General features: G+C 38.5%; 2 protein-coding genes and 1 pseudogene across 2 annotated transcripts; 2 read left to right on the top strand and 1 right to left on the bottom strand.

Moving 5' to 3' along the window:
- The first annotated feature begins 12,130 nt into the window (after positions 1-12,130).
- NLRP13 (NLR family pyrin domain containing 13) lies at positions 12,131-41,635 on the top strand. Its single transcript, XM_063089925.1, has 11 exons — positions 12,131-12,431; positions 17,717-17,785; positions 23,241-23,253; positions 24,310-25,902; positions 28,673-28,843; positions 30,608-30,775; positions 32,081-32,251; positions 33,369-33,539; positions 35,922-36,092; positions 39,365-39,492; positions 41,610-41,635. Exons 1-11 carry the CDS (start codon positions 12,131-12,133, stop codon positions 41,633-41,635), a joined length of 2,982 nt encoding a protein of 993 aa, XP_062945995.1.
- Positions 41,636-48,427: 6,792 nt separating this feature from the next.
- Positions 48,428-49,842, bottom strand: LOC134372406 (NACHT, LRR and PYD domains-containing protein 4-like; annotated as a pseudogene).
- Positions 49,843-69,878: 20,036 nt separating this feature from the next.
- Positions 69,879-115,219, top strand: NLRP11 (NLR family pyrin domain containing 11). The gene is made up of 9 exons (XM_063089924.1): positions 69,879-70,158; positions 87,833-89,399; positions 90,216-90,377; positions 93,894-94,061; positions 97,522-97,692; positions 103,969-104,139; positions 112,213-112,383; positions 112,628-112,798; positions 115,006-115,219. Exons 1-9 carry the CDS (start codon positions 69,879-69,881, stop codon positions 115,217-115,219), a joined length of 3,075 nt encoding a protein of 1,024 aa, XP_062945994.1.
- Positions 115,220-144,179: the final 28,960 nt, after the last annotated feature.

The following is a 144,179-nucleotide window of genomic DNA, read 5'->3' as shown; positions in this document are numbered from 1 at the left end:
TTTCAAAAGGAGAGAACAGAACTGAGGTTACCAGAGATAGGAAAGGGGGAGGTGGGTAATGGAAGAACTGGTAAAGGGCCATGAAAAATGATTATATTGTATATTGTTGAATATACTAATTCTTCTGATTTGAGTATCACATATTACATACAAGTATTGATATTCAACTGACCCAACAGATATGTACAATCAACTATGCAACAATAAAAAAAAAATCTTTTAAAAAATACTATCCTTTTCTTGTTCCTGACATCAGTGGAAAAGCCTTTGTATTCATGATGATTTAATGGGTATATTTCCTGTAGCTAGGAGAAGAAATAGTCATTATAAGTGGTGGTCTCCATGATTTTAAAATCTCACTAACTCATTTTTCATTGCTCTATGGGATCTCACAGATGGTAGGAGAGGCAGTAATCACAGACATGATCTTACATCAGTAGCTCTTTGCTGGAGCAGAAGATTCCATTTCTTCCAGGATAGTATGGTTTTTAATTAGAAACCAATCTCTGCCTCCCACCAGTAATTATTTAGACCTGGAGGAGAAGGGCCAGAGATTATATGTGGCAGCTGAGTTTTGTTGGCTTCTCGACCTATCCAGAGTTGTGCTGGGAAAAGGGGGTGGGAAGGAAGCCATAAACCAGGAAGCACAACCATAAAGCTGAGGAAAGGTAGAAGGACCAATCACAGGCAGGGGATGGGGTGGAGTCAACTACTTCCAGTTTTCCTGAATCGGGGCTTCTGGAAGTCTTGTAGGATCTGAAGTCTGGTTGGTAAGAGATGTCTCCTCTCTCTGCTCCACTCCTTCCCCTTTGCTTGGCACCCCTCTCCCTGCTGGATCCTGCTGGTGTTTTCTTAAACAGGAGCAGGAATCTGTTGCATGCCTTTCCTTGTCTTATTAGGAGCTTCCCACCTCCTCAACCCAGGGGATTCCACAGTTCTTTGATTCATTCCAGCTGAATCTCTCCCTTTTGTATTTTCTCCCTCTGGAGCTTTTGCACTTGCTGTTTTCACTGACCTCTACCCTCTTATCCTTTTTCCTTGGCTCAGTCTGACACATCCTTCAAGTCTGGTGAAATTCCCTTAATCCCACTTGCTTGTTCTTCTCGATGTGCAATTTCATGGCATCCTGTGGGCTCCCTAGTCCCCTGTTCAACACACTTAATACTAATTACAGTTGAGCCTCCTTACTCATGGATTTAGTATCTACGAATTTACCTGCTTACTAAAATCTATTGGTAACCCCTGTTAAATAAAAATTATAGGAGGCTGTTGTTTTGGACTAAGTTTCTGTACTAGATCCTAACAGACCAGACTAAAAATCAAATGGAGTCACCCCTGCTAAAGTTCCATGTCACCAAACCTAAACTAAGTTGAGAGAGAGACTGGTAATTTCCCAAGCAGGCCAGGTTAAATCTTCAATAGGCATAATAATGAAGTTCCCTCTGCTTTAACATTTACTGAAAAAGGAGAGCCTGAAGTAAACTGATGTTAAATAATAAATTATTTTCCTATTATTCTGTCTCCACCTTATAAGTAACTTTGAAATGACCCATCTGCTTTTTGTTCTTTGTTTCTGTTTCTTTTTTTCTGTCTGTAAAGTCAACTTCTTTTGCTCAGCTCTTTTCAACACTTATTCTATTGTATGTAATGACATGTCGCCCAATTCTCGAATTGCAATAAAGCCAGTTGAGCTATTTAACTAAATTTGTTGTACTTTTGTCCTTTGACATCCCAAAATCAGTACTTGTGAGGCTTTTGAAGTCATTTGGGCATGTGCAGAGCTAGGAAAAATTTGAGCATAGGTCCAACAAGGCAACACTCTGCCTTCTTGTTTCAGTGTTCGTCCTGTAAACAAGTATCCTTTTTGTGGGTCTATTTAGTGCCATGTCTTTTGCATTTTTGTGGGTTTTGTTGGTGATTTTGCTGCTTATATGTTCCCCCTAGTGTAGTGTTGAAGTGCCATCCAGTGTTCTACACACAAAAATGCTGTGATGTACCTTATGAAGACAGTACATGTGTTACGTAAGCTTCACTTAGGCATGAGCTACAGTGCTCTTAGCTGTGAGTTCCGTGTTGAGTCAACAATATGTATTAAATAAGATGTCTTTAAACAGACACATATAAAACAAGTTTACACATTGACTGGTTGACAAAAATGTCGTGATGAGAGACTCACAGGATCATAATTTTTAATCTTCTAGGAATAATAGTTTAGTGTTCACTAATTTCAGTGTTCCTGGAAACTTTATAGAACGTAACTACCTACCACACAGTGAGAATTAACTATACTCAGAGCAGCAAATAATAAACGTTTTATGAATACCTCATGTGCAACAAATACCATGCTATACATGGGAGTGGAGAACTGAATAAGCCAGACAGGGACTTCCTAAACACCTATTTCATTGCTAGTTTTTAAGCACATGAGATCAGCTTTGTTCAAAGCTGTGCCACCAGTTCTTAGTGTAGTTCTTTGTAGTTCTTTGCTTGGCTACTACTAGGTGTTTGATAATGGCTTAATGCTATTTGAATTGCAAACAAACTTTTTTCCTAGTCTTTATCCTCTCTGCTAATACCTGGAAAAGCTTTTGTTCATGATCTTTCAAATTCTCCGTTGTGTTCTCTCCCGTTTTTTTTTTTTTTTTTACCAACAATTTCAGCACTAGTCCTATGAATTCAACTGCTGGGATGGATCCTAATGTATCTATTCTTGGGATTTCTTTGTGGGAGAGGTGGGAGTCACAAACCAGCAGCTTTAAGAACAGCATTTTGTTCTGCTATCTTCCCTGTTGCATCCAGTGCTCCCTGGGATTTTGAGATGACCCAACATACTGGACCAAGCTCCAAGGGGGATAGTTGCAGATTTGTCTTAATCACCATTGACTGTTCAGTGGCCAACATCATGATGGGTATAACTCAGCATTGGTTTTTATATTCTGTGTTCTTCACCCCTTTTTCCTGTCTAATTTTCCCTGCCCTCATCTCTCAAATGTCTTTGATGTGATTAATTCACTTCAGTGTTCTTTTTATTCACATTTAGGGTGAGCCCTCTGAATTTGAGTTGATAAGTGCAGCCTTGAATCTGCAATTTTCTAGGACAGGACTCACTATTTTTGTAAGGCAGAAAAATCAGGTGCTCTTGATACCCCTACTTCTGGAAGCAGTGATCCTCAGTCTAGATAGCCTTACCAGATAAAAATACCCAGTCAAATCAGAATTTCAGATAAATAACAAATTTTTTTTGTACACATATGTCCCAAATATCATTCATTGTTTATCCAAAATTAAAATTTAACTGGAACCAGCACCATCTGGAATTACATTTCAGAAAAACAACAAATGATTTTTTTCATTTAAGTATGCCCCAAATATCATTCATTGTTCACCTGAAATTCAAATTTCACTGGGCATCCTGTAATTTTATTTGTTAAATTTGGCAGCCCTAGCCTAATATCTACTGCTCCTGCCTTCTCTCTTCCTAAATGATTGTCTCTAGTTCTCTCCAGGTTTGTAAACTAGAAATTGAGCACTATTGATTGGTCCTTAGATTACCCGAAGAATGGATTACCTATTATCTTCAACACATTACTGGTTTTCTTATAGAAATAGGAGCCTGCTTCTTAAAAGATGTATGTATTTGTATATTTCCCCTTTCCCCTAATCATTGAAAGAAACTACCTGGGTGTTAAAGACAGTGCACATCTTGGGAATTGCCCTCTGGTTGAGGGGGGGCAGAAAGCAAACCTTGAGCTGGGCAAAATGATCTTTGAGTCTTGCTGACCAGGGTGTTTTGAGGGCCTATCACAGGGTAGAGATGGGCTCAGGAATATTTCTTGACAGCTTTCTTTTTTGCACCTAGAGAGTTGTCTTTGTTCTGCTGCTATAACAAAATATCTTAGACTGGGTAATTTGTAAAGCACAAAAATTTATTACTCACAGTTTTGGAGGCTGGGAAGTCCAAAATCAAGGATACCAGCAGATTCAGTGTCTGGTGCAGGTTTGCTCTCTGCTTAGTAGATGGCACTTCTTGCTGTGTCCTTACATGGTGGAAGGCATGGAAGGGCAAACAGACTAAGTTTCTTCATTTAATCTCTTTTATAGGGTCAGTAATCCCATACATGAGAGTTCTGCCTCCATGACTTAATCACCTCCTAAAGGCTTCATCTCTCAATACTATCACATTGGTGATTAAGTTTCAACTGTGCATTTGAGGGGACACACAGTCAGACTATAGTAGGAGTGAATCACTAAGGATTAAGATTTTGGTTAGATCAAGTGACTTCTGCATTTTTGGCTTTCTTATTGTTTCCAACTTCTTTCTGTTCAGAGAGCAGGTATTTGAACTGCAATAAACTCTTCACTTAGGCCAGTTACAAAGTGTCTGTATCTTTTTATACTCCTACAAGTATTCGTGGGAGTTCCAGTTGCTCCATATCTTTGATGGCATTTGGTAATGTCAGCACTAATAATTATTAATTATTATTTTAAAATTTACTTATTTATTATAATAAGCCACTCCAGTTGGAGCATAGTATTATCTTGTTGTGGTTTTAATTTAAATTTTCTGATGAGTCATGCTAATTGGCCACTTAGGTGACCTTATTTGTGAAGTGCCTGTTGTGCTTTTAAAGTCTTATTCATAAAGCCTTTTCCCAGTCCTACTTCCTGAAGTGTTTCCCCTTTACTTTTTTCCAGGACTTTTATAGTTTCATATCTTATATTTAAGCCTTTAATCTATTTTGAGTTGATTTTGATATATGGCCAGAGATACCAGTCTAGTTTTATTCTTATACATGTGGATATCCAGTTTTCCCAACACCATTTATTGAAGAGGCTGTCCTTTCCCCAATGTATGTTCTTGGTGCTTTTGTCGAAGATCAATTGGCCTGTCAGTATGTGGATATATTTCTGGGTTCTCTATACTGTTCCATTGGTTGGTGTGTCTGTTTTTATGCCAGTACCATGCTGTTTTGGTTACTACAGCTTTCTAGTATAATTTGAAGTCAGATAGTTTTATGCCTCTGGCTTTAATTTTCTTGCTCAGGATTTCTTTGGCTATTTGAGGTCTTTTGTTGTTCCATAGAATGTTAGGGTGGTTTTTACTATTTCTGTGAAGAATGTCATTGGTATTTTGATGGGGACTGTGCTTAATCTGTAGATCACTTTGGATAGTACAGACATTTTCACAACATTAGTTCTACTAGTCCATGATCATAGAATGTCTTTCCATCTTTTTGTGTCCTCTAATTTCTTTCAGTAGTGTTTTATAGTTCTCATTGTAAAGGTCTTTCACCTCCTTGGTTAAATTTATTCCTAGGTACTTTATTCTTTTGGTAGCTATTTTAAATGGGCTTGCTTTCTTGATTTCTTTTTCTGCTAATTCATTGTTTCTGTATAAAAACGCTACTGATGTTTGTATATTGATTTTGTATCTTGCAGCTTTACTGAGTTTATCATCTCTAAGAGTTTTTTGATAGAATCATATCATCTTCAAACAGGGCCAATTTGACTTCATTTTTTCCAATTTGGATGCCGCTTATTTCTTTCTCTTACCTGATTGCTCTGGCTAGTACTTCCAATACTATTTTGATTAGTAGTAGTGAAAGAGGGCATCTTTGTCTTGTTCCTGTTTTTAAAGGAAGCTTTCAGCTTTTCCCAATTCAGGATGACGTTGGTGGTGGATTGGTCATATGTGGCTTTTATTATGTTAAATTCTTTCCTTCTATACTTAATTTGTGAGAGTTTTTATCATGAAGGGATGTTGAATTTTGTCAAATGCATTTTCTGTGCCTATTGAGATGATCATATGGTTTTTGTCCTTGATTTTGTTGATGTGGGGTGTCACATGTATTGATTTGAGTATGTCGAACCATCCCTGGGATGAATTCCACTTGATCATGGTGTATATCTTTTTGATGTGCTGTTGTGTTCTGTGTACTAATCTTTTGTTGAGGATTTTTACATCTGTGTACATCAAAGATATTGTCCTGTGGTTTTCTTTTTTGTTGGGTCTCTTATTTTGGTCAGAATAATTCTGGCATCATAGAATGACTTTGGGAGAATGGCTTCTGTATCAATATTTTGGAATTATTTTAAAAGGATTGGTATTAATTCTTCTTTAAACGTCTGGTAGAATTCAGCAGCGAAGCCATCTGGTCCTGGGCTTTTCTTTATTGGGAGGCTACTGATTACTGCTTCCGTCTTGTTGCTTGTTATTGGTCTCTTCCGGTTTTTTATGTCCTTTTGTTTCAGTCTTGGTAGTTTGTATGTGCCCAGAAATTTATCCATTTCCACCAGGTTTTCAAATTTGCTGGTGTGTGGTGGTTCATAATAGTCTCTGATGATTCTTTGTATTTTTGTTGTTTCAATTGTATTGTCTCCTTTCTCATTTCTGATATTTGTTATTTGGGTCTTCTCTCTTCTTTTTTTCGTTAGTCTAGCTAATTGTCTATTTTGTTTATCTTCTCAAAAAACCAAGTTTTTGTTTAATTGATCTTTTGTATCTTTTTTTTTTTTTTTTGGTCTCTCTTGCAATTTGTTGTAGTCTGATCTTAATTCTTTCCATCTACTCATTTGGGGATTGGATTGTTCTTGTTTTTCTAGTTCTTTGAACTGTAACACTAGGTTGTTTATTTGATGTCTTTCTACTCCTTTGATGTAAGCATTAGTGCAATAAACTTCCCTTGCAGTACTGCTTTTGCCCTATCCCATAGGTTTTGGTATGATGTGCCTTTATTTCCAGTAGTTTCAAAAAATTCTTTGACTCTGATTTCCTGCTTTATTTCTCCTTTGACCCATAGATTTTTCAGGCGCATGTTGGTTAATTTCCATGTATTTGTATAGTTTCCAAAGTCCTTGTTATTGATTTCTAGTTTTAATCTATTGTGGTCTGAAAAGATACTTAAGATGATTTCAATTTTTAAAAATTTGGTGAGACTCAATTTGTGACTTAACATGTGGTCTTTCTTTGAGAATGTTCCATAAGCTGATGAAAAGAATGTATATTCTGTAGCTGTTGGATGAAATGTTCCTTAGATGTCTGCCACATCCAATTCGTCTAAAGTATAGTTTAAATCTTGTGTATCTGTTGATTTGTTGCCTAAATGATCTATCCATCATCGAGATCCCTTACTATTATTGTATTGGGGTGTATCTCTCTCTTTAGGTCTAATAGTGTTTGCTTTATATGTCTGTGTGCTCTGATGCTGGGTGTGTATATTTTTAAGATTGTTATATCCTCTTGCTGAATAGATCCTTTTATCATTATATGATGACCTTTGTCTGTTTTTATAGTTTTTGGCTTAAAGTCTACTTTATCCAATATAAGAATAGCTACTCTTGCTCGTTTTTAGTTTTCATTTGTGTCGTATATCTTTTTCCATCCCTTCACCATTAGTCTCTGTGAGACTTTATAGGTGAGGTAAGTTTCTTGTAGGTAGCATATAGTTGGGTCTAGTATTTTAATCCGTTCAGCCAGTCTACGTCTTCATAGTGGGGAATTCAGTCCATTTATATTTAGGGTTGTTATTGAAGGTATCATCTTACTCCTGGCATTTTAAAATTTTTGTATTGTTGTTTTAAATATCTTTTGTTCTCTTCTTTCTCTGTTATTGTTTGTCTTTAGCGTTGCTTTTTTGAAGTACTAAGGTATAGTTTCTTTCTCTTTCTTATTTGCATATCTATTCTACCAGTGGGTTTTGTACTTTCTGGTATATTCACGGTGGTAATTATAGTTTTTTGATTCTAAATGCAGCATTCCCTTGAGGATTTCTTGTAGGACTGATGGTGAAGTCCTGCAGTTTTTGTTTGTCTGGGTGATACATACACTATTTCTCCTTCATTTCTGAAGGATAGACTTTCTGGGAATAGTATTCTTGGCTGGCAGTGCTTTTTAAAAATACTTTGAATATGTCATCCCATTCTCTTCTGGCCTGTGATGTTTCTGTTGAGAAATCTGTTGTTAGTCTGATGAAGGGAATTCCCTTATAGGTGACTTAACACATTTCTCTTGCTGTTTTTAGGATTCTTTCTTTGTCTTTCACTTTTTACAGTTTGACTACAATGTGTCTCTGAGTGGACCTTTTTGGATTGATTCTGATTAGGGATCTTTGAGCCTCTTCGATCTGAAATCCATATCTTTCCCAATACCTGGGAAGTTTTCCAGTATTTAATCAGATAGGTTTTCAATGCCTTTCCTTTCTTCTTCCCTTCTAGAGCACCCATAATTTGGATATTGGTATGCTTAAAGTTGTCTGGTAACTGTTGTAGGTTTTCTTCATTTTTTAACATTCTTTTTTGTTTGTTTGTTTTGTCTGCCTGGGTTATTTCAAGAAGCCTGTCTTTGAGATCAGAAATTCTTTCCTCTGCTTTCTCTACCCTGTTGGTTAAGCTCTCACATGTATTTTTTTTTTTAAATTTTATTTTGTTGATATACATTGTGGCTGATTATTGCTCCTCATCACCAAAACCTCCCTCCCTTCTCCCTCCCCCTCTCCCCCCCAACAATGTCCTTTCTGTTTGCTTGTCGTATCAACTTCAAGTAATTGTGGTTGTTATATCTTCTCCCCCCCCCCAGTTTTGTGTGTGTGTGTGTGTGTGTGTGTGTGTGCGCGCGTGTGTGCGTGTGTGAATTTATATATTAATTTTTAGCTCCCACCAATAAGTGAGAACATGCTCTCACATGTATTTTTTATTTCATTGAATGAATTCTTCAGTTCCAAGAGTGATAGAGTTTGGATGTGTTGTCCCCGCCAAAACTCATATGGAAATTTGATCCCCAGTGTGGCAGTTTGAGTCATGGGGGCAGATCCCTCATGAATGGATTAACGCTCTCCTGAGGTGGGGGAATAATGAGTGAGTTAGTTTTTGTGAGAGCTGGTTGTATAAATGACCCTGGCACCTCCTCTCTCTCTCTCTGTCTCTCTCTCTCTCTCTCTCTTGCTTCCTCTCACCATGTGATCTGCCTGTACCCACTGGCTGCCTGCCACTTTCCGCCATGAGTAGAAGCAGCCTGAGTCCCATGCCAGAAGCAGCTGTCCCAGAATTGTAAGCCAAATAAACTTCTGTTCTTAATAAATTACCCAGCCTCAGGTATTTCTGTTATAGCAACACAAAATGGACTAATACACAAGAGTTTTGCTACATTCTTTTTAAAGATACCTATCTCTTTATAAAGTTCCTCCTTCAGATCCTGCATTGTTTTTCTCATTTTTTGTGTCATCTATCTGAATTTTCTTATGTCTCATTGAGATTTCTTAAGATTGTTGCTTCTAACTCCTTTCAGTCATTTCACAGGTTTCCTGTTGTATGGGGTCTGGTACTGGAGAATTATTGTATTCCTTTGGGGTGGGATTAATTTTTCTTTTTTCTCTCTCTTTTTCCTATTTCTAGTATCCCTTCATTGAGGTCAGGGCATCTGGTTGAGCAGTTGCTTCTTCTAATACTCAGGACTGGCTTTTGTGGAGAGAGATTCCCTTCTGTAGATGTGGTTTTTAAATTTTTAAATTTTTAAAATTTTTTTGGACCAGTAAGGGGATTGCAACCCTTGGCTCGGTGTCGTCCACACCATGCTCAGCCAGTGAGTGCACTGGCCATCCCTATATAGGATCCGAACCCACGGCCTCAACACTATCAGCACTGCATTCTTCTGAGTGAGCCACGGGGCCGGCCCTGTAGATGTGTTTTTTTTGTTTGTTTTTGTTTTTTGTCGTTTTTTCGTGACCGGCACTCAGCCAGTGAGTGCACCGGTCAGTCCTATATAGGATCCGAACCCGCGGCGGGAGCGTCGCCGCGCTGCCAGCGCAGCACTCTACCAAGTGCACCACGGGCTCGGCCCGTAGATGTGTTTTGTATTGACCATTGGGTAAGGTGTTTTAGTTTTGGTTCTAGGTAAAGGCAGTATAGTCTCTTTGACTGTATTCAATGTTGGAATTGTGTGTAAGTGCCTTCAGGGCCTAGGCAGTGGGGCACTCAGTAATTCCTTGCTGAAATGAATGATACTGGGTTGGGTCATCAAGGTCATGGGCAAATTTTGAATTCTGGGTAGAAGCACCTGGGTGACCTGTCAGTTCTTGAGGTGGGTGACCCTGACTGGACTCACTGGCATTCCAGCTAGTGTTCTGGAAACCTGATAGGTATATTGGGGTGATCTGAAGGTCCTCAGCTGAAATGGATGACCCTGGGCAGGGTTTCTGGAGACAGGGATTAGGATCTTAGGCTTTGAGGGGGATAATGAAGTGCTCAACAGTCCCTTAGCTAGAGTAGGTGACTCAACTGTGTCACCGAGGCTCTGGGTAGAGCTCTGTACCCTAAGTGGAGGTGTTGGGGTACTCTGTAGTTTTGCTGTTGAAGTGGGCTATGCTGAGTGGGGTCCCTGGATTTGTGTATGGGGCCCTATGCTCTCGGGAGGGACACTGGGATGGTCTGCAGCACCACTGTTAAAGTTGGGCACTCTGGGAGAGGTGTTAGCGGTTTTGGGATGGACCCTTCACCCCCAAGAGGGATGCTGGGGCCCTTTAAAGCTGTTCAGCTGGAGTGGCCACTTATGGTGAGGCCAGTGCAATTGTGGACAGGTCTCTGTGATCCTAAGAGTGTACTGGGACACTCTAGATCTCCTCAGCTGGAGTGGGCTGCCCCACACAAGGTCACTGGGACTGTGGGTGGGCTGCTGTGCCCCCAAGAGAGATGCTGGGTCCCTCTGAAGCCCCCTTACTGGGATGGGCAGACCTGAATGGGCTCACTCGTGCTGCAGGCATGTTTCTGTACCTGAGAGAGGCATATGGGTCCTCTACTACCTCTTCATGGCTGAACAAATTGCAAGGGCACTTCACCAAAGAAGGCGGGGTTGCCAGCAGTGGCTAGAGGCCCTGATTAGGCAGCCTTCTGACTCTGTAAAGTGTGCCTGCCAACCGCTTTGCCCTGAGGGCAGCACCCTCACTGCGTTGGACTGTCTGTTCCCAGGGCGCAGGATGCCATATGGACATGGGCGTGGGCAACCCAGCACAATGATGTGGTCTCAGGGGAATGGAAACTCTGCTGGGGTCAGAGAAAGATGTTTTCGGGTGTTGGGGCTGATCTCAACTCTAAATAGCCTGGGGTCTGGGGAATGGGGGCAGTTAGATGTGTGTCCCTCCCTGGAACAATTGTCGTGTGTGACACTGGAGTTCCTAGTACCGGGGCCGCCCCTAAAACTGGTGTATGGATTCTCCTCTCCTTCCTCACAGATATAAGAATTGTACAGGCATCCCGCCAACATAGGTACAGTCACTAGCCAGGGGTGAAGGGCCTGAATAGGCTGCTTTCTGATTCTGGAGGGTGTGCATACCGACCCCCTCCATCCTGCACTGGACCATCCATTCCCAGGGTGCAGGACCAAAGCCAAATTGAGGGTGTTGGGACTGATCCTAGTCCCAAGCTTGTGGCAGCAGTCTGGGACCTGGGAGGTGGTGACAGCTCTGTGTGTGTTGCTCCTCAGGACAACACAGCTGGGCATACCCACACCAGTTCCTGACATTGGGTGCACAGCTGCAAGGGCAGGACAGATCCCCCTGTGGGTTGAACTGACAGCCCACTCACCTTCCCGTGGGCAGAAACTCCTCCTGAATCCCTGCCACTTCGGGTTAGGGAATGGGGTGCAGGATGGGGTGCTGGTGGCTGGGAATTTTCTTCCGTTCTCTTGTGACTTTCCTGAGTTGCTGTGCTCAACTTGGGGCATCTGGTGAGCCCCAAATGTCTCCACTGCTCCTTCAATGTGTTTCAGTTCTTTTGTGCTGTTAAACTTGGATGAGAAAAATGAATTCGATGCATTCTCTGTCTTTGTGGAGAGCCACGAAATGTATCCTTCCAGTCGGCCACCTTACTCTGCACCCACTCTCAGCCATGGTTATTTTTTATTTTTTCCGAAATATTTTTGATCCACAATTGGCTGCATACACACATGTGGAACCCACAGATATGGAGGGCCATCTGTACTATAAGGAGGAAGCAGCAAAGTAAATGTATAGACTAGACAGTTTAGAGGAAGTGATAGTCATGGCTTATGATTTCAATTTTCTACTTTTCTATAGGTCCTGTATGTTCTGTGCATGTAACAATCCTTTGTTGAAGTGAGAAATCTTGCATATTGGGCAAGATGAGCTCCTCTGCTACCTCCTCAGTGCACAATTGCACCAATGATCAACTCCTATCTTACCTGGAAGCCTTGGATGAGTATCAGCTAGAGGAATTCAAACTTTGCCTCCAGTCCCAGCAGCTGCTGCTTGCAAACTTCCGGCCAATCCCCTGGGCAAACTTGAAAGCGGCTGATCCTCTTAATCTGTTCTTTCTTTTGAATGAACACTTCTCAGAATGGCAGGCATGGGAAGTGGCCCTCAGCATCTTTAAGAACATGAATCTGACTTCACTATGTGAGAAAGTTAAAGCAGAGATGAGAGGTGAGTGAGTCTTCAAGAAGGAGGAAGGGAGGGAAGGAGGGAGGTCTGTTTGGTGCTCATGGGAGCAAAGAGGTTGCTCCTGAATTTTTATAGGATCCTTCCAAATTGCTATTGTAGCCCTGAGAAAGAAATCCCTGATTGGCTCTGAAGGATTAAAATTTAAAAGTATAAAGGCTATAGAGAGGTTTGAAGCTATACCCTGGGAAGGAATAGTGATCAGAAGCAAAAAGAGAGAATTGGAAGAAGTACATTCAGTTATGCTATAAGACTTATTTTAAAAATTCAAATTTGCTCCAGTAAAATTGTTGTATTGGGGAGCAATTTGAGCATAACAAGATTTTTATGTTTGCTTATGTATAATTTTGCCCAAGAGAAATACTAGGTAAATGAAAAACAAATAACCAAAACAACAAAACAAAACAAACAAAAAACCTCTGCAGCCAGATAACTTGAGCTATATAGGAATATACAAAATGCATCCAGATATACAGCTCAAACATCTACCAGCTATCTAAATATGAGCCATGCCCATCCAAAACGTTCTGTTCAATTTAAGATCACTTTCTTTCCACCACTTCACAAAAACTCACAAGCTTCAACACTTCCCACATCCACAAGCAATCTTCATGTCTTTTTCAAGGTAAATTACCGTGGCATATCTATTGTGGCATTGTAGTATCAATTGTGGTATTGTAATACTTATTATAGTAGTAACATATTTCATAACCAATTAGCCAGTCCAGAACTGTGCTACTGTTTTTACTAAGGTTTTATCTTTTTAAAAATGTATTACTGATCCCATGCCCAGTAAGCCCTGTGGTTTATATATATTGCACAATTTCACCTACTGTGATGAGTTTTAGGAACACATAGGCCATTTTATAGCAGACTGACTGCCTCTGAGACCTGTTGAAAATAATCATAACATTTGCTGCTGCCTGTTACAAACCAGGCATTGATCTTATTGCTCTCTGTGCATTCATACTTACTCTTCACTCTATGCACAAGAAAGAGGTCCTATTATTCCCGTTTTTACAGAGAGGGAAACTGAGGCAAAGGCAGCTCAAGTAAATTGCTCACAGTCACAGAGCTGGTGACCAGAGGAGCTGGGCCTTGAATTCGGGCAGTGGGTCTCCAGAAGCTCTGTGCTTGGCCACATGCTGTTTCTCTTGTCCCAAAATGAGGGAGTGAGTTTCAGGAGTGAGAGTGAGAGTGGGCAACACTAAATCTTCTATGTCAGAGTCTTGGCCATTGGAAATTCTGATTCATGGAAATTTAGATGTTGTGTGTCTTCTGGTGGGCGGGAGGCTGGGATGGGGACTAGAACTCTCCCTTGTCTTCTCTGCTCCTTTCCCTCTTTCATTTTTAAATCTCTCAGATACTCTTGTTCAGAACAGGCAGACTTTAAGCCTAAAGCTAGGGAATGAATCTAGAATCCTAAATCCTGACTGGAAATCCCTTTTTGTGGAGACCCAGAGGGAGAAATTTGCATAAAAGAGAATGCTACCAAAAGAATAACCTTCTTTCCGGCCACTGGTCCCAAATGACAACCTAAACCCCCTGCCTAAAGGCTACAGAGCCACACTAGGCAGCTCAAAGGACACCCCTTTCTCTGATTCTGCCTGGCCTTCTAAATTAGTGGGTCACGTGGAGGATACCTCTCAAGTAGGAGGAAGCCTTAGGCTACATCCATCTTACCAGCAATGTAGGAGAAGATAAAAAAAAAAAGTTCAGTGTGTAGATCAATCTTATTTATTCTGCCCCACTAGGAAACACAGTATGATGATCAGTGCTGTGGGATGTGTATTTGTGAGTAGTTTGTGAATACACATGTGTACCCAGGCAGGTGCACACTGTCTTGGGGGGACTATTGGTTTAGGAACTCAGATTCTAGAGCCCGGCTGCCTGGATTCAAAGGCTAGTTCCATCTGGCCAACTGTAACCTTGGACAAATGATGTTACCACTGGGCTCCTGTCTTAGTTTTCTGTTGCTTATAACAGAATACTTGAAACTGAGTAATTTATAAAGAAAAGTTATTAATATCTTACAGTTTCAGAGGCTGGGAAATCCAAGGTAGAGGGAGTATATCTGGTGAGGGCCTTCTTCCTGGTGGGGACTCTCTGCAGAGTCCTTAAGTAGCACAGGACATCACGTGGTGAGAGGGTAAGACTGTGTTCATGTGCTTCTTCCTTTTCTTACAAAGTCACCAGTCTACTCCCATGGTAACCCATTAATCCACTAATTCATGAAGAAATTAATTCATAAGGGCGTAGACCTCATGATCTAATTGCCTCTTAAAAGGCTCCACATTTCAAATACCATAGTTGGATTTCCCACCCTCTTCAATGTTACAATGGGGATTAAGTTTCAACAGGAGATTTGGAAAGGACATTAAAACCACAGAAGCTCCAATTCACTCTCTTTGAAAATTGGGCTTACTGTACCAACCTATGAGTTTCTAGAATGAAATGCTCAGGCGGCTTTGGATATGGTGTAGGAACTCACGTGTTAGCTGATCTTTGGGGTAGTTCTTCTCTAATAGCATCACATGCCCTTGTGGTTTCCAGGTTCTAGTTTGAGGATAGTTCCAGACTAGCGGTATTAGAACTGGAAGAACCTTTGCCACCTCATCCGTCCTACCCAAGACTATCTCAGAAAATTTGTGGTGGAAGAATCTGTAGGTCAACAGGCTTTCATAGATGGCCAAAGGGAATTCAGAATTGGGATTTTTATTTTAAAGAGATTAGACTTTATTTCATAGGCAAAGAAGAATGATCAAAGGTAAATGTTTCATAGTTTTACATTTTACATTTAAACCTATGATTTCTGTTGGGTTTTTTTTTGTATATGGTGTGCAGTTTAGGTTGCTATGCCTTTTTATTTTTCCATAGAGACCCAAAGGCTCCAGCACCATCTGTTGAAAGAACTACTCTTCCTCCATTGAATTGCTTTTGCAACCTTGTCAAAAATCATGTGGCCATACTTGTGTGGAGTTCATATGTTTTGAAGTTATTTTATTATGTACCTAAAAGTTTAAAATTACTGTATATTCTCAATGAATTACATTTTTAATTATGTAGTGATCCTTTCTTCCCTCATAAGGAATTTTAAAAATTTTATTGCATTACAAAACATAATCATTCTCTGTGTCTATTAACCAATTTCATGCTTACCACCCACCCCCTCCTCCTTTCCCACCTCTAGTAACCATATTTCTGTTCCCTCCTTCTGAAAGTTCCCTGTATTATTGTGACTGCTGTTTCCTTCTTAAAGATAAGGGCAGAGAGATGTACTTTCAGCTGCTTAATTTTGGTGAGTTAAACTTAATTTTGAACCAGCAGGGAAAAGCAAGGTCAAAGTTCCCCCCCTTGTCTTCCCCATTAGATATGAGGCTTAAAATGCAATAAAATTAGGGATCCCATTTACTTAACTGCATATTTATATGTAAATAACTGGTGCTTCTCTACATTCAAGTTTTGCTAGGATTAGGGTAAAAGCACTATGGAGTAAATCTAAGGAGTGTGAGGGAGTAATGTTGGACCCAGAAGGGGTAGGTTGGGTACCTAAATCATCGTCATGTGGTGCTTAGAGCATATTTAGGTAGGTAAGCATGTTTCACCAGAGAATGATGGAATGCTTAGGCATAGTAAGTGAAAAAAAGAACGTCCATTTGGCTACCCTCTGCCATTGCCTTATCTCCTTGCAAAGTACCCTAAACATTAGGGAGAATCAATAAAAACTCCGTCATTGCTTTTTTTTTTTTTTAAAAAAAAACATTCATTTCCTCTTCAAAGCCATAGCACCAGGCCTTCCAGTCTGTTCACTGGGAATATTTTGGCTCTTTTGACAGGTGGTCCTACCCAGATCTAGAGTCTTAAATTTAATGTATCAAGATCCAGATGGTGACACACAATACTTGACTGTAAAGCTATCATATGGAAAACTCACATCATCACATTTATTTGTAATAGTAATACAACATGTCAAATAGTTGGCTTGCAGATAAATGGAGCCAGCAATAAGGAATAAGGGAAAATCATCTAATTTCTCCTGCTTGGGAAAATCTTACTGTTTCTGGGCTATAGGCCCAGTGAAAGATTCTTACTTGGATTCCCTGCTCCTAGCAGGGTTAGCCTGACCCAAGAAAGAATTCAGCTCAGACTATGTGGAAGTGGGGTTCACAGACTCTGCAGGTAGGTTTTGTGGGGCTTCATGGAATTTGAATTCTTTGGCCCAGTCAACCATGTGTGGAGAATGATGGATTCTTGTTCTTTTTTCAAAGGGGTGCTTCTTCAAAGGTACATGTCGCGTCAGGAGAAAGCCCAGGACTCATTTGCCACAATGATCAAGCCCTGTAAACATGGGCAGTCAATGGGGTTATAAATGTTAGAGCTACATCCTTTTTTTTTTTTTTTTTTTGTCTTTTTCGTGACCGGCACTCAGCCAGTGAGTGCACCGGTCAGTCCCATATAGGATCCGAACCCGCGGCGGGAGCGTCGCCGCGCTGCCAGCGCAGCACTCTACCAAGTGCGCCACGGGCTCGGCCCAGAGCTACATCCTTTTAGAGTCAGATCCCTTACGAAGTATTGGCTCATAGCAACTAAGTACTGATCAATGGAATATGAGCGTGCCCACTATGTGAATCACGGAAGGGGCCCTTTAGCTTATGTCAAATGGGACATTCAGAGTAGTCATGTGAAAAAATTGAGGAGCGGGGGTTAGAACCCAATTCTTGGTGCTTTCATTCCTATGGTGTTTTAGAATGTTTTTTATGTGCTGAACACTGTTCTATATACTAGGGATAAATCAGTGAACAGAGACTACCCATCTACCTACACAGGTAAAGGACATAATAAATAAATAAATCATATGGTATGTTAGAAGGTGACAAGTGCAATGGAAAAGAGAGAGGGTAAGGCAGATAGAGCCTCATGTGTACAATTAAGGGAAAATGTGGCAGTATTAATTGGGATTATCAGGCACTATTGAGGAAGTGAGGTTTGAACAAAGACTTTCTGGTGAGCCAAGTGGATATCTGGGATTCCAAGGAGGGGAGGTTGCTGGAGCCAATGCCCCGAGGCAGGTATATGTTTAATGTGTGCTGTGGTATTGCCAAGGTGGCATGTTGCATCTTCAGTTGGGTTGATGGAGCTTGCAGATCTTATTCTTTCAGTCCCTTCAATCTAAAGTTTGTCAGATAAATAGTTGGTTCTTCTGGGAGCCTCCTTTGTTGCCTGTCCATTTTTGGTCGGGTATTTTAATATCTCATCACTGTTTATTTCAGTGAATATGCAGACCCAGGGAATCCAAGATCAAAACCAAGAAGAACTAGAGTTTCCAGAAGAAGAAACAGGTTTGTGCACTGCTTTATGATGATCATGGGCAAATTGCTGGATGGAGCACTGCTTTTACTGGGTCCACATTTGCCTCCTACTCTGAAATTATTTTGAATTTATAATATGCAAAAATTGAAAAACTTCCCAACTAGTACTTCCAGTATTGATAATTGAACGGGAAGTTACTGTAAACTGGACATACTTTGATTTCACCCTAAGTTCTTAGACATCAGTGTCTGTCTCTGGACTTTGTAATTTAGTTAACTAATAGGTATTTAGATTACCTATTAACCTAATTAATAGGTTAATTAACAGGTTTATAACAAATTAGTTAACAGGTTAATTAACAGGTATCTGTATCTTTTTGTTCCAGTGGTTCCATAGATATTTCACATTAACAAAGTAATATAGGTATTTATGTAATAAGTTTAGTTTTATCAAAGAAATACACACACATGTATGTAATCCCCAAAGAATCACAGAAACACAAATCTTCTAATGAAAAGCGTCAGTCCTTTGCCCGGCTCTTGAAGCAACCACATGCCACTCTTGGCTGCCACATCTGACATTTGTTTCTACAGTCATAAGTGATTAACATATTCTGCTATTTCTTAGTTTTTCTTTTCTATTTTTTATTTTTATATTTAATGTATTTTTAATTGACATATAATAATTGTATATATTTAAGAGGTGCAGTATGATGTTTTGCCACATGTATATAATGCATAATAATCAAATTAGGGTAATTAGCATATCCATCACTTCAGACATTTATCATTTCCTTGTGATGAGAGCATTCAAAATCTTCCCTCCTAGCTATTTTGAAATATGCAATATATTTTTGTTAATTATAGTTGCTGTACCATGCAGTAGAATAATAGTCTCTGACTTCTTGTCATGGTAGGTATCTTTCTTCCCTTCTGTTCTCTAGTAAAGTTATATTTTTCATGACAGAACCAGTATTCAGTGTCATGAAGATATAAGTCAATACTGAGCCATGTAATAAATCAAGATTACATGTTGTGTTAGTTTCCTAGGGCTTCTGTAACAAATTGTACCACAAACTGGGTAGCTTAAAACAACTCTTTGGAAGAGAGAGCAAAAGTCTGAAATTTGGATGTCAGCAAAGCCACGTTCCCTGAGTAGGCTCTAGGGGAAAATCTGTTCCTTGTCTCTTCCAACTTCTGGTGGCTTGGGTTTTGGCCGCATCGCTGCAATCTATCTCTGTGTTCTCATTGCTACCTACCATGTCTTTTTCTCTGTGTGTCAGTGTCTAGTATTCCTCTGCTTCTCTTTTATAAGGATATATATGATGGCATTTAAGTCCCACCCGGATAACGCAAGATAAACTCCTCTTCTCAAGATCCTTAATCACATGTCAGGTAATAGCCACTCTTTTGCCATATGAGGTAATAATCACAGGTTCTGTGGATCAGGACATGGATATATCTTGGGGGAGGGGCACTGTTCAGCCCCATATGCACGCCTTTTACTGGGAACAATTCCCTGTTTTTATTCGAGTTAATTATTGCTTTTTATTCAACTTCCCGTGCAATCGTTACTACACCAGGAGTTCCCTGGTTTCCTTTTCATTATTTCTAGACAATTTTCTGAAGCCCTATGTCCTTCTCCCATCTGTGTTGGTTGCCATGTAACTCTCATCCTGGGTATTTATTTAATCTCGAATTCCATTTTCTACTCTCAAATGTTATTTCCCCCTTTCCCCTAGATTCCACATCTGTCTGTCTCTCTTATCACTGATTCAGAGGACCTATTCTATAGTAACTTCTTGAAAAATGTCCACAGGAGGTAGTATTTTTGAGACTGCCTGATTGAAAATTTTTCTAATGCTGCTTCCCATTTGGTGAATGGTTTGGGAGTAATATTCCAGGTTGAGAATAATTTTCCCTCCATGTTTCTAGTATCCCTGTGTCACCCAGTGTTGATAAATCTGATGCTATTTCAACTTTTATTTTACATGTGACCTATCTTTTATGCTACGAAAGCTTTTAGGGTTCTCCACCCATGTGTTCTGAAATGTCATGATGTGATTAGGTTCTGGGCCTTAATTCTCTTTATTGGGTTGAAAATTAAGTGGGCCCTTACCCTTTAAAAAATGTGCCCTTTGGTTCTCAAATTTCTTGAGTCTTCTTTGACATTAATCATTCCTTCCTTGTTCTCTTTTTCTTAGCCTCTAACTAGGTGTTTTGTTTTCTGAGATTAACATTTAATTTTCTTACCTTCTTAAAAAATCCCATCTCCATCTTTATTTATTTTGTTGTTATTGTAATTTAAAAGATTTCTTCAATTTTTTATCATAACTTTCATAAAACATATTATTTAGTTTATTGTATGTTTAATATCAGGCTGGTTAAATCTGTTTCTCCTTAATGGTAGCCTTTTTGAATGGACTCAATATTTTCTTCAATATTTGTCATAACTTTGGAGTAGTTTTTGTTTCCCTGAGTTATCTGTTTCCTGGGCAGATAAAGTGATTAAACAAACAGTGTAAATGGTACAAAATGTTTCATATATTTTAAAAATCTCCCATTCTTTATATAACCAATTAATTCTACAAAGGGTAACCATTTAAAAAACTTGTGTGTACTTCCAGTTTAAAAAAAAAATTAGATTGTATATCAGTTCTGCATCTGCTTTTATCATTTGATATCTTGAGCACGTCTTTATAATAAACATGTCCTGCCCTCATTTTTAAAAAATTGAAATGTAATAATTGTACATATTTATGTGGTGGGGAGTGATAGTTTGATACATATGTGCAAAGTATAATGATCAAATCAGGGTAATTAGCATATTCATCACTACAAACATTTATCATTTCTTCGTGTTGAGAATATTTGAACTCCTCTCTTCTTGCCATTTGAAAATATGTTAGGATTCTTCAAAAGGTTCATGGAAAGATTTGCATTATCTTCTAATTCTATTTTTCCATGAGCTTTTGAAGTACCTGCATACCATAATTGTTAATCGTGGATGCCTAACACTACTACAGAACTCTAGAACTTATTTTTCCTATCTAGCTGTAAGTTTGTATCCATTAATCAACCTCCTCTTACCCCCCTCCACAATTCTACTCTCTACTTATATGAGCTCAACTTTTTTGATAGCTACATAACATACCGATGTGTGACTAATTTATGGTTTATATTTAACCTCTTCTTGTTGATAGAAATTTAGGCTTCCAGTTGTTTTTATTTAAAATATTAAACAATACTTTGATAAACATCATGACGTAGTGTGCATATCTGGAAGTATTTCCGTAGAAGACATTTCTAAACTAGAACTCCTAGACCGAAGAGTATACATAATCTAAAGTCTGATATAGTAAAATTGTTCCTCTGAAAGGCAGCATAAAATTACATACCTAATGATATTGTGGGTGTCTATCATTCTGTCCTGCTGTCATCACAGATTCTTTCAAATATTTGACAGATAGATAGAAATATTACTTTGATTTAATATTTGGTTTGCAGTCATTCTTTTAGTAAGTTGAAATCATAATTACATTTAGCCTTTTTATTTCTTCTGAAACTTCAGTTCAACCCTGCTCCCTGCTTTCCTTTTGGGTGCTTATTCTCTTCTTATTTACAAGTAAGAACACACTGCATGTAGAAGTAACTTCTTGGTCTGTCACATAGATGGCAAATACTCTTCCTCATGCATTCTTTCTCTTTCGAATTTAGGTATGGTGCCTTTGTGTTCAGCTTTAAAACTTCTAGATGGCAAAACTCATTCCCAGATTAGTTACATCATAGGGGTCAGTAAGATTACCTCTGATAACCAACACCTGAGAGAATCTAAGGGAGTTTTAGATTTTACCAAATTCTGGCTGCACAGAAGAGAAATAGAGGCAAGTAGGGGAGAGTTGGCTGGACCCATTCTGAAGGAGCAGGTTCTATATGAGTTAATACTTTGGTCCATAGTACCCATTTGTTAAAGATCCAGTGATCAAGTGTTGGAATTTGCTCAATCCAGAACAATAGTCCTTTTCTGGAGGGGAGGAAAAGCCCTAGAAGACTGAACGTTTGAGAGACTTTGGCGATCTTTGATAACCTGAACAGAATGTTGCCCATGATGAAGCTCTAGGACCCTGTCAACAGAAGACGATATTTCCCTTTTGGTGGGTAAAGGAAAAGTGCTTTTCCACTATTTCCTGGTTATTTGGAGCTTGTAGACTATGGAACTGAGGTTCAAAAAAGTTAAACGTTGACTAAGAATCAAAGCCATAAATCTCAGTTCTAAAACTCGAAGAAAATCTGAAGACAGGTATTTGATCCTGATTCTCATGTTTTCTTTACGGGGATATGGGGGGATGTGTGTGTGTATACACATCTTTTCCACTAAATGGAATCATCACCCACCCAGATATTCAATGTAAGAACTAGAATGCAGGCACCGCTCTATTTTCCTTACCTCCCTACCTCCCTGTTTAAATCATTAGTGGTCCTACTAGTTCTACCCTCAATATATACCCTAAATCCTTTAAAAATTTTATTTTACTTTTGATTGACAAATAATAATTGTATATATTTGTGAGGTACAATGTGATGTTTCCATACGTATATACATTATAGAATGATCAAATAAGGCTAATTAACATATCCATCACCTCACATCCTTACCATTTATTTTTGGTGAGAACACTTAAAATATCTTTTACAAAACAGCTAGTTAGGAAAAATAAATTCTATTGATATACAGTTGAGCTAGGCATCTATAATTAACATTAATTTATTACATGTTATCAGATATCTACAAGAGAAGAGATAAGATGTCCCCACCGCAAATAAATGATTACATTTTGTAATGATGAATATGCTAATTGTCCTGATTTGATCATCACACATTTAATTAATTTATGTATTTATTGAAGGAAAAATTCTCAAATTAAATTTAAAGTCAATTGATAAGGAACAAATTTTATACTCAAAGATTAACATCTTTCATGCACGAAGAACTCTTAAAAATGAATTAGAAAAATCTAAGCAGAAATTTGAAAGATGTGAGCAGATAAGTCACACACCCCAAAGAAACACCCTGGCTAATAAGAACATCCTAACATGTTGTGGTGCTGAGGGCACGGGGGCGGTGGTGCTGTCTGTCTCAGGACCCTGGGCGGGTGGCTCTGTTGCTTGCCTGGTTGTGTCTTGATCATCACACATTGTACGCAAGTATTGATATTCAACTCCATACCCCACGAATATGTATAATCAATTACATTTCAATAAAAAATTATTACAATGCAGAAAAAGTTAAAATCTCTTTTAGGAATTTTGAAATATGCAGTATATTATTATTAACCATAGTCTCCATGCTGTGGGGTAGATCACTAGGGCTCATTCTTCTGTCTAATGAAACTTTGTATCCTTTGACCTAACATCTTCTCTTTCCTTGTCCTGCCTCCTCCCCCCAACCCCCCAGTTTCTGGTAACCACCATTCTATTCTTTTAGGTTCCACGTATAAGTGAGATCCTGCAGTGCCTGAGATCTTTCTGTGCCTGGATTATTTCACTTAGCATAATGAAATGACTATGTCAAAGAGGTATTTGCATTCCTATGATCATTGCAGCATTATTCACAATAGACAAGATATAGAATCAACATAAGTGTCCATCAATGGATGAATGATTAAAGAAAATGTGGTAGATATACACAACGGAATACTATTCAGCCTTAAAAGAGGAGATCTTTTCATTTGCAACAACATGGATAAATCTGGAAGATATTGTGTGAAGTGAAATAAGCCAGGCACAGAAAAATAAATGCCTCGTGATCTGACGTTTATGTGGGATCTAAAAAAGTCAAACTCGTAGAAGTAGACGGTAGAATAGTGGTTAGCATTTATTTTATTTCTACTGCTACATTCTAGTCTACTATCTATCAGTTTTCACTTAGATGGCAGTAGTGGATTCCTACCTGGTCTCCCTGCCTTCTTTCTTGTGCCAATGTACCATAATACATTATCCACAGAACCGTGAACTTTTAAAAATGTAAATTACGGCTTCTCATTCCTTTCCTTTCAAAACAAAGACATTCATCATCTAGCCCCTCCCCACAGACGGGTTTATCCCCTACCAGGTGCCTTGGTCACTCTAGAACGTTCTCACTCCTGTCTCAGGACATTTGCACTTGCTTTCCACCTGCTTGATAGCATATTTTTCTACATCATGGACTGACTTCTCATGGTTAAGCTGTCAACTCTCAGTGCAAAAACCTCTACTGATCCCTTCTCTGCCCCCTTCTAAAGGCATTCTCGATCTCTCTTGTGTCATTCTATATTTTTTTATCTGTGCATATTATCAAACTATTCAACTGCCTCTACCTTTTGCTACTTTTTGCCACCCCATCCCCATGAAAAAGTAAGACCTTGGGAGGCAGAGATTGTTTATCTTGTTCAAGACTTTACATTAGGAACTTCATTGTTGAATCATTCCTAACTCTGAAATTCATTCAGACCATTGTTATGTGTTGTTTTTTTGTTTTGGTTTGGTTTTTGTTTCTCTTCTGCTTCAGGCCACAGAAAAAAATACAGAGAGAGAATGAGGGCTAAAATACTGGCCATATGGGACAATATCCCTTGGCCTGAAGACCATATATATCTCCGTAATACAACAGAGCAGGAACATGAAGAACTGAAGAACATACTGGATCCCAATGGGACTGGAGCCCAGGCCCAGACAATAGTCTTGGAGGGTAGGGCAGGGGTTGGAAAGACCACCCTGGCTATGAAGGCCATGTTGCATTGGGCAAATGGCCTTCTCTTTCAGCATAGGTTCTCCTATGTTTTCTATCTCAGCTGCCATAAAATGAAAGACATGGAGGAGATCACCTTTGCTGACCTGCTTTCTTGCGACTGGCCCAACTTTCAGGCCCCCATCGAAGAGTTCATGTCTCAGCCGGAGAGGCTCCTGTTCATTGTTGATGGCTTTGAGGAAATGGCTATGCCTGAATTATGCCCTTATAACTTGGATGACACCCTGCCATGTACAGACTGGTATCAGAAGCTCCCAGTGACCAAAATCCTACTCAGCTTGTTAAAGAAAGAGTTAGTTCCTCTGGCCACCTTACTTATCACAACCAGGACCTTTAATTTGAACGATCTTCAGAATCTGTTAGTGAATCCGTGTTTTGTAGAAATCACAGGGTTCGAAGGGAACAACCAGGAGGAGTATTTCTTCAGGCACTTCGGTGACCAAAAAAAAGCCAAGAAAATCTTGCGTCAGATAAGAAAAAATGAAACTCTCTTCAATTCCTTCTGTGCTCCAATGTTGTGCTGGGCTGTATGTTCCTGTCTGAAGCAGCAGAAGGCAAGAAATTGTGATCTCCAGCCAATCACCCAGACTACCACCAGTCTGTATGCCTGTTTTTTCTCCACCTTGTTCTCAACAGCAGAGGTGAGATTGGCAGAGCAGAGCTGGCCGGGACAATGGAGGGTCCTCTGTGCTCTGGCTGCAGAGGGGATGTGGTCTATGACCTTCTCATTTAGAAAAGAGGACACCCGGTACAGGTGCCTGGAAGCACGTTTTATTGATTCTCTCTTCAGGTTCAATATTCTTCGAAAGGTCAGTGGCTGTGAAGATTGCATTACCTTCACTCACTCAAGTTTCCAGGAGTTCTTTGCAGCCATGTTCTATGTGCTAGAGGAAACTGAAGGATCCCTTGATGGTTCCACAAAACATAAAGAGATGAAGATGTTACTGAGGGCTGTCTTTGTTGACAGAAACTTCTATTGGGCTCCATTGGTTCTTTTCTTCTTCGGTCTTTTAAAAAAAGACCTAGCAAGAGAATTGGAGAATACTTTGCACTGTAAACTATCTCCCAGGATAATGGAGGAATTATTAGAATGGAGAGAAGAGCTAGATAAGCCTGAAACTGTCTCTATTCAATTTGATGTCCTTCAATTTTTTCACTGTTTACACGAGACTCAGGAGGAAGACTTTGTAAAGAAGATGTTGCGTCACATCTTTGAAGCTGACCTTGATATTTGGGGAAACATAGAACTCCGAGTTTCCTCATTTTGCCTAATGCACTGTCCAAGGTTGAATAAACTCAGGCTGTCTGTCAGCAGTGCCATCCTTCAAAGGGAATTGACTTCTGATGTGGAAACTCTGGGGTGAGTAATGCAAAACCATTTTTTCCCCATTAGTTTTCTACCATCTTCTCAGGCTCTGCCCAAGTTCTTTCATTAGAAACTGGGATCTTTTGTTGTTCTTAGGTAACAGAGGTTATGTCTGACCAGACATTCCACATCAGCTTCAACGTGGGAGAATATTTTTCTTTAGGTATCATGTAGGGTTCCCTGGCTAATTTAATCTACTTAGAAGTAGAACTTACATCTTAGGTACTGCATATAGAAGGTTTGTGTTCCAGACATTATGCTAAGACATCTACTTGCATCTATCTTAAGCTCATAACTGAATGCAGGGGGTACTGTTATTGCCATTCATAGATGAGAAAGCTGAAGGATAAAAACACAACTTGTCTGTTGCAATGTAGCTATTAAATAGCGCAGTGTGGATCAATGCCTAGCTTTCTCCTTGAGCACTCCGGATCTTAAATACAATGCTGGATGCCTCTCCACTGAGCATGAGTTGGGGTGGGGGGTAGTAGGAGGGTTCAGGGTTATCCAATTAAATTCTGAAACTTGTTTAGACCACTTTGTCCTATTGTCTCCTGGAAGAAGAAGCCCAGAAATACTTGAAGTACTTTTGGTTCTTATCCTATGACTTTTTTCCACTACTGACTCTGTAGACTCCAAGTCTAGGAGACAAGAAAGCCTGACTATTTTGCTAATTATGTAGGCCCCAGGGATGTTTTCTAAACTTCTCTTTTGAGATAGGAGTTACTATACATGTTCTAATACCTTCAGGCCTACAAGAAGCACCAGTTCAATTTCGGTTAAACACATTGAATTTATTTAAAAAAAAAAAAACTTTTATTGAAGTATAACATACATAAAGAAAACAGCACACTTCATAAGTGCACAGTGAATTTTGACATGTTCCGCCCACTGTAGCAACTGGGCAGAGGATCAAGAAACAGAACATCGTCAGCACCGCAAGGGCCCCCTTCATGGCCCTCTATTTGAACATATACAATTTTACATTTCTCTTATTTATGTATATCACACCATCTTTTTTCCCAACATTTGCTGAATTGTCACATGTAGATCAGGAGGGGAGAAGAGCTTTTCTGATCTGAGTCATATTAATCAGTACCTTTCTAGAATCCTTGAATATGGCATTGTAACGTCCTATGAAGCTTTGCAAATTCATCAATATCTTGTTAAAATTAGGCTCATTTTTATACAGATCTCTCTAGAAGCTCAAATAAGGCTCCTTTATATATTTCACACAATAAAAATCTGGTTTCAAAAGATTAGTTTAAATGGCATGGGTCTATCTATCAACACCCTAGTTTTGTGAAATACTATCAAAGCCACTTATGAATTTTATCTGATTAAGGCCTTGGGGGTGAAGAGGATATTGGTGGAAGAAAAATGCTCATTACAAAATTTTAGATTGGGGTTCTCCTCCCCAATCCCTCTATATTTCAAAAGAAATCTTATTTTTTAAAATTTATTTTTAAATGACAATAATTATGCATATTTACAGCGTAAATGTGATATTTTGATCTATGTATACATTACAGAAAGATCCAATCAAGCTAATTATCGTATCTATCACCTCACCAATTTCACATTTTTATATGGCGTGAACGCTAAAAATCTATTATTAACAACTTTGCAATATACAGTACATTAACTGTGGTCACCATGCAGTGCAATAGATCACTAAAACTTATTCCTCCACTCTAACTGAAACTTTGTACCCTTTGACTAATATCTTCCCTTTCCCCATCCCTCCTCCTCCCCCCACCAGCTTCTGCAACCACTATTCTACTCTCTGCTTCTATGAGTCCGACTTTTTTTTCCCACATGTAAGTGAGATCATATAGTATTTGTCTCTTTGTGCCTGGCTTACTTCACTTAACACAGTATCTTCCAGGTTTATCCATGTTTTTGCATATGACAGGACTTCCTTCTTTTTTAAGACTGTATAGTATTCTATTGTGTATATATACCACATTTTCTTTATCCCCAGTATTATTTAGCACAAACAGGCACGTGCACTTTATCACAGAATGGCTAAGTTCAGGGACATTAAATCACACTGGTTTCAGTTCTTAATTACTATCCTGTGGATATTTTGATTAGTAGATCCAAGATAGGTCCCAGAAATCTTTATTAAAAATTTGCATATGTGTGCACACATGCACATATGCACATACACCCAGGGTTGAAGACAACTACTCTAACCAATGCCACAACTCTAGATCACAAGAGTATAACTTCATATCATTAGTTTATGACTTTAATGCTCTATTACTCTGATTATTAACATTGAGAGCCTATTGCATTAGGGAAATTCTAAATAATTAGTATTCCAATAATTCTAAATCTTAATATTGTCATGAATCTTCTTTAATCATCACAAAATCCTGTAAGAGTAAATTTTATTATACACATTTTAGAGGTAGAAAATGGGAATACAGAGATTAAGTGATAATTCTAGGAGGCAGAGCTCTGAATTCTTCTTAGGTCTGCTTAATTTAAAGTTTGAACCTTGAAGAATTATACCTGTGATCCCCCTCACCTCATTTACATGGTTGCTTTCCTCTGAAGAGAATTGTTGATGTTTGTGGGAACAAAACATCTGGTATTTTGAGAACTATGCTTTTTGGATTATACTTCTTTAGGTCTAGAACTCTAGTAAATCTCCATACCTTTTGTTAGGGTCTCTTTTTCCCTCCTGAAGATCATGTTCTGGGTGTTGGTTGAGGCTAACTTACTTGAATGAGTCTTCTCTCTCTCCTTCATAAAGGACAAGCAAAGCCTATTCCAGGATGCATCAGTGGAAGAATATTTGCTCTGTGTTTGCCACAAATGGGAATGTGAGTGAACTAGACCTGAGTAACAGTCAGTTTAATGCCTCATCTATGAAGAGTCTCTGTTATGCACTGAGAAATCCAAGGTGCAAACTCCAAAAACTGACGTAAGTGTGAGACTCACACGATTTGAGAGAATTCCATAGGAGAATAACCCAACTTCTTTCCTTTGATTAGCACAGTTGACTATCTATTTGCCAGAAGGCAAGCTAGGTGCTCAGGAGAATAAAATAAATAAACCATGCTTGTATTTGTGAAACTACCTAGGCAAAGTAGGTTAAAACCTAAAAAAAAAAAAAAGAAAAAGAAAAAAAAAGACTGTCATGAGTGATCTTGCACTAGAGACACATGTAGACAAAGTAATTTTTCGTTAAGATCTCTGAATGAGGCTGCTGTCATAAGATAGATATTAAAGAGTGGAAAACTTCTAGGATGTGATAGGGCAAAGCACTTGAGAAGAACTAAAGACATGTAGACTCCATGAAAACTGTTTTGCATCTTAAGGAAAGGTAAGTAGTTTATGGTAGAACATGCATTCATTCAATGAGTACTTACGGAGGATCTCTTATATACCTGGTACTGTTCTTAGATCTAGGTTGCAGCAGTGAACAAAACAGATAATTCCTGCCGTTGTGGATCTTACATTTTGTCAGAGAAACAAATTACACAATCAGAATAGGATATGAGATGGTGACATCTCCTAAAGAAGAAGAAAATCGGTTCAGGCATTCAGAAAAGGTGTGTGTGGACAGTGATGATTTGCATTTTTAGAGAGGGAAGGAAGAAAGGCCTCACTGAAAAGGTACTTAAATAAAGACCTACTTTATTTAACAGAGGGAAGAGAGGAGCTGGGCCATGTGGTTACCTAGGGAAAGAGCCTTCCAAGCAGAAAAAACAAGATTGAAGGCATCAAGAGGAGAATGTCCTTAGCATATTCAGATAACATCAGGGAGGCCAGCATAGGAAGAGTGGGAGTGAGCAAGGGGGGGGGATTCTCATTGGAGCTGAAGCACAGTTTTGGACTGAAACTGACTGGTCCTCCAGCAAAATGGAAATGGCAATTACAGGGTCTCAAATCTGGCTTGAAGATGGGGAAGAATTAGCAAATGGAGGTATACCTTTTATGAGAAGCTAGAGAAGAAGTAAGTACAGACGATAGAGTAATATTTAGCATTGAATTTGAGATGGCATCTGGTTGGATGCTTTGGAGCGTCTCAGGGTTCTAACTAATTAGTCCAACTAATTCTATTCTACTCTACCTCCACCCTTCTGCTATACCTCAGGGTTTAAAAGTTAGACACATGCATGGATTCAACCAGTCAAGAGCAAAAGGTTCAGCAGTGAACGGCTTTTCTCCAACTTCAGTGTATTGAGTGAGCTAAATCAGATGCAAGGGAGGCAGGCTTAAGCAGCCTTTTTGGTTTTTTTTTTTTTTTTTAAATTTTGGCTCTATCACTTGTTTCTCCTTATCTTGAGGGCTAACACAAGAAAAAGCAAGAGGAGGGAGCTGCTCTCAGCAGGCTTTTCTGGAGTGGCGTGTGTATGGGGGTCACCTTCCTAGAAGAATAGGTATCCCAGCACCTCTTAATGACAGGTTTCTGGGAGAGAGGGAGAGGGGTTCCTAATGTCATACATCCAGCTGAGCTTAGTGACTCTTTTGGGAGTACATCCCAGTTTTCCTTTTCAAGGTCCACTACCATGACTGAAAAATACTTGTTTTGGATTCCTCTTGTATCTCGTACAGCCTTGGAGCAGCATGTGTGTGTGGTGGAAGGGAGGACGAGAAAGCAGATGGGATCCTGGAAGCAGATGGGACGAGAAGCAGATGGGATCTCCCCAAAGGTAGCTTTCTTACTGCTTCTCTTCCTCAGGTGTAAATCAATAACTCCCGTGAGAATTCTGAAGGAGCTCGTCCTGGTCCTTCATGGTAATAAGAAGCTGACCCATCTGGACCTGAGCTCCAATAAGCTGGGAGTTACTGTGTCAATGATGATTTTTAGAACCCTGAGACACTCAGCCTGCAGCCTCAAGTATCTGTGGTAAGTCTTTGGTTGTTTAGTTCTGGCAGGTGGTCACAATACCCAGCCTAGGTTCAATGATCCATTGGGAAGATTGAGTCACAGGACTCAGCATTGTAGCAAAATGGTACAGAGAAAGATTCACAAAGAGAAAAGGCACATGGGTGTAGAGCGGTGGTCCTCAGACTCTAACATACACCAGCGTCCCCTGGGGGGTGTTGTAAAACACAGATTTCAGGAACCCATCCCCAGAGATCCAGCATGTTCAGGGTGGGATCTGATAATTAGCATTTCTAACAGGCTCCTCAGTGATGCTTATGCTGCTGGACCGTGACCACACTTTGAGTAGCATTGACTTGGGGGCCATCCTGCATCTGAAAGGAATGCGGAAGAGGGAAAGAGTCAAGCTTTTGTTCGTGGAGCAAGGGGTCCTCTAAATGAAGATCACTTCTCCCAAGAGTAACTGTCTATCTTGGTACCCCTTTGATAGGTTGGAATCATGTGGCTTAACCTCTCTGATTTGTCATCATCTCTTTCTGGAACTCAGTAAGAACTTGAGTCTGAACTTCCTCAGTCTGGGGGACAATGATCTCTCTGATATTGAAGTGGAAATACCAAAGGGGTCTTTTAGGACACCAAAGTGTCCCCTGAAGGAACTGTCGTAAGTCTTGCTGCCTTCTCAAAATACCTTCTTTGCAAGTTTGAGCGTCGTGGCTGGGGTGGCAGCAAGAGTTTGTTTTGGGAGCCTTGGGGATCCCCCTACTGTATTTACTTATCACATAGATGCACTTGTTTTCTTCTATTTTTCTTTTCATCTTTCTTCTTAAGTCTCAATCTCAGTCAGCTTTGCCCTCATTTTGATTGTGGGCATCTCACCTGCCAGCCTTTTTTTAAATATAATTCCCTTAGACTTCTACCAGCCTCCCCCAAGCCCAGTGGTTATCGACTGGAGATGATTTTGTCTCCCCGGGGACATCTTTCAATGTCTGGACGCATATTTGGTTGTCACAATTGGGATGGGAGAATGCTCCTGGCATGTAGTGGGTAAAGTCTAGGTATGATCAATATCGTACAGTGCACAAGATGTTCCCCCACCCCCCTGGCAAAGAAGGATCTGGCCCACATGCCAACAGGACTGAGGTTGAGAAACCCTGCCTTGACCCACCTTTTTCTCTTTCTTGAAGCTTTTGCTCTTTACCCAGTCTAATCTTTGCATGATGTTTGGGTCCCAGACGTGTGGTCCAAGGGGCTGAGGATTTGAGGGGAAAAAAAAAAAAAGGAAACTGGGTATAGCTGAGGCTCACCTTGCATCTACACCTTCTACAGCCTGGAGAAATGCAACCTGTCAGCAGCCAGCTGTAATAATCTGGCCTTGTTTATCACTAGTATCCAAAAAATGACACGACTGTGCCTGGGATTTAATCAGCTCCAAGACGATGGCATAGAGCTTCTGTGCACCGCCCTGAATCATTCCAAGTGTACCTTAGAGAGACTGGAGTAAGTTCTTCCTGGCTCCATTTCTGGAAATTACTTCTTATGGGGATAGGCATAAAAAACATGGTTCCTTCATTTAGGACCCCCCCCCCTTTTTTAAATACTTACTAGTTTATTATAAAAAATAAATTACAAAGGATACAGATAAAGAGATACATAGGGTAAGGTATAGGGGAAGGGACACAGAACTTCCATGCCCTTTCTGGGTATACCACTGGGACCCATTTATACCATTAAAAATGAACATTTGTTGAGTTCTATATGGTAGGAATTGTTCTGAAACAGATTCTGAGTAGCACCTCAGATTTGCTGAGTCAATCTCTGGGGGTTATGCCAAGAAATATAACTTTAACAAGGACCCCAGGAAATGATGATTGTTTTCATCAACCAGCATCTGAACTCTTATCACCTGACACATAACTGGGCTCCAAGGTTGGGGTGGTGGATAAGACAGACAAGTTTCCTACTCAGGTGGAGGATATAGTCTTATGAATGAGGTACAAAAAGATTAAATAACAATAGTTTAGATATGAAGAAAAACGAAGAGGAATGAGTAGACAAAGAGTGGTGGGTTGGTTTTCTAATAAGGTCTTCTCTCACCAGTGTGAGTTGGTGACACTTGAGCAGGGACTTGAAGGAAGTACGTGAGGGATTCATATGCAGAGAGAAGGCCCAGCAGAGGGAAAGACTCCAAGGTTGGAATGAGCTTGAGGTGTTGGAGGAACAACAAGAAAACTAGTATGGCTGGAATAGAGTGAGTGAGAGGAATAACAGTAGAAGATGAACTGGTTCCGTCCAGATCCTGGGGTTTATCCCCAGATGCCTCAGAGCCATTGAAAAGCTTTTCCTATTTTTTGTTTTTTTCTAAACCAGCTAACAAGTAGCAAATTCTTGGTGTGCTTGTTGTATAAATCTGGACCAGGAAAGGGTTAGGGCTAGGGTAAGCATAGATACTTAGTATAACCTGGATTGGAGTCCACTGCGTGCAGGTTTGAAGGAAGAGAGATGTGGTCCAGGGAACTACTGTGGGTAGACTTGGAGGAGGGACTTGAGGCTTCTGTCCCCAGGCATCTGTTTGGGCTGCTTTCCTGAGTGTTTGTCTCTGTGGCTCTTGCTCCAGGCTCTGGTATTGCCAGCTTGGGGCACTCAGTTGTAAGCACTTGTCAGATGCTCTGCTCCAGAACAAGGGTTTGACACATCTGAATCTGAGCAAGAACCACCTGGGAGATGAGGGAGTGAAGTTTCTGTGTGAGGCCTTGTGTCGTCCGGATTGCAGTCTGCAGAACCTGGAGTAAGTTTTGTTGGCTCTCTTGTTTAGTGGATGGGAGGAAAGCAGTGGGAATTGTCCTATGAATGCCTGAGTTCCTGATGGGGTTTGAGTGAATCCTGGGTGTGGACATGATTTTTACCACAGAGGAGCTTTGGTTTTGTTGGGGGTGTACAAGGGATAGTGCTTATGGGGAAAAAATTGGGTGACTATTAAGGACCAACTACAATGTGTGTATGTGTGGGTATGGGAGGATCTTCAAGACCAACCCCCGGGTTTGATGATTTACTAGGAGGACTCACAGGACTCAGCTTATAGTCATGGCAATGGTTTTTCTTGGTGAAAAACACAAAGAAAACCAGCAAGAGAAAAGGTACGTGGGACAAAGTCCAGAGGAAATGGGCACTAGTTCCCAGGAATTCTCTCCCAGTGGAATCACGCAGAACATAAAATTCCTCCATCAACTAGTTGTGAGAATAAATGCAAAGTGTTGTCTACAAGGGCAGCTAATCAGAGACACAGCACTCAGAGGTTTTATTGGGGGTGCTGGTCATGTAGGCACCTTCTGCCTAGCATGTCCCAAAGGTTCCAGACTTGTAGAAGGAAAGCAGGTGTTTAGCATAAACCATTTTGTTTGCACAGTGAGCCATTCTTATCAGAGAGTGGTGGGAAATCTCCTGAAATTCAAGTTCCCAGATACCAGACAAGGGCTAACTTTGCAAGCAGACAAGATTACCTAAAGATAGCTCCTTTCTGCACCATATGTTATCCCGTGTCTGATACAAAATAGAAGTCAGAAATGAGCTCTAAATCTCCCTAGTCAGACAGTCACAGTAAAAATGATTTTGTCTATAATTTATGTCTATGCATTTTTTAGAACACATAGGCCATGCCAGAGTCTTGAAAAGATATGAAATAGGAGTATAGGTAGTAGTACTAGAATATTAAAATAATCACAGATGTAAGGTGCTAAGAAAGTTGGAAACCTTTGTTATATAGTATTATTATTATTACTTGTTTTTACTAATTTTAACAATGTTGGAAATATTTTGATGGCCCAAAATGTAGCCCGTCTATAATTAAACTTAGACTGGACATTTTTGCATTGATAAAAGGAAAGTAAATTCACAGGATTAAAGGTTTCTGTGCTGTCCAAATATGGTACCCACTTGCCAGATGTGGCTGAATTAGAATTGAATATAATCAAAAATTCAATTTCTCCGTTGCACTAGCTGCATTTCAAGTGCTCTGTAGTCACATGTGGCTAGTGGATATGGTAGTGGATGTCACAGCTATAGAACATTTCCATCATCACAGAAAGTTCTGTTGGATTTTGTTGATTCAAAGGACAAAGTCCACTCCTGCCAATGTTGCCCAGCTATCCAGTTCTCCTTCCTGGAGGCTACCAGTGGTTTAAGTGTCTTTTTCTGCAAATCCTTCAGGAGGTCTTCTGTGCATGTATAAGTGAGTGTGTATGTTTTTTTTTCTCTCTCTCTCTCTCAGCATTTATTACCATGAAACATGTACCCCAAACAACATATCTGAGAATGTTATACATCAGTACATAAAAGCTTTTATTCTAAAATGACTACGTAGTCATTTGTCAAATGGATATGCTATTTGTGTAATGAGTACTCTGGTTGTTTCTAATCTTTTGACAAAGTTATAAAAGTTATGCCATGTATCTGTGTTCCTGTATCACTTCAGACGTGTGTAAATATACCTGCAGTAGAAGTTTTTAGAAATAGAATGGATGGGTCAAAGGGTATTTGCAATAAAAATTTTAACACATATGGCCCAGTTACTCTCCATGGAGGTTGTACCAACTAACACTCCCACAAGCCTCTCTCTCCCTGCTCCTCTTCCCCATGGTTTCCTCCCCTGTCTCCCCCTCGTCTCTCTCCTGTTCCCTACTCATCCCTTCCTCTTTATCCCATTCTCTCTCTAAATATTTACTTGAATTAATCATTTTGAACTTATTTTGGTATAATAATTTATCCTTAGAAATTTAGACCTGCCCTTAGGTGAGATTCCTCGGTCTTTTCAGCTCAACTGTTGAGCTCAAAGACTGAAAAACATGTACGTTGATAGCCAAGTAGAGTCTGGATACTATGGTGGTAAATATCACAGAAAGAAGCTCTTCACATTAAAAATCCTGGATGGCATGATGAGGGGAGGTGGCTGTATTGCTGTTGTTTCTGCTTGCTTTCTATCACAGGTAGAGCACCTTGGGGTGTCTTGGCCCCTCCTAACTTGTACCCACCTCATTCTAGGGCTTGGAATAAGAAGTCTGGTTTGGGCATGTCTCCTTTCCTTGGAAGAAAGTGAGATGGGCTGGAGTGCATAGAGTGAAGCATAAGGACTCAAGGATTATTTTGTCCTCTTTTGTATGTTTTTATTTTGCAGCTTGTCAGATTGTTCTTTCACAACAGTGGGCTGCCAGGAGCTTGCTAATGCCCTGGAGCATAATCATAATGTGCAAATCTTGGATATTGGGAGAAATGATCTTCAGGATGACGGAGTAAAACAACTGTGTGAGGCACTCAAACATCCTAGTTGCGTGTTGAACACACTTGGGTGAGTCGATGCTGTCTTTGCAGGAATTCTCATCTCTCTACTCTGGAGATGGAGGGAAGATAACGATAGGGTCACACGGTGGGGGGAGGTTAGAAAGTGAGAAATGATAAAAACATAGTTTTCATTTTAAAAATCTCTCCTTCTGAAGGATAAGCTCTAAGTTGAGAGAAAGCATTTTATTCTTGTTCTTAGTGCACTGTAAATCTTTCTTTTACTCAGCACACTTTGGATTCTAGGTGCTGGGGGGATGCAGCCTACTCCCTGCACTCTGGATCTTTACTTCTCAGGGGAAGACTGACTTTAACCATAACATAATGTGTGCTCAGCAGGCTGAGATGGTTTGGCCTCAAGTCATAGAATTTTTGTCTAAATGTGGCTTAAATGATAGCCATTTCTCATGTGAGTAACGGTTCTAGGGTTGGTTAATTCAATAACTCTGTTGTGTTTTCAGAAAGGGTATTTGTCAGAATCTGTTAAAAGATGTTAAATAAACCCATTGAAATCATATGAAACCTCCAGTATTGTTGGGGTGAACCAACCATCTCCAACCTCTACTCAGTGATTTTTACATTTACTCTATAAACACCAAGAATTTGATTGTTGGTTAAAATATCAAGGACCTGAACTTGTTCTCTCAGAGGCCTTTTTATAAAAAAAAGACATAAGTAAGTTAATGTTATCTACAGTGCTGAATTTAAGGGAGTTTCAGGAAGTTCATCTTTACTACCTTCCCTCCCCCCCATCAGATAATGAAGCAACGTACTGGAGATAAATGGACTATATTTCTTTAAAACAGAGATTCACTCTGCCTTTTTTTCCCCTCTGAAAGAGAGCTTTATGTTTTCATACAAATAAAGAAGCTAACATGCATCAGCAGTGCAAGCGTGAATGGATGACAGTGGAAAATAGGTTTGGTACTTGAAGGGGTGCTAATGTTGAATACCACAACCAGAGAACCTGCACACCACAGTACAACACACACAACACTCTCTAGTCTTTCTCACAGACTGCCCAGGGGTTTATTGAAGACTTCACTGAGGAGTTTAGGTTTTGAGATGAACCTTGAAACAGATCCCCTACCTCTAATCCCTGCAGTAGCAGGGAGGGAAATAAAGTACTTGTCAGAGAGGAACAGTATATATAAGGACTTAGAGGTAGGTTTTGTGAGGGAAAAGTGAAGAACATGTGGTTGGAATAGAGTGGTGGGTCTGGAAAATGGGGATACAACTAGGTTTAAAAATAAATTCTGTAGGTCAGGCTACAGTTTAAATGCTTACCCATGTATGTGGAAATGGGAAACGCATGGCAGTCATTAGTTCATCTTCCAGTAGGGAGCTACTAGGAGGGAGCAGGTGCTGTTATACCCATTTTACAGATGGGGAGACTGATGCAAGGGGATCACTTAGCTAAATAAGGATGGGGACAGGCACCCAGTCCAAGTATGATTCAGACACTAGTTCTTTTCACCAGTTCTCTATCCCTTAAGAAATATCTTTAGTTTATTTTTCCTTTGGTTGCCTGTGCTTTTGGGATCCAAATGTGCATCATCAGATGAATGGATATGGAAACTGTGGCACATCTACACAATGGAATTCTACTCTGCTATAAAAAAGAATGAAATACTACCATTCACAGCAACATGGATGAACTTAGAAAAATTATATTAAGTGAAATAAGTCAGGCACAGAAAGAGAAACACCACATGTTCTCACTTATTTGTGGGAGCTAAAAGTAAATACATACACAACAAATGGGGGTCCACGGGGAAGAAGACACAACAATCACAATTCCTTGAACTTGTTAAGACAAGTGAACAGATATGATGGGGGGAGGTGGGAGGGGAGAGGGAGTGGGGAGGGAGAAATCGGTAAAGTGACACGAAAATCAACTATGTTGTATATTGATAAGATAACATTAAAAAAATGAAGATAACCACTGGTATTTGGGAAAAAAAAAAAAAGAAATGTCTTTAGGTGCACTATAGGTTTTTTAACCTGTAGGCAAGAGAGAAACCACCAGATTTATGTGAGTAAATTAGGGTCATAGTCATGCTTTTGAAAAGGGTGATGGTTGGTTTTAAACCTTCACTCTCTAGGTGCTTCTCCTCAGAAGAAGAGATGAGTAAAGCTTTTGCAACAACTATTGCATTGTCTTTAATGACGAATCCCTTCCTGATATTCAGTTCCCTTACACCTAGTCTCAATCTCCAATGTTGCAGCTCTTACAGGAGGTACATGCACCTATGTATGTGAATATACCTCTTCTGGATGTCACATACAGAGGATTCCATCTTTACTATCTAGACCAAGGTTTCTCAACCTCAGCACTATCAACATTGTGGGATGGATCATTCTGTGTTGCGGGGGCTGTTCTCTGGCCTCCACCCAGTAGATGCCATCAGCACATCCTCAGTCTCCTGACATTGCCACATCTCCCATGTGGTGCAAAAGTCACCCTTGATTGAGAAACATTGGTCTAGAAAATTCAATGTGTACTATTAAAGGTACAAGGTCAAGGTTAACAATACATAATACAGTGGTAAAACCTGGCTGATGGCATTATATCTGAGATATCAGAATATACCTGTTTTGCATCTGAGCACATGTTTCTCTCATGTTATGTTCTCTGTCCATCGAGTGGTGCCTCTACCTTGAAGGATTCCCCGGATCCCAACCAACCTCTTCAAACTGAGGAAATGTATTCCTTCCCTCTTCTCTTCATGCATCAGATTTTGCACATATGCCTACATGTCATATTTCTCCATCGACTGAGGTGGAAATTTCCACTGTGTTAAACAGATCTGATGCACTTTGTCATTTTCATCTTTCTATTCCTAGTAGGCAGCCAACCCATATGTCCTAATTTTGCATTGTTGAATTTAGAAATGGGATGAAAAAAAGTGTAAATAGGGGTAGTTGTGCTATTTCAGTCTTTCCAAAGACATTTTAAGTAAACTTGCATCCTTTTTACACTAAATTGGTTTCTTTCAAGTTCTGGCAGGTTAAACTTTTGTTTCCTCATCTGTCAAATAGGGGTTAAAATAGTACCCCACAAATATGTACAATTAAAAAAATAATATCTACCTTTTATAGGATTGGTATGTAGATTAAGTAAGTTATGTGTAAGTGTTTATAAAAGTGTCTAACATGATAAACACTCCACTGTTTAGCATTCTGTTTTAGTAGTATTTTTTCCCCTAGATTTTGTGTCACTTTTCTAATCGCCCAATCTCAGAGGACTATCTTTTATGCTTTCTCCCCATCCACCCCTAGGTTGGAGAAATGCAATTTGACACCAGCTTGCTGCCAGCATCTCTCCTCTGTTCTCAGCAGCAGTAAAAACCTGGTTAACCTGAACCTGATAGGAAATGACTTAACGCCTGATGGGGTCAAGACACTTTGTAAGGCCTTGAGAAAATCAACGTGTAAACTACGGAAACTTGGGTAATCCCCACTGACTTTTCTACTAGGAAGAACCTTTTGAGGCAGGGATGGATTGGCTAATCTTTTAAAGCAAGCATCATGGTTACTCTGCATTCATTTTCCTAGGGCAGTGCTGGTCAATAAAACTTTCAGTAATGATGGAAATGATCTATATCTGCATTGTCCACTAACCACATAGCCACTGGCTGCGTTTGATAATTGGGCACCTGAAATTTGGTTAGGGTACCTGAAGACTGGGAACTTGATTGTTAATTTTCTATAAATTTAAAATTCTCTTTAATTTTAATGAACTTATATTTAAACAGACACATGGGGCTAGTGACTACTATATTGGACAGTGCAGTCCTAGACACTTTGGGTATTTGGGGAGTCCCCTCATTATTCCTATTCTTGTACCTACTCTATATTTCATTTGATAGCCATTCACTGAACAACTTCTTTTTCAGTACTGACTCGGGGCCAAGCACCATGGCATGGTAGACAGAGGGAAACAAGTGGACATGAGCCTCACCCTCATGAGTGTTGAGTTCTCCTCAGGGAGATGGCAAATCTTAGACATGGGAGCAGTGTTTTTTGTCATGAATGTTATGACAGAATCTCTGGGCTGAAGTATAGAAGGATGAAAGTGATCAGAATGGTAGGATTGTTTGAAGTGTCATTGATCTTGAATCCTAAGGAGGCTGGAAGGAGAAATCCATATGTCAGGAGGGGAATATGGGAAATGACTAGAGATGAAGGGTGAAGTGTTCTAAGGAGGTTGCAGTAGCACATGCAAAGGCCCTGAGGTTGAACCAAGCTTTGTGTTGCCTCTTTGAGGCATTGATAAAAAGCTTTAATCAGAACATTCTCTACCTTGTTCGGTATTCTGGAGAGGAGATCAGAAAGATACACAGTAGTTATTGCTAAAGAAAGATATTAAACTAGGTACGTTTTAGCAGATGTTATCTTAGATACCAAGAAACCTTGCTTACTTTGGGAAGTTAGTCAAAAATATGTATGTTTAGGATTTGATGTTACCAACTTCAGACTTTAGAAGAGTTTTGGGATGGTGACCACTGGAAATGGAAGTTTCTCCCCTTTCTATCACGTATGTGTCTAGAAGGGTCTTCTTACTGGGTAACCAGACTCTCACTTCTTCTCAAAGAAGAGAATGCTCAGGTTTTATTTTTCAAAACTTTACTAAGCACAGAGTAATAATACAAATGAGAAGAACCACTTAGATTTACTTATACATGGTGACAACAATGACCTGAGTTACCCAGGCCTTCCCTATGTCTCTATTGTCATTTTCCCCATGGTTTTCCCATCTCTTGCAATTGTGGCTGTATTTTCTCTATGGAAAATGGGGTTCTTGTGCCTTCAAGTCTTCTCCCCAATATTTATGGGTGAGGCTAGTGGTGGGGAGGGGAGTGGTATGTATCAACATGAGGTTAAACAAAAGTTAATTTTTGTATGGGCGACCCATTTCTTTATTTTGCTTTACTTCACCTCTTTACTGTACTTCTTTATTTTACTTGACTTTTAAATTTTACTTCACTTTATTTCTTTGCTTCTTTCTGTCTTTACCTCTGTATTGGTCTGTTTCTGTTGCTTATAACAGAATACCTGAAACAGAGTAACATAAAGAAATAGAATTTATTTATTAGTTTTGGAGGCTGGGAAGTCTAGAGTCCAGGGAACACATGTGGTGAGGACCTTTTCCTTGGTGGTGACTTTCTGCAGAGATGCAGGGTATATCACGTGGTGAATGGTTAGCAGGAAAGCTAACCTGCTCACTTGCCCTCCTTATAAAGCCAACATAACCACACCCATGATCGCACACTAAACATCAGATCAATGGATTAATCCATTCATGATGGTACAGTCCTCACAATCTAATCACCTCTTATGGCACCACTTTTCAATTACCATAATAGGGTTTCCCACCCTCTTAAAATTGTTACAATGGATATTGTTTCTAATGAGTTTGGGAAGGATATTCAATCCACAGCAACTTAGCTACTTTAGTTCACTAATTTACTTTGCTACTTCACTACTTCACTTCTTTACTTCACTACTTTTTTTTTTTTTACAGCCTTCAAAAAGACTTGCACAGTGTAGTGAAAGAGGAGATGCTGACATTAAAGAAGGAATCCTTTCTGAAAATCAAGTGTACTTGGGATTTTAATGATCTTGGAGACAAATGGTGGTGGTGATCCTACTGATTAGATGCCACAGCTTTACCATGAAATGGTCTTGGAGTTCAACCGGCAGGAGTTCCTGACCTATATGTTGCTCAGGAGTCACTGTTCGTGAAGACAAATGAGTTGTCACCTCCAGAATGCTTTTTACTGTTGTTAGAGGCAGCCTCTTCAACACCCAGTCTCCAGAATCCTAATCTAATATTGTGTCTGGTCCCAAGATCATGAATTGGCTTTGCCTTAAGTCTCTTTTTGTTCTTCTTGGTATAATGTTTTTAATCTTGGAGGTGTTGCGAGGATTCAATAAAGCAAAGAATATAAAAATACTTCAAGGAAGCCTAAAGCCTCATTTCTCGTGAATCAAGAAGTGGGATAAATGTGGTTTTAACTCCATAATTTTTATACCACGATTAAATAAGCCATATAGACACCCAGAACTACTCCTGTTATGCCTTTATTTCCACTTAGGTTGATTCCCCCAAGAAGTGTTAGACTTCACATTGTTCTTTATCTCCCACCCTCTAATCCTCATGATGATCTACTTATTTCTGATTTTATTCCCATCTCCCACTCTTCTTCACCTGAAACTTTTTCACTGTGCTCTTTGGAAACAAGCAAACCTACATTTAGAGAATAGGTTGAGGAGGATCCTTTTGTCTTCTTGTTCTGTCTGAAGCGTGGGTCTCCTCTGAAGACATTGCACCATCACTGCCCTTTCGGGTGGTGGCTGTCTTATCTAGGTAGCAGTGGACGAGGATAGTGGGACAGGTGGTCTTCATCCTCATTGCTGCCCTTTGACCATCAACCCCCACCTCCTCCTTAACCTTCACATCCTTTATTTTTATTTCTTCAGATTTCATACCCCTTGTTCTTTGAAGCCCAACTTCTAGAAACCCTTCATTTAGAAGATTTTAGCTCCTGGCACACTGTCAGGCTCTCAACTAGTATTCCTGTCTTAGACCTGATTTCAGTATCCCTATAGATGGTCCATGACATCATTTCCAGTGATAGCATCTCTCATCCTTTCTCAGTCCCTCATTCCACACTCAAAGTGCAGCTATTCTCAGAATTATGACTACAACTCTTTCACAGTCTCACTTTCAAGTAATATCCCTTCTTCAACCACCACCTAGCATCTTCCTGACTTACTCCTTCTCTAACTGAAATTTAATCTGTAGATTGTAACTGATAATCCATTGATACTACTGTTGCAAGAGGCAATCTATCCTGTGACCTGAGCATCCCTGTACATTCTCACTGGGTATGCCAAGAATGTAAGGCCCTGACTCATTTGTCTTTATTTACTATTATTTTACCCAGGACTCTAATCAGGTTGTGTTTGCAGTGAGCAACCTTGAGGGAAGAGGCAATTTTCTACCTCAAACAAAGAGCAGGCTTGTTATGCTTATTGAAAATAAGTGAATTTCCTAAGCTCACTATGCTTCTATAACCCAATCTACTGCATGTGCAATCATCCATCATGGGCCCTTTGTGGCACCCCAAGTTGTAGAACTTGGGGAGTGTGGGGAACTGATAAAAACTAATAGGAAATGCTGGTTCATACTTTTGCCATAGATGACAAAATCCTTTATTTCTGACTCAGGAGTCTCATATCTTCTGCTAGCTTCCAGGAGCTAGTTAGCTTCTTAGCTCATAAGAAGGATAAGATCCCAAACCCTTATCAGTTCTTAATAACAGACCCCTTTTCACTGTCCTTCATCACCTTATGGCTTATCTACTTAGCTGGTACTAATCCAAATAGTCCCTTAAATTGCTGTCTAGTCAGCACCTTCAACGCTGTGCTCCTCTCACTTTGTCATATGTATTTGGCAAAACACAAAACTTTAATTGCAGTTTTCTACTTACTCCATACTTGTATCCATATTGATAAATGTGCTGGAGAAGAATGCTTAACCCTGTTTAAATGCATAATGACAAATCCCAAGGAGTTTCTTAATGTTGCACATAAACATATTGTAATGTCCTGGTTTATTCTTTTACTCAACTACCATCGCCTCCCTCATTATACTTTTGATATTTCTCCTCTATTTTCACTCTCAATTGATGATTTTACATATTTCTGTGAAAAAAAAAAAGAATCAGTCAGAATATTCCACAAGTTTCCACTGTCACATCTACCAGCATCTGTAACTTGATAAGAGAAAAATAAAGGCTCTGAAGTGTAGGAAGCATAAACGAGATTACTGCTGGGCAAGACAGGGAAAATTTCTACATAAGGGATTGGACTTCATGTGGTGGGGACTTAACACTGCTGAAGCACGAGACTAATAAGTTTTCTGTGGAAAGTAAAAGTCTTTGTTCTGTTTTCGGCAGATTATGCAGGAAATGGAAGGAAGTCATGAGATCCTGTTTACAGAGATCATACATTCAGATTAATACACAACCATCTTAAAAACCACCTCCCTTTTTACCTATTTTGTCCATCTGAAGTAAGGATTATAATAGATGTCAAAGATATGGTCTTCTATCGTTCCTCTGTGTACCACCTGCCCACTCTACTGTATTCATTTGTATGAAAATATGGTGGTCTGCCTAGAAGCCAGACACTCTATATTTACACTCCAGGGTCATCCCTTATTTTGTGACTTTTTGGTCAGTCACTTCCCCTCTCTGGACCTCGTTACCTCATCTTGAAAACGATGAGGCCAGAAATACTTTGTAATTAAATTAGACCCAACTTTGGCTTTTACCTCTGCCTTTGATCAGCTCTGTGGCTGTGTTATATATCTAAAATATACTTTACCCTCCTGAAAGTATGGAGAAACATGGGTCCCACACAGGATATAATGTGAAATCAGTAACGTCATGGATGAGGATGTAGATGAAGAATAAGATCTTACTGAATTGTAATGTTCTCTTCCCTGCCCTAACAACAAAATTCTTTCTTGTGATATTATTATTCAGTAAACAGAAACTATCAGCAGTAGGCTTAAGGTACAGCTGGATATCCATTTTGTTCATCATTTTGAAGCTTATAAAACACCTTTGTTGGATCCCCATATCAGCCAGCCACAAAAACAACAATAAAAAAACCTCACCTTTGTAGAGTGTCTCAGTTCTCATCAAAATCCTGTAAGGTAGCAATATCCTTATTTTACTTATTTAAAATCAAAGATACTGAAAGAAAATGCCTTGGGACAGATGACAGAGATTGCAAGTTAAATAATAGGCCTTTGAATTCAACTCTTCTATTTTAAGAGCTGACATGCTTGACAACACCCAATGGGATCTTCCAGTAAATTTAATGCTATGATTCTTCTATCCAACTCTATTCGACACAACCTTAATGTCTTCTCACTATTAAACATAAAGGAAACCCAGAGTCCTTGAAATGAATATTTCGTTTTCTTCCTTCTTCTACATCTCCAATTATTCTTTGTAGATGAAGGCTGGGGTAGAATGAGAGTGGGGAGAGGTATATGAACTGATGTAGAAAATTTTGTTAAAGCCAAAGACAAAAAAAAAAAAAATCAAAGGTTTGGATCTGTCTTAATGTCCATACCACTGATTTATATTAAGTTACAAGCTACTAAAATGGACCACGTTTTTTTCTCATAATCTGACAAGCTCTCCACTTGTTAACCCCAAATCGGAGACTCTTCCAAAATTTCTTCATTATTTCTTTAAAAATAACACAGAATACCCTCCATTTAGTGCTTGGTCCACAAATTCTCAATTACTAAATTATTCGATTACTAAATTTTCAATTTAGAAATCAATACTCAATAAGTCAATAATTAATACTTTCGATCAATTACTAAATTTCCATAATACTTTAGAAATATCTGCTATTTTAAAATTTCTAAATTTGTCCTGGAACTACTTCAAGTACATCAAAGTATTTTAAAACACTTTTAGAATACTCCAGGGTTATTTCAAAGCCACTGTACAGTCATGCCAGTCTTCCTCTGTTGGGCTGGGGGAGTCAATAACAGGTCCTCCTCATGTACAAGGGGAATGGGGATTCAGGTAAAGAGAAGAGATGGGACGGAAGTGATTCAGCTGTACCTTGATTGCTGAACTTCTTTTCCAGGTTCACTCTAGTTTCCCAAAAGAGAACGATTAGCTTGTGACCAATTGTCCTTTAACTTCAAGCCTGTGATTATGGGGAAGGCAGTAGAGGAATTGTTCATCTCTCCAACTTCACTCAATTTTCCTTCCACTTCTGTTTTTACCCACCCTGCCTTTTTTCCTACTTTGCTTTCTTCCCTTACTCAGTACTTTGCAATCTTAAAAGCTTGGATAGCTGTGGCCGGGACTAGTTGCATGTCTGGGGTTACCTAAGGAATGGTGTACAGTTCAGGTTATAAGAAATAGAGATGGAATTCTGGCTATAATGAAAGAGCTATGGTGGACAAAAGGGTCTCCAGGGTTGAATCCAGCAAGAGCCACAGCTTCTTATCTTGGTAGTAGTTACTTATACCCTTTAAGCCAATTTTCTCATTACAAAAAGAATCTAATAGTACCAACCTCAGAGATTTTTCAAGAATTAGACAAAATAATGCATATAAAATGCTCAGCATATGATAAGCACCCGTGAATTTAGCTCTTACATTTATAATTTCTAGTGTTCCGTAGCACTGTGGGGAGACTACGGTTAACAACAATTTATTGTATAGTTTCGAATAGCTAGTACCTTTATATAGTACCATTTGTTTATTTTTTCTTTTGTTGCTTATGCTTTCAGGCTCATGTTCATAAAGCCTGTGCCCAGACCTAGTTCCTGAAGTGTTTCACCTATATTTCCCCTTAGTAATTTTACAGTCTCAGGTCTTATACTAAAGTCTTTAATCCATTTTGAGTTGAAAAACTTCTGCACAGCAAAGAAAACAACCAACAGAGTGAAATGACAACCTACAGATTGGGAAAATTTTTTAGCTAACTCTGCATCCAACAAGGGATTAGTACCCATAATGTACAAGGAACTCAAGCACTTGCATAGTAAAAAAAAAAAAAAAAAATTAAAAAATGGGCAAAGGAGCTGAATAGACATTTTTCAAAGGAAGACATACAAATGGCCAACAGGGACATGAAAAAAATGCTCAACATCACTAGTCATCAGGGAAATGCAAATTAAAACTACACTGAGATACCACCTCACCCCAGTTAGACTGGCTATAATCAAAAAGATGGTGAATAACAAATGCTAGCAAGGGTGTGGAGAGAAGGGAATGCTCCTACACTGTTGGCGGGACTCTAAATTAGTACAACCACTATGGAAAACAGCGGAGGTTTCTCAAACAACTACAGATAGATCTTCTATATGATCCAGCAATCCCACTTCTGGGTATATACCCAAAGGAATGGAAATCATCATGTCAAAGGGTTACCTGCACTCCCATGTTCATCGCAGCTCTATTTACAATAGCCAAGACATGGAACCAACCTAAATGTCCATTGATGGATGATTGGATAAGGAAACTGTGGTATATATATACCATGGAATTCTACTCTGCCATTAAAAAAGAATGAAATTCTCCCATTTGCAACAACATGGATAAGCCTGGAGAAACTTATGTTGAGTGAAATAAGCTGAGCATGGAGGGATAAATACCACATGTGTTCACTCATATGTGGAAGCTAAGAGAGAAAGAAAGAAGGAAAGAAAGACCACAGTGGGGCAATGATCTTGCAGAGGAAGAGAACATTCTTTGGGCTACAAAGTGGAGTGGGTGGGAAAGAGGGAGGGGAGGGGGTTGGGGCTAATTGGGTGGGGGACACGGGGTACAAGTGCTATTTGTGGTAATGGGCATGCTGCCAGCATGAATCTGGCCTTCAAATCTTGGGCCCGAGGGGGGACGATCAGCTTTGCATCTCGTGAATATTCATAACCAATAAAAAAAAAAAAAAAAGTGAAAGGTGAGGCAGCACAGCATAACAGTTAAATCAGTTTTGAGCAACCTTGCCTAGGCTAAACCTAGCTTTCACCACTTCCTAAGGATGTAATCTTGGGCAGCTTACTTTTTTGTCTCAGATTCCTCATTTGTAACATGATGATAATAAAATCTACCTCATATGATTTTTGAGTATTAAATGAGCTAAAATTTGTAAGATTTTGAGAGTAAGTTTTAAAAGATAATTTGTAGCTGGGAGATCAAGGAAGATTCTCAATGGAGACTGATATAAATATTAATAAGTATTTAGCTAGTATTTGGGAAGGGTAGGAAACACACTTCATATGGATCCTCATGTTCAATCCCCACAGTATGGTTGTTAATATTACAGGTCGAGTACCCCTTATCTGAAATGCTTGAGACCAGAAGTGTTTCAGATTTTGGATTTTTTTTGGATTTTGAAATATTTGCATTGTGTTTACTGGTTGAGCATCCCAATTCCAAAAATCCTGAATGCTCAAATGAGCATTTCCTTTGGATGTCATGGCGATCAAAAAGTTTTGGATTTTGGAGAATTTGGGATTTCAGATTTTGGGATTTGGGATGTTCAGCTTGTACTGACACTTTTGTAGTGAGGCAACTGCAGCCACAAAAGGGCAAGTCTCATGAACAAGAACTTCTAAAGAGTCAAGGCAAGACTTGAACTGGAGCCCATTTGACAGAAAAGGTGAGATTCTAATCATAATCCTATATTCAACACTCCATCAGCAAAACCCATTTGAGAATAAGTACAGATTCTGAAAAAGGGATAGAAAGTCATTGGATAGACTCACACAGGGCTGCGTCCATTCTCTTCCTCAAACATAGTTTGTACTGAAAAACCAAAGTTTCCTCAAGCCAGAACAGTATTTTAAGCAGTAGGCAGAAACCACCACGTCCGATTTGTCAAGAATAGAAAAGTTAACTTCTTAGAAGAAGTTCACTGCCTGCCTTATAAAGGCTTCATTCTGTATCTCAGACAGTAAAATAATGACTAGAAACCTACCTGTCCCTGAAGATCTTCACACTCATCTAACCTCTTCAGGCACTGGTAAAATTTTTGCTTTATCTCTCAGGACAGATGAAAGCAAAAAAATGCATCCAGCTTTTGTTGTTCCTTTTCATTTAAAAGGCCAAATATGAAACATCCTCCCCCCCCAAATTGACTCTGCTTTTACTTTCTTTAAATAGGTAAATAGCAGTGCATTCAACATCTGGGTCAGGATAGTTGCTGCAGATTTTTAGAAAACAGATCAGGGCAGCACAGTACTCCTGGACAGACATGTGGATGAACTTGTGTGAGTTCTCATACTCCCTGCACTTCAGAAGAACCGTTGTGTCCAGAAACATAGAGATGTCTGAGTCAACAATCCCGTTTCTCCTGAGATCCTCTTCATTATACACAAATGTGTGGGTCTACATGCCCTCTGCAGCCAGGGAACACAAGCCCTTCAACTGGCCTTGGCCTTGTTGACTTGGACAATTAGCTCTCTTGAGTGTGAATAAGTTAAAGATGAAAGAGGCATACAGAAAGGTGGTACTTTAGCAGGTTAGTACCAGATCTTTCCCTTCTCCATCTGCTTTAGAGAAGCATACACAATCCAGAAAAGGAGGGGAATTTGGCACATGCAAAACAGTTGTTCATTTTCTCTTACCAAATTGAAGGCTTCCATGGTTCTATTCCAGTCTTGAAATAAACAGCAGAAACATAGCTTCCTACCGTTCTCATTGAATCCCATCAGTGTTTTAATTTGGGGGCACTCCAACTTATTCTCAAGTCCCTGTGAGTGCCCAGGTGTTACTGCAATGAGCCGTGAGGACTCTGGAAGCATTTTCTTCTTCAGCAAACTGCTCAGGAGCACCTGTACCAGCTGCTTTTCCATCCAGTCACCACACAGCTCTGTCTCAGGTTCATTCAAGTTGCATTTTAGTTCCTCAAAGCTATCAATGATGAACAGGAGTCTCTCTGGTGGGATATGATCTTTGTTAGAGGAGCAGAGGAGTTGGGGCAATCTCTGGATATCAATCCAGCCAAGCTCGTTGCTGTCAACTGTTTCGTTTCTTGGCAGCAGACGTAGAGCACATATGAGAATCTGTCCTGATACAGGTTGCTCTCTGACCAGCCCAATATTAATTTTATCAGGAGTGTTGTTTTTCCAATTCCTCCTGTTCCCCTGAGGACTACCGTATGTGACTGTTTCTCAGTTTCCTTAGTAGCAAAAAGGAGTTCCATATATTCATGTTCTTTCTGTGTGACTTCCTGGTGAAAATAATCACAAATCCCAGTGACAGATTTGTTGGACCATATATTGCTGAATTTCTTCTTTATGTGAGCCTGATATAGTTTTATGTGTCCTGAGTCAGTGAGGACAAGAGAAAAAAAAAAAAACCCCAAAACACACATGTCAAAGTTAAACATTCATACATGTATTTTTTGACCCTGAAATTTTTCTTCTCAGAATGTATCTTCTCAGGGGTCTGCAAACTGTGGCCCACAAGCCAAAGCTGGTCAACTGCCTGCTTTTGTAAATAATGTTTTATTAGAGCTTAGTCATGTCATTCATTTATGTGTTATCTACAGCTGCTTTCCTGATATAACAGCACAGTTGAATAGCTGTGACAGAGACTGTATGACCCAAGAACTTGAAAATATAAACTATATGGCCCTCTACAGAAAAAGTTTGCCAAGCCCTCTCTGGGTAGAGACACACACACACACACACACACACACACACACACACACACACACACACACACACACACACACACACACACACACACACACACACACACACACGGCTACTCACAGCTGCTATAATAGCAAAAAACTGGAAAAAACTATATGACTCTCAATAGAAAACCAGTTAATAATTTATAAAACCATAGACTATTATACAGATATCAAAACTATGGAATATTCTTTTAAAGAAGACCCCAGATATCAAATTATTTTGTCTGTAAACATTTTCAGTCTGTATAAGGGGTCTTCAAAAAGTTCATGGAAAGATTTTCATTATCTTTCAATTCCATTTTTTCCACAAACTTTTTGAATACTATTGTATTTTCAAAAGATAGTACTTTTTAAAATAACCACAATTTCATCGTCACAAGTAAAAAAAAACCCACAATTTTTAATATCAAGTACTTAATCATTCAAATTTCAAATTTATAAATATCATAATTTTTTAAAAAAATTTTATTTTATCGATATACATTGTGGCTGATCATTGCTCCCCTTCACCAAAACCTCCCTCCCTTCTCCCTCCCCCTGTCCCCCCCAACAATGTCCTTTCTGTTTGCTTGTTGTATCAACTTCAAGTAATTGTGGTTGTTATATCTTCTTCACCCCCACCCCCGGTTTTTTTGTGTGTGTGTGTAAATTTATATATGAATTTTTAGCTCCCACCAATAAGTGAGAACATGTGGTATTTCTCTTTCTGTGCCTGACTCGTTTCACTTAATATAATTCTCTCAAGGTCCATCCATGTTGTTGCAAATGGCAGTATTTCATTCGTTTTTATAGCTGAGTAGTATTCCATTGTGTAGATGTACCACATTTTCCATATCCACTCATCCGATGATGGACATTTGGGCTGGTTCCAACTCTTGGCTATTGTAAAGAGTGCTGCAATGAACATTGGGGAACAGGTATACCTTCGACTTGATGATTTCCATTCCTCTGGGTATATTCCCAGCAGTGGGATAGCTGGGTCGTATGGTAGATCTATCTGCAATTGTTTGAGGAACCTCCATACCATTTTCCATAGAGGCTGCACCATTTTGCAGTCCCACCAACAATGTATGAGAGTTCCTTTTTCTCCGCAACCTCGCCAGCATTTATCGTTCAGAGTCTTTTGGATTTTAGCCATCCTAACTGGGGTGAGATGGTATCTCAGTGTGGTTTTGATTTGCATTTCCCGGATGCTGAATGATGTTGAGCATTTTTTCATATGTCTGTTGGCCATTTGTATATCTTCCTTAGAGAAATGCCTACTCAGCTCTTTTGCCCATTTTTTAATTGGGTTGCTTGTTTTTTTCTTGTAAAGTTGTTTGAGTTCCTTATATATTCTGGTTATTAATCCTTTGTCTGATGTATATTTTGCAAATATTTTCTCCCACTCTGTTGGTTGTCTTTCAACTCTGTTAATTGTTTCTTTTGCTGTGCAGAAGCTTTTTAGTTTGATATAATCCCATTTGTTTATTTTTCCTTTGGTTGCCCGTGCTTTTCGGGTCGTATTCATGAAGTCTGTGTCCAGTCCTATTTCCTGAAGTGTTTCTCCTATGTTTTCTTTAAGAAGTTTTATTGTTTCAGGGTGTATATTTAAATCCTTAATCCATTTTGAGTTGATTTTAGTATATGGTGAGAGGTATGGGTCTAGTTTCATTCTCCTGCATATGGATATCCAGTTATCCCAGCACCATTTGCTGAGGAGGCAGTCCCTTCCCCAGTGAATAGGCTTGGTGCCTTTGTCAAAGATCAGATGGCAGTAAGTGTGTGGGTTGATTTCTGGCCAAACTCTTTCTATGAAGCAAACATCACCCTGATACCCAAACCAGGTAAAGATACAACTAAAAAAGAAAACTACAGGCCAATATCCTTGATGAATTTAGATGCAAAAATCCTCAATAAAATACTAGCTAACAGAATACAGCAACACATACGCAAAATTATACACCATGATCAAGTGGGATTCCTCCCAGGGATGCAAGGTTGGTTCAACATATGCAAATCAATAAATGTGATACACCATATTAATAAAATCAAACACAAGGACCATATGATCATCTTTATAGATGCTGAAAAAGCATTGGATAAAATCCAACACTCATTCATGATAAAGACTCTCTATAAGTTAGGTGTAGGTGGAAAATATCTCAACATAATTAAAGCCATATATGATAAACCCACTGCCAATATCATCTTTTTTACTTTTTATTTTGTCAATATACAATGTGGTTGATTATTGTGGCCCATTACTGAAACCTCCCTCCCTCCTCCCTCTCCCCCCTCCCCCCAAAATGTCCTTTCCATAGGCTTGTTGTGTCAACTTCAAAGAATTGTAATTGTTATGTCTTTTTCTCCCCCCCAGTTTCTTTTTGGGTGTGAATTTATTTATTTATTTTTATCTCCCACCAATAAGTGAGAACACATGGTATTTCTCTTTCTGTGCCTGACTTGTTTCACTTAATTCTCTATATCATCTTGAATGGGGAAAAGCTGAAAGCTTTTCCTTTAAGAACAGGAACTAGACAAGGATGCCCACTCTCACCACTCCTATTCAACATAGTGTTGGAAGTACTAGCCAGAGCAATCAGAGAAGGTAATAAAGGGCATTCAGATTGGAAAAGAGGAAGTCAAACTGTCCCTTTTTGCAGATGACATGATCCTATATATCGAACAGCCTAAAGCCTCTACAAAAATACTCTTGTAGTTCATATATGATTTCAGCAAAGTAGCAGGATACAAAATCAACACACAAAAATCAGTAGCATTTCTATTCTCCAAAAGTGAACATGCAGAAAGAGAAATCAAGAAAGCTAGCCTATTTACAATAGCCACCAGAAAAATAAAATACTTAGGAACAGAGTTAACGAAGGATGTGAAAAATCTCTATAATGAGAACTACCAACCACTGCTGAGAGAAATTAAAGAAGACACAAGAAGATGGAAAGACATTCCATGCTCTTGAATTGGAAGAATCAACATTGTGAAAATGTCCATACTACCCAAAGTGATATACAAATTCAATGCAATCCCCATCAAAATTCCCATGACATTTTTCTCAGAAATGGAAAAAACTATCTAGACATTTATATGGAATAACAAAAGACCACACATAGCCAATGCAATTCTGAGCAATAAAAATAAAGTTGGAGGCATAACACTACCTGGCTTTAAACTATACTACAAAGCTATAATAAGCAAAACAGCATGGTACTGGAATAAAAACAGACACACTGATCAATGGAGTAGAATAGAGAATCAAGAAATCAACCCACACACTTACAGCCATCTGATCTTTGACAAAGGCACCAAACCTATACACTGGGGAAGGGACTGCCTCTTCAGCAAATGGTGCTGGGATAACTGGGATATCCAGTTATCCCAGCACCCATACCTCTCACCATATACTAAAATCAACTCAAAATGGATTAAAGAATTAAATATACACCCTGAAACAATAAAACTTGTTAAAGAAAACATAGGAGAAACACTTCAGGAAGTAGGACTGGACACAGACCTCATGAATATGACCCCAAAAGCATGGGCAACCAAAGGAAAAATAAACAAATGGGATTATATCAAACTAAAAAGCTTCTGCACAGCAAAAGAAACAATTAACAGAGTTGAAAGACAACCAACAGAGTGGGAGAAAATATTTGCAAAATATACATCTGACAAAGGATTAATATCCAGAATATACAAGGAACTGAAACAATTTTACAAGAAAAAAACAAGCAACCCAATTAAAAAATGGGCAAAAGAGCTAAATAGGCATTTCTCAAAGGAAGATATATGAATGGCCAACAGACACACAAAAAAATGCCCAACATCACTCAGCATTCAGGAAGTGCAAATCAAAACCACACTGAGATACCATCTCACCCCAGTTAGGATGGCTAATATCCAAAAGACTGTGAATGATAAATGCTGGGGAGGTTGTGGAGAAAAAGGAACTCTCATACATTGTTGGTGGGACTGCAAAATGGTGGAGCCTCTATGGAAAATGGTATAGAGGTTCCTCAAACAATTGCAGACAGATCTACCATATGAGCCAGCTATCCCACTGCTGGGAATATACCCAGAGGAATGGAAATCATCAAGTCAAAGAGATACCTGTTCTCCAATGTTCATCGCAGCACTCTTTACAATAACTAAGACCAAATGTCCATCATCTGGTGAGTGAATATGGAAAATGTAGTATATCTACACAATGGAATACTACTCTGCTATAAAAAAGAATGAAATACTGCCATTTGCAACAACATGGATGGACCTTGAGAGAATTATATTAAGTGAAACTAGTCAGGCACAGAAAATGATATATCATATGTTCTCACATATTTGTGGGAGCTAAAAAATAAATAAATAATTACACAAACAATGGGGTGGTGGAGGGAAGAACACACAACAATTAGAATTCCTTGAAGTTGATATCACAAGGAAACAGAAAGGAGATTTTGTGGAGGGAGGGGGGAGAGGGAGGAAGGAGGGAGGTTTTGGTCATGGGCTACAATAATCAACCACATTGTATATTGACAAAATAAAATAAAATAAAATAAAAACATCATCCTTCCAATTATAGCAAGAAAAGATAATAAGAATATTTCCAGACACTTTTTGAAGACCCCTTGTATATCACAATTTAATTATCCACTCCACCATTGATAGATAGCTGGGTTATTTCTCAGTTATATGAACAATGCTGTTTTGAACATTCTTGTACATGCTCCCTAGTTCACAAGACTCTCATTACCTGAGTGGAACTGCTGGGTTGAAGAGGCACAGTTTACTTTCTACTGCTCTTCACAAGTGGTCCTTACCAAATTACATTAGTATCAGGCATAGGTGAATATCCCCATGGCTACACATCACTGCCTACCCCTGGCATTGTCAAAAATTTTAAATACCAAATATTGGTTGAAAACAGTATTTTATTCTTGCTTTCATTTGATTATTACATGATTATTAATACAGTTGAGCATTTTAACATGATTATTAATGCAGTTATTAATGATCATACATGATTATTATTACAGTTTGCATGATTAAGCAATTTGTACAATTAAGTGTTTTTCTCATGTTTATGGACCATTTGTTGCCTCTTTTATCAAATGTGATGTGTTTTTATAGTTTTGCTTATATTTCTATTGGTTATTTTTAATTTTTATTTGCATGGAGAAGTGCTGTATGTATTCTGAAACAATGGCTAGTCGGTTCTGTGTGATGCATATATCTTATCCCAGTTTATGGTTTGTATTTTTCTTTCCTTCTCATAGGGGTTATTTGCTAAACAGTTTTTATTCGTAACACAATTGAATTGATCAAGGTTTACTTTATGTAAATTTGGGATCTTGCTCAAAAACTCACTACCTACCTCAGTCATAAAGATGTCTTATATTCTCTTTTAAAATATGAGTTGTGCTTTTCACACAGAAGTATTAATTCACCTGGAATTGCTTTTCTCTAGGATAGGGAGATGGGATCGATTTTTTCCATTTGTTTAAAAATAGTAATAGCTCTGTTTAATGAATAGTGAGTTCACCTACCTCACTGCCCAGCGATCTGCTAAAAATAAATTTTTCATATTTGTCTAACTTTGTTTCTGGGCTCTGTGTTTTGTTCCACTGATTCATTTGTTCATCAGTAAGTATACTTATCAATACGTATATTACTTAATATAGCTTTTCAAAATTTTATTTTTATTATATTCTGACTAATTATAGTTGTACATATCTATGGGGTACAAAGTGATCTTATGATTTTTGAATACAATGTGGAATGATTAAATAAAGCAGTTAATATACTCAGAACCTCAAATATTTAACTTTTTTTAATGGGTTATGAATATTCATGAGGTACAAAGCTAATTGTCACCACTTGTGCCCAAGATGTGATGACCAGATCCATACTGGCAGCATTGCCACTACCACAGATTGTGATTATACCCTGTGTCCCCCACCCAATTATCGCCTCAATTACCTCCGACCTCCCTGCCCATCCCCCTTTCCCCACCACTTTGTATCCCTAGGTATGTTCTCTCCCTCTGCAAGTCCAATGCACCACTGTGTTCTTTCTTTCCTTCCTTCTTTCTCTCTTAGCTCCCACTTATGAGTGAGTATATACAGTATTTATCCCTAGGTGCTTTGTTTATTTCACTCAACATAAGTTTCTCCAAGCTCTTCCATGGGAAATGCAAATTAAAGCCATGTTGAGATACCACCTCACCCCATTTAGACTGGATATATCAAAAAGATGGAGAATAACAAATGCTGGTGAGGGTGTGGAGAGAAGGGAACACTCCTGCGCTGTTGGTAAGACTGTAAATTAGTACAACCACTATGGAAAACAGCATGGAGGTTTCTCAAACAATTACAGGTAGATCTTCCATAGGATCCAGCAATCCCACTTCTAGGAATATACCCAGAAGAATGGAAATCATGATGTCAAAGGGATACCTGCACTCCCATGTTCATCGCAGCTCTGTTCACGATAGCCAAGATATGGAACCAACCTAAACGTCCATCGATGAACGATTAAATAAGGAAAATGTGGTATGTATACTCCATAGAATAATATTCTGCCTTAAAAATAATAAAATTCTCCCATTTGTAACATTTTTTGATGATGATCTAGCAATCCCACTTCTGCATATTTACCCAAAGTTTTGAAATCAGTGTTTCAGAGAGATATCTACTCTCCCATGTTTATTGTAATAGCAAAGTTATGGAACCAATGTAAATGTCCATCAACAGATAAGTGGATTAAAAAAATGTGGTCTATATATACAATGTAGTATTATTCAGCCTTAAAAAAGGAAGAAATTCTTACTATAGCTTTTAAATTAAATCTTTATAAAGTAGGTTTAATTCAATCAACATTTCTGTCCTTCTCTTCCCACCCCTACCTGTTATGCTTCAGAAATATCTTGGTTTATACTAGCCCGCTCTGTCTTCCATACACATTTTAAAATTATATTTTGCTGTAAAAATTTATATTGGGATTTTATTGGCATTTTACTGAATATAGTAGAAATCTGTTTGGTGGAGTATTGACATCCTTATAATGATAATTCCTATACAAGGACTTACTGTTATTTTTCATTTTTGAACATATTTTATATGGCTATCAATAAAACTTTATATTTTATTCAATAAGGCTTACTCTTACATTAGAATTTTTCCTAGTTTATATTTTTCTTGTCACTGCACATGGCATCCTTTTATTTTATTTTTTATTGAAACATAATCGATTATACATATTTATGAGGTACACAGTAGACTATCAATACCTGTGTCACAATATGTGACAATCAAATCAGGATAATTAGCATATTCATCATTACAAAACATAATCATTCTTTGTTCCATTAACCAATTTCTCCCTAACCTCCCTGCCCCTTCGCCTTTCTCACCTCTAGTAACCACAGTTTCTTCTGAAAGTTCAACATGTTATTGTGATTGTTTTCTTTCTTTCTTTCTAATTTCAAATTTTAACTAGTTTTATGCATAGAAATGTGATTGAGTTTTTAAATTTTACATCAAAGCTGCTTTTAATCCTAAGAGTTTTTCTATAGATTTGGTTGGGGAGAGGGAGTTTGCATAGATATTCAAATTATCTCAAGTAATGATAATTTTGCTTTTCTTTCAAATCCCTTTTCTAGTCCAACTGGGTTAGCTATACTTTCAGCACTATGTTGAAATAGGTGTAGTGACAGAGAGTATGTTTGTCTTGTATCTTACCTTAAGGACATTCTTTCATCATTTTCTCATTAATTATGAGGCTTTTTGTCACTTTTTTGGAATCCTTTATTGGGTTAAGGAAATTCCTTTCTTTCTTCATTTATGAAGATGTAAGATCATGAACAGATGTTGAATTTCCTTTTTTGCCTCTATTAAGATGATCATATGTTTTCTTCTTTAATCTTTTCAATATGAGGAGTTACATTTATTACTAATACCCAGAGCACACCCCTCCTCATCAAAGCAGAATGCCTGCAGGTGGGAGTAAGTCATAAGTCATCTTTAAAGGTCCTCAGGGGATTCCAATGTTCAGCCAAGAGGATGACCACTGGCTTAAGGATCTAGGAAGTGCCTCTACAAATTCTATCACCTGTTAAACATACCTATGGTTGCATTTATTCCACAAATATGTATGGCACCCCTCAGATTTGAAAGGATCCTTGCCAGGTAATGATAAAAATTAAACAGTGTATTCCCCTTATAGAGCTTATGATGTAGATGGTTATCTGAAGTTGAGATGACTGGTGAAGGTGTTTCTTTCTGGCACTGCTCAAATCAATTATTTTGGAGGTTTTTAGCCAGATTCTCCAAGAGCTCTAACATCATAAATTTGGTCTGGTCCATTTTCTCATCAGCAGCCCCTGTGAAAAGGCCTAGGTGGAGGAAGACAGGTGGTGCATCCCAGCCCAAAGCAGAAAAGCCCAGGTGTAGCAGTGTTTCTTTTCCATTGTGAACTTGGTCATCAAGCACCTCCATTAGCCAATAAAAAGGGAGGAATTAGCTAGATAATTGCTGAGTGTGCATAGCTTTACACTTCCTGGCTTGTTTGCTTCAGGAACTGGCCAAGGAGAACTGGTGTTGGGGTGGGTGAGTTACCTTTCTTTCCAATTTGCTTCTTGGGATTTTAATGTCTCTTTATTTACATTGTTACCTCAGTTCTCCAGTTTTTAAAACTCTTTCAAGCTGCTTTTCTTAACCAGCAACTCATCATTGTGGCCTTACCATGGATACCACTGTTCTATTTGATACGTAAAATACTAAAGGGGGAAAGGATATTTTATTATTTTTCTTAATTTTTAAAAAAATTGATAGATAACATTGTATGCATTATGTGCAACATGATGTTCTGAAATATATATACATTGTGGAATGGTTAAATCTAGCTAATGAACGGGTGCCTTACCTCACATAGTCACACATTTTGTGGTGCAAGCACTTAATATCCACTTTACACTTGTCAGGAATACAATATATAATCATTAACTATAGTCCCTTTGCTCTACAATCGATCTCCGTATTTTATTCCTCCTATCTAACTGTAAATGTGTATCCTTTGACCAACACTCCCCTCTTCCCTCTGACCACCCTGACCTCTGGTAACTACCATTTTACTCTCCACTTCTATAAATTCAACTTTTTTAGATTCTTAATATTAGTTTTTAATCCTTGCTTATTTCTTTCTTTCTTTTTTTTTTTTTTTTTTGGTCTTTTTCGTGACCGGCACTCAGCCAGTGAGCGCACCGGCCATCCCTATATAGGATCCGAACCTGCAGCGGGAGCGTCGCTGCGCTCCCAGCGCTGCACTCTCCTGAGTGCGCCACGGCTAGGCCCAATCCTGGCTTATTTCACCTAACATATCCTCCAGGTTCATCCATGTTGTTGCAAATGACACATTTTTTTTAAATGACTGAATAGTATTCCATTGTGTATATATACTACATTTTTCATTACCTGTTCATTCCATGATGGACTTAATGGAGCTTGATTCCATATCTTGGCTGTTCTGAATAGTGCCACAATAAACACGGAAGTGCAGATATCTTTTTTACATATTAATTTTATTTCCTTTATATTTCCAGTAGTGGAGTTGTTGGATTATATGGTAGTTCTGTTTTTAATTTTTTGAGGAGCTTCCATACTGTTTTTCACAACGGTTGTAGTAATCTACATTTTTACCAACAGTGTGTAAGGGTTCCCTTTTTCCCACATCCTCACCAACGCTTTTTATCCTCTTTGTCTTTTTGGTATTAGCCATTCTAACTGGACTGAGGTGATATCTCATTGCAGTTTTGATTTGCATTTCCCTTATGATTAGTGACATTGAGCACGTTTTATATACCTGTTGGCCATTTATATGTCTTTTGAGAACTGTCTATTCAGGTCTTTTGCCCATTTAAAAAACTGCGTTATTGGCTTTCCTGTTATTGAGTTGTTTGAATTCCTTATTGTTTTGGATATTAACCCCTTATCAAACATATAGTTTGCAAATATATTCTCCCATTCTGTAGGTTGTCTCTTCCCCCTCTGGATTGTTTCCTTGACTGTGCAGAAGCTTTTTAGTTTGATGTAATCCCATCTGTTTCTACTTTTGTTGACTGTGCTTTTGAGGTCTTATAAAAAATTCATTGCCCAGACAATATCATAGAGCTTTCCCCCTATGTTTTCTTTCTGTAGTTTCATAGTTTTGGGTCTTACATTTAAGTCTTTAATCCACCTTGAGTTGATTTTTGTATATAATGAGAGATAATCATCTAATTTCATTCTTGTGCACATAAATATCCAGTTTTCCCAGCACTGTTTATTAAAGAGGCTGTCCTTTCCCCATGTGTGTACTTGGCACCTTTGTTGAAAATCAATTGTATGTAGATTCACGGATTTATTTCTAGGATTTCTACTCTTTCCATGGGTCTTCGTGTCTGTTTTTATGCCAGTACCATGGTGTTTCGGTTATCATAGGTTTGAATTATACTTGGAAGTTAGGTAGTGTGATGCCTCCCGCTTTATTCTTTTTGCTCAAGATTACTTGGATATTTTGGGTCTCTTCTGGTTCCACACAAACTTAGGATTTGTTTTTTCTATTTCTATGAAGAATGGCATTGTTGTTTTGTTAGGGATTGCATTGAATCTGTACACTGTTTTGGGTAGTATGAACATACTAACAATATTAATTCTTCCAATCATGAACACGGGATATCTTTCCATTTATTTGAGTGTTCTTCAATTTCTTTCTTTAATATTATATAGTTCTTAGTGTAGAGATTTTCCACCTCCTTGGTTACATTTATTTATAAGTATTCAATTTTTTTGTAGTTATTATAAACAGGATTTTGGGGGGTTCTTTTTTAGATAGTGTGCTACTAGTATATGGAAACACTACTGAGTTTTTTTATGTTGGTTTTGTATTCTGCAATTTTACTCTATTAATTTATTAGTTCTACCCGGGTGTGCGTGTGTGTGCGCGTGTGTGCGTGTGTGTGTGTGCGTGTGTGTGTGTGTGTGTTTGGAGTCTTTAGGATTTCCTTTATGTAAGATCATGTCTGCAAACAGAGACAACTTGACTTCCTCCTTTCCAATTTGGATGCTTTTTATTTCTTTTTGTTGCCTAATTGCTCTGCCTAGTACTTTCAGTACTACGTTAAGTAGAAGTGGTGAAATTGGGCATGCTTGTCTTGTTGCTGATCTTAAAGGAAAAGCTTTCAACTTTTCACTGTTTGGTGTTTATAATACGTGGTCTTTATTGTGTTGAGGTACATTCCTTTTGCCTAATTTGTTGAGAGTTTTTCATTAGGAAGAGACGCTGAATTTTGTCAAATGCTTTTTCTGCATCTACTGAGATGATTTTATACATACATTAACAGAATATATAGAGAATATATTAATAGGATATATATTATGTATTAACAGATTATATTTAATATATTAATATTAAAACTCTGTTTATATATTATATATTCTGTTAATGTGATGTAACACACACATTATTGTATTGATTTGTGTATGTTGAACCACCCTTTCATACCTGAGATGAATCTCACTTGATCATGGTGAATGATCCTTTTAATGTGTTATTGAATTCAGTTTGCTTATATTTTGCTCAGGATTTTTACATCTATGTTCATCAGGGATTTTGACCTGTAGTTTTCTTTCTTTCTTGTGCCCTTGTCTGGTTTTTGTATCAGGGTAATTCTAGTCCCATGGAATGAAGTTGAAAGTATTCCCTTCTCTTCAATTTTTTTGGTAAGAGTTTGAGAAAAATTGGTACTACTTCATCCTTAAATGTTTGGTAGAAGTCAGCAGTGAAGCCATTTGGTTCTGGGGTCTTCTTTCATGGGAGGCTTTTTATTACTGATTCAATCTTCTTCATACTCATTATTGGTCTGCTCAGGTTCTTCTATTTCTTCATAATTCAATCTTGGTAACTTGTGTGTGTCCAGGAATTTATCCACTTTTTCTAGTTATCCAATTTGTGGGCCAGTAATTGTTCATAATAGTATTTTATGATTCTTTGTATTTCCTTGGTGCTGGTTGTAATGTCTCCTTTTTCTTTTTTTTTTAAGGAACTTAATATTTGAAGAAATATGAAAAATTTTTAATAAAATATAAGACATTAGAAAGATGTAATAAAGATAAAACTTTAATTTATGAAAGAAAAAACCAGAAAAAATACATTTTTTTAAAAGCTGGATATTTAAAGACACCAACAACATTAAGATAAACTCTTGAGCTTTATAAAGACAAAGTCAAAAGAACAAAATAACAAGATTAAAAATAGAAATGGTGTCTTTTTCCATGTGTGACTTTGTCTTCTCTCTTTTTTTCTTAGTTACTAGGATTATCTTTTCTCCACATCCTCATGAACACTGATCTTTTGTCTTTTTGATAACAGCCTTCCTCACAGATGTGAAGTGATATCTTATTGTGGTTTATATTTGCATTTTTCTGATTAGTGATGTTGAATACTTTATTATACCCTCTCCATTTGGAACTGTGATTATGTGTATTTTATGCTAATATTCTTTATTATTGTATCACAGTTCCTTGATGGTCTGATCAGTCTAATAATCTTATTTCTTAGTTAGTCTAGCTAAAGGTTTGTTGATTTTGTTTATTTTTTCAAATACCACCTGTTTATTTCATTGATCTTTTGTATTTTTTTGTCTCTTTTTCATTTATTTCTACTTTGATCTTTATTATTTCTTTCCTTCTATTACTTTTGAGTTTAGTTTGTTCTTGTTTTTTCTAGTTCCTTGAGGTACAATGTTAGGTTGTTTATTTGAGATTTTTTTTCTTTGTAGTCATTTATTGCTACAACCTCCCTCTTAGAACTGTTTTTGCTGTATCCCATAGGTTTTGGTATGTTGTGTTTCAATTTTCATTTGTCTTAAGAAATTTCTAAATACCATTTTAATTTCTTCATTGACCCATTGTTTGTTCAAGAGCATGTTGTTTAATTTCCATGTATTTGTAAAGTTTTCAAGGTTTCTCCTGTTATTGATTTCTAGTTTTATACCACTGTAGTCATAAAAAATACTTGATATAATTTTAATCTTAAATTTGTTAAGACTTGTCTTGTGGCCTCTGTTATTTATTCTGATTTATCCTGGATAATGTTCCATGTGCAGTTGAAAATAATGTATATTCTTCAGCTGTAGAATGTAATGTTCTATATATGTTTGTTAGGTTCATTTGGTTTTGAGTGCTGCTTAAATATGGTATTTGTTTTTCTGTCTGCATGATATGTCCATTGCTGAAAGTGGGGTGTTGAAGTCACCTACTATTATTATATTGCAGTCTATCTCTCCCTTCAGATCAAGAAATATTTATATATATATGTATTTAGGTGCTCCAGTGTTGGATCTGTATGTATTCACAATTGATTCACAATTGTTATAGCTTCTTGAAAACTGATCTCTTTATCATTATATAATGACTTTGTCATTTTTTAATAGTTTTGACTTAAAGCCTATATTATCTAATACAGATATAGCTACTCCTGCTTTTTGGTTTGTTTATTTCCACTTGCACAGATTTTTTTTCATACCTTCACTTTTACTCTGTGTGCATTCTTAGAGGTAAAGTGAGTCTCCTGTAGACAGCATATAGTTGGATCTTTTTAAAAAATCTATTGAGCTACTCTATGTCTTATAATTAGAAAGTTTAATTCATTTGCATTCAAGGTAATTACTGACAGGTAAAAACATACTATTGCCATTTTGTTAATTATTTTCTAGTTATTTTGTAGATCCAAAAAGGATACTTTAAATAGTCGGGCATACCTTCCTTACTTTTAGTAACACTTAATGAACTCTAAGGCATTGACTCTCAATTTTGGCTGCCTGTTTAAGTTAACTGGGGAATTGTAATACATACTGATTCCTGGGTCTAACACTCAGCTTTTAATTTAATTAATGCAGATATTTCTGGGCATTGAGATTCTTGAGAACTCCGTAGGTGATTCTTCTGTGTAGCAGTGCTTAAGAAGGTCCAGTCAGAGGTGCCTGGCTTGTCCAACTATCTGGCTATCTGTTATTCAAACTCATTACTTATTTAGTTGGGACACTTAATTCTTTAGCATAAGCTTTTCCATATGAAACTCTGGGCAGGTGTTGAACAACATATACCCTCAGCTCTTAGCATAAGTCTAAATCACAAGAGCAAAGCTCAAAGAAAGATGATGTTGTATGACAAAAGTTAAATAAAGAGCTTCAAGTAGGGGAAAATTAGAACTTCATGAGACAACTTTTATTGCTTCATAATCAACTTACGTTTTTTGCAAAAACACTTAGAACCAAGATTTAAAAGAAAAAAAGCTTACTTGTGTTATGCAAATGTAGCAAGTGTTTAACAAATTTATTTCCTTCTAGTGATATACTTGTCTAAGAAATTGGGGTTACTTTATAGACTCTTAAAACAGCTTATATTTCCCTAAACATTGCAATATGCAATATGAACTCTTTTTAAGTGTTCTATGAAGCATGATTTTAACTGGGTTTATAATACATAGCAGTGATATACCAGAAATATTTAATCATGCCCTAGTTGTAGGTCTTAAGTTGTTTCTGACTTTATACTATTATATAGGACAATTTAAAGCCTATTAAATAATTTTTATACTTAGTGACTCTGATTCATAGGTTCCTAAAAAATAAAATGCTCAGACAGTGTTTACATTCATTAAAAGCTTTTAATTACTATTTACTTTTCCCAAAATGTAAAAGAGTGTTTTGCCCCACCATTCTATATGCCCATCTGGCCACACTGCAATGCTTTTTTTTAAATTTAAATTTTATTTTTTAAAACAGTTTTTAATTGACACATAGTGATTGTACATGTATGTGGGGTACAGTGTAATATTTTGATACCTGTATACAATGTGTAATGATCAAATTAGGATTATTAGCCCCTCCATCCCCTCAAACAATTATCATTGTTTTGGAAATGTTCAAAATTCTCTCTTCTAGCTCTTTGAAAATATAGAACAAATTATTGTTAACTATGTCACCCTACAGTGCTATATAACACTGGAATTTATTCCACCTGTCTAACCGTAATTTTGTATCCATTAAACAGTCTCTCACTAACTCCCCTCCCCTCTCCTTTCTGGTGCCTAGTTACCTATTCTACTCTTTACTTATATGAAATCAACTTATTCTCTACTTATATGAAATCAACTTATTTAGTTTTCACACATGAGTGAAATGCAGAATTTACCTTTCTGTGTCTGGCTTATTTGTGATTCTTTTTTAAAATTGATTGCTTCAATTTGTCTTTGTCTAAATTATAAGGTGTCTTTTTGTATGTGCATGTTGTAGCCATTTATAACTTGTCTCTATTTTCAAGTTTTATATCTAATCGATTGTTGATATTTCCTCAGTGAATACGCATAGAACTCTTGAATCAAGGATAACCTTACAGTCTTGCTTCTTTAATCCTATTTTATCTTCACCTGTTGCTTCTATGTCTAAATATTTTTCTTACCTCAAAGTCACACACACATGCACGCACGCACACACACACACACACACACACCTCCCTATGTTTTTATTGTCTCAGTCATACTCACTTTAAAAAATACAATCAACTCTTACCTGGATTTTGTGTATGGAGTGATTTAAAGCTTGCATTTTCCTTATACACAATGGAATACTACTCTGTTATTAAAAAAAAAATGAAATTCTGCCATTAGAAGCAACATGGATGAGCTTGGAGAAAATTGTTTAAATAAGTCAGACACAGAAAGAGAGATACCACATGTCCTTACTCATAAGTGGGAGTTAATAAATAAATGAGAAAGAAAGATAAAACAATCACAATAATATGTTGAACTCTCAAAAGGAGAGAACAGAACTGTGGTTACTAGAGGTAGAAAAGAGGAGGGGGATAGGGGATAGTGAGGAAGTGGCTAAGGATCACAAAGAATGATTACATTTTGTAATGATGAATATACTAATTATGCTGACTTGATCATCACGTATTGTACACAGGTATTGATATTCAACTCTGTACCCCACAAATATGTATAGTCAACTATGTTTCAATTAATAAAAAGCTGTTAGCCAATTTTCTCGGCACCATTTAATGCATCGTCCATTTCAATGAAGATTGTGATGCCCCTATCACAATATGTTTAACTGGGGCTGCTCGTGGCCACATGCATGTACCACACATGTGTCAGTCACCTTTTTTCATAGGATATTTGTCACAAGTGTTTAACAAAGATACAGAACTGCTTTAATTAAAGTTATTATTAATTTTGCAGTCTGGTAAAAATTTAACTTTAGTTCTAAAATGTTTTCTTTGATATCTTCAGTGGTGTAATACTTCATGACCTGAAATATTATTTTAGTGTAAGAGGAGAAAAGAGAAATCCCAATTGAGATTATTAAAGCATTCTTATTAACCTTATGAGCATAAGAAGAGTTTACCTTTTAACAAATATGCTAAGTATCAATTATGAGTCCAGAGACTGAAAATATTGGAGAGAAAAACAAACACATACTCCTGCCATGATGGATATTTAAACTTAAGGGAGTAATTAGAGCTTAAAGCAAATCTTAACAATAAAATGTTAATGCTGCCACCTGCAGCAAAGTAAAAGATGGTAATGCAAGAGTTTATAAAGGATGTAATCAGGTTATGAGGTTATTTCATGTCACCCTGTATATTAGGGGTCCCTAAGTCCACTCCCTAGTTTAGTGATTTGCTAGGAGGACCCTCAGGACTCAGCATACTGTCATACTCACAGCTATTATTTATTACAGTGAAAAGATACAAAGCAACATCAGCATAGGGAAAAGGCACATGGGACAAAGTCCAGAGAAAACCAAGCTCCTAAGAGTCCTCTCCCAGTGGAGTCACACAGGATACCTCCCAGCAGCAAGTAGTGAAAACACATATGAAATATGAAATGTCGTCTACTATGGAAGCTCACTACAGACTCAGTGCCCAGTGTTTTTATTGTGAGCTGATCATGTAGGCACCATCTGCCTAGTACCTACCAAAATTTCAGACTCCCAGAAGGACAGCAGGGGTTTCACGTAAACGACATTGTTTGTACAAACAGTTCAGGCACAGTGAGCTACTCATAAACTCTGGACATGGTGGAATTCCTCCCCAAATCCAGGTTCCTAAATGCCATACAAGGGCCAAGCTTGCAAGCAGACCTTTTTAAGGATAGCAGTCTCAGGCCTGCTATGTTAATTCTTTTCTGCACACCCTGAAATACTGACTTAAGCTGAGATGATACCTGTGTATACACATGTAAAGATGCTGGTCCCATTTGTTGCTTTTTATCTTGTGTCAGCAAGTATAGACCTATAGCCAGTCTTTATGGCTTCATATTCTAGTTATTTATGTAATGATTTATTTATTTTTTCTTAAGATTGGAAAGAGAGAGAAGAAAGTATGTTCTTAATTTTTGAAATTAAGGATTGTAAAGATTTTAGCATACTAGTGCATTTGGGTTCAGAATACAAAAATAAGCAAGCAAGAGGCAAAAAGCAGTCAAGTGATTACTCTCTAAAGTCCAGCTTAAGTTTAGGAACTCCAAAAGGATGCTATTGTTTCCCCTCTTCTTCTCAGACCTCTTCGTTTTGGGGAGGGAGGTGTGACTGCATAATGGTTACAGGGTTTCTTTTAGGGGTAGCATAAGTGTTTTGGAACTGAAGATGTTTCTGTAATTTTTAACTTGTTGGGCATTAGGGGTTTCACACAGCACTGCTGTAAAATTTTGGCACCACAGGTGAGTGGCAGTGTGCCCATTTTTGCCCCCTTGTTGGTATTTTCCCATGTGAATCACAGCCATGCTGGAGTCACATGCAAGCAGTGGCTCTATCCTCTTTATCCATTCACGTATGTGAGGTCTGCTGGCTTATGTACCTGCCTCTGCCCCTCAGGCAGGCATCCGTGTCTGATACAGCTTACTTCATCTAATGTGTCTATGATACCAGTACCTCTCTGTACAGTTGTTGGTACATCTTTATGAGCTTTACCAATGGTTTCTTTATGTCCAACAATCCAGTTGCAGTTGGGTGTGCAGTTAGGCTTATTTCATGGTTGGAGATTGAGCAGTTTAGTTTTGAGCATATACCTGTTATTCTTTAGCATTCCTTTGTTCCTCAAAGGGAAGATTTATCCCCTGGTCTGTGCATCAAAGTTGGCCAATCTCCATTCACCCATGTCTCATCAGATCTTTCCTTTCCATCTTTGTTGTAAAATATGAATGCCATGGCTATGTTGAGTCAAGGCTCTGGCATAATCTTTCTTCAGACACCATTCTGCACTGTCTATTCCACATGACCACGTGTAATGACATCAGAATCAGACTGACCTTAAAACTCACAGGTGTAGGGGGTTCACGGGAGTTGACGGCCAATCAAGGAAAAAACCAAGAAGTGCAGTTATATACGCATGCTTTATTGGGTGACACTTTTACAGGTTTGCATATGGGAGATGTTCCTCATAGCAGGAATTTGTTCAGGTGTTATGCAGTGGGGGTCCCTACTCAGAAGGGAAATAAAGCAGGGGAACTCATGGGGGAAAAGGGAATTGAGGAGGTAACTTATGTGTCTAGCTGATGTCACTCAGCAGCCCAGTGGGGGGAAAACTCTGGATCAGGGAGCTCCAAAAAGCAGTGGTAGCTTGGAGTCTTTTTGGCCTGTGACTTATCTATTGTTAGAAGATGCTGGGAGCAGTTTCATGGGGTAGGCAAATCAGGCAGGCTCTAAGTGGCTAAAAATCTGCTTATTTGAACTGTGTTTAAAAAATTGGATGTACAAAAACTTGAGTTTGGAGACAGTAGGATTTGTGAGCTAACGATAAAGACATAAACCATTTAGAGGCCACCTTTGGCTCATTTTATATAACAGGACATAATAAATGTATCCTAACATTAAGACGTTCAGAAGCATACAAGATCACAAACAAAGTGTATTATTATGATGGAAACTGTTGTATCTTCAATAAGAGTCTTCATAAGGAACTAGGTATAATGATGTAACCCCCAGGAGTGTAGTCATTGTAAAGGATGCAACCAAGTGCTGTACAAGCTATTCCAGAATAGGGGAGTTCCATACACAACAGCATATCTTTTATGAGACCATGAGCATGGATTTCTAATCTGCACAAGGGTGACATTCAGTTATGAAAGAAAGACTTCCCCCAAAATTTTTATCTCACACTCAGTTCTCAAAATATGAATGCTATTCACTAATCAGGAGTAATTTTTACAATAAGGATATTGTCTTTTAACACAATTGATACTCTATATTTATCTCAACCTAGAAGTTTACCAAAATAAATTGACAAGGTAATTGTCCCAGAAAGAAAGAGTTCAGACCTATTGTTAATGGATTACCAGAAAGGAGCTCATATTAGACCATGGGAGTTTTCTATAATGCCAGCTTTGAATGAATTGATACTACTGTGTAGTTTCATTCTCTGATTTTATATTTGTTTTCTAGATCTCATCTTCCTTGTTTCTCAAGATCCTTTCTCTCTCAAGTCTGACCTCGCTGAAGAAGCAAGATGGCAGAATCAGCTTCTACTGACTTTGACCTGCTGTGGTATCTAGAAAATCTCAGTGACAAGGAATTTCAGAACTTTAAGGACCATCTGGAACAAGAGCCTCCACAGTTTGAACTGCCACAAATTCCATTTCTTAAGCTAAGGAAGGCCAAGCGAGAAGATGTGGTTAATATATTAACAACTTCTTATGAAGAACAGCACATCTGGAATATAATATTCAGCATATTTCAAAAGATCCGTCGTAAAGATCTCTGTGAGAAGATCGATGCTAGACGAAACCGTGAGTGGGGTCATTAGAAGGGTGGCTAGGGATCAGGGGACAGTTTGCAGGAAGCTTGATTGTTTTGATAGATGACTTTTTCATTCCCAAAGAGTCAGTCTTCAGATATGGAAGTCCTAAGAGGACTGGTGATGGATTGAATGTGGGTTGTGTCTTGTCTTGTGACTTTTGATTCTCCTCCTATTTTCTGCCTTCATGCTAACTGGCTTTTATGAATGCAGCCAGCCAAAGGATTAGAACCATTCAAAGAAAGTGCTTAAGCTAGAGAACTGTAAGATCTAGCCAAAGAAATGTATGGGCCTACACATTCTTTGTATGCAATGAATTATGGAGAGTTATACTGGGTACCAGATTGTGGAGAGTTAACGAGCTAGTTACTCTACTAAGCAGATCATGTTCGTTGGCTCATTCACGCATTCCCAAATTTCTCTATAACATGGAATTATGTATCCCAGTTGAAAGAAACTAAATATCTGAGAGGTTAAGAGCATTTACTAAGATCATGAATCTAGTGCAAAGTCCATAAGGTAGCAGAGCTAAGACTCTAAGCCAAATGCAACTGATTCTACATGCCAAGCTTTTTTCTCATATCTTTTCCATCCCTTGTATATTCTCCACCCATCTGGAAAGACTCAAATACTTATAGGGACCAGCCAGGCAGGTAAAAGAAACACACAGAGTAGTTTCCAGTTCTAGATAAAAATGTGTGTTCAGGTTTCCTACTATCCCTCAGCTCTTGTTATCTTCCAGACAGCTACAACTAGTGTTATGGAAGAAAGAATTCAGGTTGTCTCCAGTCATAGCCCCAAATAAGTTATTGGACATTCACTATAAAACTGCTGCAGATATTTTATAATGGTTTGTTTTGTGATCCCAGTGTTACCATATCTTCTGATGTGACAAGAGATACCAGAGATCTCTAGTGTTTGGTGCATGTTCTGACATTTGATTGGCAACTATTTTAAATAGAACAAAAATGGCTTGTAATTTAAGCAAAACCACCCCATGGGCCAGGTCCAGCTTTAAACTTCTGACATTAAATGAAAAGATACTGCCAAGTCCATGATGCAGAGTCTGGTAAACAATAGAGAATCTTGGCTAGCCTATCTTGTTCATCCACTTTATTTAAAAGCTGAAAATTGCTTTGACTTTCATTTTTTACATCTTCACTTATAAGATATTTATAGTTAGAAAAAATCTAATCTATACCATAGAATATTCAGACAGTACAAAAAATAAAAATAGAAAAAGTCACCTGAATCTTACGACCTTGAGCTATATCTAATGTTAAGAGCTATATCTTTCAAGAATGTTCTAGACAGGTAGGCAGATACAAATGTACAGAACTAAGGTCGTACTACACATTTCATTTTTTTAACTCATTTTTATCTACCAAACTTTACATAAATATTTTCAAATAAGGTTAAAAACATTTTACACTGTTCCCATTCTGGTACTCCCAGGAAGTAACAATTTATCAGTTTTCACAGGTGGCCTTCCAAGTTTTTTATAATAAATTTGTTAATATATTTACATAAGAGAGTAATTTTAACGGAGGGAGTAAAGTTGTAATATATAAAAAGCTTCAAATAATAAGTTCTGTTAGAGAATCTACCTTTTTCTTTCAGTGAGTCAGGGGAACTATATCTACCTTACTTGCTAACACCTGACAGATGCTGTCCTCATATAAAGAGTCCATTGCGTACATCTGCAGTTTGTCCGGGTTGGTACATTTAATTCCACTGTGGGTGAGGTCACAAGCCCAATAAAGTGTGTGATGGTGATAGCCAGTGCTTCAAAAATAACACTTTTTGCTAGCTGCTTCTTGAATATTGTCAGTAGTGGGGAAGAGAAACAAAGCCTGAAAATCTCCCTGCTTGCCTCTTCTTAGATACTCCCTTGGTTAAAAGCATAGACACGTCATCCAGGCCATCACTCAAATACTAGTTATGTTTAATAAATATGTAACTTTGGGAAAGCTTCTTTTTTTATGCCTTTTAATGTGAAATGATACAGCCTTCCTATTTATAAGAAATGAGGATGCATGAAAAATTAGTCCTTCCAACAAAGTAACACATAAGTAGGATGAACAAGTCCAGAGATATAATGTACAACATGAAGACTGTAGTTAATAACATTGTATTGTATTAGGGACTTTTGTTCAGTAAGTAGATTTTTAGCTGCTCTTGTCACAAAAAAGTAACTATGTGAGATAATAGATATGCTAATTGATTTCACTAAAGTAACCATGTTACTATCTCTGTGGTTCCCATAACATCATATTGTAAACCTCAAACATACACAATAAAAGTGACTTAAATTTTTTTTTAAATTATTTTTAATTGACATGTATTGATTGTACATATTTATGGGCTACAGAGTTATCTATTTTAATACATGTATACAATGTGATAATCAAATTAGGCTAATTATATTCGTCATTATAAAAATTGATCTTTTTAAATTCTTTTTTTAATTCGATTTTATTTATATTTACTTTTGTGGGGTACAGTGTGCTGTTTCAGTACATGCATATCCTGCACAATGGTTCACTTAGGGTAGACAGCATAGTTTTGTCCCCATTGGTTCACCCCTAATCTTCCCACACCCCCACGCTTCTCAGCCTCTGGTAATCATTATTCTACTCTCCACTTTATTTTTTAAATTTTTAAAATTTTAACTTCTCAATATACATTACGGTTGATTTTCGTGTCCCTTTACCCATTCTTTTTTCCCCCCTCCCTCTCTCTCCTTCCCCCCCAACTACATCATATCTGTTCACTTGTCTTAACAAGTTTAAGGAATTGCTGTGACTGTTGTGTCTTCTTCCCTCCCCCTTTGTTTGCTTGTATATTTATTTATTTATTGCTCCCACAAATAAGTGAGAATATGTGGAATCTCTCTTTCTGTGACTGACTCGTTTCACTTAATATAATTTTCTCCAAGTCTATCCATGCTGTTGCGAATGATAGTATTTCATTCTTTTTAAAAGCAGAGTAGTATTCCATTGTGTAGATGTACCACATTTTCCTTATCCACTCATTTGATGATGGACATCTGGGCTGGTTACAACTCTTGGCTATAGTAAATAGAGCTGCAGTGAACATTGGTGTACAGGTATCCCTTCAGCATGATGATTTCCATTCCTCTGGGTATATTCCCATCAGTGGGATAGCTGGGTCATATGGTAGATGTATCTGCAATTGTTTGAGGAACCTCCATACCATTTCCCATAAAGCTGCACCATTTTGCAGTCCCACCAACAGTGCATGAGAGTTCCTTTTTCTTCGCAACCTCATCAGCATTTATCATTCTCAGTCTTTTGGATATTAGCCATCCTAAGTGGAATGAGATGGTATCTCAAAGTGGTTTTGATTTGCATTTCCCGGATGCTGAGTGATGCTGAGCATTTGTTCATGTGTCTGTTGGCCATTTGTACATCTTCCTTTGAGGAATGCCTATTCAGCTCCTTTGCCCATTTTTTAATTGGGTTATTTGTTTTTTTGCTGTAAAGTTGTTTGAGTTCCTTGCATATTCTGGATATTAATCCTTTGTCAGATGTATATTTTATTTGTGATAACAGCATTAGAGTTCCTCTCTTCTAGCCACTTGAGAACATACAATAAATAATTGTTGGTTATAGATGCCTAGCAGTACTGTAGAGTACTAGAACTTATTTTTCCTGTCTAGCTGTGATTCCTGTATCCATTTACCAACCTTTCCTTATCCCCAATCCCCTCTTCTTCACAGTCTCTAGTAACCACAATTCTACTCTCTACTTTTTTTTTTAGCTCCCATAAATGAGTGAGAACATGCCGCATTTATCTTTCTGTGCCTGACTTATTTCACTCAACATAACGTCTTCCAGGCTCATCCACGTTGAAGCAAATGACAAGATTTCAATCTTTTTCATGGCTGAGAAGTATTCCATAGTCTATATATATTGCATTTTCTTTATCCATTCATCTGTCAATGGACAAATAGATTGGTTCCATGTCTTGGCTATTCTGACTAGTACTGCAATAAACATGGGGGTGCAGATGTCTCTCTGGCATGCTAATTTTCTTTCCTTTGGATAAATATCTAGCAATGGAATTGCTGGATCATATGGTAATCTATTTTTAGTGTTCTGAGGAACCTCCATACCATTTTCCATAATGCTATACCAGTTTATGTTTCTTACAAGAATGTGTGAGTTCCCTTTTCTCCCACATCCTTGCCAGTATTTGTTATTTTTGTCTGGTTGATAATAGCCATTCTAAGTAGGGTGAAATGTATCTCACTGTGGTTTTGATTTGCATTTCCCTGATGATTAGTTGTTTTGAGTATTTATTCACATGCTTGTTGCACATTTGTATGTCTTCTTTTGAAAAATGTCTATTCAGGTCATTTACCCATTTTTATATTTTGTCAAATCAGATTATGTGTTTTCTTGCTGTTGAGTAAAGGTACTCATATATTCTGTGTATTAATCTCTCATCAGAAGAATAGTTTGTGAATATTTTTTCCCCATTCTTCTGATTGCCTCTTTGCTCTGATTGTTTCTTTTACTGTGCAGAAGCTTTTTAGTTTAATCATTCCACATCACACTTTCAAAATATGACTAGTTAATAGTTAACTCTACTTCTACGTATTAATTGAGTAATAGTAAGAGCATATTGCCAGTGTGACTTCCAAATAAATATTTTTACTGGAATGTTCAAATGTATAAGTAAACTAAAATGAAACTGAAGAAACTGTATTACAGATTTTTTTTTATGAGTAAACGGTTCTTAAAAGTTCCTTCTAATATTGAAGAGAAGAGTTATAAAATAGATTTGGTCAAACTTTTATATCTTCTTGGTTAAACATGATAGTATGGATTCACTCCCCACTATGACAGATAGGTTTCTGCTATTTCCTCGCCTTACCCATTCCCTCTCTCCCATTGATTATGTTCATTCTACACTGACAAGGTACATAACATTGGCTCTCGATCACAGTCACCGGAATCTTCTTGTTTGGATTCATTTCTATATCTAAATCTGTACGTAGTTTATTGCATACCAGTGTCCAAGAGTGCCGAGTAGTTTATCTCATTATCTTAGTTAGCTGGACATTATTGTTGCCTTCCCAACTCTTCCCCCAAGAAGCATTCACGGGTGCAGGCTTTCTTGATTTAATGTTATGTCTAAGATTATTTGAATGTTTTTATACACAAATGAGAAATTGACTAGATCTAATACTCTTCAGTCAGCTTTGGTAATACCGTATAAACTGCTTTTATGTTTTCTGGCATTGGATATTTCTGGAGAAATCTATGGAGAATATGTTATGAGTTATTATCCTTTTTCATATGGTTTCCTCCTGCTGATTCCTTGAAGGACTTTTTTCTTTATCCTTGAAGTTTGAGAGCTTAATGGGGTGCATCTCAACGTTCATCATTCTCTCCCCTTTCCTCTGTAAAATTATCGCAGCCATATATCCAGACATTAACTATAAGGATTTTTTCCTCTTTATTTTATCTTTCTGTTTATATTCTGTATTTTGAGGGCATAAATATTCCTTATCTTTCTGTACTTTTCTCTTCCATAGCTACTTTTCCCCAGCTTTATTGAGATGCCATTGACAAATAAAAATTGTGTATATTTAAGATCTACAACTTGATGTTTTAATACATAAATACGTTGTGAAATGATTACCACAATGGAGCTAATTAACATATTCATCACCTCACATGGTTACCTTTTTGTGTGTGTGGTGAGAATACTTAAAATCAACTCACTTAGCAAATGTAAGGTATAATGTCATTATTAATTATAGTCAGTATGCTGTAGATTACATCTCCAGAACTTAGTCATCTGACAGTTGAACGTTTGTACCCTTTAACCAACATCCCCTCATTTCCCCCTACCCCCACCCCTACCCCCACCCCTACCCCCACCCCTACCCCCACCCCTACCCCCACCCCTACCCCCACCCCTACCCCCACCCCTACCCCCACCCCTACCCCCACCCCTACCCCCACCCCTACCCCCAGTAACCACCTTTCAATTCTCTGTTTCTATGCATTCAACTTTTTTTTTTTTTTTTTCTTCGTGACCGGCGCTCAGCCAGGGAGTGCACCGGTCATTCTTATATAGGATCCGAACCCGCGGCGGCGGGAGCGTCGCCGCGCTGCTAGCGCAGCACTCTACCGAGTGCGCCACGGGCTCAGCCCTCTATGCATTCAACTTTTTATAGATTCTGCATATACGTGAGATCATGTAGTATTTGTGTTTCTGTGTCTGCTTCGTGTCACTTAGCATAATGTCCTTGTGGTTCATCTACGTTGTCACAAATGACAGGATTTCTTGCTTTCTAAGGCTGAACAATATTCCATTGTAGATACATAGATATACATATAATGGAATATTATAAAATGTGCTATAGCACATTTTTAAAAATCCATTTATTTGTCAGCCGATACTTAAGTTGTTTCCATATCTTGGCTATTATGAAGCTGCAATGAAAATGTGGGTACAGGCATCTCTTCAAGATAGTGATTTTATTTCCTTTGTCTATATACCCAGAAATGGGATTGATGGATAATATGGTAGTTCCATTTTAAATTTTTTGAGAAAGCTCCATGTTCTTTTTCATAATGGCTGTTCCAGTTTACATTTCCATCAAGGGTATAAAGGGTTCCCTTTTCTCCATATCCTTTCTAACACTTATCTTTTTATTTTTATAATAGCTATCCTAATAGGTGTGAGATGATATCTCATTGTGGTTTTAGTTTGTATTTCCCTGATTGTTAATGATATTGAGCAACATTTCATCTACCTTTGGACATTTGTATGTTGTCTTTGGAAAAGTGTCTATTCAATTCCTTTGTCCATATTTAAATCATGTCGTTTTTGTTGTTGTTGTTTTGTTTTTGCTATTTGACTTTTTAAATGTATTTTGAATATTAACCCCTCTCAAACATATGATTTGCAAGCATTTTCTCCCGTTCCATAGTTTGTGGTGTTTCCTTTGCTGTGCAGAAACATTTTAGAGTGATATAGTCCGACTTGTCTATTTTGGCTATTGTTGCCTGTGCTTTTGGTGTCACATCCAAAAAAAATCATTGCCAAGACCAATGTCATGGAGATTTTCCTCGGTTTTGTTCTGGCTAAGCTTCCTAAAAATAATTATCTTGAATTCTTTGTCAGCCAATTCATGGATCTCCATTTCCTTGGGGGCCAGGTGCTAGAAGTTTATTATTATCCTGTGGTGGTGTCATGTTTTCCTGATTCTTTGTGATCCTTGTAGTCTTGCATAGGTGTCTGCACATTTAAAATAGTTACCTCTTCCAGACTTTATGAATTGTCTTTGTTAAGCAAAGACTTTCACCTGTGGGAGGTAGGGAGGTATGCTGGAGTGTGTTGTGGCACCTGGCATCAACTCTGGGGCATGCCATGGCTTCAGGTCCAGAGGGTTGTGCTGTCTCATTGGCTCAGGCTGCTGTAGTCCACAGTGTCAGCAACTGTGTAGACCTTGGTAGTGAGAGCTCTGGGTGATCCTCAGCAGTGGGGGACTGGGGGTGATGGTGTGCTCGTGCTTGGCTGCAGGGTTGGGCTGAGTGCCCAGAGTGGTGAGGGCTAAGGCTCTGTCAGACCTTTTCTATGGATGCACCCACTCCACACCTCCTGTTTCCTCTGGGGTGGAGGGCAGTTCATAAGATTGTATGCCCTGTCTCCAACCAGAAAAGCCAAGCCAAGTGTGTTTTAAATGAAATTCTATCAACTTAGCTTGTAACTATTGTCTCCAGCAGCTGAGAGGCCTGGACAGAGAGCACCAGCAGGGGACCTCCCTGCCTGGGATTCTCTGGGATTCTACTGCTTTCAGGAGTCAGATTGTAGGCAAAGCTTCAAAGATATGACCATAATGTGAAAGTTTAAGAGTTTTTAGTTCTTATAGACAGTGGGGAGTATATGGCATGCCTGAAGGCCACATACACACAGAGGTCAGGAAGCCCAGGCAGGGTCAGCGGAGGGACCCATGGGCCAACTCCTTTATTGGGTACAGGATGTTATCTAAACAGGTTCTCTCTGGGGGGCGTTACTTGGTGGGTATGAAGCAAGCAGGCACTAGTTCCAGGAGGTCACACTGTGAATTTCTGGTGGTTATGTTAAGTTTGCAGGCAAGTGTCTGAATGACCCGTTTAAAGGAAGCAGCAGGAAATCAGGGAGCCCAGCCTTCTAGGTAGCAGAGATGCATCCAAGTCTTTATCTCTGGCCACCAACTGGAGCAATTCCAGTGAGGTATAGTATTGGAAACTGTGTCAAGGGTGACTGAGCTCTGCTTCTGGTATGAAAATGTAAACTTATATTTAAAAATGGATACTGAAGGAATATGCAATTGTAAGCACCCATTACAAGGTGCTGAAAGCCTTCTGTTCATCTTCCCTAGAGTGATAGCCTGAAATGCTCAATTTTGTATGCCTTCTTCCAATCATACAGAGTTGAATCAGCTGTCTGTGAAAATCTTGTACCCCAGATATGCCATTGGGGAGACATCGTGGCGGGCATGATGAAGTGCAGAGCATTGGGGTGCCCTTGGGCAAGTTAGGCAGGGGGTCCACGGGTGAAGCATCATGAGCAAGCAGCCCATGGGTGGGCTTCCTAATGGAGTGCAAGGAGCAGTTATTATGGTTTGTGGCATCTCTTCCCTGCTTCTAACCTCTCCTAAACCACTCGGTAGTGCCTGGTTACCTCAGTATTCTCGGTGGGCAAGAAAGTAGTGCCTCTTTTGGATAGCGTCCCGCATGGCTGGGGAGCCAAACACTCATTCACTATACTCTCACTCTCTTCAATGGAAGAAAATGTGGGCTAAGGGGATCTCCCCTGGTACTGAGCTGTGATACGCTAAGGGAAAACTGACTTGAGCAATGTGAAACTTTTCTTCTTAACCTCTTCAGTGCATCTATTCTTGGATTTTTTTGCTCTAGTAGCATGCTGGAACTTCTCCACTGGACTCCCAGACTCCCACAACAGTACTCTCATCTGTGGGTATTTAAAATTGATGCTTCAAAGGGGGGTGACAGTGGTAAGCTCCTATTTTACCACCTTGCTGATGTCACTCCAATCTCTCTTCCATAGCTATTGTTTTCTTTAATTTCCTTAGACATTTTTCTTCCACGGTCATTCCATTTATCTCTAGACTCTTAACCTTGGCAACAATTTAAGTATCAACTGTATCCTCATTTCTAATATTTATTACATCTGTAATAGTGTGGTCTTGATTATTAGTTTCTATCCTTAGTTCTGCAATAACTTATTTCAGTTCAGGTCATTGTTTTATTTTATATTTAGAACTTTTAAAAAATTATGTTTGTTCTAAGTAGGTGAAAGAAATGGTAGGAAACATGCTTTTCTTCCTTGTGTGTTTTCTTTTTTTTTTTTTTTTTTTTTACCAGAATTAACTCTTAGTATATTTTTTCTTTTTTGTGTTGCATAGTCATCCTGTCATTTGCTTTTCTTCCTTTGTGCAGCTCAAGCTTATCATGACGACTGTGTCCAAAATGTACAGTTTGCTTTGTTATAGTGTAAATTCTACAGAACACTTTCCTTATGCCACTTTGGAATCTGTTATCATTCTTCATTATTTTTTTTTACCCTATATACTGGGGGTGTCAATGTGGAGAAAAAAGGAGAATCAGTTGAGTTTGAGAGCAGTCTTCCTGAAGACTTGGGGTCTGTCTCTTTTGTGGAGATTTAAAAAATATCTGTACCAGGAGTAAGTCCACACAGTGGTGAGTTTGTTTCTATTTTAAAATTTATTTATTAATATTACTATTATTCTATATCCTAAGATGTTGTTGTAGAGCAGTTGGGGGGGAGGGGAGAGGGGGAGAGGGAGGGAAATAGGATGGGAGAGAGATGAATGAGGGAGGGCATGGTTGAGGCCTGTGGCACCCCCCTCATTTGGCAGGGGAGACCAAGGGGCTTCCAGCAGTGGCTCGGTCATGGCTGGGCTGGATGCAGATGTCAGCAGGGTGTGGCTGAAACCCTTGGTTCCCCACCATCCCAGCTCAGGAGCCCAGGGTGTCTCCAGCAGTGGCTCAGAGGTCATTGCTGGGCTTGGTGTGGACATCAGGGGGGTGTGGCTGATGCTTGAGAGCCTGGGCACTTCCTGCAGTGAGTTGGTACTTGTCCACTGGCTGGTTGCAGATGTTGGGGAGGTGTGGTTCAGGCCCTTGGCCCCCAGCCGGCCCAGCTCAGGAACCTGGGGCACTTCCTGCAGTGGCTTGGTGGTTGTCACTGGGCTGATTCTGGATGTCATGGGCGTGTGGCTGAGGCCCTTGGCCCCCTCACCACCCTGGCTCAGGAGCCTGGGGTGCTTCCGGCAGTGGCCTGGTGATTGTCACTGGGCTGGGTGCTGTCATTGGGGGGTGTGGCTGGGGCCCATGGCTCTCCCCCCTCCCTGGCTTGGGAGCCCAGGGGCTTCTGGTCTTTTTAGGTTTTATGGGTGTTCTTTGGTGCTGTTAGATCTTTACTGGTTAATATCAAACTTTTGTCTCTGATCTGTGGGTATTTTGTTTTTTCTTTCAGTTCTGTGTTGGATCATTCACTGTTCCTGCCACTCAGACTGCACTGGAACTAATTTGTCCTTCGGTTACTTCTAAAATCAGGGAACTCCCTGTGGGGACCAGCCCTTGAGCCCTGTAGTTGAGCTAATTGCTGCTTTGCTGCTGATTCTCTGGCAAAGGTTCTTTGTGCAGCTCAGGTTTTATTGTTGGCCTTGTATGCACTTCTGGGTCTTGTGAATCTGGTATACCTGGGTTGTGTGCAAACTGGTCTGGGCCTGAGTCTCTTATTTCAGTTTATTTTACCAGTGTGGGCCACCGGGAGTCTCATGACTGAGGAGTGGGAAAGTAACAAAGTGTCCTCCGCAGGGAAAGTGGAGTCAGTTTGGCTCACAGGCCCAGCCCTATTCTGTCTCACTTTCTGCTTCTTTTGAGGCTTCTAATCTCAAGACTGTTGTGCTATAACTTCCTTACAAGCTATATGCTTATCTCCTCTGTTTACTTCTCTCCAAATTTCAGGTATTTAAGAGAATCTTGGACTTGGTGTGTTTGCCTTCTTCACTCAGTACATCACTTGGGTAGCTTGCTACACCAGAGCAGTAACTAGAACATGTCTTAGTACTTGAAAGCAGACTGCTGACAGTAAAAAACAAATTAAAACACGTAGCGTTGGCTTTGGTACAAGGAGTTGGTAGAAGCCAGGTGGGCCTTGAGGAATCTCTCAACGAAGACTTAAAGGCATGTGAGAAATGTTGTTAAAGGGTGAAAGAAAGAAACACTTGCTATGAATGATGGGAAGTTTAGTCATGTTATTGCCTGAAATAATGCAGAAAGTAAAAAGTGTACATTATGAACTTGAAGATGAAGATATTTCTGAGCAGAGTAAAGATGCAGTCTAGATTCTTTTGCTTATAATAAAGGGAGGGAAGAGAAGAAAAACCTAAAGAATAAACTGATAAGTTTTTAAATTAAATTTATAGAAAATATGAAGGTCTCAGGACAGGCTTTTCTGACCACAGAGGGTACTCAAGAAAGAGCTTTGGGGAAAGATCAAATTCAGGATGTGGTTGTAAAACCCTTAGTTAAGACTTCAGAAAGATGTGTGGTCGTGACTGTTAGACTCTTTAAAGCAGCTAATGACCTTTGAAGCATTCCAAAGGCAAATCTGTGGACCCTCCCTATTAACAGCAGTGTTTCTATAGTCTTGAGGGTCATTGTCTTACAGCAGCCTCATAGTAGAAAAGAGCCTATTTCTAGATGTGGCTTTTGTCTAATAGAATGGATTATAAATTGATGTATAAGTAGACCAAATGCTTTTTTAAAAATCAGCCTAAATGGAACAAAGAGGCTTTTGTACCTCCAAACTTTTATGAGCAGATAACAGCCTGAGAACAACCGAGCTACAAACATGGAGAACACTTATGGAAAAGAAACAACGATTACAGGCAGAACTGAGATCCCAGCGGATAAAAACATGAGCCATGGAGAATTCCTAGAAAGTAAAAAGGGGAGTTAAAAACTAAACTGGCCACAAATGCCAGGCTGGATTTCAGAATTGCTATGGACAATAATTTCTGTGTGCCTCCCACCTTGCCTCGCCTTTTTAAGTGAGAATGTCTGTTTTGGTTATTCTATCCCTGTGTTGCTACCTTATGTTGGATGTGGAGGGAAAAGATAAATTGTCTTTTAGTTCATTGGTCTTTAGAGAAATGGGATCCAAATCCAAGGAGCCCCGTGTACACGTGGACCTGATATAGAGGACACCCTGGACCCAAAGCCCAATACTACAATAGATGACACTATTATTTTTTTTTACATGCATGTGTGAGTGGACATCTTGGGAGTAGATGAGGATTACATGAAGGAGGAATGTGGCCAGAGATGATATGACTGCTCGTAAATGCCTGCAAGTTCTTTGACACTCCTTCCACTGAGAAGTGGAGTTTGTATTGCTTTTCTTTGAAGCCAGGTGTGCAATGACTGTTTTGTCCAGCAGAGCATGGTAGAAGTGACCCTATTGATTTCCATGATAGTTGACCTGGCTTTACTCAGTGGAACTGTGTGTTTGGTACTCTGAACCATCATGTAAGCAAGCTTGACTACCTGAGGGGACCATGCTGTCGGGGAGCCAACCTCATGGCACTAGTAACTTGAGTGATAAGTTTCACCAACTTTAGAATCTTCTAAGTCATTAGTTTGTCCCTCAAATATTTCTACTAGCCTTCCCCCTCTCCTTTAAAAAAAAATTTTATTGTATATATCAAAGGTGTACAACATGATGTTTTGATATGTGTATATGTGTGTGTGTATACACATATATGTGTATGTATACATGTGTATATATGCATGTATATATGTCTGTGTGTATGAACTTCAAAAAGTTCATGGAAAAATAGAATTAAAAGATAACACAAATCTTTCCATGAACTTTTGAGGACCCCTCCTATACATACACACACATATATATATGTATATATGTAAATGATTGCTACAGCCAAGCAAATTAACATATCCATCCTCACATAGTTACTTTTTTGTAGTAAAAGCACCTGAAGTCTAATCTCTTAGCAAAAGCAGTATCCAATACAATATGATGCTGCAGATTAGATCTCTAGATTACTCATCCCACATAACTGAAACTTTGTACCTGTTGACTTGCATTTCCTCATCCCCCCTGCTCCCCACCCCTGGTAACAACTCTTCTACTCTGTTTCTATTTATTTGACTATTTTTAGATTCCACTTATAAGTGAGAGCATGCAGTATTTTTTTCTTTCTGTATCTGGTTTATTTTGCTTAGTATAATGTCCTCCATGTTCATCCATGTTGTCATGAAAGGCAGGATTTTCTTCTTTTTAAGGCTGAATAATATTCCACTATGTCTATAGACGGTCCCAGCTTATGATGGTTAGACTTATGATATTTCAACTTTATGATGGGTTTATCAGGACATAACCCCATTGCAACTTAAAAAGCATCTGTGTATGTGTGTATATAGATGTATATGTTTGTATGTATGCATATGTATGTGTGTATATTACAATTTCTTTAGCCATTCATCTGTTGACAGACACTTAGGTTGTTTTCACATCTTGGCTATTGTGAATAATGTAGCAGTGAACATGGAAGTGCAGTTATCTCTATGAGGAACTCATTTTATTTCATTTAGATATATACCCAGAAGAGACATTGGTGGGTCATATGGTAGTTCTATTTTTAATCTTTTGAGAAAGCTGCCACTCCTGCTCATTTTTGGTTTCCATTTGCATGGTATATCTTTTTCCATCCCTTCATTATTAGTCTGTGTGTCTTTACAGATGAGGTGCATTTCTTGAAGACAGTATATAGTTGGGTCTAGCTTTTTAATCCAATCAGTCAGTCTGCATCATTTGACACAGAATTCAATCCATTTATGCTTAGGGTTGTTATTGAAAGGTATTGCCTTTATTCCTGGAATTTTATTGATTTTCATTTGGATATTTTAAATATATTTTGTTCTTTTCTTCTGTTGTTTGTTTTTGGTGTTTGTTGGTTCTTCGAGGTGGTGAGATATAGTTTCCTTCTCATTTGCATTTTTGTTCTACCAGTAGATTTTGTTCTTTCTTGTGTGTTCACAGTAGTGATTATCGTTTTTCAGATTCTAGATGCAGCATCCCTTGAGGATTTCTTGTAGAGCTGGTCATGCAGTGTTGAACTCCTGCAGTTTTTATTTATCTGGGAAATACACTATTTCTCTCTCATTTCTGAAGGATAGCCTTGCTGGGTATAATAGCCTTAGCTGGCAGTTTTTTTCTTTCAAAATTTTGAATATATAATCCCCTTCTCTTCAGACTGTAGAGTTTCTGCTGAGAAATCTGCTGTTAGTCTGATGCGGACTCCCTTATAGGTGACTTGAAGCTTTTCTCTTGCTGTTTTTAAGATTCTCTCTTTGTCTTTAAGCTTTGCCAGTTTGACTATAATGTGTCTTGGAGAGGACATTTTTGGATTAAATCTGTTTGGGGATCTTTAAGCCTCCTGGATATGAAGGTTAGTGTCTCTCCCTATACCTGGGAATTTTTCTGCTATTATTTCATTGAACAGGTTTTGAGTGCCCCCTATTAGAACACCCATAGTTTGGATGTTTGAGCACCTAAGGTTGTATGATAGCTCTCTTAGGTTTTCTTTTATTTTAATAGTTCTTTTTTTTTTTTTTTTTTTTTGGCTGCCTGAGTTATTTCAAAAAGACCACCTTCAAGATCAAAAATTTTCTTCTGCTTGCTCTAACCTGTTACTTAAACTCTTGGTTGTGGGTTTTATTTTGTTGAATGAATCCTTTGGTTCTAGGAATTCTGCTGCATTCTTTTTTAAGGTATTAATCTCTTGTATATTTCCTCCTTCACATCCTGCATTGTTTTTCTCATTTCATTGTGTTGTCTAACAGTCTTCTTGTATCTCATTGAGTTTCTTTAAGATTGTTGCTTGGAATTCCTTTTCAGTCATTTCTAGAGCCCTGCTATATGGGGTCTGGTGCTTGAGAATTATTACACTCTTTTGGTCTGGTTTTTTTTTTTTTTCTTTATATTTCTAGCATCTCTGTGTTGATGTGTGGTCATCTGGTAGAGCAGTTGTTTCTTCTATTGCTCTGGAGTGGGCTTTGACGAGAGAGACTTCCCCCTGTAGATGTGTTTTATATTGACAATTGATAAAGATTGAATTGTGTCCCCCAAGTTTTATGAAGTAAAACTTCATAAGTATTAAAAGCTTGACCCCCCACTCTGACTGTTGGGAGAGTGGGAGATCCTATAATGGTAATCAAAAGGTTGGGCCTTGAAGAGGTGGCTGGATTGTAAGGACGATGAGTAATAAGTTGGTAGACTAATGGTGGTCATTGGTGTGGTTCTGATGGCTTTAAACAGAGCCAACTGAAAAGGTTATCTCCCTCTCTCTGCTTCTGCCATCTTGCAATATGGTACTCTGTATCACTGAAGTCACCACCAAGGAAGACCCCAACCAGGTATGTTCCCTGGACTTTGGACTTCCTGGCCTCTGAAACTGTAATCAATAAATTTCATTTTCTTACAATGTACCCAGTTCCAAGTATTTTGTTTTAAGCAACAGAAACGGACTAATTCAACCATTGAGTATGGCGTTTTAGTATTTGTTCCAGGTAGATGCAGTAATCTCTGTGTGGGTACTTTGGCCATATTCATTGTTGTAGTTGTGTGTGTGAGTGCCTCCATGGCTTAGGCACTGGGGCACTTAGTGATTCCTTGCTGAAGTTAGTGACATTGTGTTGGTTTGTTGGGGACATGGGCAAGCTCTCAAGTTCTTGGGAGAAGTGCCTGGGTGCCCTGTTACTCTTTGGCTGGGGTGGGTGACCCTGGGTAGGCTAATAGGCACCCCTGCTAGTGTTCTGCAACCCTGATGGATGCACTGTGGTGTACTGGAGCTCCTTAGTTTGAATGGGTGACCCTAGGCATGGTTTCTCTTTCCTCTTCCTACAGGCAGAGGCTTCCCCTGGGTCTCTGCTTCACCTGGATGAGTTGGTAGTGATCAGGAATTTCCTTCCTTACTCTATTTCCTTATCCTGATTCTACATGTACCTCCCACCCCTAGGTGTGCTGTTGCATGTGGCAGCATAATTCCCCCTGTGGGTCGGGCCATTGGGTCACAGGTCTGTGCCTGCTCAAATCTTTCGCTGGGCTCCACTGGTGACTCTCCTTGTGTCAGTGCAGTCAAGTGGTCAGTAGGCCGCCTGCATGGCAATGGTGGCTGCTGCTATGGTGGCAAGCTCCCTTGTGGTAGAAGTGAATGTGGCAGTGGCTGTGATGAACCACCCACATGGCAGTGGAGTCTGCGGTAGCAGCAGGGGATGTGCATGGCTGCTGAGGTCCCTGGGCAAGCTTCCTGCTCTCTGACAATCAGGCCTGTGGAATAATTAAATCAAGCTAATTAACAGATTCATCACCTCGCATTCTTATTTTTGTGTGTGTGTGGATTAAACTAAAAACCTTCTGCACAGCAAAGAAAACAGTAAAGAGACAACCCATGGATTGGGAGAAAATATTTGCAAACCTTACATTGGACAAATCTCATTTTTTTTATTGCAAGCCAGACATTATACATAAAAACAGTAGAGAAAGTAATGTTTTTCCCTGAAAGCACTTGTCCTTTTCCTAGCTGTTTAGGCTGCTCAGATATGCTAGATCAGGACCGGACAGACATTTTTTCAGTTGAGAGCGGGATCACCCCATTAATTCATCTGGCTCATCTCCACGGGGGTGAGCTGGGTCTGTTCTGTTCCAGTCTGCTGCCATCCCAGCCCTGGTACAGCTGTTAATGGTGAGCTGTTTTTACTTATCCCATCAACGTTCTTCAGCAATGACTCTCTTTCCTGTTTTCCCTTGCCCCAGGTATAACAACATCTTCAGGTATCTTCTCATAAAGGAGAATTCACCCCCTCTGAGAGTTCACTTATTTGGACTCATTATTTCATCCATAGTTCCATGAAAGCTTTATACTTGTTTTTTTGCTTGTTTGTTTTAATGTGGCATTTTCTTGTTTTACTGTTTTACAGTGGGACTATAACCTTATATACTCTCAGGAGAGATAACTCCATAATAACTTAAATGTTAGTCCATATATAATTTGTCTTAAATAACTCATTAAGTGGTCAGGATTTAAGTAATGATATGCATAAGCAAGAAAATATGAGGAAAGATAAATGAGTAATTTATGGTTAATAGCCAAAAATGTAACAGTTATCTGCTTTTAGCTAAATAAATGTGAGGAAACTGTTTCTCAACTTAGGAATCATTTCCTCAAAGGAAAAATCTGATGCAAAATGAAGTGTTATAACTTACGGCTACATAAAGTGCTGTGAAACCACAAAAGGAAAAAAAAAAGTCCTTCTCGATGGCGAGATAAATGACAAGGAAGCTCTCGAAGGATGAATAAGCAATGGTAAAAAATATCTGCAGATTCTGTTATGTGGACGAATAGGTTTATTCAGTCTTTTTCTTTCAAAGCAATGTGATAGTAAATGTCTTTGCATCTATATCTTTGTGATGAATGGCAGCAAGTAGAAATACTGGATGAAACAATTTTTACATTTTGACTTTTTTCCTGTGTTCTGCATTTCTTTTGCCCTGGACTCATGGCTTAGGTAGCAAAGAGATGCACAGAGTTCTTATAAGCAGAAACTTTCTACTCCAATGGGAAGAATGCCCTTTTGGAGATGTTCATGGTGAATTCTACCGTAAAGTTTCAGCAGACATTTTCTATGTACTTCAACTTGCATATAATCCTAAGAGCACTCATTCATCAAAGAACCTTAATGTGTTGCTGGTGGGGGATGAAGCAGCTGGAAAAACTGTGGCCATAAAAATGGCAGTGTTAGAGTGGGCAAAGGGCAAAATGTGGAAGGATGTGATCTCGTACATTGTTTGCCTCACTTCTCGTGAAATAAACCAGATGACCAATAGTAGCTTGGTTGAGCTGATCTCCAAGGACTGGCCTGATGGCAAGGCTCCTATCGCAGATATCCTGTCCAGTTCCCAGAAGCTCCTATTTATCTTTGAGGACTGGGACAACATAAATTTGAAGTTAAATATGAATGAATCTGCTTTGTGTAGTGACAGCAGAGAGCAGGTACCCATATCAGTTCTCCTAGTCAGTTTGCTGAAGAGAAAAATGGCTCAAGATTCCTGGTTCCTCATCTCATCGAGGCCCAATTGTGAGGCTGTTGTGAATACGTTAATGCAGATGACAGATTACTACATAACCATAGAGCTCTCTAAGGAAAAGAGGCAGGAATATTTTACCATATTCTTTAAAGACAGCCAGAGGGCTATGACAGCCCTCAAACTTGTACATGAAAATGAAGTGCTTGTGGATCTGTGCCGAGTCCCTGCCTTATGCTGGATCACTTGTACTGTCCTGAATCAACAGATGGACAAGAGGGATGACGTCAAACTCTCCTGCCAAACACGCACTGACGTATATGCCCATTTTCTTGCCAATGCATTGACATCTGATGCTGGAGTTACTGCTAAACAGCATCACCTAGTTCTACTAGAACGTCTGTGTTTGCTGGCTATAGAAGGACTGTTTCAAAACACCCTGAGTTTTAGCGATGAAGACCTCAGAAGTGTTGGGTTTACCAAGGTTGATGTCTCTTTGTTGCAAGCCCTGAATATTCTCTTGCCAAGCAGCAGCCATAAGGACCATCACAAGTTTATACACTTGAATACCCAGGAGTTCTGTGCAGCCATTGCATATATGATGATACTAATCAACTGCCAGATCCCCTCAGCTGGTAGAAAGGTTAAAGACAAAAGAGAAATATACATTAATTTCAGTCCAATAGTCACTTTCATTTTTGGTCTGCTTAATGAGAAGAGGAGAAAAATTCTTGAGACATCCTTTGGCTGTCAGCTCTTGATAGGACCACTCAGGCAGTACTTTCTACAGCAAATGGAAAATTTGGGTAATAATCCAAAAGCAATGGAACACCACATGCCTTTGTTTTACTGTCTCTTTGAGAATCAGGAAGAAGAATTCGTGAAAGAGATAATGGGCTTTTTCTCAGAGGCTACCATTTGTATAGAGGAAGACCAAGATCTGAGGGTTTCTTCATACTGTCTGAAACAGTGCCAGCCTCTAGAGAAACTTAAGTTGAGTGTTCAACACGTATTTGAAAACAAAAGGCCTAATGTGCAGCTAACTTCTAGGTGAGTCATTTTTTTTAAAACGTCCTTTCTTTAATGTATTCCTAAGACCTGATTATAATTCTAGTTCTTGATCATCGTCACAAGACTGAAACTGAAGTCCATGCAGAACTTGATTTTCTATCTAGTCTCTCATTGGACCAGTGATTTAAAAATCCCAATGCGTCAGTTTAAATTCAGGGATTCCAGGTTAAATCTCAGCATTGCTGACATTTTAGGCTAGATACCTCTTTGTGGTGGTGGGCTGTCTTGTGCATTGTAAGGGGTTTAGCAGTACTCTGCCCTGTACCCGCTACATGCCAATAGCACCCATCCTCTTCAGTTGTGACAATGAAAAATGTCTTCAGACATTGCCAAATGTCCCCTGGGGTTAAAATTTTGCCCCTAATTGAGAACCAATGGTTTAACCTTATTTCTTCAGATCCGTTGTGTGGATTAACTGAAATAATCCTTATATTATTAGTTAGGGGTAGTCACAATAACATGTAACATGCAACATTTATCATCAAAATTGATGTTTCTTAATATTTAACATTTTCACGTCCAAAGAGGCTGTACTCGATCACCTGACTACAGACACCTGCCTGACTACAGAATCACCAACTACCTTTGTGGGTCTAGATGTTGTTTTTCATAGTTGATATACTTTCTTTCTGCCTGGTATTAAGTCTGAGTCAGGTAACAGGGGCTCTCAAAAGATACTTTTAAAAAAATTATCTGCTATTAGATACTTTTTATATATTATATGTGTTTATATATTTAACTTTCAAATTGCTGGAGTTGATTCCCCTGGAGAATTACATTTTTTCCTCTATGCAGTCAAATAAGGAACCTTGTCTACTGGAGAGATATCTGCTCTCTACTCCACACTCACAAGAACCTCCGGGAGCTGGAAATTTGTAACAGTGACCTTGATGATACTTCAGAAAGGATTCTGTGTAAATCTCTGAAACATCCAAGCTGTCAACTTCAAACACTCAAGTAGGTATTATATCAATTCCTATTTTAGTTTTAGAAGTTCCCCAAGGAATAATAGTAATCTCCCTTTTCTTCTCTGAGGGAAGACTGTATATATATGCACACACATACAGTATATGGATGTAATAAATAATGTATACATTTGTGTAATAAATTTATACATTAAATATGTATATATTATTAAATACATATGCATTTATATATATGTAAATAAATGACCATCCCATGTGATAAAAGTAATGCTGGGAATAGAAACTAAGGCAGGCAAATATACCTAAAGCAGTGAGAGGTGCAAGGAATAGGGGTAGGAGAACTCTGAAGTCCCTCATAATGTTTTCAGAAAATAAACGATAACTGATTCAGATGCTGATGAATCACAAGTTGACCAGGTGAAAAAAAGGACTATCACTTCGAATTATGTCCAACCATGTCTAGCAGACCCCCACCCCCAAAGTGGCTTAAGCACAAAAGGCTTAATTTTTTATTCACAAGAAAAGTCTGGAGGTAGGAAGCCTGTGGCAGATATACTTTTAGGTTAGATTTATCAGGGCCTAGGCCCTTTCTGTACCTTTTCTCAGCCATTGGTAGTGCGTCTATGATCAAGGTGATCTTGAACCACAATGACTATCGAAGCCCCAGTCATATGACTGCCTTCAAGGCAGGAAGCAAGAGAAGCAGAAGCAGAAGGAGAAGAAAAGGTATACCTCTGAGCTTCAGGAGCTTTCTTGATGGAACCTTTCTGTAACACTTCCTTATATCACTTCTGCTTCCATCTTATTGACCTGTTCATCTTGTCATCATGTAGTTGACATGATGACAACTGCAAGGGGGAACTGAGAGAGTAGTCTCTATTCCCGGAAACAATAAGAAATAGTAAAACCTGGAGTTATCCTAAGGAAGAAAACAAATGGGTCAGGGTAGAAGTCTATCAGTCTTTCTTTTTTTCAAGAAGTGCATTACAATCATGTGAAAAAATTAGCTGCACTTGCCAAAACAAAATCATCAGGAAAAACTAATATTCGTCTGAGTTTATAGTAGCTCTCTAGGAAATGCTACTAGATTATTCAGCACAGCCCAATGTAGTAACATATGATATTTTCAGGATTCTGGCAGCATAATGGTTAGCTTTATTTTTATTCAAGAAGAATGCCTACTTTGTTTCAGGTGCTAGTCTAGGTACATGGGATATACCAGTGGGGGGAGAAGGGGGACAAATGTACTTGCTGTCTATCCAGTGAGACAGAAAATAGGCAAACAATAAACACATACATTTAAAAGCATACAAAAATGATTACATTGTATAATATTGAATACACTAATTATCCTGATTTGAGGATCACAGATTGCACACAGGTATATACAATCAATTATGTTTCAGTAAAAAATAAAAGAATATTTTAGGGTAATAGTCCTATGAGGGAAAAAAATAGCAAGCAAAGGAGCATGAGAACTTGAATGGTGGTAGTGGTGGAGGGTGCAGGTTGTAGTAATAAGCTCCGCAGAGAAGGTGAGATTTGAACAAAGCCTTAAATGAGGTAAAGGAATGAACCAAATGGACAGCTGGTCATAGACCATTTCTGAGAGAGCAGATCCCTGGATCAAAGGCTTGGTGTGTTCAGAGAAGTTTAGAAACCCATGTGCTTAGACCAGTGTGAGGGAGGAATGGTGTTAGGGAAATAGCTCATAAGTATGTATGACAAGATCACAGGCGTTATAAACCAGTGTCAGAACTGGATTTTCTGGAGTGAAGTGAGTTTTGAGGGAATATGAACAGAGGTGTTATAATATGACATCTCACACTTTAAGAGACACATTCTGGATACTGTGTTAAGAATAGCAGACCAGGAAGCCAAGATAAAATTAGGGAAATCAAAGAAGGCTTGTTAGAGTCTTCAAGGTGAGAATCAATGGTGCAGCTGATGAGAGAGTGAACAAGAGGTTGGTGAGGTACGAGCTCCTTGGCATATGCTGAATAATTCCAACATACATCCTGGGCAAGGGATGATTACTTGAATGATTGTATGTAGAGTATAAGAAAGAGAACAGCTGAGTGTCCCCAAGATCTTTTGTTTGAAAATCTGCCAGGGTAGAGTTGCCACTGAGATGGGAAAAAAAAAACAACAAACAAACATATGAATGGAGCAAGAGTTTGGAAGAGGTCAGTTTGAAGTTGTTTGACATAAAGTTGAGATGTCTTTAGACATCCAAATAACAGTGTGGAATGTTCCTGAAATGAAGATAAAAGTTAGATGGTGTTAGTACGTATGTGTGTGTACTATGTAAATATATAATATTTGAAACCAAGGCCTGAAGGGTTCACCAAGGATAGAAATGTTGCTCAGGAAGAAAATCAATTCAAGGACTGATTCCCAGAATTCTCCAACATTAGGTGGTTGGGGAGAACAGCAAGAACCAGGAAAGGAATTTGAGGAGTGGTCATTAAGGTAGGAGAAAAAGTAAAAGAGTGTAGTGTCCTTAAATCCAAGTGAAATAAGTTTGTGAACAAAGGAGATATCAACGGTATCAGATAGTGGTTATTAGTCAAAGAGAGGAAAGACTGAGATAGACCATTGAAATTAGCAAGGTCGAGATCACTGGTGACCAAGAACAGTTATGGAAGGGTAGTGAGGGGAGAGCCTAGTTAGGTAAGACAATGGTAAGATGAAAATTGAAAAATTTTGAGTAGTTTTGTTGCAACAGGGAGCAAAGAAGTGGGAGGGAAGTTATTTGGTGGAAATGGGGCTCAAAAGCATCACTGGGTAAAGGACTGTCATAGACCATAACATGCAAGACACATTCAGCCTCCCACCAATTCACCACATAGGCTGGGAACTAAGTTCAAAAGCCTTTCCATGTGTGTTCTACATTTGAGTTTGTCTCAGAATCCTCGATCCTAAATCATTCCTCTGGGAGTTGGCCAGTTTCCATAGCCTCTTTCACATCTCTCTTGTTTAATTTTGAGTTGTGGGTTCCTAACTCTTACCTCACTATGGCCCTTACAGAGATAATGACCAAAGCTGTTGCCCTGACGTTTTGCTTCAACTTTCAAAGGAATCATGAACAATTCTGTTCTTGGCTAGGGAAAGTGGTGGTAGTGCTGCTGGTGGTGGTGATGCACTCTGGAAATACTTCTTTTAAAAAATGAAGTTGTACGTTACTAATGTGTGCTAGATCCTGAGGATATATTGGTCATCGACATATTACGGATTTTTCTCTCATGGTAGAGAAGCATGGTTTAATTTTGCGTGTGAGTGTGTGTTTTCTTAATGTCCCTTCCTATGGGTACATAGGAAGGTCAATGCATGATAAAATCCAGAATATTATTTCAAAGTCAACAGCCTGATGTTGGAATTAACAGAAGTCTTTTGACCTAAGATTGAGAGCAGTGTGTGAGAAAATAATAAACATTCAGGATCTATTCTAGAATGAAGTAGGGCAGGCAGGAAAAATTGCAGAGAAGATGTCTATGTCTTGTGTGTGACCTTTACTGAAACCTTCCTACTATTTTGTCTTCTGCAGATTGTCTTATCTCTCACCTCTTTCTGAATTTGAAGATGTTTTCAAGGCTATTGTTCATAGCCAGAATCTGACATTCCTGAGCCTGAGTTCTACGTTCATTACCGTAAAGATGTTTTCACTTCTGCATGAGGTCTTGAGCAATCCGATGAGCAGCATACAGCACCTGAAGTGAGTCATTGCTTGGATGAATGTTCAGTGTGCCTGAGGGAATTGGCTGGGTATTAGTGTGTCGAGGTGCTCTGTAGATAATACGACCTCCTACCTCTTCTTGTTGCCGCGCAATTTAGTGTATGGTTTATTTCTCCCTCACCAACATTATTTCCATCATTTTGGTTGATTTCAATTTCTACATCAATGATCTTTTCTGTCACTTGGCTTCTCACTCTCTTGACCAAGATTTCTCTAACGACCTAGTGCCTCTGCGCATTCTCAGGCACAGACCACCGTGGCCAAACCCTAAAGAAACACTGTCCAATGGAAATATTATGCAAGTCACAAAGTTAGTCTTATAGTTTCCAGTAGCCATATTAAGAAAGTAAAAGAAAGCATGTGAAATTAATTTCAGTAATATATCTTAACCCAACATACTAAATTATATCTTTTGTAATTAATATAAAAAATCAATGGAATTTTATGTTCCTTTTTTTGTATGAAGACTTCAAAATCCAGTGTGTACTTTATACTCACAGAACATCACCATTCTGATAGTAAACTTTCACCAGAAATCAGAAATCAGAAACCTCTATTTTGATTTCATAGAATTTACATTGAAAAAAATCAACTCACATACCCAAGGTGTTCTACACATACTTAAGTTTTTCAATAACTGAATTGAGAATCAACTTTAAATTTAAATGTAATATTATTTTTATTTTTTATTTTAACTTCTCAATATACATTGTAGTTGATTTTCATGACCCTTTACCCGTTCCTCTTCCCCACTCTCCCCCCCCCACGTCATCAGGAATTCAGTGCCTCCATCATGCTAGCCACACTTTAAGTGCTCAGTAGCTATGTTTGCTAGTATTGGACAATGCAGCTCTGCACCTTACCTCCAGTTTTATTTATGGTCTCAATTTCAAGCACCTCATGTTCCAACAGCACTTCCCATCTTTCCAAGCCACTTTGTCTTGTAAGCAAATTCACCTACTCCTTAGTCCTGCTGAACCTTTAGTCATTTGACTACCAACTTCCCCTCGTCTTTCACTTCCCTCTTCTCTCGCTTCCCTTCTGACACAGTTTGCCTTCCATGTTCTTCATGGTCATTGACTTACATCATCTCAATATACTTTCTACCCCTCACATTTTCCTGGCAAAACCCCAACTCTGCTGCCACTTTGTAGTCAGCCCCTCCCCTACATCTAGTCCCTCAAATCTTCCATTTTGAAACATATTCTTTACTTGGCCCCAAACCTCAGTTGCCTCTTCTCAGTCTCCTTTCCTTGTTTCTAGCCTTCCTGAGCTCTGATATTTGGGATGCTCCACAGTGGTTCTTGACATCTCTGTACACTCATTCTGAGTTCTCATCCATGGGGGTGAGTAGCCTCTACATGCCAAAGACTCTCAGATGGTTATTGTTATTTTTGTTTTTCCACACCTATATTTTATTTTCAAAGCTTATTTACTTATTAAAATTTATTTATTTTTTTTACATTCTAAGATGTTGTTGCAGAGCAGCTGGCAGGGAGCGGGAGAACAGAAGGGGAAGGAAATAGGGTGGGAGAGGGAGGAAGGGGGGACGTGGTTGAGGTCCGTGGCACCCTCCTCATTCCTGCTGTATTTAAAAAATTTATTTATTTTAATTGACACATTGTAATCATACATGTTTATGGGGTATAATTTAATGTTTTGATACATACATATGTTGTATAATGATCAGGTCAGGGTAGTGAGTGTATGCATTTATCATTTCTTTGTGATGAGAACATTCGTAAGCCTTTCTTCTAGCTACTATGTAACATACAAATCTTAATTGTTAACTATAGTCACCCTACTGTTCAATAGAACATCAGAATGTATCCCTCCTATCTAATTGTAATTTTGTACTCATTGGCCAATCCGTCCCTGTTTTCCTCTCTCTCTTCCTCGGCCTCTGTTAATCACTGTTCTGCTTTCTCCCCATACAATTCAGATGAATATTTACAAACATATATTTCTCCTGGCTTCAGACTCATATTCAATGAACTAAACATATCCCTATTGATATTTAATAGGCATTTCAAATATAGGATTTTTCTAGTGGCTTGGTTTAGACAAACTAGTCAGTTCTATCATTAGAATAGACCTATGTGACTACTTTCTGCTCTTTGCTGCTAAGCATGGTAGACCAAGCCACCATCTCTCTCCTGAACTATTTCAGCATCTTCCTACCTGTTCTCCCTGTTTCCACCTTCACCTGCTACGTGGAAAAGAGAGCATAGATGGGTAACTTTCATCTACTTTTCAATTTAAGCCAGATCGCGTCACTCTTCTGTCCTCTGATCTTCAAATCCTCAGTGGCTTCCTCTTTTATTTAAAATAAAATACATAATTTCACCACGGGTGGCTCTGGCTAACCCCAGACCTGTCTTCTACACATCTCCTGTTCACGTATCATGCTGTGGCCACACTGTGCTTGTTGCAGGTCTTTGGAACAACAAGTCAACTCCTGATTCAGACCCTTTACATTCATTTCCTCTGCCAGAAATTCTCTTTTCAAACAGATTCAGAGCTTGCCCTCTTCTCTCTTGGGTTTCTGCTCAAATGCCACCTTATTAGCTAGAACTTCTCTTATTGACTGCTCCAGGCAGAAGTAGAACACCTTCTTTTCTTTCTCTACAATTTACTCTGATTTATTTTTTCTTACAGAATTAATCATCTACTAGGCACATTACATATTCAGTTTTTGCATTATTTACACCCACTAGAATTCCATCACATTTCTTCTAGTTCTCTGTTGTATCCCAGGAACCTACCACAGTGCTTGAAGTATGATGCACAATACGTGTTAGTTGATTGAGGGATGGTTAGCAAAGACATCATTAAAGAAGTAAACTTTGAGCAACAAGCCGAAGGAAGCAAGAGAGCCAACCATACAGTTATCTGGGGAAAGATCATTAAGCAGAGTTGAGGGTGAAAGCAGAGGCACTAAAAGCAAGCATGAGCTTGGTGGACCCGAAGGAGAGGGGGAGGGTGGAGATCAGGAAGGATTGTACAGAGTGAACAGTGAGTGCAAAGTTAGGCGACAAAGTCAGGGAAGGAGTCAAGAGCCAGACCGTGCAGGACATCATTGTGAAAGTGATGGTAAATTGACGGCCTTGATCAGTTTTGTGAATGTGATAGTACACACACATCACTTGATCAGATGAGTTGCTTGATACCTGACTTACAGTGATGAAACAGCACAGTGGCTGCTGTGTGCAGATGGATGCAGAAGGGCAAAGGACTGTCTACTTACATGCCTTCTTGAATCTGCAAACTTACCAAGTTTTAACTCTGAGAACTGGTGTAGGGCAAGAATAGAAGCAGAGAAATCCATTTATTTTCCATTTTAAGTAGTTCTCCTCTTGTTTGGGGCCGATTTTATTTAAGGAGGGGCAGCTTAAAGAACTGGTCAGCCTCATTTTATCTATATAAATTCTTCTTACAGCTTGATAAAATGTAATCTGCAAGCTAGCACATGTGAAAAAATCTCCTCGCTCCTCGTCAGCAGCAAGAAGCTGAAAAAATTGACCTTATCCAACAATCCACTGAAGAGTGATGGGGTGAAAATACTATGCGATGCTTTGCTCCAGCCAGATTGTACTCTTGAGTCACTAGCGTAAGTCGGCTTAGACAAATCCACCACATTTTGTCTGAACTTTGAGTCTAGGCATATGGTCAGCCAACAATGGAAGAGAAAAGTACAACAAAGGATAGCAGCTGAAAGTGTGATATTTGGAGTTACACAGGTCTGGGTTAATATTCTAGATTGACAGCTAGATTGCAGCACAACGTTGGCAAAAATGTATCTAGATTTTCTCAACTTGCATTTCACAGTCTGGAGAATGGGGTCACAACACTACCAACCTTATGGCTTTAGAGAGAGAGTGCTAAGGGGATTCCAAACACAGCACCTCTGCCATAGAAACTGACTTTATAAGAGCAGAGAACCTGTACCATTACCTTAACAACAAGCACATAGGCTAGTTGTTGTGTGGGATGTGATATAATTGAGAGCATGAGGAAGAAAGCCAAGGATAGCAGATTTGGTGCTAGATTACTTTAAAACAGGATTTTTTTTTTTCGGTTTCTTCTTTCAAGATAGTGGATGATGGGCTAGTCCTATCTCTATAGCTCTTCTTTGTTTCAATTATGTAAGATAATTTATTTCTATGCTCTGGGAAGGTTGCTAGAAAAGCAGAATGTTTCAGAATATTGGGACATGGCAAACATAGCCAAAGTTGGCAAAAGAAAATATGGCAAAAGTAAGGAAGGCATAGAGGTCCCAAAGCAAAAAAAAAAAGGATGATTTTCACGAATCTTCAGAAAACAAAACAAGTGACTGAATATGTTTAAGGACACAATCCCCTCTATGCAATTCCAAGTTCAAAGAAGATCCAAAAAATGCAGTATTTTTTCAGAACTTATTACATTCCAAAGCATGGCAATCTGAACTGAAACAAATCTCTTTATATTCTTTATTGTTTGTGTATTTTTCTATAAAAATGTTTGCATTTCACTGCAGGGTGACATCGTGACCCCCTCTGTTAGTCCTTACATAATATTCCTTTATATAATTGTGTTAAAAATCTCAAATTATTCTAGGATATATCTGGCCCCAGAGAAATCCAGTGACTGTCAACGTGAACTATTTTTGTATTATAAAAGAAGGTATCATGAAAGAAATGACAGATCATTGGTTCAATAATGAACCATCATTTGTTGAAACAGGCATATCTTCATTTCATATCTACCTCTTTTTGTTTCTTTGTTTCCTGCTGGATTTTTTGACATACTTGAGACATAATTCACATACCGCAAAATTCATCTCTATGTTTTTTGCATACTTATTTATTTATTATTGGAGCATAGTTGATTGTACATATCTGTGGGGTACAGTATTGAATATCAATACCTGATGATCAATATGTGATGTTCAAATCAGGATAATTAGCATATTTAACATTATACAATGTAATCGGTTTTCATGGCCCTTTATCAATTCCTCCCTTAGCTCAGCATGGAACTGAAAACACCAAGGTCCAGGGTTGGATCCCTCTACAGCCAGTCACCAAACTAAACAAGAAACAAAAAAATATTAACCAATAAAGAGCAGAATTTTAAAAAAATCATCTATTTAAAGTATACATTCAATGTTTTCGTAGTATATTCAACTTATATAACCACCATCACTATTTAACTTCAGGACATTTTTATCAACCTCACAAGCTGTTGCTGTGAAATTCTTTGTAGTCAATATTTACATTTTCAATAATCCAGATAAATTAAAGCAAAAAAAAAAAAACCCCTTTTTTTGTTTCTGTAATTTACTATTTAAGTATACAGGGAATTTCCAAGACTAAGAGCAGTGAAAGAAATCACAGAAGTCTAAGTAAAATACCTGTAAAAGGTCAAATTTTGAGTCTTAACCAAATCTGAGAGCTGGAAAATATTAGTATCCCAATGAGTTGATAGTGATTTCTAAACAGCTTTTACAAAAACAGCAGATAATTTCTTTAGATTATTTTCATGTTTTGCTTTGATATGTCCATTAAAAAAATAAACACATATTATCATACAAATAAGAATATAGCCCACATCACTGGTGTCAAAGAAAGCCAAATTAGTGTCTATATATAATTTTGAGAGCTCTAATTTGTAAACATAAAAATACTTATAGTCACTGTCTAGAATCCAGTGAAAGTAGATAAAATCTTATGTGTTTTTTATTTAATTAAAATGTACTGATTGTACATATTTATGAGGTACAGAGTTATATTTCAATACATGTATATATTTCAATACAATAACGTATAGTGATCAAATCAGGGTGGTTATCAAATTCATCTTTGCAAAAATGTGTCTCTTTGTGATGAGAACATTTGAGCTCCTCTCTTTTAGCCATTTGACAACATACAATAAATTATTGTTAATGACTAGCACTACAGTACACCAATAGAACTTATTTTTCCTACCTGGCTGTAATTTTGTGTCCATCAACCAACTCTCATTATCCCCCCTCCAAAAGTCCATTGATAAATGATTGAATAAAGGAAATGTGGTATATATACATAATGGAATACTACTTAGCCATAAAAAAGAATCAAATTCTGCCATTTACAGCAGCATGGAAGAGCTTGGAGAAAAATATATTAAGCAAAATACGCCCAGCACAGAAATGAAAATACCACATGTTCTCACTCATATGTGGGAGCTAAAAATAATAATAACAGTAAAGTTGAACTTCTAGAAGTAGAAAGTAGAACAGTGGCTACTAAAAGATTATATTTAATTTTTTCAAATACAAATTCAATATTCAACAAAATTTAAAAGATCAAATCTATATTTAAAATTATTTTAGGTATAATAAAAATATTACACTAAAATATACCTTACTATTTAGAGACAAATGTGAAAATATTTACAGATGAAAAAATGTGAGGTCTGGTATTTGTTTCAAAATATGACCAGGGAAAAGTGAGTGAAATAAAGAACAAATAAAACTGCTCATGAGCGTTAGGGATTGGTAGCACGGACTCAGTGTAGCATTGCTTAATTTTGTATTTTTAAAATATTCTGTAATTTCAAGAATGATATAATAACCTTATCCAGGTATTCTATCTTTGGAAAAATACCCTAGTGAAATAAACAAGTTGAAGAACTTGACAACAAATATGTATTACAACATTAAAGAATATTACGTGTTGTGAATGTGGACATTAGCAAAAGGTAACAGTTTATTAAATCTAGTACAACCATTCAGTTTAGAGCTCAGAACGACTGAAATGTTAATGATTTTATAAAATGTTATAAAACTGTATTACTCTATTTAAAATAATTGAGAAAATCCTGATTTTCTGGAGTAAACAAAGCTATGCATAGAACAGTCAAAAGAAGTACGTGAAAACAGTTGCAGTAGTGATGTCAATGGTAATTTTTTTTAATTTAATTTTATTTTGTCAATATACAATGTGGTTGATTATTGTGGCCCATTACCCAAACCTCCCTCCCTCCTCCATCTCCCCCGCTCCCTCCCAACAATGTCCTTTCTGTTCGCTTATCATATCAACTTCAAGGAATTGTAATTGTTGTGTCTTCTTCCCCCCCAACCCAGGTTGTGTATTTATTTATTTATTTTTAGCTCCCACAAATAAGTGAGAACATGTGATATTTCTCTTTCTGTGCCTGACTCATTTCACTTAATATAATTCTCTCTAGGTCAATCCATGTTGTTGCAAAGGGCACTATTTCATTCTTTTTTATAGTGGAGTAGTATTCCATTGTGTAGATATACCACATTTTCCGTATCCACTCATCCGATGATGGACATTTGGGCTGGTTCCAACTCTTGGCTATTGTAAAGAGTGCTGCAATAAACATTGGGGAACAGGTATACCTTCGACTTGATGATTTCCATTCCTCTGGGTATATTCCCAGCAGTGGGATAGCTGGGTCATATGGTAGATCTATCTGCAATTGTTTGAGGAACCTCCATACCATTTTCCATAGAGGCTGTACCATTTTGCAGTCCCACCAACAATGTATGAGAGTTCCTTTTTCTCCGCAACCTCGTCAGCATTTATCATTCAGAGTCTTTTGGATTTTAGCCATCCTAACTGGGGAGAGATGGTATCTCAGTGTGGTTTTGATTTGCAATTTCTGGATGCTGAGTGATGTTGAGCATTTTCCTATATATCTGTTGGCCATTTGTAGATCTTCCTTAGAGAAATGCCTGCTTAGCTCTTTTGCCCATTTTTTAATTGGGTTGCTTGTTTTTTTCTTGTAAAGTTGTTTGAGTTCCTTCTATATTCTGGATATTAATCCTTTGCCAAATGTATATTTTGCAAATATTTTCTCCCACTCTGTTGGTGGTCTTTTAACTGTTAATTGTTTCTTTTGCTGTGCAGAAGCTTTTTAGTTTGATATAATCCCATTTATTTATTTTTCCTTTGATTGCCTGTGCTTTGGGGGTTGTATTCATGAAGTCTGTGCCCAGTCCTACTTCCTGAAGTGTTTCTCCTATGTTTTCTTTAAGAAGTTTTATTGTTTCAGGGTGTATATTTAATTCTTTCATCCATTTTGAGTTGATATCAGTATATGGTGAGAGGTATGGGTCTAGCTTCATTCTCCTGTGTATGGATATCCAGTTATCCCAGCACCATTTGCTGAAGATGCAGTCTCTTCCCCAGTGTATAGGCTTGGTGCCTTTGTCAAAGATCAGATGGCTGTAAGTGTGTGGGTTGATTTCTGGATTCTCTATTCTATGCCATTGATTAGTGTGTCTGTTTTTATGCCTGTACCATGTTGTTTTGGTTATTATAGCTTTTTAGTATAGTTTAAAGTCAGGTAGTGTTATGTCTCCAGCTTTATTTTTCTGCTCAGAATTGCTTTGGCAATTCAAAAAAAATAGTTTTTTCCATTTCTGAGAAAAATGTCATTGGAATTTTGATGGGGATTGCATTGAATTTGTAGATCACTTTGGGTAGTATGGACAAATGTTGATTCTTTGAATCCAAGAGCATGGGATATCTTTCCATCTTCTTGTGTCCTCTTTAATTTCTCTCAGCAGTGGTTTGTAGTTCTCATTATAGAGATTTTTCACGTCCTTGGTTAACTCTATTCCTAAGTATTTTATTTTTTGGGTGGCTATTGTAAATGGGCAGGCTTTCTTGATTTCTCTTTTTGCATGTTCACTATTGGAGAATAGAAATGGTACTGATTTTTGTGTGTTGATTTTGTATCCTGCTACCTTTCTGAAATCATTTATAAACTCCAAGAGTTTTTTTGTAGAGGCATGATGTGAAAGCCAGGGCCTTCAGTTACCAGGCCGGTATAACCAATGAATGATGAAGGTGAGTAGGTATTGTAGCAAACAGAATAGCACGTGCCATGTTTAAAGAGAAAGATTGTGCCAACACTGTGACCAGAGGTCGGCAAAGATTTTCATCAAAGAGCTGGTTCGTAAATATTTTGGGCTTCATGGGCTGTCTTAGTCTCTATAGTAACTACTCAATTCTTCTTTTGCAGCAAGAAAACAGCCATAGACAATATGTAAATGAATGGGTGTGGCTCTATTCTAATAAAACTATATAAGTATTAAAATTTGAATTTTATATAACTTTTGCATGTCATGAAACATTTTCATTACTTAGATTATTTTCCCAATCATTGAAAAATGAAAAAAACAATCTTAGCTCATGGTTGGTCAAAAACAGCTGGATTTGGTCTGCTGGCTGTATTTTGCCAACTTCCAATCTAGCCAATCTTCTATATGATAACAAAGATCTAGTGTGTTTATTTCTAACTTTTTTAAAGACAGAACCTGGAAATCCAGACTGTAAATGAATAAACTTTCAAATATTGGCAACAAATTAAAATTTAAATAACAAAACTCTAGGTGGATACCACAAAATGGGTTTACAGATCCAGGACCAAAGGGCTTGAAGTGTGCCTTCTGTCTTTACTTTTCCTCTATTTCCAAAACTTTTTAACATTTCCTATAGTCACTTGTATGCAGCAAAATAACTATTTCAGAATCTAGAGCTTTTAAAATAATTAGGATTAAATTTGACCAAATAGTTCATATCAAACAATGGGGAAACCAAGTCACAGAAGTGATTTCTATAAGATTATCCAGTTAGTGGAAGCAGGAGTTTGATTTTTCTCATGCCCTGTTCTGTATTATCCATTCATATTTCACCCTCTGCACTATTTTATATACTTTTAAAAAATCTACTTTTCCCAATAAGAAAGTCATGAGTAGAGATTTGGGGCTGTAGCAGCAGAAGACAGAGAGACTTGTGGATTTTTGGCTGGGTGGTCACACACGACCCTCTTTCAGGCACTTATACTGTTATTAACTCACCATTTTTTATGTGTTTGTGATCCCATGCAGGTTATGCTTTTGTTGTCTCACTCAAAGTTGTTGCAGTTCCATTGGGAAAGTTCTTATGGTCAAGAAAAGTCTAAAACATCTAGATCTGAGTGTGAATTACTTAAGAAGTCATGGAGTATTGGTTTTGACTTTGGCCGTGATGTTTCCAAACTGTAAATTACAGGAGCTGGAGTAAGTCTTGCTATGGTTTTCTTGCCTGGCCATTTCTCTGCTGTGTAAGAGTTTGGGTGGTGGAGTTGGCAATACAAATAAGAAAAGACTTTAAGATGGTGAACAATGCTGACATGAGTGATAGGGGGTATGGCAGCATGTGCTCTCAACAATAGGCAGCATAAAAGCAGAATAAGATATATTGGCAAACTGAAGGAACAGAGTCCACAAAATTCCTTAGACTCTCATTATCACACAGAAAGGGGTGCCTGGGCCAGACCCAGTTGGACATACCATGGGAAAGTGCTATAGAAGAAGGGACCCAAAGTTCAGCCTAACCTGGCTTACATATTTGTGGGGAAAGGAGCATCTTTTGTGGTAAGCAATAATGGCAGCATCTTTGATGGAAAATAGCTTTATTGGAAAGGGGGTGTGTTAGAAGCACAGCTAGGTATAGGCCAGACACTGTGCTTCTGTGATAAGCTAACTTAGTTGTGATTTAATGGCCTTTGGCCAAACTTTCAGGAACAAATAGACAACAATCTTTTACAGCATTCTGAGTATCTCTCCTCAATGATGCTAAGTAACCAGCTTTCTCATATTCTCTCAGAGGCAATGAGCTATAACTTGTTTTTAAAAATAAGTTTTTTTTTTTTATTCTTTGGAGTTGTTTAATTTGAAGTCGCTTTTTGAAAATATCCTACCTCAAATGTCTTTGTTTGGCTCAGAAATATGAGAAGTTGAGATCATAAAAGCATCTCCTGTTCATAAATTAGAAACATTATGGCTTGTGAGATCCTTCATGGAACTGCTTAATAGACTGAATAAGAATATAATCAGCACTATGATATCTGACTTTATTTCAAGTTTTTTTTTTTTTTTCTTTTTTTTTTGCCTTGTAGTTATAACTTAAATCCATGTTTCTATTTAATTTGATTGGGACTAGGCAGGTAGGAAAAATAAATTCTGAGATATCCTTTATTTCTGGGATCTTGCTTCCCTTGCAGTTTATAGGAAACTGCCTCTGGGAAGATGAAATAACCCTTGTTTTTTTCCTTGGCCCTGTTTGTGCTCAGTACGTTGAGATATATTCACTCAACATTGTAGACTAAGCGTCAGCAGATGTTTTCTATAAAGGGCTAGATAGTAAATATTTTGGGTTTTGTGACAACTCCGTCACAACCATTCAATTCCATCATAGTCAAGAGCAGCCATGAACAAATATGTCAATGAATGAGCGTAGCTGTCTTCCAATAAAACTTTATTTATAAAAACAGGAAGTTGTCTGGATCTGGCTCACAAACTGTAGTTTGCTAAATTCTGCTGTAGACTCCAAACACGTCTTCTGTCCTCCTTCAAGAATCACCTTAAGTATAACTATCCGTTTTGTCTATTGCTTACCCAAACCTATGTTAGGGCCTGTTCTTTGAGCTCCCATAGGCATATAAAATCCTACATTGCTAATCACACTTCCTTTGCCTCTAAGTTTGAAAACATAGATGTGCTTTGGCATCATGGATGTGGTTGGAACATAGTTAATGATCCATAGCTATTAAATGAAAGATAAACTTGGAATTTTCTAGAATCTGTTTTAATATTTAATTATTCAACAAATAATTAGAATATATACTAAGGGTCAGGTACTCTTCTTGGTGACTTGGATACCTCAGTGAACAAAACAAATATCTTAATGGACCTTGTATTGGCACTGGGGAAGACAGAAAATAAATAAGACATAAGTAAATTATGTGTTGTGTTAGACTAAGTATTAGGTAACTATATCAGCCAGGGGCCAAATCTGGCCCTCTGCCTGTTTTTATAAGTAAAGTTTTATTGGATCACAGCCATTCATTTATATATTTTCTACGAATGCTTTTATACTAGTATAAAAAATTTACATAGTTGTAACAGAAACCGAGTGGCCTATAAAGCCTAAAATATTTATCTGGCCTTTTGCAGAAAATATTTGTTGACTCCTGCATCAGATAGTAGAAGGTTCTATGAAAATTTGTTTTTTCTAAAAAGTAGATTAGGGTACATGATCAGGAGTACCAATGGTGGGGTGTGGCCATCTCTAAGCAAGGTCAGTTAATGTAAGCATCATTGACAAGGGGACATTTGAGCAAAGACTCGAGACTCGAAGGAAGAAAGGGACTGAGTCATGCAGATCACTGGAGCAGGGCTTTCAAGAATGAATAGCTGGTGCAAAGGCATTAACACAGAAACAGCCTGCCCTGCTCAAGGTACAGCGAGAAGGCCAATGTGGTGAGGCAGTAAGTAGAATTGTAGCCGTGGATAATAGGAGAGATGTAAATGGGGGAAACAAGATGACAGGTCATGTGGGAGAATGTGGACAATTATAAAACCTTTGCTTATTTTGAGTGAGAAGAACCACGTGATATAATTCTCTTTGTTATAAAAACAGTAAATTTGGCTCTTCTCAATAATGTAGGTTTTTAAATTTAAAAAATTTTTTGGACACATGATGGTACATATTTATGGAGTAAAGTGTGAGGCTTCGATACATGGAATTGGCTGAACTTTCAAAATCCTCTGTTCTTGCTAGTTTGAGACATGCACCATATTATTGTGAACACTGCAGCTAGTTGCTTCTCTCTACCTGTAACTTTGCACCCATTCGCCATCCTCCTCCCTTCTTCCTCTCCCCACTAGCTCTCCCAGCCTCTGGCAACCACAAGTCTACCCTTTACTTCTGTGATCAGCTTTTTCAGATTCCACAAATTAGTGAGATCGTGTGGTATTTGTTTTTCTGTGCCTGTCTCACTTCACTTAATAGAATGACCTTCAGATTCGTCCATGTTGTTGCAAGTGACAGGATTTTATTCTTTTTTATGGCTGAAGAGTATTTCATTGTGTATATATACCGTATTTTCTTTATCCATTCATCTTGTGATGGACACTTAAGTTGATTCCGTATCTTGGCTACCATAAATAGTGCTGCATTGGACACGGGTGTACAGCTATCTCTTTGACACAGTGGTCCTGTTTCCTTTGGATATATTCCCAGCAGTGAAATTGCTAGATCATGTGAGTTCTATTTTTTGAGTTTTTTTGAGGAACCTCCATACTGTTTTCCATAATGGCTGTACTAATTTACATTCCCACCAACAGTGTATAAGAGTTCCTCTCTCCTACATCTTTGCCAGCATTTTTTTTTCTTTTTGATAATAGCCATTCTAAATAAAGAGAGATGATCATTGTGGTTTTAATTTGCATTTCCCTGATGAGTAGTGATGTTGAGCATTTTTTCTTATACCTGTTGGCCTTTTGTATGTCATCTTTTGAGAAATGTTGATTCAGATATTTTGCCCATTTTTAATCTTTTTTTTCTTTTGAGTCTTGGGTTTTTTGTATATCCTGGATATTAACCCTTTGTCAGATGTGTAGTTTGTAAATATTTTCTCCCATTCTGTAGGTTGTCTCTTTATTCTATTGATTGTTTTCTTTGCGATGCAGAAGCTTTTTAGTTTGATATAATCCCATTTGTCTATTGTTGCTTTTGTAGCTTGTGAGATCTTATTCAAAAAATTTTTGCCCAGACCAGTGTCTTGAAGCATTTCCCTTATGTTTTCTTCCATTAGTTTTATAGTTTCACGTCTTACATTTAAGTCTATAATCCATTTTGAGTTTGTTTTTGTAGATGAGAGATAGGGGTCTAGTTTCAGTCTTCTGCATGTGGCCATCCAGTTTTTTCAACACTATTGACGGTACTATTTTTTCCTTAGTTTGTGTTCTTGGCATCTTTATGGACGATCAGTTGACTGTAGGTGCATTGGTTTTCCTTCTGGGTTTTCCATTCTGTTCCATTGGTCTATGTGTCTGTTTTTATGCTGGTACCATGCTGTTCTGGTATAGTTTTGTAGTATATTTTGAAATCAAGTAATGTGATTCCTCTAGCTTTAGTCTTTTTGCTCAAGACTGTTTGGGCAATTCGCGATCTTTTGTGGTTCCATATGGATTTTAGGATTTTTTTTTTTCTATTTTCTGTGAAGAATGTCATTGGTATTTTGATAACAATTGCACTGAATCTATAGATCACTTTGGGTGATATGGACATTTTAACAATATTAATTCTTCTAATTTATGAACACAGGATATTTTTCTATTACTTTGTCTTCTCCAATTTGTTTCATTAAGGTTTTGTGCTTTTTATTGTAGAGATCACTCATTTCTTTGGTTAAATTTATTCCAAGTATTATTTTTGTAGCTATTGTAAAAGAGATTTCTTTATTTCTTTTTCTGATAATTTGCTATTAGTGTATAAAAATGCTACTGATTTTTGTGTGTGCTTATATCCTACACCTTTACTAAACTCATTTATTACTTTTTTTGTGGAGTCTTTGGAGTTTTCTATATGTAAGATCATGTCATCTGAAAACAGGAACAATTTAACTTTCTCCTTTCCAATCTGAATGTCCTTTCTTTATTTCTCTTGCATGATTGTTCTGGCAGAGACTTTCTGTGCTATGTTGAATCAAAGTGGTGAGAGTGGGCATCCTTGTCTTGTTCAAGAGCTTAGAAAGCTTCCAGGTTTTCCCTATTCAAAATGATGTCAGTTGTGGATTTACTATATTTTTGATGTATTTTCCTTCTATGCCTAACTTGTTGAGAGTTTTTGTCATGAAGAGATGTTAAATTTCACTGAAACCTTTTTCTGTATCTATTGATATGATCACATGACTTTGGTCCTTCATTTTGTTTGTCTCTCTCCCTTTAGGTTTATTAATATTTGATTTATATATTTAAGTGTGCCAATGTTCAGTGCATATAAATTTATTTATAGTTCTTATATCCTTTTTGCAGATCGACCCCTTTATTGTTATATATGTCCTTTGTCTCTTTTTTACAGCTTTTGATTTAAAGTCTATTTTATCTGAAATAAGCATAGCTACTCCTGCTGTCCATTGGTTTCAATTTACATGGAATATTTTTTTCTATCCTTCCACTTTCAGTCTGTGCATGTCCTTAAAGGCGAAGTGAGTTTCTTCTAAACAGCACAAGGTTGGGTCTTGTTTGTTTGTTTGTTTTAACCATTCAGACACTCTGTGTGTTTCGACTGGAGAATTTAATCCATTTACATTTAAGGTAATTATTCATAAGTAAGGTCTAACTACTACTGCCGTTTGGTATTAGTTTTCTAGTTTGTTGTCGTTGTTTAGTTTTCTTTCCTCTCTGTCTTTTGTGATTTGGAAATTATCTCTATTAGTATGTTTTGGAACCATGCTTTTTATTTTTTGGTGAATCTCACAAAGATTTTGGCTTTGTGGTTATTATAAGGCTTAGAAAAAATATCTTGTGGTTATAACAACTTAATTTTGGGCTAGTAGAAACTTAACTTTGTGAAGATGGAAAAAGAAATAAAAAATAAAGAAATAAATAATAAAAATATTTTAAAGAAAACTTTTCACTTTATCTCTATCTCCCCATTAAGGTTTTTGTTGTTCCACTTTGCTCTTTTTATGTTGCCTATCTCTTGACAAATTAATGTAGTTCTTATTATTTTTACTAATTATCATTTAGTATTCATGCTAGATATATAACTGGTTTGTGCTTTGTTTGCAGGAGCAGTATCTGAATATACTGAATTAGTTTACATACTTTTACCAGTGAGTTTTATATTTTCAGATGTTCTCTATTGTTGCACATTAGTGCCTCTTTCATTCTGTTTAAAGAACTTATTTAGCATTTCTTGTGGGGCAGGTCTTGGTGGTGACAAATTCTCTCAGCTTTGGTTTGTCTGGGAAAGTTTTCTTCTCTCCTTTGTTTCTGAAGGAAAGTTTTGCTGGGTATAATATTCTTGGTTGGCAACGTTTTTTATTCCTCACTTTGAATATATCATTCCTTTCCCTCTCGACCTATAACGTGTCTGCTGTGAAGTCAGCTGACAGGCAAATTGGGACTCCCTTTTGTGTTACTTGCTTTTTTACCTGGCTGCTTTTGGGATCTTCTCTTTGTCTTTGACTTTTGTGAGCTTGATTTCAATATGTCTTGCGAAGACTTATTTGGGTTGAATCTGACAAGTGACCTTTGACCTTATTGTACCTGGATATTTGTATCTTTCTATGGATTTGGGACATTTTCTGTTATTTTCTCTTTGAATAAGTCTTTTACACCTTTTCAATTTTTCAGAACTTCTATGATCCCAAAGACTCCAGTCTTTCGAATCTGTTCAGAAATTTCTGTTGACTTTGGTCATTTTTCATTCTTTTTTTCACTCTACCTCTGTATTTTCAAATAGCCTGTCTTCAAGCTTGCTAATTCTTTCTTCTGCTTGATCAGTTCTGCTGTTTGTGACCTCATTTACATTTCTAATTTGGTTTAGTGAATATTTTAGCTCTAAAATTTGTTTGATTTTTTAAAAATTTCTATCTCCTTTTTTTTATATATAAATTACTAAATTGCTTCTCTGTGTTCTTTTGAAGCTTGTTTTTTCCTTAGAACAGCTATTTTGAATTCTCTTTCTGGGAGGTCACACATCGTCATCTCTTTAGGGTCAATCTTTGGCATCTTGGCCATTTGATGACATCATGGTTCCCTGAGTGTTCTTGATGTTTGTGGCCATGTAACAATGTCTATGTATTGAAGTATTAAGTATTTATTCTAGTCTTTGCTGTCTAGCTTTGTTTGTGCCTCTCTTTCTGAAGCTTTTAAGCAGATGTGCTGTGTACTTTGAACCTGAGTTAACTGCTCCTCTTTCAGTGATAGATCACTCTCCTAAGCCTGGGTTTGTTCCATCTGCAGTTGGTGTGTTGCCACTTTTTCAACATTAGATGTCAGTCTACACCCAGGTTTTCCACAGGTCCACTGTTGTTTAGGTCTGGATGTACTGAAGAAGGTCCTAAAGATGGTAGTTCTGGTCTATGGGTTTCCACCTGTGGCTGGGGTATGTCCAGATGTTCCATCCACAGTTGGGGGCTTGGGGTTAGGTGCTACTGCACTCTGCCTGGATATGGGCCTCACCATGGTGGTCCATGCCCTTGGCTCCAAGGCAGCTTCTAGCATTTACTTTCCTCTATTTTCCCCAAGAGGACAATGTCTCTCTCCTTTTTTGCTATCTGGTGTTGAGGGAGGGGGGACGGGAGGGTTGCTGCAGCCACATGTGACTCCTTAATGTTGATTCTTGTTGGGACCAGCACCAGGGAAAGGGATGCACAAGGCCCACGCTCATATGGCCTGGCTATCTTTGAGCTTTATTTCTAGCTTGAAGCCACTGCAGTCAGCTGGCAGTGATATGGTCGAGATCCTAGTTCATCACATCAGAGCTACAGGTTTCCACCTGTGCTGAAGCAAGTCCAAATGCTCCATGTGGGCCTGCCCCAGAATGGTGGCTGGTGTTGTGTGGTGTGGCTGCTAGGACTGGGGCCCTTCCAGGTCCTGCACTCATTTCCCTCTCCTTCCCCTGAGTGGGTGTTGTCTCTCTTCAGGCTGCTTAGGGTTATGGGAGGATTGAAGCGAGCAATGCTATTTTGTCCTTTCTACCCTCCTCAATGCATCTTTTTTATTATAATGCTAAAACCAGGGTCTGTGATCTCTTACCTGGTTTCCTTAGCTCTTGTGGAGGTTCTTCCCTGCATTGATGTCCAAAATTGATGTAGCTGTGGGGAGATGATCACTGGAGCTTTCTATTTTGCCATCTTGCCTCTGGAATCAGTAATGTTGGTTTTTGACACGAGAACTGGAAGGTAGGAAAACAAATGTCAGAAGGGCTTGCCTAAAATAATTCTTCAGAACTCAAGCTTAGTATCATGAAAACTTACCTGTATGGTTTAGAAATGTGACTTTCAGTTAACTATGTCCTCAGACAAAAATGCTTAAAATGTTCTGGACTCAGGTTCCTTGTTTGTAAAATCAGGATAAGAGCCTTATGATCTTCATGCCAGTTAATAGGCATGAGGAGCTTTGAATAATGCCTGGTATGTTATAAGTGTTCTATGGATGTTAACCCTGCTCTTGTCCCTTAATGAGTCACTTCTTTATGAATGTCAAGACAGATCTAAGAACACTTAGCACTTCATGATATAAAACTTTTGAGATAGGCAGTCATGATTCTAGCCTGTGCTTATCTTTTTGCAGGCTGTCTGGTTGTTTTTTTTCCAGTGATGTCTGTGGGGATATTGCCTTGGCTATTATTAATAACCCAAACCTGAGGAGCCTGGAGCTTGGGAGCAATAATATACAGGATGAAGGAATGGAGTTGCTATGTAATGCTTTGAAACATAAAAACTGCAAGTTAGAAAATATTGGGTAGGTACCTTGTGGGGAAAGTTTCCTGTCTGAAGCTCAGAAAAGCTGAAGAAGGGGTAGGTGCAAAAGGGAGTGTGTTGGGAAATGAAAATTCAGACATAATGGCCTGTGTTTGACATGCTGCTCTATTGCATGGTGAATTCTTTTGTCTAGAACTTGTGAGAGAGGTATTTAGTAAATGTCTTGTTCTGTTCTGCCTGCCATACGATTGGATCCTACCTCACTGGGCACTTCCTTGTTACAGGCTAGAAGAGTGTGGGTTAACCAGTGCCTGCTGTAAGTCTCTCGCCTCTGTCCTAATCAGCAGCAAAACACTGAAAAAACTCAATCTGCTTAAAAATAAGTTGGGCGATAAAGGAATTATGCAGCTTCTCAAGGGCTTGAGACACCCACATTGTGTACTTCAAACACTTGGGTAAGTTGGATGCTATTTTCCTTGGGAATGGTGACAAATCTGTGTTGAGATGGTCTAGGGCATAAAAGATGATGATAAACTCTTTTGCTAGCTTCAAATACCTAAAGAAAAAAATGAGAAGAATAGTCTCCCCTGCTGGGGGATTGAGAATGTATGTCATGTTCTTAGAGCAAAGTATGTAGTCCATGCTGAGTAAAAGGTGACAGTAGGTATCACTTGTTACACTTGATATACATAAAAAAAAATTCCTATACGTACATATTTTCTACCTTACTTTCCCATGTTTTGATGTGTACCTCATTACTAGAGAAGGAAAATGGCCAATTTTACTTTTTTTTTTTTTTTTTTGTCCTTTTCGTGACTCAGCCAGTGAGTACACCGGCCAGTCCTATATAGGATCCGAACCCGCGGCGGGAGCATCGCTGCGCTCCCAGCGCCGCACTCTACCAAGTGCACCACGGGCTCGGCCCGAAAATGGCCAATTTTCAGTCTTCTGTTTTGTAGCTCCAAACCTATTAAATTCCTTCTTGTAAGGCAAAGATTCTCTTCCTTTTTGTAATAGTTACTATTAGCACATAACAAATTACCACAAACTTAGGGCTTATACAACACACACCTTTATTGTCTCACAGTCGCTGTGAGTCAGGAGTCCAGTCACAGTTTAGCTGGTCTTCTTCAGGATCTCTCAGAAGGCTGTAATCAAGATGTCATCCAGGGCTGGGTTCAACTAGAAAAGAATCTGCTTCCAAGCTCATGTGGTATTGGCAGAATGCAGCTCCTGTAAGGCTCTTGCACTGAGGGTCTCAGTACCTAGATGGCTATTTGCTGGAGATGACCCTCAGTTCCTTGCATGTAGATGGCTCTAACAGCTGCTCTCTGCATCAAATCTTGCAAGGCAGTAGAGCGAGTTAGTTGGCAGGGCAGAAGTAACAATTTTATGTAAACTCGTCAAGAAAGTGACATCTCATCATTTTTGCCTATTGGCTAGAAGAAAATCACAGGTCTTGCCTACACTCAAGGGGGGGGGGACTTATAAAAGGGTGTAACTGCCACAGAGTAAAGATTGTTGGAAGCCTCTTAGAAGCTACCTGCTACGATTTCTATTCACACTCCATCCGCTTATCTACAAACCTCTGGCAATATCTTGCATTCCATTTCTACCTGCCTCATTTCTTAAAGGACAACAATATTCAGGTTACTGAGCATTCATTCAAAAACATTACAAGCATCCTGACTTACCCATTGATCAAGTACACACAGGGCAGCTAGTTTCCCATTTGCCTTTAATTTTCTTAAATGGAAACTAGGGACATTTATCTCAGAACTCTTAAATATTAAATTAGATCACAGACTCAACGTGCTTGGGATCCTACTATGATTTTTCTTATCCTCTCTGAATGATACCTTTTTTATAAACATGGATATTGAGCCAAACTTTCAGATGCATAGAAAAACCCATTCAAACATTGCAAACTTTCCAAATTCCTTTTTTCCTTTATTTTCCCCAAGGGCTCTTTCCATCTTCTAATGTTCCATGTTATGTATTTACTCTATCTATTGTCCATCTCCTTCAACTAGATCTATGATGGCAGGAATTTTTTCCCCTTCAATGTTTTATCCCAGCACAGAGGTACTCAGCAAAAGCAAATCATATAAATAAACATATTTCAGGTTACAAAGAGATTTGCACCTACATGCTAATTAGAAAATTTACATACAGAGAAGGCACAAAATAAAGTGACAATGAATTCTTTCTCCTTCATTTGAAGAAACTATATTAAGTGTTATAAGCATAGGCTCCGGAGTAAGTGTGTTTCTGTTCTCTAGCCATGTAAACATATTTTAGCTGAAAACTTTGACCTTTGGTGTTGTAGTCTGTAAAATAATTAATGGTACCACTTGTGGGGATGTACTGATAAATATATATATATATATGTAAACTATTAAGTACATAGTAATAGTGGTTACTGCTAATAACTTCAAACTGTTCTCCCAATGGAATCCTTGCCTTATTTTCTAATGCTTATGTACAGATCTCTATCTTAAGGTTTTTAGTCTAGAACAGATTTTTCTTTTTACTCAGAGGTGGCATAAGATACTCCCCAAATGCCCAAATGATGACATATGGGGAATTAGTCACTGATGCAACAATGTTGAAATATAACATGTATTATTATTAACAGAATTCTCCCTTTGTATTTCCTCAGGCTTCAAATAAGTGAGGTGGGTACAGAAACCCAGAAGTTGCTGATGGCTGTAAAAGAGAAAAATACCAAACTGGTCTTTGTGTCTGAATCTTGGGCTAAAAGGAAAGGCAGAGAGGTCGTGGTTGATCTTCCAAATCCTTCTCAGCCAGATCCATTGCATAATTTTACTTGGCATTTAATCTCTTTCCAAATGCCCAGGGAGTTTAGACCATGAAGAAGTCAACTAAAGTCACTGGGCAACCCCTTCCATTATGTTCTACGTAAAACATATATGGTATAAACTATTGTGACTGGGATGCAGGAAAATTAGGGTTACAATTTCCCATTTGATTTTGTTTTGTGACGTGGATCAAGTCCACCACTTTCTTTGTAAAAGTAATGTCCCACAGGAGTATTGAAAGGATTATATAAAGTAATAAAAGATTAAGATTCATTGGAAAAAAGTAGGAGCATGATTCTTTTCTTGGTGACTTCATGGAGTTACAAGCTGAACTGAAGGAGACGTGATCCTTTCACTTTTTGTGTAAGTAGAGTTGTCAAAATGTATCCCTGGGAATCTCTTGAAAGGAAACATTCATTTTGCATTCATTCCTTACTTTGTATTTCTACTTCAGCACTTTCATCCCTGTTACTACTTATGCCTCGTTTGGCATGTGTTCTCTTGTCTTCCCCTTCTCTGCTCACAAATTTGTGAGAGTTGCACAGAGTGAAGGATGACTTCTTAAACTGCAGAGAAGTGTGGAGTTCATGTGATTTTAGAAAAAGCCTCTGCTTTTTACCATCTCTTTCAGAAGAGAGACTTGGGAACTGGGCATCCTTCAACAACTTCTCCAGCTCTGACACCATATGAGTATGCACAATGCCTCATTTCTAAGTTTTTGGAGCTATTGTATTTAAGATGGCTCCAGAGGTCAGAGGAAATAATTACTAAAGTTGGGTAGGTTTTAGGGTTCTTAGGGGCCGAAAATGTAATCTTGTTCTGAAGAACAAGAGCCGGACAGATTATTTAGGTCTTATGTCTTAAGACCTATCTTACCTCTATAGTTGCCGCCTATGATTCTTTACAACCTTTTAATCCTCATCCTTCCTGCACTAGTATTCCAGTTACAGCTTCTTTGACCAGTCATTATCTCAAGCTATATACTGTAACTCAAGTCCAGTTCTTTCAAATACCAAATACCAAACTGACACAAATACCAAACTGAATACACAAATACACAAATACCAAACTGAAACCAACTCTTGGCTGTGGCCTTTTTAAAACAAACAAAAGACCTGCCTTTTTCTAATCTTTAGGAAACCTAAGGTCTAACTTAATTCTATTTCTATTTTTCCAACTGCAATCCTTGGCAACCCATTCAGGATCACATGTAATTTAAAAATATCCAAAAATGGGCCTTAATGAAAAAGAAGCTAGCCACAGATCATATTATTCTTTAATGTCAGAAATAACTTTTAAGGAATGTTAAAAATAATGTGGGTACAGCTACACTGGAAAACTGTTTAAGTTTCTTAAAAAATTGAGCAGACACTTAGTATACAACTCAGAAATTATACTCTTGGGCATTTATCCCAGAGAAAAACATGACAGAGAAAAACCTGTACACAAATATCCACAGTAGCTTAATTTGTAATAGCTAAAAGCAGTAAACAACTCAAATGTCTACAAACAGGTGAATGGTTAAACTATGGTACATCCATACCACGGACCACTACTTTTCAATAAAAAGGAATGCACTATTGCTACACACAACTTAAAGAGATTACGCTGAATGGAAAAGCCAATCTCATAAGGTTGTATATAATTCTATGTATAGTCATGCATCACTTAACAACAGGAATACATTCTGAGAGTACGTCGTTAGGAGATTTCATCGTTGGGTGAAAGCGTATTATGAAAAGAAACAGCAATGGACTATCCTATTATCTACACTGGCCACTAGTTGCATGAGTGTGGGACCTCTAATTATGTTACTAAGTCTCCCTGAACCTCATCTGTTAAGCAGGGATTAGAATAATACCGCCCCCACAAAATTATGAAAATCAAATTACAGGTAAGAATTGTGCCTGGCACTCAAAGTACTCAGTGAGTGTTAGTTAACTGTTATTAACTATTTTGTTATGGGGATGGGGGAATCATTTATAAAGGCAAGAATCCTAAAGTAGACAACAACCCTCTCACCTGGGGTCAGACCTAATGTGGCAAATGCTTGGCTTTCTATTTTAAAGGTCTGAGCTACTTTGGGGAGGGTCACCTGTGGGTAAGCTAGGCACTAGGTGATTTTGCAGTAGGTTTGTTTACACCAGCACACCACAAACATGTGAATGATATGTTGGGCTGCAATGTTATGATGGCTATGCTGTCACTAGATAAGAATTTTTCAGCTTCCTTATAGTCTTACAGGACCACTATTATATATATAGTCCATTGGTGATCAAAACATTGTTATGCTGTACGTGACTGCATGTAATATTTTCAAAATGATTGTATCACAGAGATGAACAGATTAGGGGTTGCCAAGAGTTGGGGATGGTGAAGGGATGAGTGTGTGAGTGTTATTATCCAGGGGTGGCATAAGAAAGATCCTTTGTGGTGGTAAGACATTTGTGCATCTTGATTGTGGTGGTGGTTATACAAATCTGTGCTTGGAATAAAGTTGCAAAAAGCCATACGCACAAATGAGCATATGTAAAATATAGTGAAGTGTGAGTAAGGTCTGTAGATTGTAAGTTTTCTGATTGGAACATTGTTGTTTAGTTGTCTAAGGTGGCACACTGGGGAAGCTGGGTGAAGAGTACATGGAAAAATCTGTACTATTTTTGCAACTTCCTATGAGTCTTTAATCATTTCAAAATAAAAGTTAAAGAATAAAAAAAGTGAGATCTCAAAAAGCTGTGTTGTACATTTCACATAAATGAAATAATATATTGCAATTAGTATCACCATCTCACAGATAATGAAACTGAGCCTAACCCTAGTTAAATTTCTTGTCCAAGAACGTACAGCATATTCAGGTTGTCAAGCTCAGATGTGTGAGTTCAAAGCTTTTCCACCATGGTGCTTCCAAGGAAACTAACCAAAAATTTTTTCATTAAGAAGCTTTCCACTTTTGGCAGTGTGGAATCCAGATTGGGGTTTCTCAACTTTGGCACTATTGACATTTGGGTCCAGATCCTTTTTTGTTTTAAAGGAGTTGTCCTGTGCATCGTAGAATGTCTAGTATCATCCCTTGTCTCTGATCACTGGATGCCAGTGGCACCCCCTCCCCAGTTGTGACAACGAAAAATGTCTCCAGACTTGGCCAAATGTCTCCTGGGGGATACAATTGACCATGGTGACTTGCTACCTATTGTCAGCAGTATTACGAGCGTGCATTTTCCACTGGTTCCATTTGCATACCCAACATTTGTGTACACAACAATAACAATTTTATTTTAACTTACATATTGTAATTGTACATATTTATGGGGTACAATCTGATATTTTGATACATATATATGTTGTGTAATAAGGGGGTCAGAGTAGCTAATATACCAATCACCTCATGCATTTATCATTTTGATGTGGTGAAAATATTCAAACATCTCTCCTTTAGCTATTATGTAATATGCACTACTTAACTGTTAACCTTAGTCACCGTACTGTGCAATAGAATATCAGGACTTATTCCTTCTAATAGTAATTTTGTACCTGTTGGCCAACCTCTCCCTTGTCACCCCTGCCCCTGTCCTTCCTTCCCCAGTCTCAGGTAACCATGGAAACATTTAATATTTGCATATTCTTTCTCTTGACCTAGTCTCTGGGCATAGTTACCTAACTCTCAGTCTCTCCCTGAGATTCTATGAGATAGCTAAATTCATGCAATAAGTTGCTGTTCTGCATCAATTAGCTGAGATGTGTTATGTTATACATAATTGAGAACTATAATTGATATAAGAAGCTTTTATTTATTGAAAGAAAACCTAATTAATATTTTTTACATTCTAGGATGTTTTTATGGAGCAGTTGGATGGGGGAGAGGGGAAATGGGAAGGAAATGGGATGAAAGGAGGAGGAAGGAAGAGGGGTGGGATTGAGGCCTGTGGCACCCCCCTCATTCCCACAGGGGCAACTGGGGGGCTTCCAGGGGTGGCTTTGTCATTGCCAGGCTGGGTGCAGATGTCGGGGGGTGTGGCAAAAGCCCTCCCCCTCCGCCATCCCAGCTTGGGAACTCAGGGCCCTTCTTGCTGTGGCTTGGTGGTCATCACTGGGCTGGTTGCATGTGTCGGGGGGTGTGTGGCAGAAGCCTGAGGCCCCCCACTGCCCTGGCTTAGGAGAGCCCAGGGAGCTTCCTCTGGCAGCTTGGTGATCTCTGCTGAGCTGGCTGTGGGTGTCAGGAGGGTGTGGCCAAGGCTTTTGGCCCCCCACTGCCTGCCTAGGGAGAGGCCCGGGTGAGAAGCTTATCTTTTAAATTTTCGATTTCTTTCATCAGTGTTTTGTACTTTTCAGTGTACAGATCTTTTACCTCCTATAGTTAAAGGAGTGTCTTAAGTGTCGTTTTGTAATAGCAATTGTAATGGGATTGTTTTCTTGATTTCTTTGTTGTTGTTAAAAAAAAAAAGTTACTGATTTTTGAATGTTGACTTTACATCCTGAAACTTGATGAATTTGTTTATTAGTTATAACAGTATTTTTTAATGTAGTCTTCGTTGTTTTCTGCATATAGGATGATGCTATCTGCAAACAAATAATTTTCTTATTTCTTTATGGTTTGGATGACTTTTATTTCTCATCTAATTGCTGTAACTAGAACTATGTTGAAAGAACTGACAATAGTAAACATCCTTTCCTTGGACTAAATCTTAAAGGAAAAAGCTTTCAGTTTTTCCCAATCACTATGCTGTTAGCTGTAGGCTTTTCATAAGTGGACTTTATTGTGTTAAGTTCATTCTATACCTAGTTTGTTGAGTTTTTTATTTTTTATCATAAATGAATGTTGAACTTTGCCAAATGCTTTTTTGCATCAATTGAGATGATCATGTGGTTTTTATTCTTTTATTTTGTTAATGTGGTTTATCACATTGGTTGATATGCATATGATTTTCCATAAATTTTATTTATTTATTATCTATTTTTTAAAGAAAAACTTGTTTATGTGTATAATACATTGGAGAAATTGTTTGGAATCATTTTGACTATGCAGAAATGTGACCACCGGACTTCTTAACCAAGGTGTGGGGCTATCAGATCCATGAAACTAATTAAGTCAAATGAGAATGAGCATTTGTGAAGGTAATTCACTTACCTTATTTTTCTGATCCCACTCTGTAAAAGAGAAAATATTCTCAAAAGAAAATAATGGCTGCAGTTGGCTTTTATGATCTTTTTTTCCCCCTGTTTTTTACTTTCCTCTTTTTTCCCTTTTTCTTCCTCTTTCCTCTTTTTTTTTTTTTTTTTTTTTACTATTTTTACTTTAACATTTAATAATACATATTTCTGGGGTACCATGTGTTGTTTTAACACATGCAAATACTATACATTAATTCACTTAGGATAGATAGCATAGTTTCGTACCCATTAATCCATGATTTTCCCTTCCATTAGTCCTCCTTCCCCTCCTGGCGTCTGGTAACCACTATTCTACTGTCTAACTTCTATGAGGACAACTTATTATTATTTTTATTTTTTAGATTTCACATATGAGTGAGACCATGCAGTATATTTTAATTAGCATTCATCATTGCAAATCGTAATCCTTCCCCATGCCCTTTACCCAACCTATCACCCAACCTCCAACCCCCTTCCCTCCCTGCCCCCCATCACTAGTATCCTTAGATTTATTCTATCCTTCTGAAAGTTCAATGCAGTACTGTGGTCTTCTCTTTCTTTCTTTCCTTCTTTCTTAGCACCCAGTTATGAAAATGCAGTATTTCTCTTTCTGCATCTAGCTTATTTCACTTAACATAATTTTCTGCAGGCTCATCCATGTTGCTGCAAATGGCAGAATTTCATTCTTTTTTATGGTTGTGTAGTATTCTGCTGTGTATATATATACCACATTTTCCTTATTCAATTGTCCATCAATGGACATTTAGGTTGGTTCCATATTTTGGCTATTGTAAGTAGAGCTGCAATGAACATGGGAGTGTAAGTATCCCTTTGACAGGATGATTTCCATTCCTTTCCATATATACCCAGTAGTGGGATTGCTGGATCATATGCTAGCTCTGTCTGTAGTTGTTTGAGAAATCTCCATACTGTTTTGCATAATGGCTGTGCTAATTTACAGTCCCACCAACAGTGCAGAAGTGTTTCCCTTTACCCACATCCTCACTAGCATTTGTTATTCTCAGTCTTTTTAATAATGGCCAGTCTAACTGGGTTGAGATGATATCTCAATGTGGTTTTGATTTGCATTTCTCTGATGACTAGTGACACTGAGCATTTTTTCATGTACCTGTTGGCCGTTTGCATGTCTTCCTTTGAAAAATGTCTGTTCATCTACTTTGCCCATTTTAAAAATTGGATTATTTGGGTTTTTTACTCTATAGTTTAAGTTCATTATACATTTTGTATGTTAATCCTTTCTCAGATGTATAGTTTGCAAATATTTTCTCCCATTCCATAGGTTGTCTTTCTACTCTGACTGTTTCCTTGGCTGTGCAGAATCTTTTTAGTTTGATATAATCCCATTTGTTTATTTTTTCTTTTGTTGCTTGTGCTTTTGGGGTCTTCTTCATAAAGTCTTTGCCCAGTCCTAGTTCTTGGAATGTTTCCCCTATGTTTTCTTTTAGTAATTTTATGGTTTTGGATCTTATATTCAAGTCTTTAATCTGTTTTGAGTTGATTTTGGTAGATGGTAAGAGATACTTGTACGGTTTCATTCTTCTGCATATGGATGTCCAATTTTCCTAGCACCATTTATTGAAGAGGAAGTCTTTTCCCCAATGTACGTTCTTGCTGCCTTTATCAAAGGTCAGTTGGCTGTAGGTATGTGGGTTGATTCCTGGATTTTCTATTCTGTTCCATTGATCTGATTGTCTGTTTTTATGCAAGTACCATGCTGTTTTGGTTACAATAGATTTGTAATATAATTTGAAGTCAAGAAGTGTTATGCCTATGGCTTTATTTTTTATTTTTCATTTTTGGCTTAGGATTGCTCTTGCTATTCAAGGTCTTTTGTTGTTCCATATGAATGTTAGGATTGTTTTATTTTATTTCTGTGAAGAACATAATTGGTATTTTGATGGGGCTTTCATTGAATCTGTAGATTGCTTTGGGTAAAATGGACATTTTCTTGATGTCAATTCTTCCCATTCAAGAGCACGGAATGTCTTTCCACCTTTTTGTGTCCTGTTTAACTTATTTCAATAGTGTTTTGTAGTTCTCATTGTAGGTATCTTTCACCTTATTAGTAAGTCGATTCCTAAGTATTTTACATTTTTGGCAACCATTGTAAATTGGCTTGCTTTCTTGATATCTTTTTCTGCTAGTTTGCTATTGGAGTATAAAAATGCTACTGATTTGGGGGTGTTGATTTTGTGTCCTGCAACCTTACTGAAATTGTTAATCATCTGTAAGAGTTTTTTGGTAGAGTCTTTAAGATCATGTCATCTTCAAACAGGGACAGTTTGACTACATCCTTTCCAGTCTGGATGCCCTTTATTTCTTTCTCTCACCTGATTGCTCAGGCTAATACTCCAGTACTATGTTAAGTAGGATTGGTGAGAGTGAGCATGCTTGTCTTGGCCCTGTTCTAAAAGGAAAAGATTTCAGCTTTTCCCCATTCTAGATTATATTGGCAACTCATTTGTTGTATACGGCTTTTATCATGTTGAGGTAATTTCCTTTTACACCTAATTTGCTAAAAGGCTTTATCATGAAGGATGTTGAATTCGATCAAATGCTTTTTCTGCATGCATTGATAATAATATGGGTTTTGTCCTTGATTTTGTTGATGTGGTGTATCCCATTTATTGTTTTGTGTATGTTGAACCACCTTTGCTCCCTGGGATGAAACCACTTGACCATGGTGTATAACTTTTTTGATGTGTTGCTATACTCTAATTGCTAATATTTTGTTGAAGATTTTTGCATTTATGTTTATCAAGGATATAGGCCTGTTATTTTCTTTTTTTTTTTTTTTGTCATTTTTTTTCTGGTTTTAGTATCAGGGTGATGCTGGCCTCAAAGAATGAGTTTGGGAGAATGGCTTCTGTTTCAATCTTTTTTAATAAATTGAAGAGAATTGGTATTAATTCCTCTTTAAACATTTGATAAAATTCAGGTATAAAGCCACCTGGTCCTAGGCTACTCTGTGTTGGAAGATTGCTGATTACTGCTTCTATCTTGTTTGTTACTGGTCTGTTCAGATTTTCTATTTCTTCTTGGTTCAATATTGGTGGTTTGTATGTGTCCAGATATTTATTCATTTCCTCCAGATTTTCATATTTGTTGGTGTACAGTTGTTTACAATAATCTCTCATGATTCTTTGTATTTCTATCGTTTTGGTTATAATGTCTCTCTTTTCATTTCTGATTTTTGTTATTTGGGCCATCTCTTTTCTTTTCTTTTTTTTCTTGTTTTGTTAACCTAGATAATGGTTTATCTATTATATTTATCTTCTCAAAAAAAAACAACTTTCTGTTTCATTGAGCTTTTGTATTGCTTTTTGGGTCTCTATTTCATTTAGTTCTGCCCTGATCTTGATTATTTCTTTCCATTTACTACTTTTGAGATTGGATTGTTGTTTTTCTAGTTCTTTGAGGCACAGTGTTAGGTCACTCTATTTTTTTTAATGTTTTGTTTTGCTTTTATTGGTTGTGAATATTCATGGAGTACAAAGCAAGTTGTCACCACTCATGCCTAGGATGTGATGACCACATCCATACCGGGAGCATGTCCATTACCACAAATTCTGATTATACCCTGTGTCCCCCACCCAATTATCCCCAACCTCCCTCGCCATCCCCCTTTCCCCACTCCACTTTGTATCCCTAGGTATGTTCTCTCCCTTTGCAAGTCCAACACACCACTGTGGTCCTTCTTTCCTTTCTTCTTTATCTTTTACCTCCCACTTATGAGAGAGTACATGTGGTATTTATCCCTCTGTGCATTCCTTATTTCACTCAACATAAGTTTCTGTAAGCTCATCCATGCTGTTGCGAATGGGAGAATTTCATTCTTTTTTATGGCAGAGTAGTATTCCACAGTGTACATATACCACATTTTCCTTATCCAATCATCCATCGATGGACATTTATTTTGATTACATATCTTGGCTATTATGAACAGAGCTGCGAAGAACATGGGGGTACAGTTATCCCTTCAACATGATGATTTCCTTTCCTCTGGGTATATACCCAGAAGTGGGATTGCTGGGTCATAAGGAGGATCTATCTGTAGTTGTTAGAGAAACCTCCATACTGTTTACCATAGTGGTTGTACCAATTTACAGTCCCACCAATAGTGTAGGTGCATTCCCTTCTCTCTACACCCTCACCATCATTTGTTATTCTCATTCTTTTTGATTATAGCCATTCTAACTGGGGTGAGATGATATCTCAATGTAGTTTTAATTTGCATTTCCCTGATGACTAGTGATGTTGAGCATTTTTTCATGTACCTATTGGCCATTTATATGTCTTCTTTTGAAAAATGTCTATTCAGTTCTTTTCCCCATTTTTTAATTGGGTTGTTTGTTTTTTTACTGTATAATTGCTTGAGTACCTTGTATATTATGGATATTAAGCCCTGTCAGATGCATAGTTAGCAAAAATTTTCTCCCACTCTGGAGGTTGTCATTTCACTCTCTGTTGATTGTTTCCTTTGCTGTGCAGAAGCTTTTTAGTTTGATATAGTCCCATTTGTGTATTTTTTCTTTTGCTGCCTGTGCTTCCAGGCTCATGTTCATAAAGTCTGTGCCCAGACCTAGTTCCTGAAGTGTTTCACCCATATTTTCCCTTAGTAATTTTACAGTTTCAGGTCTTATACTTAAGTCTTTAATCCATTTTGTGTTAATTTTAGTATATGGTGAGAGGAACATGTCTACTTTCATTCTTCTACACATGAATATCCAAGTTTACCAGCACCATTTATTGAAGAGGCAGTCTTTTCCCCAATGTATGTTTTTTTTTTTCCCTGAAAGTACCCGAGTTTTTTTTATTATTTTTTTAAAAATTTTTATTTTGTCAATATACATTGTGGCTGATTATTGCTCCCCATCACCAAAACCTCCCTCCCTTCTCCCTCCCCTCCTCCCCCCCAACAATGTCCTTTCTGTTTGCTTGTCGTATCAACTTCAAGTAATTGTGGTTGTGAGATCTTCTCCCCCCCCCCCGTTTTTGTGTGTGTGTGTGTGTGTGTGAATTTATATATTAATTTTTAGCTCCCACCAATAAGTGAGAACATGTGGTATTTCTCTTTCTGTGCCTGACTTGTTTCACTTAATATAATTCTTTCAAGGTCCATCCATGTTGTTGCAAATGGCAGTATTTCATTCGTTTTTATAGCTGAGTAGTATTCCATTGTGTAGATATACCACATTTTCCGTATCCACTCATCTGATGATGGACATTTGGGCTGGTTCCAACTCTTGGCTATTGTAAAGAGTGCTGCGATGAACATTGGGGAACAGGTGTACCTTCGACTTGATGATTTCCATTCCTCTGGGTATATTCCCAACAGTGGGATAGCTGGGTTGTATGGTAGATCTATCTGCAATTGTTTGAGGAACCTCCATACCATTTTCCATAGAGGCTGCACCATTTTGCAGTCCCACCAACAATGTATGAGAGTTCCTTTTTCTCCGCAACCTCGCCAGCATTTATCATTCAGGGTCTTTTGGATTTTAGCCATCCTAACTGGGATTAGATGGTATCTCAGTGTGTTTTTGATTTGCATTTCCCGGATGCTGAGTGATGTTGAGCATTTTTTCATATGTCTGTTGGCCATGTGTATATCTTCCTTAGAGAAATGCCTACTTAGCTCTTTTGCCCATTTTTTAATTGGGTTGCTTGTTTTCTTCTTGTAAAGTTGTTTGAGTTCCTTATATATTTTGGATATTAGCCCTTTGTCAGATGTATATTTTGAGTTAAAAGACAACCAACAGAGTGGGAGAAAATATTCCCAATGTTTGTTTTTGATCCCTTTGTCAAATATCAGATGACTGTAAGCCTGAGGGGTGATTTCTGGGTTCTCAATTCTGCTCCACTGGTCCAAGTGTCTATTTTTATGCCAGTACATGCTGTTTTGGTTACTATAGCTTTATAGTATAATTTGAACTAGGATAGAGTTATGCCTCTGGCTTTATGTTTTTTGCTCAAGATTGCTTTGGCTATTTGGGGTCTTTTGTTGTTCCATATGAATGTTGGGACTGTTTTTTCCATTTCTGTGAAGAATGTCATTGCTATTTTGATGGGGATTGTATTGAATCTGTAGATCACTTTGGTTGGTATAAATATTTTCACAATGTTAATTCTTCCAATCCAAGAGCATGGAATGTCTTTCCATCATTCTGTGTCTTCTTTAATTTCTTTCAACAGTGGTTTGTAGTTCTCTTTGTAGAGGTCTTCACCTCCTTGGTTAAATTGATTCCTAAGTATTTTATTTTTTTGTGACTGTTGTAAATGAGCTTATGTTCTTGATTTCTCTTTCTGTTACCTTATTATTGGAGAATATAAATGCAATTGATTTGGGCATTTATTTTGTATCCTGCAATGTTACTGAAATTATTAACCAGCTCTAGGAGTTTTTGATAAAGTCTTTGGGTTTTGCTATGTATAGTATCATGTCATTGATAAATAGGGACAGTTTGACTTCATCTATTCCAATCTGGATGCCCTTTATTTCTTTCTCTTGCCTGACTGCTCTGGCTAGTACCTCCACTACTATGTTAAATAGAAGTGGTGAGAGTGGGCATCCTTGTCTGGTTCCTGTTCTTAAGGGAAAAGCCTTCGGTTTTTCCCCATTCAGAATGATATTGGTGGTGGGCTTGTCATAGATGGCTTTTATTGTGTTGAGATACTTTACTTCTATACCTATTTTTGAGAGTCATTATCATGAAGAGATGTTGAAATTTGTCAAATGCTTTTTCAGCATCTATTGAGATAATCATATGGTTTTTGTCCTTCAGTTTATTAATGTAATGTATCACATTAATTGACTTTCATATATTGAACTATCCTTGCATCCCTGGGATGAATCCCACTTGATCATAGTATATAGTTTTTTTGATGTGTTGCTGTGTTCTGATTACTAATATTTTGTTGAGGATTTTTGCATCTATGTTCATTATGCATATTGGCCTGTGATTTTCTTTTTTGTTTTGTCTTTCTCTGGTTTTGGTATCAAAGTTATGTTGGCCTCATAGAATGAGTTGGGGAGAATGGCTTCTGTTTCAATTTTTTGGAATAGTTTGAGGAGAATTGGCATTAATTCTTCTTTAACGGTTTGATATATTTCAGCTGTAAAGCCATCCAGACCTGGACTTTTCTTGGTTGGAAGATTGCTGATTACTGTTTCAATCTTGTTGCTTGTTATTAGTCTGTTCAGTTTTTCTACCTCTTCTTGGTTCAGTTTGGGTAGTTTGTATGTGTCCAGAAACTTAGCCATATCTTCCAGGTTTTCATATTTCTTGTCATACAGTTGTTTATAATAGTCTCTAATGATTCTTCGTATCTGTGGTAACAGTTGTAATGTCTCCTTTTTTATTTCTAATTTTTGTTATTTGGGTCTTCATTCTTCTTTCTTTTGGTTAACCTAGCTAATGATTTGTCTATTTTATTTATCTTCTCAAAAAACCAAATTTTTCTTTCATCAGTCTTTTCTATCATCATTTTTTGGGTCTCTATTTCATTTAGTTCTTCTCTGATCTTAATTATTTCTTTCCATCTACTACCTCTAGGATTGGATTATTGTTGTTTTTCAAGTTCTTTGAGGTGTAGTGTTAGGTTGTTTATCTGAAGAGTCTTTCTGTTCTTTTCATCTAAGTGTTTATTGCAATAAATTTGCTTCTCAGTACTACTTTTACAGTATCCCAAAGGTTTTGATATAATATATCTTTATTTTTATTAGTTTCAATTAATTTTTTTGATTTCCTGTTTAATTTCTTCTTGGACCTGTGGGACATTCAGGAGCCTATTGTTTAGTTTCCATGAATTTGTATAGTTTCCAGGGTTTTGCTTGTTATTGTTATTTTTTTAACTTTATTTTATTTTGCCAGTATACAATGTGGTTGATTATGGTGGCCCATTACTGATACCCCCCTCTCTCTTTCCCTCTCGCCCCTCCTTCTCAACAACCTTATATCTGTTTACGTGTTCTATCAAATTCAAGGAATTGTAATTTTTGTGTCTTCTTCCCTCTCTCCCATTTCTTTGTGTATTTATTTATTTTTAGCTTCCATAAAAAAGTGTAAACATGTGATATTTCTCTTTCTGTGCCTGACTTGTTTCACTTAATATAATTCTCTCTAGGTCCATACATATTGTTGCAAATGGCAGTATTTCATTCTTTTTTATACCTGAGTAGTATTCCATTGTGTAGATATACCACATTTTCTGTATCCACTCATCTGTTGATGGACATTTGGGCTGGTTCCAACTCTTAGCTACTGTAAAGAGTGCTGCAATGAGCATTGAAGAACAGGTATACCATCGACTTGATGATTTCCATTCCTCTAAGTACATTCCCAACAGTGGGATAGCTGGGTCATATGGTAGATCTATCTGCAATTGTTTGAGGAACCTCCATACCATTTTCCATAGAGGCTGCACCATTTTGCTGTCCCACCAACAATGTATGAGAGTTCCTTTTTCTCTGCATCCTGGCCAGCATTTATCATTCACAGTCTTTTGGATATTAGCCATCCTAACTGGGGTGGGATGGTATCTCAGTGTGGTTTTGATTTGCATTTCCCGAATGCTGAGTGATGTTGAGCATTTTTTCATATGTCTGTTGACTATTCGTATATCTTCCTTTGAGAAATGACTATTTAGCTCTTTTGCCCATTTTTTAATTTGGTTACTTATTTTTTTCTTGTAAAGTTGTTTCAGTTCCTTGTACATTCTGGATATTAATCCTTTGTCAGATGTATATTTTGCAAACATTTTCTCCCACTCTGTTGGTGGTCTTTTAACTCTGTTAAGTGTTTCTTTTGCCATGCAGAAGCTTTTTAATCTGATATAATCCCATTTGTTTATTTTTCCTTTGGTTGCCCATGCTTTTGGGGTCCTATTCATGAAGGCTGTGCCCAGTCCTACTTCCTGAAGTGTTTCTCCTATGTTTTCATTAAGAAGTTTTATTGTTTCAGGGTGTATATTTAATTCTTTAACCCAGTTTGAGTTGATTTTAGTATATGGTGAGAGGTATGGGTCTAGTGTCATTTTCCTGTGTATGGATATCCAGTTATCCCAGCACCATTTGCTGAAGAGGAAGTCTCTTCCCCGGTGTATCGGATTGGTGCCTTTGTCAAAGATCAGATGGCTGTAAGTGTGTGGGTTGATTTCTGGATTCTCTATTCTATTCCATTAATCAGTGTGTCTGTTTTTATGCCAGTACCATGCTGTTTGGGTTAGTATAGCTTTGTAGTATAGTTTCAGGTCAGGTAGTGTTGTGCCCCCAGTTTTATTTTTTCTGCTCAGAATTGCTTTGGCTATGTGTGGTCTTTTGTTATTCCATATAAATGTCTGGATAGTTTTTTCCATTTCTGAGGAAAATGTTATTGGAATTTTGATGGGGATTGCATTGAATTTGTATATCACTTTGGGTAGTATGGACATTTTCACAATGTTGATTCTTCTAATCCAAGAGCATGGGATGTCTTTCCATCTTCTCGTGTCCTCTTTAATTTCTCTCAGCAGTTGTTTGTAGTTCTCATTATAGAGATTTTTCACATCCTTGGTTAACTCAATTCCTAAGTATTTTATTTTTGGGGTGGCTATTGTAAATGGGCAGGCTTTCTTGATTTCTCTTTCTGCATGTTCACTATTGGAGAATAGAAATAGTACTTATTTTCGTGTGCTGATTTTGTATCTTGCTACTTGGTTGAAAACATTTATCAACTCCAAGAGCTTTTTTTGTAGATGCTTTAGACTGTTTGATACATAGGATCATGTCATCTGCAAATAGGGACAGTTTGACTTCATCTTCTCCAATCTGTATGCCCTTTATTTCCTTCTCTTCTCTGATTGCTCTGGCTAGTACTTCCAACACTATGTTGAATAGGAGTGGTGAGAGTGGGCATCCTTGTCTAGTTTCTATACTTAAAGGAAATGCTTTCAGCTTTTCCCCATTCGAGATGATATTGGCAATGGGTTTATCATATATGGCTTTAATTATGTTGAGATACTTTCCATCTATACCTATCTTATAGAGGGTCTTTGTCATGAATGAATGTTGGATTTTATCAAATGCTTTTTCAGCATCTATTGAGATGATCATATGGTCCTTGTATTTGATTTTATTAATATGGTGTATCACATTCATTGATTTGCGTATGTTGAACCAACCTTGCGTCCCTGGGATGAATCCCACTTGATCATGGTGTATAATTTTGCATATGTGTTGCTGTATTCTATTAGCTAGTATTTTATTGAGGATTTTTGCATCTACATTCATCAAGGATATCGGCCTGTAGTTTTCTTTTTTAGTTGTATCTTTACCTGGTCTTGGTATCAGGGTGATGTTTGCTTCATAGAATGAGTTTGGGAGAATTGCCTCTGTTTCAATCTTTTGGAATAGTTTGTAGAGAATCAGTGTCAATTCCCCTTTGAATGTTTGGTAGAATTCTGCTGTGAATCCATCTGGTGCTGGACTTTTCTTTGTTTGGAGCCTTCTGATAACAGCTTCAATCTCTTTTATTGTTATTGGTCTGTTCAGATTTTCTACATCATTTTGGCTCAGTTTTGGTAGTTTGTGTGTGTCCAGCAATTTATCCATTTCCTTCAGACTTTGAAATTTTGGGGCATATGGTTCTTTATAGTAGTCTCGAATGATTCCTTGTATTTCAGGGGTATCAGTTGTAATAACATCTTTTTCATTTCTAATTTTTGTTATTTGGGTCTTCTCTCTTCTCTTTTCAGTTAGCCATGTTAATGGTTTGTCAATTTTATTTATCTTTTCAAAAACTCAACTTTTTGATTCATTGATCTTTTTTATCTTTTGGGGGATTACAATTTCATTAAGTTCTGCTCTGATCTTAATGATTTCTTTCCGTCTGCTAACTTTGGGTTTGGATTGTTCTTGTTTTTCTAGTTCTTTAAGGTGAAGTGTTAGGTTGTTCACTTGCCATCTTTCCATTCTTCTGAAGTAAGCATTTAATGTGATAAATTTACCCCTTAGTACTGCTTTTGCAGTATCCCACAGGTTTTGGTATGATGTATCATTGTTTTCATTAGTTTCAAGAAAGTTTTTGATTTCCTGTTTAATTTCTTCTTGGACCCATATGTCATTAAGTAGAATGCTGTTTAATTTCCATGTGTTTGTATAGTTTCCAGAATTTCATTTGTTACTGATTTCTAATTTTAATCCATTGTGGTCTGAAAAAATACATGCAATAATTCCAATTTTTTTGAATTATGCTGAGACTTGATTTGTGATCTAACATGTGATCTATCCTGGAGAATGATCCATGTGCTGATGAGAAGAATGAATATTCTGAGGTTGTTGGATGGAATGTTCTGTAGATATTTGCCAAGTTCAATTGGTCTAAAGTGTTGTTTAGATCTTGTGTTTCTCTGCTGATTCTTTGCCTAGATTATCTGTCCAATATTGATAGTGGGGTGTTCAGGTCCCCTGCTATTATGGCATTAGTGTCTATTTTCTTCTTTAGGTCTAACAGAGTTTGCTTTATAAATCTGGCTGCTCTGACATTGGGTGCATATATATTTATAGTTATTATGTCTTCTTGATGGATGAATCCTTTTATCATTATGTACTTGCCTTCATTATCTCTTTTTATGGTTTTTAGTTTAAAGTCTATTTTATCAGATGTAAGAATAGCTATTCCAGCTAGTTTTTCATTTCTGTTTGCATGGTAAATCTTTTTCCATCCTTTCACTCTTAGTCTATGTGAGTCTTTATAGGTGAGGTGGGTCTCTTGAAGGCAGCATATAGTTGGGTCCGCCTTTTTAATCCAGTTAGCCAATCTGTGTCTTTTGATAGGAGAATTTAATTCTTTTACATTAAGTGTTGTTATTGAAAAGCATTGATTTACTCCTAGCATTTTATTGATTTTTGTTTGGATGTCTTAAATGTCTTTTGTTCCTTTCTTTCCGATTTACTGTTGTCTTCTGTATTTGTTGGATTCTTGGGTTGTAGATAACCTTATTTTTTTTTTAGTGTGGCATTTTTATTTTACTAGTGGGTTTTGATTTTTCTTGAGTTTTTATGGCAGTGGTAGTTATTTTTCAGGAACAAAACCCAGTACTCCCTTGAATTTCTTGTAAGAGTGGTCGTGTGGTAATGAACTCCTGCAGTTTTTGTTTGTCTGAGAAATATACTGTTTGCCCCTCATTTCAGAAGGATAGCCTTGTGGGGTAGAGTATTCTTGGCTGGCAATCTCTGTCTTTTAGTATTTTGAATATATCATCCCATTCCTTTCTGGCTTTTAGGGTTTGTGATTAAAAGTCTGATGTTAGTCTGATTGGGGCTCCCTTATAGGTGATTTTTTGTGATGCTTCTCTCTTACAGCTTTTAAGATTCTCTCTTTGTCTCTGAATTTTGCCAATTGCACTATAACATGTCTTAGAGAAGACCTTTTTGGGTTGAATACAGTTGGAGATCTTTGAGCTTCCTGAATCTGAAGATCTGTGTCTTTTCCTATACCTGGGAAGTTTTCTGCCACTATTTTGTTGAATATGTTTTCAATGCAATCTCCTTTTTCCTCCCCTTCTGGAATATCCATGACTCGGATATTTGAGTACCTAAGGTTGTCTGATATCTCTGTTAGATTTTCTTCAATACTTTTAATTCTTTTTTTTTTTTTTTTGTCTGCCTGTGTTATTTCAAACAGCCCATCTTCAAGGTCAGAAGTTCTCTCTTCTGCTTCTGCAAGCCTGCTGGTTAAACTCTCTGTTGTGTTTTTTATTTCATTGAATGAATTCTTCAGCTCCGCAAGCTCTGCTGCATTCTTTCTCAGGGTATTGATTTCCTTGTACATTTCTTCTTTCAGTTTCTGTATACTTTTCCTCATTTCGTTGTGTTGTCGAGCTGAGTTTTCCTGTGTCTCATTTAATTTCCCTAGAATTTTCACTCGAGATTCCTTGTCAGACATTTCAAGGGCTTCTTGTTTTATAGGGTCTAGAGCTTGAGAGTTATTACCCTTTGCTGGTGTACTTTCTTGATTTTCCATACTTCTGGTATCTTTCCTTTGACATTTAGTCATTGTGGGAAGGAATTTCACGGTCCACTGGTTTGACACCATTATCTGGCTAGGATCCTGCTGGGGCTGCCAATTTGGCATGGCTGCCTCAGTGTCTGCTCGGTCACCCACTTTTGCCACAAGGTGTATGGTGTCCATGGGTCTCAGGCCTCTCCATGGAGGCCCCTCTCTGTTTGGCATGCACTTGGCAAGGCTGGGGATGGGGTCCAGCTGTGGTGAGGCCTTCCTGCTAGGTTGCGCACTGTTGCCACAGGGCCCGTGGTCTCCACAAGACTCGGGCCTCTCTGGTCAGTGTTCACTCAGCTGGGTTAGGGATGGGGTCCAGTGGTGGCGAGGCCTACTTGCTCAGTCACAAGCTGGCGCCATGGGGGCATTGTCTCCACAGGTCTCGGGCCTATCCAAGGAGGCACCTCTCTGGTCAGTGTGCACTCAGCCAGGCTGGGGATGGAGGTCCAGCAATGCTGAGGCCTACCTGCTCAGTCATGTGCTGGCACCACAGGGTGCATGGTCTCTGCAGAGCTCGGGGCCTTTCTGGGGGGTTGCCAGTCTGGTCGGCATGCACTCAGCTGGGCTCAGGATGGGGTCCTGCATCTCCTCCGAATACCATCACTCCAGCTGCAGTTAAAGATCGGTGCCTATGCTTGTTATTTATTTCCAGTTTTAGTGCATTGTGATCTGAAATGATGACTTGGGATGATTTCAGTTTTTTAAAATTTGCTGAGACTAGATTTGTTACCTAACATGTGGTCTATCCTGGAGAATGTTCCATGTGCTGATGAGAAGAAAGTATATCCTTAGTTGTTGGGTGAAATATTCTGTATATATCTGCCAGGTCCAGTTGGTCTAACGTGTAGTTTAAATCCTGTGTCTCTTTGTTGATTTGTTGCCTGGAAGATCTGTCCCATACTGAGAGAGGGGTGTTTAGGTCACCAACAATTAATGTATTAGGGCCTATTTCTTTCTTTAGGTCTAAGAGTGTTTGCTTTATATATCTATGTACTTCAGTATTGGGTACATATATATTTATGAATATTATGTCTTCTAGCTGGATAGATACTTTTATCATTATATAGTGGCCTTCTTTGTCTCTTTTTATTTTTTATTTTTTTAGTTTAAAGACTATCTTATCCAATATAACAATAGCTACTCCTGCTCGTTTTTGGTTTCCATTTGCATGGTATATCTTTTTTCATCCCTTCACTTTTAGTCTGTATGGGTCTCTATAGGTGAGATGGGTCTCTTGAAGACAGCATATAGTTGGGACTAGCTTTTTAATCCAATGAGTCAATCTGTTCCTTTTGAATGGGGACTTTAACCCATTCACATTTTGGGAGGTTATTGACAAGTATTGTTTAATTCCTGTCATTTAATTTCTTTTTGTTCAGATGTTTTAAATATCTTTTGATCCTTACTTCCCCTTTTATTTCTCTTCTTCAGTGTTGGATATTTGAGGTGGCATGATTTAGCTGCTTGCCCTTCTCACTGGCATTTTTGTTTTAACAGCAGGTTTTGCTTTTTCTTGTGTATCTGTGATAGTGACATTCATTATTCAGATTCCAGATGCAGGACTCCCTTGAGAATTTCTTGCAGGGCTAGTCATGTGGTGGTGAACTCCCACAATTTTTGTTTGTCTGGGAAATACACTATTTCTCCCTCACATCTGAAGTAGAGCCTTGCTGGGTAAAAAATTCTTGGCTGGCAATTTTTTTCTTTTAGTGTTTTGAATATATCATTCCACTTCCTTCTGGCCTGTAGGGTTTCAGTTAAGAAGTCTGCTCAGACTCACTCTTTACTTGTACAGCAAAGGCCCAAATCTCTCATTCAATTTCACTTCTTTCATTCTAATTTTCATCTCTAAAACAGAATTTTTTCAGGGAAACTTCCTTGACTCCCTGATTAGGCCAAATTTTAGGAATAGAATGAATGAATACAATTGTAACATGTCCATCTTAATCAAAGTAGGAATTCTTTTTACATTGTTATTGGATAACTTGATTTTTTAAATTTAGTGCATAATATGCATGAAGGAAAAGACTGTAGTTTGCTCTCAAAATCACAGATCCTGTAAAAATATGTATCTAATAAATAATTTGAATAATGTAAAATATGTTACTGATTACAGAATAATACTGAAATATTAGTGTTTTTTTCTCTGCAATTACCTTTCCATTTAGTCTTGTTGACTAGACAATTGCATTCCAAGCTTTTGATTTCCCGAAGCTATACAATAATGAAGAAATATAGTAGGAGTCCAGAGATGAAATGCATTTACTCTTAAAAAGGCAAGATAGAAGAAGAGATTTCCATGGACATAAATGTGGATGTGTTGGGAACCTGGCAGCAAATTATACCTAGAACTTGAATGTGGCAGCGTTCAGAGAAGCAGGTAAGCTTGAGAAGATTGACTGTATTGCCACCATTTCCAGCTAACCCTAATTCTCAATATGGGTGCATAGAGCTCCTATTTCTAATGTGACCATTCTCTGGAGCTAATGGGAGCCTCTAAAAGGAGCCTTTAGACCAAAGTTTAATTACTTTACTTGACTCCCTTATGACTTTGTTCAGAGGAAGATTGCTCACACTTTCCAACAATCAGAGAAATGTCAAGAAAAGAAAAAAGCATTTGAGACATGTTTCACCATTCTGAATACAAGTTTTCATGGAACAAGGAGAAAACAAAGTAATTCATTTTTTTCACAATCAATTTTGCAGATTAGAACCCCAAGGGCATTCATCATGTTCACACCCGCACATTCAGCATTAAATATATGACCATTTATAAAAGACTCATGAATAGACAGAGAATGAGCAAGGACTTGCCACATTGTGATAAGCCTGGGTTCAGGAATCTGGAAGGTCTGGTCTGGCACCTGACCTTACCACGTTATATATGCAGCTGAGCTGTGATAATTCTCTTTATCTCATGGTTAGTGAAATTGAATTGGTCATTGTTTCTCTTAGTTCTGGGTCAATGATAAAACTACATATTTCAGTGATGAGGTCTAGAATCTGCTGGAACTAACCAAGATTAACCACATGTACTTTAGCCACTCTTTGCCTGGGGGTCCTGAGCCCTGGGATACATTCACTGCCGCCACTTACTGTGGATTTGAATCACCTGGGGATTTTATACATTACTGATTCCTGGGCCTCGCTGCCAGAGGAGGGAAGATTTAGGTGATGTAAGGTCTTGCTTCTCAAACTATGGTTCACAAACTAACAGCATTAGAATCACCTGAGCTTTTGTCAGAAATTCAAATTCTCATGTGAATCCAGTGCTATAGAGTCAGAATCTGCATTTAAGACAAGATCCTCAAGTAATTTATATAGATATTCATGTTTGAGAATCCCTGTACCAGGCATTTGTTGCCCAAAGAAACACAATGTGAACCACATGCATGATTTTTAATTTTCTTGTAAACACATAAGAAGTAATAAGAAACAAGTATAACTAATTTTAATAATATATTTTATTTAATACAACCTACTTAAATATTGTTTCCACATATGACCAGCCACATTTCAAGTGCTCAATAACTACCAGTGGTCACATATTGGACAGCAAAAAGCTAGTGCATGAACAAAGTATTATATGTTCTTAAAAATCTTCAGGTGGTTTAAATCTATACTCAGAAGTGAGAAAAGCTGTTGTGTGGGGAACATAAAAGTTTTAGGTGTTTGACTTCAGCTAGTGTCAATATTTGATGGAGGTGTTTGACTTCAGGTAATGCCTATATTTAATGTTTTTCCAACCTTGGTGGCTTGGGGGCAGGTTGCAGAAATTCCTTACCTTGAAACTTCATCATCTTTAGGTTCATCTACAGGATAAATTTCAACTGGGGCTCAAGTTCCTTGACCTTGTAAACAAGCTCCTCCAGCTGAAAAGTGGGCCTGACGTTCTTCCGAGAGACCTCAGAGCAATAGGGGCACAATAAACCTTGTCCCTGGGGCTCCTTCTGCAGTAATTTGATGCACTGGAGGCAGCAGACATATCCACATTTCAGGTACACAGTTTTTTAGAGATAAGTTAGGCAGGTAAGAGCTACTTGCTTCTTTAAAGTGTTGAGCCATGGCCACTGTCAGGGGAACAATGTGCATGATATTAGAACTTCTATGAATGGAATCACTAATAGTTCTTGAAATACTTACGTCTTTACATACATAAATGTTACACTTTCCTCTGTGTAACTGAGATGGAAAAAAGGGAAAGAATTCACTCAAAGTACCATCAATGAGGCCTAGAGGGACTGCCACCCATTAGGGGAGCAGCAGCCCCTAGAGGGACTGCCGCCCATCAGGGGAGCAGCCCCGATTCAAAATCAGCCTTCCTTTTTATTGACGAGACAAGGAAGTTTTACAAGAAAAATCAGTTGATTCAATCATCAGGAGGACATAAAAACAGGCAGTGTAAAACTTGTAACCGCAGTAAATTAACAATGTGACATTTCAGAATGTAATTTGTAAAAAGCTAGGTTAATTCACCAACAGCTTGTCTTTAGTAAACATTTTCTTTTCCACCTACTTCCTACAGCAATTTCCTTAGCATATTTAAACAGCATTCAAGCATTTTCCTTAACATATCTTAAGAACAATCAGTAGGTTAAATAGTCAACAGTCATTCAAGCCTGAATCAAACCAGCAACCTAAAACAGTCAAAGTATACAATCCCATCCCTAAACAGTGATTAGAATTGATTAGATGGCTTTTGCCAAACTTATCTGTGGACTTTCATCCCCTACTCAAGAACCTTTTGGCTCATTCATGCATTATCTAAAAATCCTATTCTAAGATCAAAGGAGAATCAAGATTTCCAAACCACTACACATAAAGATATCATTGCCTATTTTGCAATCACTAGTACTAGGTAATGAAGACACACATAAGTACTAAAAGAAAGTGAGCCGAGACACCAGGTACCAATCAAGCTTTATTAAAGGAAAAGAATCTGCCAGGCTGTGCTCAAAGTGGAGGGCAGCCCAGGGCTGCCCTCAAAATGGAGAACAGCCCCAGATGTGGGGGTGAGAGAGCTTATAAAGGGCACCAAGGGCTGGCTGATACCGTCAAGGAGGGGCATTATGCTAATGCCAAAACTATGCGACCAGGGTCAAGACCTGTGCCCTTGCAGAAGCAAAAGGGTTTCTGTTTTGTAGAAGTCACAAGGCTTCTCACAAAGGGAAGAGGGGAGGGGCTTGGTGCTGGAGTGGGAGACAAGGACAGTGGCCATATTGTGCTTATTGTGTGCACAATGGCACCGGTCACATCCGAGATCCATCATTCCTGCCTTGTTAAGTATAGGGAGAAGGGAAAAGGGGTGAAGGTCTCATCCTTCTGAAGCTACTTCCTGCTGGAGATGGGTGAAGATACAGAAAAAATAAAAGATTTTATGTTGGTGGGTAAAACAATTAGGTGGCAGGGTATTGGTTTTGTGTGGGGAGGCTGTATTCTTCTGGGGAAGGATCACTGGTTCTGAGGGGCTGGTATCCTCCTCCCATGAAGAATTCAGTGAACTTTTGGTTGGTGAAAGCCTGCATACTTTCCTTTAAGAAATTAGAGAAACACCAAAAGAGACAGGGACCAAAAATTAGGATGAGTCCCAGCACAGTTAGGGGTCCTAGTAGGGGCATAAGCCAGGGTAGCCAAGGGTTCAGTGACTGGGGCCACCCCCAAGGTGTGTTTGTGTTTTATAACCCTTTGCATCAGTGATCAATGCTTGCCTTTAAATGGTTTAAGTTGTTTTGGATCACCTCGGACTCATTTACATAATAACAGCATTCCTCCCACAAGAAGAGGCAGGTGACTTCCTTCTCTGCTGTAAGGAAGTCAAGGGCCCAATAGTTCTGTAAAGCGACTGTTGCAAGTGAGGTGACCTGTCACTGGAGGGAGGAGATTCTATCTATACTTAGTTCTTCTGAGAGTTTTTTTTTTTTTTTGCAATTTTTATTTATTTATTTTTTTTTTAATTTTATTTTCTCGATATACATTGTGGCTGATTATTGCTCCCCATCACCAAAACCTCCCTCCCTTCTCCCTCCCCCCCCCCAACAATGTCCTTTCTGTTTGCTTGTCGTATCAACTTCAAGTAATTGTGGTTGTTATATCTTCTCCCCCCCCTGTTTTGTGTGTGTGTGTGTGTGTGTGTGTGTGTGTGTGTGTGAATTTATATATTAATTTTTAGCTCCCACCAATAAGTGAGAACATGTGGTATTTCTCTTTCTGTGCCTGACTTGTTTCACTTAATATAATTCTCTTGAGGTCCATCCATGTTGTTGCAAATGGCAGTATTTCATTCGTTTTTATAGCTGAGTAGTATTCCATTGTGTAGATGTACCACATTTTCCATATCCACTCATCTGATGATGGACATTTGGGCTGGTTCCAACTCTTGGCTATTGTAAAGAGTGCTGCGATGAACATTGGGGAACAGGTATACCTTCGACTTGATGATTTCCATTCCTCTGGGTATATTCCCAGCAGTGGGATAGCTGGGTCATATGGTAGATCTATCTGCAGTTGTTTGAGGAACCTCCATACCATTTTCCATAGAGGCTGCACCATTTTGCAGTCCCACCAGCAATGTATGAGAGTTCCTTTTTCTCCGCTTCTGAGAGTTTTTGATAGAATTGAGAGGCAGTAGAATGGTCCACTATGTCAGTCCCAGTTGCAGGAAGGATCCCTGCCCCAATTTAAAAAGGTACAATTAGTGCCCTACGGGAGTGTGGGGGCACTTCCTGAGGGGGGGAGGCAAAGTTAGTCGCAGTCCCATCTCCATCCCTCCATCTGTCTGGATGGTGATGTCAGGGACGAGCCAAATGAATACGCAGGAAATCTCATTAGGGGACAGGCAACAGGATAACATAGTTTTACAAAGGAAATATATTCCGATTTTAGGGCATGGATGAGTAGGGGGTAAGTGAGTGGTAGCATTTGGTGGTGTTAGTAAGGCAGAGTGTGGGCAGGTCCTGCACAATGCTGACAGTCCTCACTGAGCTGAGATTAGAGGATAGTGAAGAGACATTTGTGGAAATGTTGTGGGTTGCATCGACAGGCGGTGGCCACAAAAAGTTTCTCATGAAGTGGGAGACAGATGAGTTGCTTGGGGACCAGTCTGATTCACTGAGGACTGTATCGTCCCTGCGGACCCGGAACCTCCATGTTCCAGGTAAGGGGGAGCATTGCGATAGGAGGAAAAACATGGGAAGGATGCAAAGCGTTAGGGAGCCAAAAGAATTTAAAGGGTACATTGCCATGATGACATTGCTAAGAAGCATCCTACTGAGAGGAGGTAAAGGAGTGCAGGGAGAAATCTTCCTATAATGTTACACTCCTTTGGGCCATGGCCAAGCCTGTAGCAAGTTCTAGAACAGATAGTATAAGAAAGGTTAGGGACACAGGGTGACATATACTTATCATGTCCCATGATGGAAAACCTGTGATAGCAGGTCGGGACCCATCTTGGAGCAGCTCCTGTGTGAAGGACATGAAGCGGGCCTGCAAGAGTGAGAGGATAATTGCCAGGGGAAAGATCATCCTCTTCTGGGATTGGAGGAAGAGTGGAGGTCCTGGAGATTTTCAGTTTTGTGGGTCCTAAAATGGATGAGGTGTGAGGAGATGTTGGGTTGGGGGTTGAGCAGAGGGACCCCTCTGGCTTGGTGTTAACAGATTTTTTGGGTAAAGTCTCAGGTGCTAGTTTTAGCAAGGATAAGTGATACCAAGGGGCCTTTCCTAGTACTTTTACTGCCGTGGGGGTGGTGAGAAGTACTGTATAAGGCCCTTCCCAATATGGTGAGAGGGGCTTGGGAATTCGGGTCTTAATATACACTTGCTGTCCTCGGATCAGTTTTAAATCTGAGGGGGTGGTGGGGAAAGGATGAGGTAATAGAAGGTTGGCCTGTTCCCTAAGAAGATCCCTAATGACTGAAAGAGTAGGGAGATACTGGCCTAAGGTGATGAGCTGGAAGGGAGAGGTGTGAGAGTGAGGGGTCTACCATACATAAGTTTGAGGGGCTGAGGCCAGTGGGTTTTTGGGGGACAGCTCATAGGCAAGTGAGTGCTAGAGGGAGAAGTTGGGTACAAAGAAGGTCAAGTTCCATGGACAGCTTGGTGAGGTGTGTGAGATTTACTGTGGCATAACCCACCCAGGGGTGGGCATCAAGGTGGTGCTCCCATCTATGAACTCTGTAATGGGATGCGGGGAGATGTGTGGAAAGGGATTGAGAAAGAGGTCTAAAGCCTCCATGCAATGATGTTCTAAGGGTCGTGAGTGTTTTGGGATGAGAGTGGCTGGATTTATGGGAGGGCAAGGTTTAGAGGAGAACTGGGAATTTTCAATGGAAGTCAGGTGAATAAGTTGTAGGTGGGAAGGAGAGAGAATTAACTTGGCCTTATGGCTGAGGAGGTCTTGACCGTTTGTTGTCCAAAAGTTAGTGTAGAGCTTTTTTGTGCTATAAGGGCAGCTGCTGCCAAGGCCCATAAACAGGGGCCCATCCTCAAGATGTGGTGTCTGGTTATTTAGAGAGGTATGTATGCAACTGGGGAGAAAATATCTCCTGCCTCTTGTCCCAAAACCCCACCACCAATCCTTGGATTTGGTGACATAGGATAAAAGGATGAGATAGGTTTGGGAGGAACAGAGCCGTGGCTGCAAGGAGAGCGGCTTTTAGTTGCTGGAAGGGAGAATGAATGTGCTTTGTGGGATCTAAGGGAATGGCAGGATCCCCTTTGGCTGCCTCATAAAGTGGCTTTGCTACCAGCCGAAGTTAGGAATCCATAGGTGAAGATACCCTGCAAGCTCCAAGAAAGGAAGGATCTCACTCTGGGGTAGGAGTTGGTAGCTCAGAAATTAAACTTTTGTGACCCACCATTATTTCTCTGGTGTTGGGGGTGAGGTGGACTCCCAAATAGGTGACTGAAGGAGAAGAAATTTGGGCCTTGCTGGGGACACTCAATATCCCCTGAAGGCCAGCAGGAAATTAAGGAGCGCAACAGTGTGGGCCTGTGAATCCTCATAGGAGGGGCTACAAAGGAGGAGGTCATCCACATATTGTATTAAAGTGCTAGAGGTTGGGGGGGAAGTTCAGATAAGTCTTGAGCTAAGGCCTGGCCAGAGAAGTGGGGGCTATTCCGAAACCCCTGAGGTAGTACTGTCCAGGTGAGTTCTTGGGAACGACACGTGTCAGGATCAGTCCTGTACTAAATGGTATGAGCTGTTAGGCTTTATAACAGGAAGGATGGATGCATTAAAAGGTGAGTGGGTAGGCTATAAGAGATGAGAAGAAAGGAGTTTGTATATGACGGGTTTTAAGCCTATTAGGTGTTTGTTAGCAATGGGATATTGTGGGACATCAGGGAAAAAAGAGGGGTTCTGCAACTTAACAAGGATAGGGGAATGGTGCATAGCAATGGAGGAGAAAGAATCATCCCATACTACGGGATTAACCTTGTCTGAGGGGGAGGGGAAGGTGGAAGCCTCAGGGGCTCAGTCTGGGATCAGCCTGTAACAGGAGTATTGTAGCTGGAGTTAAAGTGTTTAGGATAAGCGTTGCTTTGATTTTGAAAAGAATGTCCCATCCCAGGAAGGGCGTTGGGCATTGAGGCATTATTAAGAATTTGTGTGTGAATTGGGTGTGATGTAGAGTGCCAGAAAAGGATTAAGTGAGCCGTGGGTGGTATTCTGATCCTGTTACACGTACTATTGTGATAGAGGACGGGGTTGTTGGCCCTGCGTATTCAGGAAGGGTAGAGTTAAGTGGCCCCTGTACAGATGACAAAAGAGACCAGCTTACCTGCCATGAGGCAAGTTACCCTGGGCTCACATGTGGTGATCTCTGTGGGGGCCTCGGGCCCTGGGCATCATCAGTCCTCCTCCTGGGCAAAGCTGAGAAGCTCCGGTATGGATGACTGTGAAGCCAAAGGCTGTGGGTTGGGGACTGGGCCACTCCCTCTGTGGCAAGTGAAACAGTCAATCCCCCCAGTGACCTGGCTGTTTGCAATGAGGACAGGGCCTGGGAGGGGGCCTGGGGTTAGAACAGGCCTGTGCCCAGTGGCCCAGTTGACCACATTTGAAGCAGTTCCTGGGTGGCTTGCCACTAGAGGCAGCCGGCTTAGGAGTGTGTGAGTCTCAGATGGCATTAGCCAGGAGTTGGTATCTGGCCTGATTTCTTTTATAATGATCTTTCTGTTCTCCTCCTCCTCTCTATTCTTAAAAACCTTGAAAGCTGCATTGTGGAGGTAGTGTAAAAGGGCCATGCCTACAGGGGAATGTGGATCTATATGTGTGTATTTACATAAAGCCTCAGAGAGGTGGGTTAGTAACTCACTGGGATTTTCAGTGGATCTCTGTGTGATCATGTTACCCCAGAGATCCCGGTCCCCGTGGCTGGCCTGGTGGTCCCAATTTGGGTCCATGCAAGGAACAGCAATGGCTCCCACAGACCACCTATTATTTTGAGCATGTACCTCATCTGCCTGCTGTTAGGCTGCCATCCAGACCTGCTCTCTGTCCTTAGGGGATGGATGTGTCTGGGTTGGACTGGAAGGATCCCAGTCATTTTTCAATTTGAGAGAGATTGGAAAGAAAAGAGGGGATATGTACCCAGATAGTTCCATCCATCCCAGATTCTTCACAGAGGGGATATAAAGGAACTGGGGCTGAGGACAAAGAGAAGGAAAAGGTGGAAGGGCTGTGAAGGATTTGGAGCATATGGAGGTAGTCAAGGTGGCCTATATGGGGAGCAGAGTAGTCCAATGGATTAAAAGATTAATCTGAGTCTGGAAAGGGGAGGTCAGGCATGCATTAGGAGATTTTGAGACAT

Source organism: Cynocephalus volans, chromosome 3 (assembly GCF_027409185.1).
Source record: "Cynocephalus volans isolate mCynVol1 chromosome 3, mCynVol1.pri, whole genome shotgun sequence".
Taxonomy (NCBI): domain Eukaryota; kingdom Metazoa; phylum Chordata; class Mammalia; order Dermoptera; family Cynocephalidae; genus Cynocephalus; species Cynocephalus volans.
Note: the sequence above shows the minus strand (reverse complement) of the source record. Positions and strands in the feature narration are given on the sequence as shown.

Coding starts and splice junctions, on each gene's coding strand:
- NLRP13 (XM_063089925.1), top strand. CDS start 12,131: ATGAGCTCCTCTGCTACCTCCTCAGTGCACAATTGCACCAATGATCAA. Junction 12,432..17,716: donor AGTTAAAGCAGAGATGAGAG/GTGAGTGAGTCT, acceptor TGTTTATTTCAG/TGAATATGCAGACCCAGGGA. Junction 25,903..28,672: donor TCTGATGTGGAAACTCTGGG/GTGAGTAATGCA, acceptor TCCTTCATAAAG/GACAAGCAAAGCCTATTCCA.
- NLRP11 (XM_063089924.1), top strand. CDS start 69,879: ATGGCAGAATCAGCTTCTACTGACTTTGACCTGCTGTGGTATCTAGAA. Junction 89,400..90,215: donor AATGTGCAGCTAACTTCTAG/GTGAGTCATTTT, acceptor TCCTCTATGCAG/TCAAATAAGGAACCTTGTCT. Junction 97,693..103,968: donor TGTACTCTTGAGTCACTAGC/GTAAGTCGGCTT, acceptor GATCCCATGCAG/GTTATGCTTTTGTTGTCTCA.